The sequence below is a fragment of the Molossus molossus genome, unplaced genomic scaffold, assembly GCF_014108415.1.
Source record: "Molossus molossus isolate mMolMol1 unplaced genomic scaffold, mMolMol1.p scaffold_m16_p_16, whole genome shotgun sequence".
Taxonomy (NCBI): Eukaryota; Metazoa; Chordata; class Mammalia; order Chiroptera; family Molossidae; genus Molossus; species Molossus molossus.
Window position 1 is genome coordinate 10,151,871 of NW_023425351.1, and position 144,179 is coordinate 10,296,049.

General features: G+C 37.6%; 1 protein-coding gene across 11 annotated transcripts; it reads right to left on the minus strand.

Moving 5' to 3' along the window:
• Positions 1–29,081: 29,081 nt before the first annotated feature.
• On the minus strand, positions 29,082–117,224 carry RB1CC1 (RB1 inducible coiled-coil 1). Of its 11 annotated transcripts, none has more exons than XM_036264253.1 (24): positions 116,887–117,224; positions 99,175–99,289; positions 98,169–98,290; positions 96,359–96,485; positions 96,000–96,170; positions 90,295–90,497; positions 88,503–88,929; positions 82,964–83,134; positions 69,924–70,108; positions 69,569–69,755; positions 69,405–69,486; positions 69,072–69,133; positions 67,531–67,634; positions 66,981–67,107; positions 64,982–66,882; positions 53,800–53,965; positions 50,914–51,022; positions 50,571–50,811; positions 41,486–41,540; positions 40,422–40,469; positions 38,508–38,566; positions 35,795–35,922; positions 31,181–31,251; positions 29,082–30,444 (listed from the first exon to the last, which is right to left on the minus strand). In XM_036264253.1, exons 3-24 carry the CDS (start codon positions 98,237–98,239, stop codon positions 30,367–30,369), a joined length of 4,773 nt encoding a protein of 1,590 aa, XP_036120146.1. In that variant the 5' UTR covers positions 98,240–98,290; positions 99,175–99,289; positions 116,887–117,224; the 3' UTR covers positions 29,082–30,366. The 11 variants fall into 11 exon arrangements, with proteins under 11 accessions (XP_036120146.1, XP_036120149.1, XP_036120147.1 ...); XM_036264249.1 differs by having other exon boundaries at positions 29,247–29,780; positions 116,887–117,097; XM_036264247.1 differs by having other exon boundaries at positions 29,247–29,780; positions 35,786–35,922; positions 116,887–117,097.
• Between the last annotated feature and the right edge of the window lie 26,955 nt (positions 117,225–144,179).

Below are 144,179 nucleotides of genomic sequence, written 5' to 3' on the forward strand. Positions count from 1 at the left end.
ACCTTGACAGCTGTTGGTGTAGTCAGGATGATAGTGTATGGTCCCTTCCAGGCTGGAGTTAGTCCTTGAATGGTGAACTTCTTTACCTATACCAAGTCCCAGGGCTGGAAGGGGTGCACAGGCTCTGAGGTGGGCACAGGTGGGGCCTCACAGACATGTTTATGGATGACCTTCTGTGCGGACTACAAGGCCTGTAAAAATTTGAGCAAGGAGTAGTTGGGAATTTCAGCCTTCAATTCTTCCCTGTGCTTGGGAAGAATGGGAGGAGGTCTACCATACATAATTTCATAAGAGGAGAATCCCTCTCAGTAGGGGGTACATCTTGCCCATAAGAAAGTGAGGGAAAGCAGAGTGATCCAGTTTTCACTGGTTTTTAAAGTAAGTTTGGTTAAAGTTTTTTTTTAAGGTCCTGTTTATATGCTCTACCTGCCCTGAACTTTGGGGTCGGTAGGCACAGTGAAGTTTCTAATTAATATTCAGGACCTTGGCTATGTCCTGTGATATTCTTGCTATAAAGGTAGACCATTGTCTGACCCTAGAGTCACAGGTAACACAAATCTAGGAATGATTTTCTGGAGTAGTTTCTTAACTACAATGGTGGCTGTTTTTGTTTTAGCAGGGTAAACCTCAACCTACCCAGAGAAAGTGTCAAAGTAAAACAGGAGGTATTTATATCCTAACACTGGGGGCTTAACTTTTTGTAAAATCTATTTCCCAATGTTCCCCTGGGGAGGCTCTCCAGGCCCGGATTCCCAGGAGAGCTTTTCTACCCTGCTTAGCATTAGCCTGGGCACAGATTGTGCACCTGGATACAGTGTTATCTACTGTGTTGTCTAAATTGGGTGTGAAGTACCTGCCTCTCAGGAGTTCAGTAAGCTTGGTGGTCTAAATGAGTGATTTTAATGTAGCTGGTTAACTAAAGTCCTCCCTAGAGCCTCTGGGACCAGCAACCGCCCGTCAGACAGTATCCATCATCCATTGCTTTCCTTTGTGGCTTGTTTCTGCTTGGCCAAGTCATTTTCTGACCCAGTGTCAGTAGGAATCAAAGGCAAACTTGGGTGTGGCATGGTGACTAATATCTGGAGAGGCTCCACTAATTTTGTGGGCTGCTCTTGAGCTTCCTGATCTGCAGCATGATTTCCCTGTGCATCTATGGAGTTTCCTTTTTAATGTCCTTTATGGCCGAGGTTAATAACTCCCTTTCTCAGTAGATGGTGCTATGCACATGCACTGTGGCAAATGTATATCTGTTGTCAGTGTAGATGGTTACTGACTTTCCCTTGCCCCATTGGAGAGCCTGGATTAGGGTGACTAGTTCTGCTCTTTGGGCCAAAGTTCTCCTGTTTAAGGACTGTGACCAGATAACATGGGATAGAGTTACTACTGCTGCCCCAGCACACCTGATTTCTTCCTGGACATAGCAGCTCTTGTCTGTGAACAATACCTTATCTGATGATGGTAGTGGGACAGCCTTGAGGTCCAGGTGAGCCATCTGCATTATGTTGATTACCTCCAGGCAATCCTGTAGAGGTTCATCTGGGTCATCTTCTGGTGGTAGGCTAGCAGGATTGATGGCCAACATCTTGTGGAGCTTGATGTATAGCAGTGGCTAGCAATTGAACAATCGTTGGAGGAGATCATGTCCAAGTAGGAGGTATGGGCACTCCAGCATAACTAAGAAGAAGTGTGTAATGGTGCCCTTTCCAAGATTTACAGTTCTATTAGTTGTGCAAGGGTAGAGGGCAGTCTGACCTGTCGCTCCTTAAATTTAGGTCTTCTTAGTTGTTAGTGCACCCAGAGGCTGTTAGGACTGAATGCGTAGCCTCTGTATCTATTAAGAAATTAGCTGGTTTGCCCCCTACTTGTGCAGTAATCCTGGGCTCCCAGGGGCTGAATTGAAGGGAGCCCTGGCCCCATTATTTTTCTAAGATAAGGTCGGCTTTTTACTTTGTTTCTACACACCTGACTTTTGCCCTCATTTTTCTTTTCTCTAATTGGGACCTAGTCCTGCTGTCCTGACCCTCCCTCATGTTTCCCTTCCTAGGGTGATCCTTTTCTACGGGTGCCGTTTCCTTTAAGGCTGTTATTACTACCTTTGCTATTCTTTTATCTTGTTTTTCCCTAGTGGGGCCTTTATTATTATATACCTTTTGAGCTATTTTAATTAATTGGGGGCGATTTCTTCCTTTGAAACCTTCTAGCTTTTGGAACTTTTTTCTAATATCTTGATCTGACTGAATAACAAAGGCCACGTTTATAGCCTACTGGTTTTCAGAATTATCCGGGTCTATTGGAGCGTACACTTGGTATGCTTCTCAAAGTCACTCCATAAAGGCAGTGGGAGATTCTTGCAGGCCCTGAATTACTTATGACACCTTGGATAAATTAGTAGGCTTTCAAGCAACCACTCTTAATCCCTTCAATAAATACCGGTGAAAAGAGTCCAGTGAATTTTTCCCTGCAGTAGTATTGGGGTTCCAATTGGGTCTGAGTGTAGGAAACGCACCCTCAACTTTATCCTATTTTCCCCTAAGGATTCCCTACCAGGGCCCCAAACCACCTTTCTGGCCTCTAGTTTAAATTTATCCCTCTCTTTTGAGGTAAAGAGGGTTGCCAAGAGCTACTGGCAGTAATTCTAATTTGGCCTTCAAGTATGAAAAATGGATTCTGCTCGTCTAATAAGTGCCTGTGTTTTTTTAGGGAAAGGGGGATTTGAGGTTTTTGTTTTACAACCAGTATTCTAATGCCTGCATGCCTGCATGCCTGCATGCCACCTGTCACCCCTGCCGCACGCCTGGTCACTGCGTGCCCCTCGCCACCCCCCCCCCAGAGTTGGGGGGAGGGGGGAGGTCTGGCTGCGGCAAGCCCCTGGAGGCTATATTGCTGGTGGCCGTGGTGGGGTTGGGGTTAGGGTGGGGTTGGGGTTAGGGTTAGGGTTAGGGTTAGGGTTAGGGTTAGGGTTAGGGCCGCCGCTGCCGCATGTACATTGGGCCCTAGCTCACAGGGGAGATTTGCCTCCTCTGAGGGGAGGGTTGAAGGGGGGGGTCCCATCCTCAGGTTTCTTTTGAAGCCCAGTTTGGGGCCCATTACTAATATTTGTGCCCTGGCCTGGAGGGCATGGCTTTTTAACCATGGGGGTATATGTCTCATTAAATTAAGCTATTTATCAATATACGGGAACTGGTCCAGATGTCGTAGATCCCCTGTGACCTGATTCCAAACTGCCTGCACTAACTCCGGGTCAAAGGAGTCTGTGTCAGGCCAGCCCACCCCGAATGTGGGTCATTTTAATTCACAGAAGGTTCTTAAATTTCTTTTAGATATTTTTATGCCCTAATCAGGACCTTCCTTAAATACTTCTCTAAAAATGTTTCAACATGCAACCCAATGAGGTCTTCTGGGCACTAGGGCTGCTATCTATGATAGATTAGCTGTAACAAAGTTGAGGGAGACATGTAGGGAAGTGGACGAGGACAAAAACAAGGGAGGACACATGAGACAGAAACTTTTACTCTGTCCACCTGGCCACTCCCCTCGTGGGGATTTTAGGCTCCTCTTAGCATTTGGCAGAATGTCCCCAAGAATCTGATATTGCCCTTATCTATATGAGGTAGCCACAGTACCACGGGTGAGAACTCACACAGGCTCTGTAAAAAGTGGAGCACAGTCACACACACAATTACCTTAACACACCAGAAGTTTCCTATCCTGAGCAGCATCTATGCCACTTGGGAGATGATCAGACTCCTCTTCTGCCCCAGGGGAGGGCCTGAGGGAACAGAATTTGCCAGATTTGAACATCTCCTAACATCTTAGGGGGGTTCCGAGGAGAGAAGAGACTGTGCCGTATCCAGCCCTCTCACTCTCACCCAGAGAGACCAGTTACCAGAAATTACCTCTGGAGGTTTGCTTACCAGGTCTCCTTTGTAAATTTAGAGACTACATGGCATCTCCTGGGCCCTTATTTCGAGACCCAAGAAAAGCATCTGGGGCCCTGGAACTTCTAAGAGGGTGCCTCCCCTAGAGGTTTTCAGGAGCCTGGTTAGCTTCCCGGAGAGGTCATCCATCCTAGGCATTTAGCCCCTGGTGTGTGACACCATGGATCTCGCTGGGGCCTCCAAATGTTGTAATGGATCAGCAAGATAATCAGAGACCAAATTTTAAAGGAGCACTTTGTTCACCAGCAGGCTGCAGGGCACATAGTCTCCCCAAATCCACAGCCCTGAGCCTTCTTTGTTGCCTACTTATAAGGGCTCAAATTACATTGTCTTGGTTCTGCTTTTGGTGATGTTAAGGGAGGGATGGATCATTAATTACTTTCTTTGGGGGAGGAACAGGTATTGGAAGAGCTGTTACAGTGGTCAAGGTATAGGCAATCATTAACCTCTTTCTTTTTTCTTTGGTCCCTCTGAGTTTTTAAAGGCTATTAATAATCACCTTATGTTTATGGTTTTTCTGGGCATCAGTCCCAGGTTTTTTGAAACTGCTCCAGAGTGTACATGCCAAAATAATTGGTCTGAATGGAGTCAAGTAGCCCAGTTCAGCTGTAGCTAATTTAGTGCTCTGTCCTGGCCCTCTGCACTGTGGAGCTGGCGTGGGATTTTAACCCTGAGAGAGCTGCTCACAGCTAAAACAGCTGCTGTCTGTGGGCTCCCAGCCCACCCTCTCGTGCCTCTGAAGACCTACCAGGCTGGATTTAGTGTCCTTTTTTCCTGCTCCTGGTTATATGAGTCCTCTCCCATATTACTGCTTTTCTGTTGGTTTTTCCTGACGATTTGTCTTTATTTCAGTTGTAATTTCAGTTTGGTCCTGGGAGATGTTCTGTGTAGCTTCCATCCACTCTGCCACTATTTTGGAATCTATTGTTAGTCTTTTAAATATAAGACATGCAGTGGGTATGTAGTGGTATCACATTGTGGTTTTGATTTGCATTTTCCTGATAACTAATTATGTTAACCATTTTATCAGTAGCTTATTGGCCATTTGGTCATTCTCTTTTACAAAGAACCCATCCAAGTCTTTTGCTCATTTTTAAATTGGCTTCTTTGTCTTTTTCTTATTAATTTGTAATTTTTTGTACTACTCCTTTGTTGGGGTACATATTGCAAATATGTTTTCCTGGTCAAGGACTTACCTTTTTACTCTATTTGTAATGTCTTTTGATGAATAGTAGTAGCTTAGTTTCAATAAAATTCAGTGTTTCAATCTTTTACTTTAATTGCTTTTCTTGTCTTCCTCGGGGAAAATAAGATATTTTTCTATGCTTTCTTCTAAAAGTTTTATTGTTTTACTTTTCACATCTAATTTTATAATCCACTTCAAATACATTTTTTTGTGTTTCAAATACAGTTTGTGCAGTTAATGCCAGGTTCATTTATTTTCCATCCGTTACCTTTTATTAAGAAAACCATCCTTTTCTTACTGAATTGCAGGGGAAGCTTTGTAGTAAATCAGGTGACTATATATATGTGGGTCTATTTCTGAACTGTTTTTTTGTGTGTTTGTTTTTTGTTGTTTTCTGTTTTACCTTGAGAGCAGAAACCAGGACTGACTTGTGAGGCCAGAGATGATAATTTCTCAAGATGCTATTTTTAAACACAGGCGTGAATACTTTTGCTTTTGTAGAATTCTTTTTTTAATGTTCTTATTGATTTTTTAGAGAGAGGAGAAAGGAGAGAGAGATAGAAGCACTGATGTGAGAGAGAAACATTGATCGGCTACCTCCTGCACGACCTCCACTAGAGATCAAGGCCGCAACCCGGGCATGTGCCCTAACCAGGGGTCTCTCCATCCGTGGTATGACACTCAGTCCACTGAGCCACACTGGCCAGGCTGTATGCCTGTTTTAAAAGGAATAGCTACACATATGGTGATATCTTTATAAATCATACTTCTCAAACAGGTTGGATGAAGAGATAAGCTTGTAATATATGATTGTTACTGCAATTGCTGAGAGAACTCAGGCATCAGATATGCTTGAAATTAAGCCTTGCACTTTTGTAGGAGTTAAGTTTAAGAGCTCATTCTTTTTTTTTTTTTTTTTTTTTTTATCCTCACCCAAGGACATTTTTCCATTTTTTGTACAGATACATCGATGTGAAAGGGACACATCGAGTGGCTGCCACCCGCACGACCAACCAGGGCCGGGGACAAACTGCAACCGAAGTACGTGCCCTTAGCGGGAACCGAACCCGGGTCTCTCCGGACCGCAGGCCGGTGCTCTAACCGCTGAGCCAAACTGGCCAGGGCTAAGAGCTCATTCTTTAAGAAGCCAAGCAATTCATCTTAGAAGCCTGAGCGGGTTAGGTAGACCTCCACCAGTGGAACTTAATTCCCAAGAGATTAAAAGTGACACCTACATTAATTATTCACTGAGCAATATTACTAATATGACTAGTGGAGGAATTAACTGATGACATTTCTAAATCAGTCTAGGAAAAGGGTATTACGTCATCAATTTGGAATTAGACTTTTAGAAGCATCTTTGTTATTAGATTCCACAAAACTGGAGAGATCTTTCTGAAGCAACATAGAACGTTTGCGAAAATGGCTCCTGGAAGCCACTGAGTGTTGGAAATTCCTAAATTGGCAACACCAAATTATCTTGATAGTTAAGTTAGGATACAGGTAGCCCTGCCTCCAGAAGGCCTAGCTCCCTGAAAGAAGAACGCGTGACCTCTGCTAAAATGCTCTAATGGCACAGTATTTTAATGGGGCATGGACACCAGATAAAGAGGCACCTTAAGAATATTCTTATGTGCCACATGTGTCCTATTATTGTTTTGATTAGATGAGTACGTGGAGGATAATTTGCTTTTTGTTATATTGAGAATTGCCACTGTTTCCACTAACATTGGAACTGATATTGCTCTTAGGCCTTGTCTATTTCAAGGCGAGAATAAAATAAACAGGTAAATGTCTCCAAGTCTGAGTACAAAAACCAATAGCTTAAATTTGACTGTACAGTGATACCTCGGTTCTCGAACATAATTCGTTCCAGGAGGACGGTCGAGAACCAAATTGTTCGAGAACCGAAGCAATGAAACCCAATAGGAAATAATGGAAACTGGATTAATTCGTTCCAAGCCCCAGAAAATGCCTATTTACTGGCCTAATTTGTATATAATATGTAGAAAAACATAAGTCTCAACAAAAAATAAAAGTGTACAGTATGTCTAAGGGTTAAATTCAGTGTAAAGCGTGACTCTCTCCACAAAGCGTGACTCTCTCCACAAAGCGTGACTCTCTCTCTGCACTCACACTGATGACGCAAGCAAGGCGCGCTGGGCCGAATGAACGCCATTCGGCTCAACTCGGCTCATCTCGGAAGTTCGAGTTCCAAATATTTGTTCGGATTCCAAGACAAAAGTTTCTCGAATCTCCTGGTCGAATACCGATTTGGTCGAAATCCGAGGCGTTCGAGAACCAAGGTATCACTGTATATAGTCTCAGTACTATGTTATGAATTGTCCGAAAGACTTTTCATTTTGCCCATAAATATTGCAGATTATGCAAAGTATTTTTAAAAATTGGGCCCTGGCCAGTTTGGCTCAGCGGTTAGAGTGTCAGCCTGCGGTCCGGAGAGACCCGGGTTCGGTTCCCGCTAAGGGCACGTACTTCGGTTGCAGTTTGTCCCCGGCCCTGGTTGGTCGTGCGGGTGGCAGCCACTCGATGTGTCCCTTCACGTCGATGTTTCTCACTCTCTCTCCCTTCCTCTCTCTCCCTCCCATTCTATCTGTACAAAAAATGGAAAAATATCCTCGGGTGAGGATAAAAAACAAACAAACAAACAAACAAAAAAATTGGACAAAGATGACTTATTTATATTCTAAGAGTATGAGTAACATAAAAGCTATCAGTTAGTGAACACAAATAACATTTTAACTACTTCCCACTTATCACTAGTAAGCATAAGTAAAATAGTTAAATTTATAAAAATTAAATATTACTCAGTTTTTTGACTTAGGTGTCATTATATTACTGTTGTTTTAAATCTTCAAGGATATTTATCTATCTAAATATTAAAGGGCAATAACTGTTCTAGACCTAACTTGAAAAAAAGTGGTGGTTTATAAAAGAGTTTTTGTTTGTTTTTTTGCAGCTACTCCTCCTACACTTTGAATCTGAGTTGGCTCTGTGACTTAGTTTGATCAATAGTCTGGTGAAAGTGACAAAATTTGTCATCTAAGCCTTTGCTTTTCACTGCCACTTTTAGGAATGCTGCTGCCACTGCTTAAAAACCCAGACTACTTTGACAGAGGCCACACAAAGAACCAAGGCATTCCTGATGACAGCCTGAAGCAACCTCCAGACACCTGGGTGAGGGCATTATAGGACATCCAGCCTAACCTGAGTCAACAGACAATGGCAGCCTTGTGAGCAGATGTTGTTTTAAACCACTGGTTAGAATGAGCAGTTACATATCACTTGATACAGAAATTGGCACCAAGAGTGAGGTGCTACCATAACAAAAGCCTAGAACATTTGGCACTGACTGACCAAGGCTGTAATAGTGAACATACTGTCTGTGAAGGTTCAAAAAGTAAACTACTGTTGGAAGCTGGAAGGATGGCAACTTACGCAGTTGCAAAACAACTGGCAAAACTAACAAATGTTTGCTTTTGACTGAGAGTTTCCAAGAAGCGTTCAAAGTTGTCTATTTATTTTAGCTGTGTATAATGAGGCACTGTAAGAGATGAAATAGATAAACTCTTCAGTTTACAAGAATTTAGTAAAAATATGGTAGATTAATGGGGGGAGGAGGAGAGAGGGAAGTGAAAGAGGATATGGGGGATAAATGCTGATGGATGGAGACTTGACTTGGGGTGGTGAACATGCAATATAATGTACAGATGATGTGCTGTAGAATTGTGCACCTAAAACACCTACAATTTTCTTAACCAGTGTCACCCCAATAAATCTGATATAAAGAAAAATATATAGGAAATTCATGACTGGTAGGGTTGGACACACTATCTCAACAGGCTGGATTCTCAATGAAATGGCTTCAAGGTAATGATCAAATCAAGGTTGAATATTCCTTTAAGACTTCAGGTTTAATATAATGCCTAGTAAACCCTCTTAGCTAGACACAGTATTTTTTAAGACGTGTTTTCCCATAGCACTATACCATTTCAGAGGTAGGTCTGTGTAATTTTGTATTTTTAATCCTCGTCCAAGGATACTTTGTCCATTGATTTGCAGATGGAGTGAGAGGGAAGGAGAAGGAGTGGGGGGAGAAAGAGCAAGAGAGAGAAACATCAATGGGAAAGACACACCAATTGGTTGCCTTCCATGTGACCCCAACCAGAGCCGAGGATTGAACCACCACCTAGACACATGCCCTTGACCGGAATTGAACCCATGACTCTGTGGTCTGCTGGCAGATGCTTCAACCACCTAGTCAAACCAGCCAGGGCTAGGTTAGGTAATATTGATTTAGCTTTTAAAGGGCATGTAGAGTCCGGCCATTGTGGCTCAGTAGATTGAGCATCATCCCATGGACTAGGAGGTCCTGGTTATATTCCTGGTCAAGACACATTCTCAGGTTGTGGGTTCCAGTACGGGGCATGCAGGAGGCAGCCAATCAATGTTTCTCTCTCACATTGATGTTTCTATTTCCCTCTCCCATCCTAAAAAAAAAATCAATAAAAACATATTTTAAAAATTAAATAAATGGCATGTAGAGAACTCCAAAGTTTGATAGAAAATCCAAATGATTTTTAAGGGAGTTGTACTTTGCTGAACACATATGCAGAAAGATATTTTAAAACAAAAATAGGCCTTTAGGCCCCAAACTTTGAGCAAGCAATCTGTTGCTTATTTTTCAGTCTGTCTTTGTTCTCATAGGCCCACGCCTAAAAGTAGTTAAATTCACATAAACTATTTTAACCCCTGAAGAAAATTAAGCCATAAAACCATGGTTTTGGTTTTTGTGTCAAGAGAGACCAATTTGATTCCCAATTCTGAAACATTGGCCATGTCACTAATCATTCTGAACATGTTCTCTTGTCTTGAAAAGAATCAGTCCAATAGTGATGTCACAAAAAATAAATTGGTACCCTCAGAAAACGAGTGCCTCCGCTTTAGCAATTGCAAATCTCAACCCCCTGTGATAAAAATACTGAACAAACTAGAAATTAAAGGGAACTTTCTTTAACATAAAAGCCACAAATAAAAAACCCAGTAAGCAGCATACATAATGATCAAAGGTTTAACGCTTTTCCTCTAAAATCAGGAACAACACAAGGGTTTTCATTTCTATGGAAGAATATAGAATACTTTGTAAGAAAATTAAAGGGAATGTAAATAAGTGTACTAAAATGGAAAAGTCGATCATAAAATTTGTATGGCCTATGGATATTAAATATATATATAATCTTCTTAAAAAGAAAGTACTGAGATTGTTCACTTTAAAATAAAGACAAAAAGGGGTAGGCCAGATGATTTCTAATATTTCATAAAGTTTAACATTTTTTTCTTTATTTTCCAGATAGAGGTATAGGGAAAAATTTAAAACAGTAAGCTATCAGCTTTATAATGCCTTTCTCTTGAATCTGAGGGGATAAACAAGGAACACCAGACAATTCAGTAACACTTCCAATATGAAATTTTTTAAAAATTAATTTAAAAAATGTCTTGGAGACAATAGAGGAGATAAAAGGGAACTACAGAAAATGATTTCTATCTTCAGACAGATGTGAAAAGATAAGAAATCCTATCATAAGGTAATCAGACTTTTTTTTTAATGTTTTTTTTTATCCTTACTCGAGGACATTTTTGCATTTATCTTCAGATAGAGCAGGAGAGAGGTAGGGAGGAAGAGAGAGAGAGAAACATCTATGTGAGAGAGACACATCGAGTGGCTGCCACCCAGACGACCCCAACCAGGGCCAGGGACAAACTGCAAACGAGGTAGATGCCCTCACAGGAACCAAACCCGGACTCTTTGGTCCACAGGTTGATGCTCTAGCTGCTGAGCCAAACCAGCCAGGGTGGTAATCAGACTCTTGAAAGTTAAAAACAAAATTGCCAATAAAAATTAAATGAGGGCTTTCTGGTCAAGATGGTGGCATAGGTAAATGTGGTATCACCTCCTTTCACAACCACATCAAAATTATAACTACAGAACAACCATCATTCAGAATCGCCTGACATAGAGCTGAATGGAAGTCCTACAATTACGAGATTAAAGAAGCAGCCACACAGAGACTGGTAGGAAGGGTGGAGGTGCAGACTAGCTGATCCCACCCCCACGTGTGGCAGATAAAAATCAGGAGAACACCTCGGCTGGGAAGGTCCTTCCTGAGGAGTGAGGGGTCCCTGTCCCAACACTAGGCACCCAGCTCAGGGTTCCAGTGCCCGGAAGAGAATCCCCATCATTTCTGGCTGCAAAAACCAGCGGGAACTAAGGCCGAGGGAGGCTGAGGCTGCTGGAGCCCCAGGGAGCTCCTCTTAAGGGGCCCGTGCATGGTCTTACTTGGAGCTGCTCCCTTCAGGCTCCAGCATTGGGGAGGCAGCTTGAAAGGCACCAGAGTACTGGGAAGAACCACGTTGTTTGGCATCAGGTGAGAGCTGAAGAGGCAGTTTTCGGCTAGATAGACATGCTGATGGAGGCCATTGTTCCTAGTGAGCCCTTCCCCGACAGGGCAGGCAGAATACCGCCATATTTGGGACTCCAGCAACCTGGCTCACACTGTTTGCCCACCATGGTGATCCCATGAGGCCCTGCCTCACCCAACTTTCAGGCCCACCCAAGCAGTTTCCAGTGGCTTCATCATAGGAAATTTCTCAAACAAGCAGTATCTGGCCTCAGTCAGCTCCATACCTCTAGCTAAGTGGCCTTGGCCAACCACTAGAAATAGCCAGCCTTGGTTCACAGCTTGGCCTTGCCTGGGCACCTTCAAACTCAGCACAAGAAGCAGTCATCTGCAGATCATTTTATAGCTGATGCCTGGTGGCCCTGGGTGGAACACAGTCAGTGGCCGAGCTTGGTCTGCACCTCCTGAGAGGCCCAGAGCCAACACACCCAGTGGACAGATTCAGGCCATGTCGAAGCGCCACCATCCAACCACCTCTACAATCAACACATTCAAGGAGTGAACTCTGGGTACCAGAACCCTAAAGAAGTAAGTCTTGCTCTGTGTGGTGGATCCCTGCACAGCTGGTTCTCCAAGGTAGTTAGAGGTCAGTAGTCAGTGTTAGTCCTAGCAGCTGGCCAGCCTGAGTAAATCCCTCCCATTGATGTGCCAACAGCATCAAGAATCAATTACAACAGAAGGTTTGTATAGTCCACACAAGGGGGTGCACGTCGAGTGCCCAGCTAGGGTGATCAAGGAGATTGTGCCACTGGATCCTACAGGACATCTGCTACAATAGGCAACCCTACCAAGCCTGGGAAACATAGCAGCTCTGCCTAATACATAGAAACAAACACGGGGAGGTAGCTATAATGAGGAGACAAAGAAAATTTTCCCAAATGAAATAATAGAACAAAACTCCAGGAAAAGAACTAAACAATGGAGATAAGCAACATAACAGATGCAGAGGTCAAAACACTGATTATAAGGATGTGTAAGGAACTTAGTGAGGACCTCAAGAGCAGAACAAAGAATCACTCAGAAATAAAAGATACACTAACTAAAATTAAGAATAATTTACAGGGAATCAATAGTAAAGCAGGTGAAGCCCAGAATTATACCATCGATTTGGAATATAAGGAAGCAAAAAACACCTAATTAGGATGGCAAAAAAAAAGAATCAAAAAAAAAAAAAGAGAGAGAATAGTGTGAGGAATCTCTGGGACATCTTCAAGGGTATCAATATTCACATCATGGGGGTGCCAGAAGGAGAAGAGAGAGCAAGAAATTAAAACCTATTTGAGAAAAAAAAAAGATGGTGGCAGGCAGGACCGGAGGGAAGGTGAGCGTGTGAGAGAGTGTGAGTGGACAAGAAGGTGGATGACTAAACCCCAGCAGTGCAGAGCCCTAGAGCAGGAAGTTCCTGTGCTGGGGACTGGAGCAGCCAGCTACCACGGTAAGCAGCCCTTTAGGGTGCTTCTTCCTGTGCCTCGGGGAGTTCCACCATTTTGGAAGATCCCAGATCTTCCCTGTGAGGAGGCAGTGGGAGTGGCTAGGGCCCAGCAACCTGAGCCCACCAATGCACCTGGCACCATCAGACCAGTGGACACTCTGTGTCAACACAGACCAGTGCACAGTAGTGGAGCTCCCAAGGTGTCGGTTGAGGAAGCCAAAGACAGCCCGGACAACCCCCATAGTGGCAGCCATATTGGAGTCCAGATATAACCCCAGCAACAGGGGCTGGGGAGCAGATATCTATCCCTAGGCAACAGAAGCACAGACCAGCAGCTGAGACCCATCCCCAAAAACTACAATAAAAGCTGAGCAGGATTTGAACCCCATGGGGCAACAGCACTCCCCAGCTGCCAGTGGGGGACCTGAGGCCTGTGAAGTCCAGTAGCTCACAAGAGCAGTGGGAAGCCAGAGCCCCAAAAAGACTGGTGTGATCCAGCTGCCCACCCATGAGAACTGCAGAGTGTGAGGGCACCAGACAGGCCTATGCAACCCAGCAGGGAGTGTGCCATCAGTTACCCATGGGACCTGCAGGGTGCTGAAGCACCAGAAAGGCCTGTGCGACCCAGCAGAGACCGTGCAATCTAGTTACCCCCAGAACCTGTGGGATGCTAAAATACCAGAGAAGCCTGTACGGCCCATCAGGGACTGTGCCATTCAGTTACCCATGGGACCTGTGGGATACTGAAGCACCAGAGAGGCCTGTGTGACTCAGAAGCCCATAACAGGAATAGAGCCTGGTCTGCAAAGGAACTGTGCGATCCAGTTACCCATGGGACTTGCAGGTTGCTGGGGCACCAGGAAGGCCTGTGCAACCCAGCTGCACACAAGATAGGCATAGAGGATGTGCAAAAATGGAGGCATAGTGAATAGAAGCTACACAGACTATCTCCAAACACCAAACAAGAATTACAACTAAAATAAAGACAAATCCTTAGGAAAAAAGCAACAAAAAAGCAGCAGGACAGGACCATATAACCAGGGACACTGGTAAGATCTGCAGAGGCGCTAGAGGATGGCGGGCTGGGAGCCCACGGACAGCAGCAGTCTTAGCTGTGAGCAGCGCCCTTGAGGAATAAAGACCAAGCCAGCTGCACAGTGCAGAGACCCAAAACAGAGAACTAAAATAGCCACAGCCACTCACCTGGGGACTATGGCAGAGGGAGGGCTGACTGGGCTGGAATACTGTGGAGACATCTGAAATTTGGAGGGCACCCAGAGTTTATGTTGAGTTGTGGCCACAAAGGAAGATGGCCAGTGTGCTCCTTTGAACTGTGGAGAATTGAAGGAGCCCCCCCACCCCCGATTTATCCTTTCCAAGGTGAGGCAAAGAAATGCAAATTGAGGCTCATTAACAACCAGCATCTATCCCACCCTCTGGAAATCCTCTTAGGCAAAACACCAGGGCTACATTCCAAGGCACTGAGTAACTGAGACTACTAGGCTCCAGGAAAAACTAGTGGATAACAAAATCTTTCCTGGGCTTGCAAATCCACCCAGGAAAGTAAGACTTGACAGTGGTGTTTAACGTGGGCCTACCCAGGCTCATCCGAAACCAGTAGATAGAGAGCCACAAACAGCAGAACACCAACACCGACAGGGAAAATTTGGCAGGCTCCAAAACCCACTGAGATAGCCAAAATGGTGAAACAAAGAAACAAATCCCAAATGAAAGAACAAGAGAACTCTATCAAAGATGAAATAAATAAAATATTGCTAAGCAAATTATCAGAAGTAGAGTTCAGAGCCATGATCTTGAGGAAGCTCAACAGCATGAGTAAGGATATCAGCACCATGAATAAAGATATAGAAACATTGAAAACAAACCAGGTGGAAATGAAGAATGACACAGCAAATTAAGGACATAATGGAAGGACTAAAGAGCAGAGTAGAGGAAGCTGAGGACTGGATCTGGGAATTAGAAGACAGGGCAGAAAAAATCAACCAATCAGAAAATCAAAAGGAAAAAACTATTAAAAAACAGAAAGAGAGCTTAAGAGAACTGTGGGACAACTAGAAACGTAATAACATTCTATGATGTACAGGAGTTCCTGAAGAGGAAGAAAATGAGCAAGGGTTAGGGAATATATTTGAAGAAATAATTACAAAAAACTTTCCTAACTTGGTGAAGGAAGAAGGCATTCAACTTCAAGAAGCACAGAGAGCCCCAAGTAAGAAGAACCCAAAAAGGCCCACACCAAGACACATAGTAATTAAAATGCCACAAATTAAAGACAAAGAGAATCCTAAAGGCAGCAAGAGATAAGCAAGAGGTTACCTACAAGGAACCCCCATAAGGCTCTCAGCTGACTTCTCAACAGAAACACTACAGGCCAGAAGAGAGTGGCATGAAGTAATCAAGGTCATGAAAAACAAGGATCTGAATCCAAAACTACTCTATCCAGCAAACTATCATTCAAAATTGAAGGTCAAATAGTTTCCCATAAAAAATAAAAAAAAAGGCTAAGGGAATATATTAACACCAAACCAGCGCTGCAAGATATGCTAAAAGGACTGCTATAATTAGTAGAAGAAATAGGAAGAAAAATATAACCACGCTAATCAAAAATGGCAATAAATAAGTACATATCAATTATCATCTTAAATGTGAATGGTTTGAATGCTCTGATAAAAAGACACAGAGTAGCTGACTGGATAAGAAAGCATTACTCACATATATGTTGTTAACAAGAGACCCACCTCACAACAAAAGACTCACATAGGTTGAAAGTGAAGGGATGGAACAAAATTTTTCAAGCAAACGTGAAGCAAAATAAAACCTGGGGTGGCAATACTCATATCTGATAAAGTAGATTTCAAAATGAAGACCATAACTAGAGACAAAGAAGGCCACTACATAATATTGAAAGGATCTATCCAACAGGAAGATATAACCTTAGTAAACATATATGCACCCAATATAGGAGCACCAAGATATATTAAAAATCTTTTGGAGGACTTCAAAGGAGAAATTGACAGCAATAGAATCATAATAGGGGACTTCAACACCTCGCTGACATCACTGCATAGATCTTGTAGACAAAAAATTGACAAGGAAACACAGACTCTAAATGAAGCACTAGATCAAATGGATTTATTAGATATCTACAGAGAATTACACCCCAAAACTGCATAATTCACATTCTTCTCAAGTGCACATGGGACATTCTCAAAGATAGACCACATGTTAGGGCACAAAGTCTCTACAAGTTCAAGAAAATTAAAATCATATCAAGCGTCTTCTCATATCACAATAGCATGCAACTAGAAATCAACTGCAACAAGAACACGCAAAGACATTTGAAAACCTGGGGGAAAATAACATGTTATGGAACAATGAATGGATTACCCTGGAGATCAATGAAGAAATGAAAAATTTCCTGGAAACCAATGGAAATGAACACACAACAACACAAAATCTATGGGATGCAGCAAAAACAGTTCTGAGAGGGATGTTCATAGCACTACAGGCCTACCTCAAGAAACAAGAAAAATTTCTAAAAGAATATCTAACCTCACAATTTAAAGAACCAGAAAGCAAACAAAAAGAAAACACCAGAGCAAGTAAAAGGAAGAAAATAGTAAAGTTCAGAGCAGAAACAAATGACATGGAGACCAAAAAAAAAAAAATTCAAAGGATCAATGAAACAAAGAGCTGGTTCTTTGAAAAGATAAACAAGATTGATGGACCTTTTTCTAGACTCACCAAGAAGCAAAGAGAGAAATCAAATACACAAAATCAGAAATGAAAGAGGAGAAATAATAACTGACACCACAGAAATACAAAGGATTGTTATCAAATATTATGAACAATTATACGGGAACAAATTTGAAAATTTAAGCAAAATGGACCAATTTCTAGAAACACATACTCTCCCAAAACTGAACCAGAAATAGATAGAAAACTTGAACAGACCAATAACAACAAAATAAATTGAAGATGTAATCAAGACTCTCCCGCCCTGGCCGGTTTGGCTCAGCGGTTAGAGCATCGGCCTGCGGTCCGGAGAGACCCGGGTTCGGTTCCCGCTAAGGGCATGTACCTCGGTTGCAGTTTGTCCCCGGCCCTGGTTGGGTCGTGTGGGTGGCAACCACTCGATGTGTCCCTTTCACGTCGATGTTTCTCTCTCTCTCCCTCTCCCTCTATCTGAACAAAATATCGAAAAATATCCTCGGGTGAGGATAAAAAAACAAACAAACAAACAAACAAACAAACAAACAAAAAGACTCTCCCAGCAAACAAAAGCCCAGACCCGACAGCTTCACGGGGTAATTTTACTGAACATTCAAGGAAGAACTAATACCCATTCTCCTCAAACTATTTCAAAAAATTCAAGAAGGAAGACTTTTAACTCGTTTTATGAAACCAGCATAATTCTAATTCCAAAACCAGAAAAGGCACTACAAGGAAAGAAAACTACAGACCAATATCCCTGATGAACATAGATGTCAAAATCCTGAACAAAATACTAGCAAATCAAATCCAGCGATATATCAAAAAAATTATTCACCATCAACAAGTGGGATTCATCCCAGGGATGCAAGGCTGGTACAATATTCGCAAATCAATAAATGTGATACACCACATAAACAAAATGAAGGATAAAAATCATATGATCATATCAATAGATGCTGAAAAAGCATCCAACAAAATCCAGCACCCATTTCTGATTAAAACGCAGAGCAATCTAGGAATAGAGGGATTATATCTCAACATAATAAAAGCTGTATATGAAAGACCCACAACCAACATCATACTCAATGGGCAAAAATTAAAAGCATTTCCCTTAAGAAGAGGAACAAGGCAAGGATGCCCACTTTCACCACTCTCATTTAACATAGTACTGGAAGTCTTAGCCACAGCAATCAGACAGGAGGAAATAATAAAAGGGACCCAAATGGGAAAGGAGGAACTGAAACTGTCATTATTCACAGATGACATGCTACTGTACATAGAAAACCCCACAGACTCCATCAAATATTTACTATTTGGCAAAGTAGCAGGATACAAAATTTATGTCAAGAAATCCACGGCATTCTTATACACCAATGATGAACTCACAGAAAGAGAAACTAAAAAAACAATGCCATTTACCATCATGGCAAAAAAAATTAAGATACCTAGGAATAAACTTAACAAAAGAAATAAAGGATCTATTCGCAGAAAACTACAAGTCATTGAAAAAAGAAATAGAGGAAGATATAAAAAAGTGGAAGCACATACCTTGTTCATGGATTGGAAGAATCAACATCATTAAAATGTTCATACTACCCAAAGCAATCTACAGATTCAATGAATCCCCATCGAAATACCAATGACATACTTCACAGAACTAGAACAAATACTTCAAAAGTTTATATGGAACCAAAAAAGACCTCGAATAGCCACAGCAATATTGAAAAAGAACAAAGTTGAAGGGATCACATTACCAGATTTCAGGTTATATTAGGAAGCCACTGTAATCAAAACAGCCTGGTACTGGCACAAGAACAGACATATAGACCAGTGGAACAGATAGAGAACCCAGAAATGGACCCACAGCTATATGCTCAATTAATATTTGACAAAGGTGGCAAGAGCATACAATGGAGTAAAGATAGCCTCTTTAATAAATGGTGTTGGGAAAATTAGACAGCTACATGCACAAAAACGAAACTAGACCACCAACTTACACCATACACAAGAATAAACTCAAAATGGATTAAATACTTAAATGTGACTCATGAATCCATAAAAATCCTAGAAAAAAATGTAGGCAACAAAATTTCAGACATTATACCCAGCAGAATTTTTACTGATACATCACCTAAGGCCAGAAACAAAGGAAAAAATGAACACATGGGACTACATCAAACTCAAAAGCTTCTGTACAGCAGAAGATACAATCATGAAAATGGAAAGGCTACCCACTTATGGGAGAGCATAATTGCCAATGATATATGAGATAAGGGGTTAATTTCCAATACATATAGAGTGTTCATACAACTCAACAAAAGGAAGACAAAGAACCCAATTAAAAAATGGGCATGGGAATTAAATAGACACCTCTCCAAACAGGACATATAAATGGCTGAGACATATGAAGAAATGCTCAACATCACTAATCATCAGAGAGATGCAAATGTATATATTTTTTATCCTTACCAGAGGACATTTTTCCATTTGTTTGTTCAGATAAAGTGGGAGGGAGAGAGAAAGAGTGTGAGAGAGAGAAACATTGACGTGACAAGGACATACTGAGTGGCTGCCACCCGCACGACCCAACCATGGCTGGGGACAAACTGTGACTGAGGTATGTGCCCTTAGGAACTGAACCCGGCTCTCTCTGGATCACAGGCCAATGCTCTAACTGCTGAGCCAAACCAGCCAGGGCAAGAGATTCAAATTAACACAACAATGAAGTATCACCTCAGACCTATCAGAATGGCCACCATCAATAAATCATCAAACAACATGTGTTGGTGAGTGTGTGGAGAAAAGGGGACTCTAGTACACTGCTGCTGGGAATGCAGACTGGTGCAGCCACTATGGAAACCAATATGATGTTACCTCAAAAAATTAAAACTTGAACTTCCATTTGACCCAGTGATCTCACTTCTAGTAATATACCCCAAGAAGCCTGAAACACCAATCAGAAAAGAATATATGTACCCCCATGTTCGTAGCAGCACTATTTACAATAGCTAAGATCTAGAAACAGCCCAAATGTCCATCAGTAGATGAATGGGAAAAAAAAAGGTGTTGTTCATATACACAATGGAGTACTATGCAGCTGTAAGAAAGAAAGATCTCTTATCCTTTGAGACGACATGGAGGGACCTGGAAAATATTATCCTAAGCAAAACAAGCCAAACAAAGAAAGACAAATATCACATGATCTCACTTATTTGTGAAATATAATGAACATAACAGTCTGAAGAATGGGGTAGTCCCAGAGAGGTGGAAGTGGTGTACAGGCTGACAATCCCCTGAAGAGGGGGTGGGGGGAGTTATAAACCACAGAACTGATATGCATGTGTGCATGAACAACGGACATGGACAACAATGCTGGGGACAAGGTGGGGAGGGAGCAGGGGTAATCAGTGGGGGAAAGAGGAGAAACATCTGTAACAAAAATAAATAAAATAATAAAATAAATAAATAAATAAAAAGAGAAAAAAAAAGAAACCTATTTGAAAAGAAAATGACGAAAAATTGTATTAACTTGGTGAAGGGGACAGACATACAAGTCTAGGAAGCACAGAGTCCCAAACAAGATGAACCCAAAGAGGTCCACACCAAGACACATTATAATAAAAATGCAAAGGGTTAAACACAAAGAATCTTTTATTTATTTTAATAGATTTATTTATTTATTTATTTATTTATTTATTTATTTATTTATTTGGTGGTACGTGCCCCTAGCTGGAATCAAACTCAGGACTCTCTGGTCCACAGGCCGACACTCAACCACAGAGCCAAACTGGCCAGGGCCATTTTTATTGATATTTTTAGAGAGGGAGAGAGAAAAACATCAATGTTAGAAGGGAACATTGATTTGATGCCTCCTGCACACCTACAACGGGGAATCGAGCCTGCAACCCAGACATATGCCCTGACTGGGAATCGATCTGGGACATCTCAGTCCATAGGACAATGCTCAGTTCACTAAGCCACACCAGCTGGCTAGAGAATCTTAAAAGCAGGAAGAGAAAAGCAGTGCGTTACCTACAAGAGAGCTCCCATAAGTCTGTCAACTGACCTCTCAAAAGAAACTTTGCAAGCCAAAAGAGATTGGCACAAAATATTCAAAGTGATGAAAAGCAAGTTCCTACAACCGAGATTACTCTACTCAGCAAAGCTATTGTTTAGAATCAAAGGACAAATAAAGAGCTTCCCAGACAAAAAAAAAAAAAAAAAAAAAATGCTAAAGAAGTTCATCACCACCAAAACAATATTATATGAAATGTTGAAGGGTCTTCTTGAAGGAGAAGAACAACAAAAATATGAACAATAAAATGGCAAATGGCAATAAATACATATCTATCTACAAACAAGTAACAAGCAGAACAGAAACCGACTCACAGATACAGAGAACATTGTTGGTTGCCAGATGGGAGGAGGGTTGAGGGATGGGTGAAAAAGTGAAGGGTATAAAGGAGAAACATCTGTAACAAAAATAAATTAATTTTTTTTTAAAAAAAGGAAGTACAAATTGGTTGTTAGACTGATGAACCTGAGGGAAGTGGGGAGGGAGGGTGGGAAAAAATAAGCCAAAAATTTTACATGCATAATCAATGGACACAGACTATAGTATGTGGAAGACAGGAGAGAGGGTGAGAGCAAGGAGGAGGGGGTCAATGGGGGGATAAAGGGGAGACATCTGTAATAATTTCAACAATAAAGATAAAATAAAATGTATGTGAAAATGTAAAAAAAAGTCAATAAAATGGTTTAAAGAAAACATTGAGAAGCTCAGAGAAGACCAAAATTAATCAGATAGAAAAAAAATAGAAAATCAGAATACAAGAAAAACAGAGATCTAAAGAGTTTAACATATAATGTTTGAGAAGTAAACAAAACAAAACAAACAACCTTCCCCTAGTGCTGTGGGATATGCATCCCTGGGTTGAAAAGATTTACTGATTAACATTGAGAAAGGAGACTGGGAACTGCAAGAAAATATCATGCCATTATATACTTCTAGGTCTAAAAAGCTTTTAAAGATTTCCAGGCAGTGTAGAAGTGGGGTAAAAAATATATAAGCTATAATAGAACATAAATAAAATAGCATTTGTTTTCACAATAACTTGGAAAGTAAAAGACAATATCATTAATTTCTTTAAAAAATCATCTATGCAGTTAAACTTGTGTGAATCTATTATATATGCAGATATTCAGAAAATGTATTTCCTACTGGTTCTTCCCTAGGAAGTAACTTAATCATAGCTCAAGCAAGAAAGCCAAGAAACAATGGCTTTCTAATAAAACATGTTAACTTTACTTCATATTCTTAGAATATGATATAGTTGGCATAGAGAGCAATCAGATTTGCTTGAAGCAGAAGCCCTAATGTTTCCAAGGTGAGGCCTCTGAGAAAAATCTGACTAGACAGAATAAAATATGAAGAAGCATTTGAAAGCTATAGTTAAATAATAGCACGGGGGTGGGGGAGGGAACCCACAGAAAAGCTTCAAATAAAGACTATGAACTGTACAAGAAAGAAATGTAATCATAGTTCAGGACTTGGCTCAGCAGACAATATTTTGAGAACCAACTAGAAAGTAACAGAATGATATCAGCGTTCTTATGAAATAAGTAAATCTTCGTATCATATGAGAAAGTAAATCAATAATAAAAACTGATCTATCAAGCAGTAGTATAGTCATATAATTTGAAATATAAAAGTGACCAAGTAGCCCTGGCCGGTTTGGCTCAGCATTTAGAGCGTCAGCCTGCAATCCAGAGAGACCCGGGTTCGGTTCCCGCTAAGGGCACATACCTCGGTTGCAGTATGTCCCTGGCCCTGGTTGGTCGTGCAGGTGGCAGCCACTGGACGTGTCCTTTTCACGTTGATGTTTCAGGTCAGCCTGTGCCCTGACCTGAATTGATCTGGGAACCTCTCAGTCCATGGGACAACACTCAATCCACTGAGCCACACCAGCCAGGCTGAATCCACAGGTTTTTAAAGAAATCTTTATGATAGCTCAAGTTTACTGAGTACTGAATCTTTTTTTTTATTGACATTGTTCAAAGCTCTTTATTTTTTTTAATTAATTTATTCTTGTTACAGATGTTTCTCCTTTTTTCCCTATGGACACCCTCCTCCCAATCCCACTCCCCCACCCACAGTATTGTTGTTTATGTCCATGGTTATGCATACATGCATATAAGTTCTGTGGTTTACCTCTTCCCTCTCCCCATCCCCCTCTTCTGAAGTTTGTCAGTCTGTACCCTACTACTATGACTCTGCATCTATTTTGTTCATCAGATTGTTTTGTTCCTTATATTCCACAAATAAATGAGATCATGTGATACTTGTCTTTCTCTGATTGGCTTCTTTCACTTAGGATAATACTGTCCAGTTTCCTTAAAGTCATCTCAAAGAATAAAGGATCTTTCTTTCTTACAGCTGAATAGTACTCTATTGTGTACATGTACCACAGCTTTTTTATCCGTTCGTTTACTGATGGACATTTGGGCTGTTTCCAGATCTTAGCAATTGTAAATAATACTGGTATGAGCATAAGAGCACATATGTTCTTTCTGATTGGTGTTTCAGGCTTCTTAGGATATAGTCCTAGAAGTGGGATCACTGGGTCAAATGGCAGTTCAATTTTTAATTTTTTGAGGTAACATTGTTTTCCATAGTGGCTTCAGCAATCTGCATTCCCACCTGCAGTGTACTAGAGTCCCCTTTTCTCCACACTCTCACCAGCACGTGTTTGAGGATTTGTTGATGTCAGCCATTCTGACAGATGTGAGGTGATACCTCATTGTTGTTTTAATTTGCATCCCTCTGATGATTAGTGATGCTGAGGATTTTTTCATATGTCTCGGCCATTTTTATGTCCTGTTTGGACAGTTGTCTATGTAGGTCCTCTGCCAACTTTTTAATTGGGTGTCTTCCTTTTGTTGAGTTGTACGAGTACTTTATATATTTTGGAAATTAACCCCTTATCTAAAGAATCATTGGCAATTATGCTCATTGGCAAGAGCATACAGTGGAGTCAAGATAGTGGGTTCCCTTTCCATTTTGATGGTTGCTTTTGTTTGTTTGTTTTGCTGTGAAGAAGTTTTTGAGTTTGGTGTAGTCCCATGTGTTCATTTTTTCCTTTGTTTCTCTTGTCTTAGGGATTGTATCAGTGAAAATTCTGCTGCATGTGATGTCTGAAATTTTGTTGCCTATATTTTTTTCTAGGATTTTAAAAAATAAATTTACGAGTCACATTTAAGTCTTGTATCCATTTTGAGTTTATTCTTGTGTATGGTGTAAGCTGGTGGTCTAGCTTCATTTTTATTGTAGGTAGCTGTCCAATTTTCCCAACACCATTTATTGAAGTGGCTATCTTGACTCACTGTATGCTCTTGCCAAGTTTGTTAAACATTAATTGAGCATGACTTGGGTCAATTTCTGGGTTCTCTGTTCTGTTCACTGTGCCTGTTCTTGTGCCAGTACCAAGATGTTTTGATTACAATGGCTTTGTAGTATAACCTGAGAACCAGTATTGTGATCCCTCCTACTTTGTTCTTCTTTTTCAATATTGCTCTAGCTATTCGAGGTCTTTTTTGGTTCCATATAAACTTTTGTAGTATTTGTTCTAGTTCTGTGAAATATGTTGTTGGTATTTTAATGGGGATTGCACTGAAACTATAGATTGCTTTGGGTAGTTTGGACATTTTAATGATGTTAATTATTCTAATCCATGAACAAGGGGTATGATGTCAGTCTTTCATATCTTCCTCTATTCCTTTTTTCAATGTCCTGTAGTTCTGCAAATAAGTCCTTTACTTCTTTGGTTAAGTTTATTCCTAGATATCTTGACTTTTTTGCCACAATGGTAAATGGGATTTTTTTTTGTTTCTGTGAGTTCATCGTTGGTGTATGAGAATGCCATTAATTTCTTGACGTAAATTTTTTATCCTGCTACTTTGCCAAATTCATTTATTGAATCAAGTAGATTTTTGATGGAATATTTAGGGTTTTCTATGTACAATATCATGTCATCTGCAAATAATGAGTTTCACTTCCTCCTTTCCAGTTTGGATCCCTTTTATTTTTTCTTCATGACTAATTGCTGTGCCTAAGACTTCCAGTACTATGTTAAATAAGAGTGGTGAAAGTGGATATCCTGTCTTGTTCCTGTTAAGGGAAATGCTTTTAGTTTTCGCCCATTGAGTATGATGTTGGCTGTAGGTATTTCATATATGGCCTATATTATATCGAGATACGATCCCTCTATTTCCACATTGCTGAGTGTTTTTATCAGAAATGGGTGCTGGATTTTGTCAAATGCTTTTTCAGCATCCATTGATAAGATTATATGTGTTTCTAGAAATGTGTCCATTTCACCTAGACTGTCCAATTTGTTGGCAAATAATTGTAGTATATTTTAATGATCCTTTCTGGTTCTGTGGTGTCAGTTGTTACTTCTCTCTCATTTCTGATTTTGTTTGTTTGGGTCTTCTCTTTTTGCTTCTAGGTGAGTCTGGATAATGATCCACTAATCTTGTTTATCTTTTCAAAGAATCAGCTCTTTGTTTCATCGATCTTTTGATTTTTTTTTTAATGTGTCACTCATTTCTGCTCTGATCTTTATTCCTTCTACTTGCTCTGAGTTTTTCTTTTTGTTTACTTTCTAGTTCTTTAAGTTGTGAGGTTAGAAAGTTAATTAGTAGTTTTTCTTGTTTCTTGGGGTAGGCCTGTAGTGCTATGAACTTCTGTATCAGGACTGCTTTTGCATTGTCCCATAGTTTTTGTGTTGTTGTATATTCATTTTCATTGGTTTCCAGGAAGTTTTTAATTACTTCCTTGACTGCTTTGGAAACCCGGTCATTGTTTAATAACATGCTAGTTAGCCTCCATGTGTTTGAATATTTTTGCTGTAATTGATTTCTAGCTTCATGCCATTGTGATCTGAGAAGATGCTTGACATGACTTCAATCTACCTGAATTTGTAGAGACTTATTGTGTCCTAACATGTGGTATATCTTTGAGAGTGTCCCACGTGCATTCAAGAATGTATATTCTGCAGCTTTCGGACGCAATGTTCTGTAAATATCAATTAAGTACAACTGATCTAGTTCTTCATTTAAGGACTCTGTGTCCTAATTAATTTTTTGTCTAGATCTATCCAGTGGTGTCAGTGAGGTGTTAAAGTCACCCACTATGATTGCATTGCTATTGATCTCGTTCTTGAAGTCCTCCAGGAGTTTTTAAAATATATTTTGGTGCTCCTGTATTTGGTGTATATATGTTTACCAAGGCTATATCCTCTTGTTAGATTGATCCCTTTAATATTATGTAGTGACCTTTTTTGTCTCTAATTATGGCCCTCGTTTTGAAGTATATCTTATCAGATATGAGTATTGCTACTGCAGCTTCTTTTTCATTTCCATTTCCTTGGAAAATTTTTTCCATCCCTTCACTTTCATCGTGTGTGAGTCTTTTGTTGAGAGGTGGGTCTCTTGTAGACAGCATATATATGAGTCCTGTTTTCTTATTCGATCAGCTACTCTGTCTTTTGATTGGAGCATTTAAGCCATTTACATTTAAGGTTATTATTACTTATTAGTCGCCATTTTAATTTTATGCATGTGTTCCTCTCTATTTCTTCTTACAACGGTCCCTTTTAACATTTCTTGCAGTGCTGGTTTGGTGGTGGTAAATTCCTTTAGCTTTTTTTTTTTTGGTCTGTGAAGCTCTTTTTTTTCACCTTCAATTTTGAATGATAGCCTTGCTGGATAGAGTAGTCTTGGATTCAGACTCTTGCCTTTGTTTACTTTGTATATTTCATGACACTCCCTTCTGACCTGCAGTGTTTCTATTGAGAAATCAGATGATAGTCTAATGAGAACTCCCTTGTAGGTAACTTTCTGGCTCTCTTGCTTCCTTTAAGATTCTTTCTTTGTCTTTAATGTTTGCCATTTTAATGATGATGTGTCTACCTGTGGGTCTTTTGGGGTTCATCTTGCTTGGGACTCTGTTTCCTGGACTTGTGTGACTTTTTCCTTCACCAAATTAGGAAAGTTTTCTGTCATTATTCCTTCAAACAGGTTTTGTATTTCTTTCTCTGAGTCTTCTCCTTCTGGTACCCCTATGATGTGAATGTTTTTACATTTCATATTGTCCCAAAACTCATTTAAACTCTCTTCCTGCTTTTTAATTTTTTCCCTCATTTGCTGCTCTATTTTGGTGGTTTTTTTCTACCTTGTTTTCTAACTCGCTGATTTGATCTTCAGGTTATTCTAATCTACTATTTAGTCCTTCTAAGGCATTTTTCTAACAGCTGTGCCAGTCTTTAATTCCTCTTGATTTTTATTCATAGCTTCTACCCCTTTTTTTAAGCTGATGTAGTTCCCACTGAGCTCTTCATAATTCTTAAGTTGCTTGTAGTTCTCACTAAATGGTTTGAGCACCCTTAAAATCATTGCTTTGAATTCTTTATCAAATTACTTTCTTCCATTTCATGTAGTTCTTTTTCTAGGGATTCCTCCTTTTCTTTCATTTGGGTGTTGTCTTGCCATTTTAGCACGCTGGTAGTTCTAGGCCCGGTGAAGTATGTAGGAATGTGTAGGCAGGTCAGTGTGTATCAAATAAGGCTTTTGTGCCTCCCAGACTGTTTTGGTGTGTGGTGCCTCTTGCTGCTGTGGGTCCTGGAGGATTGACAACTGGGGGCTGGTATTTGTCTATTGTGGTAGGAGCTTCTGCAGTGGGTGGGTGGGTCCCACTGTTGTGCTGTTGTAGTCGTTAGTCCCACTGGAGCACTGCTGGGATGCATGGATTTTGCTGGGGCACTGCTGGGGTGTGCTGCTGCCTGGTGGGGCTCAGCTCCTGATCAGCTGCTGCTGATGTTGGGAGTGAGTGTCAGCTCCCAGTTTGTGCTTTTACTGCTGGTACTGCTAGTGTGCTCTGAGCTCCCAATCCTCTGCTGCTGTTGGGGGCTGAGGATGCTCAGCTCCTGGGACTTTGCTGCTGATGGGGGGCTGGGGGCTCCAGGCCAAACCCACTGTGCAGTTGTCAAGGGCAGGCCTCAGCTGCCCAAGCCTTGCTGCTGGTTGGGCTAGGGCACCAGTCCTGATCATCCTCTGCTGCTGCTGCCTGGGGATGGATGTCCTCTCCCAAGCCTCTGTTGATGTTGGGGTTGAGGCTCCACTCCGCCCAGTCACTGCTGCTGTGGGGGAAGGTGCTGCGCTCCCAAGCTAGCACCATTACTGCTGGGGGTGGTGCTCAGCTGACTGGGCTGCTACTGTGGGAGATTGTGCTTGGCTCCAATCAAGTTGCTGCTATGGGGGTGGTGCTTGGCCCCTGGCTGGTTGCAGCAAACACTGAAGGCACCTCCATAGTGCCCCCACTGAACACTGGTCTGTGTTGACAGAGTGTGGCCTATTGGTCTAATCGTGCAAGGTGCACTCAGGTGGACTCAGGTCGCTCAGCTCTAGCTGCTCCCTGCTGTCTCCTCCCATAGACCAGAGATCTTCCAAAATGGTAGCCACACAGCAAGCAGTGCCTGACAAACTGCTTACCACAGTAGCCAGCTGCTCCCCATCCACTGCACAGGAACTCTCTGCCCCACGTTTCTGCACTGCTTGTGGTTGCTCATCTACACTCACGTCCACTCACACTCACACCCGCTCACACTTTCATACACTCACACATCCTCGCTCTGGTCCTACCTGCCACCATCTCTCTGACTACTTTTTTCCAAAGCACTTTAGATTTATAATTTCTATCAGTTAATCTTCAAATTAACCCTGTAAGGTTGGTCCTATGATTACACTATTTTATACATGAGAAAACTGGGTTCAGAGTTTATACAACTTTCCCCAAATTAAGTTATAACTAGACCTGGAATGCAAACATTCTGATGGCAAAGCTCATGGCACATTTTCCTTAATCACCCAAAGGTAAGGATACAATTGATGCTTTTATTTTCAGGATTCACTTTTCTTCTTTTTAACAAAGAAAACTACATTTCCTTTTTGCTTTTTATATGTATATGTGAACACTGACAAGATATAAGAAAAACTATAAGCAACAAAATTAAAGAGCAAAATTAATGAGAAGGATTTGATGCCATGTGTCAGTCCACCATAAATCCACAGCACAATGACCACATATTAAATTTCAAGGGCACCAATTAAGTAAAAATGGCCCACCTGACAGACGCATTTAGACCCAACCAAATCTGCTTTAATAAAAAAAAATAAAAAAAAAAACCACTCTGTATATAAAGTAATTTATTGTTTTGGTATTCTTTGCTGAAAGGATTAAATAGAAACATGTGAAGTCATTTGTTCATTTATTCATTAATATGTCAAATTCAGTTTTCTATACACCATGGTGTTTCTTCCATTTTTGTACTATTAGACATACATATTTAAAAAAATATTTAACTTATTTTTATGAAGAAATTAAATATTTTCTGGAAAAAAAAATTATTTTATTGTACTCTAGCAACAAACCTCAACAAGTTTTATCCAACTCAACCAACTCATTTAAATACCTTTGCAACATGACAATTTGTCTAAAGATCTAGTTTACACAATTCTATTCTACATAACACTGTTTTACCCTGTTACATAGTATATAATTAAGGAACATTTTTGTAATTAACATGTTTCTTTTGCTATAATACAGAACAAATTTTTCCCACACCCAGCAATCACTCAAATATATTAGAAATGTATCCTTCTTAAAAGGCACACACATTTACAGGTTCAAATCTTTATTGTTTTAAAATTCTACATGTCTTTTACAATACAATATTTGTTATTTAAATGACCTCTACATGGGTAATGTACAATGACTGATTTTTTCTGAAGCTGAACCATGAATTATAATTTCATTAATTTAATTACTCTAAACAGAATAATGAAGATATTAGGAAGGTTTCAGTGCTGCATTCGAAAGTGTCACTAGCATAGACTCTTCTCTTTAGAACCCAGGTGACCAATCCTGCTTTTAAAGACTGCTGATTATGGCTGACCTAAAAAAAATCAATCAAATTGAGTTCTTTTTTGCTTGGAAACATCAAAGGGCATTTAAAATAATAAATGAAACAATTTGCTTTAGTAATCTACAGAGGCAAACTCAAAATTATGATTATCTGCATGCAATAATACTCTTTAAATAGTTTCGAAGAATTTATACATTTTATAAAGAATGTGTTAAGAGTGCAAGTGTTTGATACTGATTTCACGAAAGGACAAATGCTGGTAATAACAACTAACATTTACTATCTAAGTTCAAGCTAATGTATATGGTAACAGGCAAGTAATATGGCTAATCATAAGCCACAATGCACAGGGTATGCCCTTTGAGAAATGAACTAGTTTGGTCCGCATTTCTAGTTATTTGGGTAAAAACAGTAACAAAACCATTTTAATTCAGCCAAGGGTCTTGTTGAATTTCAAAGTGTATGTAGCCAGTTAAAAAGTAAATGATATACATCAATAAAGCATACTGTAATGTTGATTTTTGTATAAAAAGATGGCTTGCTGTTTTTGGAGTGATGAATAAACACTGTAGAATACATCAGGAAAATGTCAGACTGTATTAATTTCTTCCATAAGTTATACTTTCTTATTCCACGACACAGCTTTCACTCTGTAAAATTTTGTTCCCAAAGGAACTTTAAATCTGTTTTGTGCCTAAGAAGGAAAGAAACCAAATTATACAGGTACCATCATATCATACTAGTCCATGCTAAAGTATTGGGTGGGGCGGGGTGGGGATGGGGGCCCTTTGTCAAACTATGCAAGTGAAGATATATTGAGCCACTAATACTGATGGAAGAAAGAATATAGTATAAAGTGAGCCATAAGTCATTATTTTAAAGTATCCAAGAAAACCCCCCAAAAACAAAAACCCTCAACACTACACAGTTTAAGTTCTATTAGTGTTTTGGAGCAAAGGGGCCCCAAATTACAGTGAGTTAGGAAGAATGCTCACTAGATTTCACTGATTGCATTGCATTTCCATTGCTGATATTATAGTCAGGTGCACTTTAGCCCTCAATACGTTACATCAATGGGAGTAGCATATGAAAACAATAAAATATTAACTTTATAAACAGATTCACTTTTAATCAACAGGCTGTGTTCATTTTTTCCAAATAACACTAATACCAATGGTCATAGAACAGTAACTTGTAGTAGGTTGGCAATACAGATGAATAAATTGCTGGTTATCTACCTCCACTACCTAAACATAAAAAAACATTAATACTTGTAAAATTGCTGGTTCAAACTCACATCCATTAAATTCAAGATCTAACTCAACTGAGCAAAAAGACCAAGGACAGCACTATTCAAGATTTCTATATAAAGTAGTATAAGAATGCTCTACATAATTCCTTGGTTTATAACATATTAACATGGTTTTTACCTTTTTGGCTTGACAGTATTCCTTTTCCATTACTTTCCCAAGAACCCAGGGTCTTCTAGATACACCTGAAGCTATTAAATAAAATCGTTAGTTTCTTTTTAAAAGTACATAAGTTATAATTATCATAAAATGTAACTGTCAGAATCAAAACAAATGAATGCAATTCCAAGAATGGGAGAATGTGTAAGAATTAAAATGGCTGAAATCAGGAAAATGTGTAACCACTTCCAAAACAACACTGAATTCACTCTACTTTTCAACCAGTAATTTTGACTTTATTTACTCATTAAATATAGGTGGTAAGTCAAATCACAGAGCTAACAAAGTTAAAGAAATACAAATAATCTAAGTATAAATTAAAAACAAATCTAAATTCTAAATTAGTTCAACAGTGTCATCTACTGAATGTGCTAACAAAGAGGACCTTTCCTATTCTGAAAGCAGACAAAGTTATGCAGACAAAATTTATTTTCCAGATTCTAAGAAAAGCCCTGCTTTTTGAGAAGCAGTGCTTTTAACACTAGTGATCAAGGGCAGGAGCTGCACCTTTCTCACATCTGTACCCCACAGTGCTATGCAGGGCAGTGTGAACACAGTCAGTGCACAATAAATAACTAACAAGGGTTAAGAAGCAAAGTAAGTCTACAAGAGTAGTACTCAAAAAGGGAGATGGAAAATGTAGGAGGAGACAGGATGAAAAAGCTAGCCCTCAGAGAGCCCAAGTATGACAAACTAAGAAGAGGTAAATAAATACTCATTCTCTTTAAAATCATCAGAAATTATCAGAAAGTTTCTTTCAATAGTCTTTGACTAATACTTTATCTGTTTAGGCTAAAGACTTTGAGATTCCCAAGAGAAGACAAGCTTGATTTTTATTCTATAAACATAAACATAAATAAAAGATATCCTGAAAAACAATCAGAAACGTACAAACAGATTATCACATTATAGATAGAAGCCTGTGGACTACACAATGTGAAAAATACTATACTGAGTAATATAGCATTTTAAACAATTAATTGTTTCTGAAAATAATCATTCTAAAATAAAATGCTTACTGCTTTAGGTATAAGAACTAATAAGTACCACTGTCTCAGGCATAAAAACACTCTGGTAATCCACACATCCCTAAGGCAATGGCAAAGGGGGAGGGTAGCATTATCCCAACTGGTATCCTCTGCTCTGAATTCCTCAAAAAAAAAAAAAGAGGGTGTGGGGTGGGTGGGTAGAGTAGGGAGGGTATGGAGTTCCATGGTAAGATTGTTAAACAATTTTTATCTGCAAGACTTGTGAAAGCCGTTAAAATGATAATGTGCACTGTGAATCTCTGCGTATATAGTGAGTATTTAAAAAATGTAAACACTGAATTCTCTCCCTATCCTTAGGATAGGCACACTGAAAATATATAAAGTACCATGAAATAACATAGCCTCAATATGGTTCTGAAAACAAAAATATCACACAACACATGTATATATTTATGTATTTGTACATTTAGACATACACATATAGACATACTAGAAATGAGGAAAAATGTTAATAAAAGATGAACATGAGTAAACGTTTATGGGTGTTTTTGGTACTATACTCATTATGCTATTTTTTGGTAAATTTAAAAATTATTTTCAAGTAAAGAGCTTAAGTAAAAAAACAGCCCAGCTGGTGCTGAACAGCTCAGTGGATGAGCATCAATCCATGCACAATGAGGTCTCCAGTTCAATTCCCAGTCAGGGCACATGCCTAGGTTGTGGGCCCGATCCCCTGTGGGGGGCATGCAGAAGGCGGCCAATCAATGTTCTCTCTCATCGATGTCTCTCTCTCTCTCTCCTTCTCCTTTCCCCTCTCTCTAAAATCAATAAAGAAAAAAAAAATTTTAAAGAAAAAAAAAGCAAAACCCACACCAGCTGATGTATCTTAATGGTTGAGCGTCGACCCATGCAGCAGGAGGTCAACAGTTCGATTCCCAGTCAGGGCACATGCCCAGGTTCTAGGCCAGATCCCCACTGAGGGCATGCAGGAGGCAGCTAATCGATGTTTTCTCCCATCGGTGTTTCTATCTTTTTTTCTCCCTCTCCCTTCCTCTCTCTCTAAAATCAAGAAAGAAAATAAATAAATAAATAACCCCCCCCCCACACACACACACACACACAAAAACACAAAAAGAAAAAATTCAAATTCATTGTTTTCAAGGTACAAAACTTTCTCATTTCTCATGGTTACATGAAATATGTACATATTTATGGACAATCTCTATAACCCACTACCAACAGCCACAACAGAGTAATCATGTGACATTGGGCTATTTCAGAAATTGGTATTTGACCAGGTTATCATTCTAAATAAGAACAGCAATCTAAAGAAGCATATATTCTTGTTTTCTTATTTAGGTGAAGTATCCCAGGGTAGCAATTCTGTTTTTTTTTGAATTCTTCAAAGTAACAGGAAAAATTGAATAGTAATAGGAAGGATCCCTTCCCCTATCACTTTTGTCTAGTGCTATTTAGATGTTTATGTGCCTACTTTAACCTAATGATATGGTTTCCCTCTGGACTAACTGGGGATGAAGATGAGAAGAGACCCAGCTTACCTGAGGCTCCTGTTCATTGAATGATTACTTTATCACTGTTCCAAGAGCTTAACAGTGGAAAAACGTTCCTTCTAAATGGTAAACATTATTCCCCACAAGCTTTTAAAATACAAAAATCATGGCCTACTAACTGGTGTATATCCTGAAACAATCAGTTAAAACCATAGGCAGAATGTGAAATCTTTGTCCTAACACAATTTCATCTGAAATTTTATATTCTTTTCCTCTAGGGGAGATTTGAAAATGCACATATAAGCAAATGAGAGAACAGAAATAGCTATGAAGAGGAATGCAGCCAAGCAGTAGGCTGCCACACAGAAACACAGACAACGGTTTCCACAAGTCGAACAAAAGCCTATCATAGGACTGGGAACAGAAGAGGCTGGACCTGAAAACATGTACCACACATCATTAAACAATCAGTGTGAGAGGGAGAAAATTAGGACATCTGTTATTGTTTTCTCTCCCTAATTGGAATGATAACTACATGGGGCTGGCAAAGAAAATTGATGTTTAATATTGGTCAGTATAGTGATAGCAGATTACTGAAACAATAACCCCCTGCCCTTTCATCTTTTCTCTTATTTTGAGGTAGGAAAATAGGTACTAGGAAAAGTGGAGGGGTAGGGGGTAATGACAGTTTATGCCTGGCTGGTAGGGCACATTGGTTGGGTATCAACCCATGCACCAAGAAGCTGTGTGTGATTTCTGGTCAGGGTACACGCCTGGGTTGTGGGCTCAATCCCTAGTAGGAGGCATGTAGGAGGCAGCCAATTGATATTTCTCTCTCATCAATGTTTATCTCTCTCTCCTTGTTCTCTTTAAAAATCAATAAAAACATTAAAAAAAAAAAAAAAAAAAGGTTGTGGTAGCAAAGAGCTATTTATTTTTAGCATAATTTTAGGCTATATTATTAAGTGGTCTAAATTATTTTCGAAGATTTATACCTGATTGGTGAAAACAGTTCAGCAGACTTAGGAATCATTGGTCCATAGATGCATCTCATAATTATTAAAGCCTTCAGCAGAACTGCAAATTATTTAAACTTGGTAGATATGTTTTAAAAGTAATAGATAATAGTCCGACCAGTGTGGCACAGTGGCTGAGCGTCAGCCCATGCACCAAGAGATTGCTGGTTCGATCCCTGGTCAGGACACATGCCCAGGTTGTGGGCCAGATCCCCAGTGGGGGGCATGCAGGAGGCAGCCAATCAGTGTTCTCTCTCATCGATGTTTCTGTCTCTCTCTCCCTCTCACTTCCTCTCTCTTAAAATCAATAGAGGGAAAAAAAAAGGAATAGATAATAGACATTATAATTCAGTATATTGTAACAAAGCTTATTACTGTCTTTTAAAAATATTTAAGTATTGCCCTGGCAGTTTGGCTCAGCGGTTAGAGCATCGGCCTGCGGTCCTGAGAGACCCGGGTTCGGTTCCCGCTAAGGGCATGTACCTCGGTTGCAGTTTGTCCCCGGCCCTGGTTGGTTGTGCGGGTGGCAGCCACTCGATGTGTTCCTTTCACATCGATGTTTCTCTTTCTCTCTCTGTTCCTCTCTCTCCCTCCCACTCTACCTGAACAAAAAAATGGAAAAATGTCCTCGGGTTAGGATAAAAAAATAAATAAAAAAATATTTAAGTATTGACAAATTTAATAAAAAGTAAAGTAGAAATACGGGATGATAAATAAGATAGAAAAGACATTTTATAATTTTCAAAAAAAAGGTAATGTTATAAACAAATAAACATGTATGCTTAAATAGGCTGTATTTATATAAAAATTGTGACAATTTAATTCTGCAGTTGCTAGGATATGAGATATTTGGCCCAACTGCATTAACTATGTTGATTTTGAATTGTCAGTAGGATTAAGGAAAACAATGTGGATACTGCAGATTTTATAAACAAACAGATTAAGCAAATTTCCCTCTAATTTAATTCAGATATATTTAGACAGGGAAGAAAAATCTTTAATATGTTCTCTCCACTTCAGGTTTATTTTAGTTATGAATGTGACACTTACCACCCTCACCTGGTTTGAGATCCAGGGCAGGCAAAGACTCTGAATGCAGAAAATATAAGGTTGGACTAACAGTAAATAATACATAATTGTCGTGGCGTTCATCTAGGATAATGAGTACCAAATCTCCCACCTGAAAACTAAAAAGAGCAATGTCATTTTATTGCCCCAAAAGTTACTATTCCCTATCCTGAAAACTTTAAGTATATATTCTGCAGTGTTAAACTATATATTGAAATATTATCAATGCAATATTAATTTTCACATTTACATGATATGTATTTTTTTTATTCTACCCAGCTCCTAATGGGAGTGCTGGTCATTTATAGAAGATGTTCAAAGAATGATGCCAGCTACTGTCAAAGACCAAAAGTTTTTAAAAATAAAATTTGTAATACTACCCATTCTTTAAAGATAAAAAAGAAAAAAATGAGGAAGAATAAACCCCCACTGCAGTTCATCTAGTCATATGAAACAGTGGCAAAGAAATTACTCTATACTATTTCTCCAGTCTCCAAGTATAGTGCTCTTCAATTTGAAAGAAAAGCCAATTGAGCAAGGTTTATGTTGTTAATTAGGTTTAAACAATGGAAATTACTAGTTTAGGGTGAAGGCCTCAAAGACAGGAGCAAGAAAAGAAATGATACCACTGCCAATATGCTTTAAGTGGTATCTGTTTCTTCAGTCATTTTTAGAAATGTTCTAAGTATGTATCAAAAGCTGTTGAAAGTTATTGTTGAATTCCTTAGTTGTTAAAATAATTTAATTTAGTAGGTTCTACACTTAATACATCATTGAAATCACTGGGGAAGCTTTTGAATGATAACAGTTTTTAATTCAATAATTATGTACCCTGAAAATATCTGCTGCCTACCTAGCAAGATGTGAAGGTACTACTTTGGCTAAACACCAGAAGATAACTTTAAAAAAGTAGATGGGGCCCCTCTGAGAAAAGTTTTTCTTCCTTTCTATTTTTCTAAAGTTCATCTCCCTCTTGCCCTACCAGTACGGCTCAGTGGATTGAGCGTTGTTCCATGGACTGAGAGGTCCCCCGTTGGATTTCTGGTCAGGGCACATGCCCGGGTTGTCGGCTCAATCCCCAGTAGGGGGTGTGCAGGAGGCAGCCAATCAATGTTTCTCTCTCACACCAATGTTTCTATCTCTCTCTCTCCTTCCCCTCTCTCAAAAATAAATAAAAGCATATTTAAAAAATAAAGATCCTCTCTCTCTAAATCTCTGAAACAGCAAAAATTGATTTGATTTGACATAGAGCTGGTAGGTAAAGTCAGATACTACCCTTTCAAATCATTGAGAAAAGATAAAATTCTAATAATTATTTGTATCAAAAATTTGGTCAACAGATCTATTATAGACAAAATATTTAAAATATTTAGTTTACTGCCCTGGCTGGTTTTGCTCAGCAGTTAGAGCGTGGTTCCTGGACCAAAGAGTCTCAAGTTTGATTTCGGTCAATGGCACGTACCTCGGTTGTGGTTTGGTCCCTGGCTGTGGTAGGGGTTGTGTGGGAGGCAGCCGGTGGATGTGTCTCTCTCACAATGTTTCTTTCTCCCCAACTCACTCTATCTGAAGATAAATGAAAAAATATCCTCAGGTGAGGATTAAAAATATATATATATATATATATATATATATTTTTAGTTTACTTATTTTTTTTTTCAGTCCTGACAGGTATAGGAAAATGACTATTCATGAGTTGCTAACAATGCTTTAATTATTCCAGACACTCTCCTTTTAAATAGCCCACATCAAAAACCAATATATTAATATGGGGTAATTTGATCCAGGAAGATGCTCTAAATTCATAAATTTAACATATTATGAATTTTTAGTATATCAGTGAAATAACAGCTGAACAATAAAATTGAGAAAACATTGTAACTTAAAAAACTCAAGACTCTTGCCCTGGCCGGTTTGGCTCAGCAGTTAGAGCGTCGGCCTGCGGCCCAGAGAGACCTGGGTTCAGTTCCCGCTAAGGGCATGTACCTCGGTTGCAGTTTGTCCCCGGCCCTGGTTGGGTCGTGCGGGTGGCGACCACTTGATGTGTCCCTTTCAAGTCGATGTTTCTCTCTCTCTTCCTCTCTCTCCCTCCCACTCTATCTGAACAAAAAATGAAAAAATATCCTCAGGTGAGGATAAAAACAAAACAAACAAAACTCAAGACTCTCACCCTGGCTGGTTTGGCTCAGCCGTTAAGAGTGTCGGTCCTAGGACCAGTCACAGGTTTCATTTCAGTCAAGGGCACGTACCTCGGTTGTGGTTCGGTCCCTGGCCCTGGTCATGAGGCAGAAGGCAGCCAATAGATGTCTCTCTCTCACATCAATGTTTCTCTCTTTCTCTTTCTCTCCCCATGTCCTCCCACTCTATCTGAAGATAAATGGAAAAGTATCCTAGGGTGAGGATTAAAAAAAAAGTCAAGCCTCTCCAATCTTAATTTTAAGAAGACTAAGGAGATAAATGGAATTTTTAAAAGCAATGGCACCAGCTGAAAAGTGAACTAGAGCCAAAAAAACTTCGGGAATATTTATACATAAATGATAATTAAAGCTCTAATAGAAAATATTTCTAATGCAATCTTAACATTACCAGAAATAATAGTTTAGAAAAACCTTGTTTTTTAATAATTTTTTTCATTGCCAATACAATTCAACATTATTCAGTTCGGTCTAAAAAAATAACCCCCATAAAATATAAATGAAATACTTACTCTCTAATAGCTATCTTTTCAGAATGCCTTGAGGATACCGAAGACATGCTCTGAGACATCTAAAAAAAAATAAACAGTTTATAAAGTTTATAAAATTAAACCATGACATTTATTAGGTTCTTATTACAAAAATTTTGTTCAATGTTATACATATTGTCTCTCTTTGAAGTTTTAAAAACCCAAATTTATATAGTTCATTAATATAATTCCTTTCCTTCAACAATTACTTTCAGTGGACAAAACTACCTACACTTTTACTTTATATTATTTTCTGAATCCAATTTGGCTGGATTAAAAATAATATAGAATTATATTTTATTTACAATTACATATTTAATCTTAAAAGTTTCACAGGGAAAGAGACTGACACATATACTTTCCAAGCAGAGTGGGCCACGCACCTAACTGAACAAATCAACAAATGGTATTGAATAGATTTCTCTTTGTTAATATCCAGTCTAATTTTGATGCTCAGAATTTTTTCCATTTCCCTCTGAACACTAACTCAAACAATGTAGGGTCTCAATTAGTGATTAAAAACGAGAGAGAAAAAAACTATAACAAATTACTAGAAAGGCCTAAAATTGTATGGCAAGATTATTAAAATCATCTAAATGGTCTATATACTGCTAGTAAAGATAAGTTTGACCATCCATTTTTCAGAATGTATTCAAGTTTAGATTTTTTAAAAAGATTAACTTTTTCCTGGCCAGTGTGGCTCAGTGGATTGAGCATCATACCATGGACTGGGAGGTCCCAGTTTGATTCCTGGTCAGGGCACATGCCTGGGGGGTTTGGGGCTCAATCCCCATTGGGGGGCATGCAGGAGACAGCCAATCGATGTTTTTCTCTCACATCAATGGTTCTCTCTCTCTCCTTTCCTCTTTCTAAAAAAAATACTTAACTTTTTCATAAATTTATTAAAATGAGGGTTTAGATTCGAGGATGCACTGTGAATATAGTTGTAAATCGATACAAAAATATGATTTCCATTGAGACACTCTTTGGATCTGAAGAGCAAAACTCTTTCATTCATAAACATTTCTCAAGCATGTACTGGGGACTCTACCCGTTATGATCCTAGGTCCTAAGAATACAGTAATGAAAAAAATGGACTAAAACCCTTACCCAAAGAGCTTATATGCTATTGGGAATACAACATACAACAAAATGTTGAGTGATGTCTAGGTCAGGCAATTCTTCTAAGTCTTTTTGAAAAAAGTTTGCTCTGCTTATAAAAATATCAAATAGTCTTAAGATTATTATGGCAATAAGGTAATGACTTACAAATAATCACTAGAGAATTAATTTTTGTTGTTCAAGTTAAGAAAGGCATATGGAAGAAAGTGTTTCCCTACAAGACAGGCCTTAAACTGTTCCTATTTCCTTGTAAACTGTAATTATTAGAATTTGAGAAACATTAATTGCTTCATTAAAACATAAAAGACTGACTAAAAATGACTGTTCGAGTATTTGGTTAAATTCACAGGTTAGAGTAAAGCCAAGGTAATGTAGCAGACCATACAGGGTAACTAATGGAAGGTGTCAGGTTCAAATATCTTCAGTTAAAAAAACAAGGACTCATGAATGGATACAATATATTAATTATGGACACTTGAGTGAACATAATTTTCAAAAGGGTTATCAAGAATCTTAATTGATGCTATAAACACATACAGTCCTAAGAGATTATAGCTTATTAATAATCAGAAAAAACTGTCTTGATTTTGGTTCACTGCTTTTAAAATTATATTGGTCAGGTACACTGTCACTAGTTAATGACCAACATGGTTCAACAAAGCTGCTATAAATAAATGAATAAAACCATACATTCTTCTGATGGTAGATCTTTATGATGAAATACAATAAAAAAATTTTTAAATGTTAAGAACAATTGGGCAAGAAAAAATTTACCAGTCTTTGATTTAATCGCTTGTTTTCTTCTTCTTTTAATTGTAATGTCTGCACAGAAAAAAAGAGAGACCTGTGGTTTATCCTTGTACCTACTCAAATCTCAACATAATGACTGACAAAATTTTCCTCAACTTCAGATTACTGTTTGGTCCTAGTATAAAAAGTTAATGGGCAATATTTTTTTAATAGATTCATTCCCACTGTTTTAATTATTTACTGGCTTAAAAGATAATTAGAGCAATTTACTAAGGTACATGTACCTAAGCCAAGGGTTCTAAAAGTTTAATATGCAAAAGAGTCGTATCACTGTGTAATATTTAAGTATACAGTAAATATCTGAGATCTATCCCCAAAGACTCTGCTAGCAGGTCTGGCCTAAGAAGAGGGATTTGCATATATTCCAGTTGATTCTGATGTAAGTAATTATACAACCTTTTAATAACAACAACAAAAATGCATGCTAGAACACGAAGCTGTACAATTTTGACTAGATTCTTTAAAATAAGCTTGTAAAGAGCAAAAAATAATGCTGAAAATCTTAAAAACCTAAGGAATAAGTAGTGCTCTATAAACAAAGATATGTTAAATTTAAATAAAAATTACATTATTATCTGATAGAATTGGGAGGAAAGCACTTATGACCATTTTTTTTCATGTTCATTTCAATTAATCTCTATAAAAAACACAACTTTTCTTCATCATTCACATAACCTATTTTTGGACAATTCAGGTAAGTATCTAATGCTTTGATTTTGAAATATGCAGAATTCATACTTATGTTTTAATGAATTCTGAAGTACTGAAACTATTATTGTATATATTTATTTTATATAGACCACTAACCTTTTATTCTCTAATACGGACTTCATTTATTGTAAAGCTATGACAAATAAGAGGCTTGAAATAATATTGCCAAATGTTTAGCCACTTCTCAAAATACTAACTACAGAAATAACCAATAAGAACAATCTAATTTATAAACACAGAGGTTTTCAGATAAGGTTTATTTAATTGCATTCGCACAGTGAACGTACAAAATATTGCACTTAAAACAATTTACTTACTCGTTCTAACAGCATTATTCTCTGTTTTTCTTCAGACAGCATATGGATATTTTCTCTAAGAGAGAATGAATTGTTTTAGTTAAAATGTAAAATTCTGGACTTTACATTCTTCAAATGGATTTTAGAAATTTATTACTACAAAGCACTTTAAAATTTAAGGGTCCGTACTAAATGTTAGAAAGCACACTGTTTAAGTGAGGATACATTTCAATGGTATACATTCTTTGTACCAGAGCTCCTGAAATTAGACCTATAAACCTTTTGAAATTATAAGCAAAACATTTGTTTATGCCTTTTTCTAGGATAATGTCTTTTAAAGATGAAGAACCTTCTTCCTATGTGTGGATGAATCCATGTTATGGATAAAGTGGTAGTTCTTGGGTGGTTTCACCATTCAAAGTAAAAACAAAACAAAACACCACATACCGCTGAGTGAGCTTACATAACTCATAGTTTCAGTATACAAAAATAAATAAATAAATAAACCAAATCTCAATAAAGACTTCGAAAGTATTACTAAGTGGTATAATGTGCTAGTCAATATGCTGTGTGTGAATTTACCCATCACACAAAAATGTTTAAAAACTAACTAGAAAAAAAATAAAAGAAATAGTGTGTAGGTTTTTGTCTCATTTTATTTTGATACATTGTTGAAAAAACTAAGATATTTAAAGTGTACAATGTGATGATTTGACATATATATACACTGTGAAAGGAGTCCCTCCTTTGAGTTAATTAACACATATATCACTTACCTTTTTGGGTGAAAGGGGAGATGACACTATAATTCTACTCTATTGCCAAATTTCAACTGTACAATACAGTGTTACCTCTATAGTCACCATGTTATACATTACATCCTCAGATATTAACCCTATACCTGAAAATTTGCATCCTTTTAGCAACCACCTCTCCCTATTCCCCCACCCCCAGCAACTACTTTCCTATTGTTTCTATGAGTTTGTCTTTTTTCAAAAAAAAAAAGATAGATTCTACATACTATCGGGAATACCATGCAGTATTTGTTTCTGTCTGGCTTATTTGATATAATTATGCCTTCCAGGTTAACCCACATTTTTGCAAAACGCATAATTTCCTTCTTTATATAATAACCCATATATATATATATATATAAAATATGCAAATTATATATATATAATTTCTTTCCCACCATTTTCTTTTTTTCTTATTGATTTTGAGAGAGAGAGAAAGAGAAAGAGAGAAACACTCATGAGAGAGAACATCAATTGGCTGCCTCCTCCATGTCCCCCACTGCGGATTTGGCCCACAACCTGGGCATGTGTCCTGACCAGGAATTGAACTGGTGACCTCTTGGTGCATGGGCTGACGCTCAACCACTGAACCACATAGGCCAGGCCTCCCACCATTTTCTTACTCCATTCACCCACTCATTGACACTTAGAAAGTTTCCATATCTTGGTTCCTGTGAATAATATTGCATTGAACATGGATATATATCCCTTTGAGATAAAGGCTTCATTTTCTTTGGACATACCCAGTGATGGGATTACTGGATCATGTGATAGCGGTATTTTTAATTTCCTGAGGAACCTCCATACTGTTTTCCATAGTGGCTGTACCAGTTTTACATTTCCACCAGCAGTGTACTAGGGGTCTCTTTTTTTCACCGGTCAACATTTGTTATTGCTTGTCTTTGTGATAATAGCCATTCTAGATGTGAGGTGTTATCTTTTGCTTTGGTAATAGACATCCTAACAGGTTTGAAGTGATTCAATATCTCACTGTGGTTTTGATTTTGATTTTCCTAATGATTAGCGATGTACAGCACCTCTACTGTTGTACTTGTTGGCCATTTGTATGTGTTCTTTGAAAAAAACGTCTCTTCAGGCCCTTAGCCTTTTTAACTGGGTTATTTTTTTGACACTGAGTTGTGAATTCTTTACATATTTTGAACATTAATAAGTTATCAGATATATGATTTGCAAACATTTACCTCCCATTCCATAGAGTGAATTTTTGTTTTGTTGATTGTTTCCTTTGCTGTACAGGAGCTTTTTAGTTTGATGTGGTCCCACTTGTTCATTTTTGTTTTTGTTGCTTTCGGTATAAAACAAAAAAAATCACTGCGAAGACCAATGTCAAAAAATTTACCCCCTATATTTTCTACAAATTTTATGGTTACAGAGATTATGTTCACATCTTTAATTCATTTTGAGTTTATTTTTATATATGGTATAAGGGGTCCAAGTTTTATTCTTTTGCATGTGGCTATCCAGTTTTCCTAATACCATTCATTGAAGAAATTATCCTTTCCTCATTACATATTCTTGGCTCCCCATCAAATATAGTTGACCATATATGTGGGGGTTTTCTGGGATCTCTATTCTGTTCCACTGAGCTATGTGTCTGTTTTTATGCCAATATCATATGCTTCATTACTATAGCACTGTAACATTGTAGGGAATCAGAAAGTGTGATGTCTCCAGCATCCTTCTTGCTCAGGGCTGTTACAGCTACTTCAGGGTCTTTTATAGTTCTATATAAACTTCAGCATTGTTTTTCTTTCTCTTTCTATGAAAAATGCCATTGGAGTTTCTATAGGGCTTGTATTGAATCTGTACATCACTTTGGGTAGTATGGACATTTTAACAATGTTAATTCTTCCAATTCATGAACACTGGAAACCATTCCATTTATTTGTGTCATCTTCAATTTCTTTCATCAGTGGCTTACAGTTTTCAGCATATATATATATATATATATATATATATATATATATATATAATCTCTTTCCTCTCCGTGGTTAAATTTATTACAAAGTATTTTACTCTTTTGGAGGCAATTGTAAATGGGACTGTTTTCTTCAATTCTCTTTCTGATAGCTCGTTGTTAGTGAATAGAAATGCAACTAATTTCTGTATATTGGTTTTGTATTCCATACATTCACTGAAAGCTTTTACTAGTTCTAACCGCTTTTTGTTGAAGTCTTAAGGGTTTTCTTTATATACAATAACATGTGCAAATGGGTGTTCTGCATTTTCTTTTCTTTCCTAATTGCTCTGGTTAAAACTTCCAGTATACTATGGTGATGCTGAACTTTACCACATGATTTTTTCTCCTTCATTTTGTTAATGTGATTATCCCATTGATTAATTTGTGGGTGCTGAATCATCCTGCATCCCTGGCATAAATCCCAATTGATCATCGTGTGTGATTCTTTCAATGTACTGTTGAATATTCCGTTGAGGATTTCTGCATCTATGGTCATCAGGGATAATGGCCTGTAATTTTCTTTTCTTGTAGCATTCTTTGTCAGGCTTTGTTATAACGATGATGCTGGACTTGTTAAGTGAGTTTGGTAATGTTCCTCCCTCTTTTATGTTTTGGAAGGGTTTCAGAAGTTTGGTATTAGTTTTTGTTGTTGTTGTTTTTAAATCCTCACCTGAGGATATTTTTCTATTTATCTTCAGATAGAGTGGGAAGAAAGGGGGGGGGGCATCGATGTGAGAGAGCCACACCGACTGGCTGCCTCCAGCACAACCCTGACCAGGGCAAGGGATGAACTGTAATCAAGGTACATGCCCTTTGGGGAATTAAATCTGTGACTCATTGGTCCATGGGCTGATGCTCTAACCACTCAGCAAAGCTGGCCAGGGCTGGTATTAGTTTTTTTTTAATTTTTAGTAAAATTCACCTATTAAGTCATTTCGCCCTGGACTTTTCTTGGCTAAGAGGTTTTTGATTAGTGATCTAATCTCCTTAGTAGTAATTGGTCTACTCAAACTTTACATTTCATCATGATTGAGTCTTGGAAGTTTATTTTTCTAGAAATTTATGCATTTCTTCCAGGTTGTCGAGTTTGTTGGCATATAACTGTTCACAGTCATCTCTTATAATTCTTTGTATTTCTGTTGTATTAGTTATTACACAGACTCTTAAATTCTTCTGCAAGTATAATTCCCCAATTATTTTAAGCATCTTGACTAAAGGCAGGAATTGTGTCTTCTCCTAAATGGTAATTCTTGTAGGAAGAGGCTTTGCCTATTGCAAAGTCATGAAGATTTACCCCATGAGAATTTTATAATTTCAGCTTTTACATGTAAGTTAATTTGTGTTGTACAGAGAAGACAAGTTCCAATTAATTCTTCTACATGTTCACTGTCCCAGCACCATTTGTTGAAAAGGCTATTTCCCCAACTGAATTGTCTTGGCATTCTTGACCATACTGCAAAGGTTCAACTGATAATAAACAAACACTTATTTTTTATCTCATATACATACATATTCATGTATATATATTTATCAGGCTAGTACCACTGTACCAGCACTGAATTAACTTTTTAAATAAGAGCATATGTTTCCAACTTCATTCTTCACTTCAAGATTGTTTTGGCTATTTTGCATTCCTACATTTCCATATTAATTTTAGGATCAGCGTGTCTATTTAAGCAAAAGGAAAAAACAATAGTGCATCTAACAGGAATTGTGCTGACTCTGCAGATAAATGTGGGAAGTAGTGCCACCTTAAGAAAATTGAGTCTGCCAATCAATGAACATGAGGTGTCTTTCTAGGTCTTCTGTAATTTCTTTCAGCAATGTTTTGCGATCTGCAATGATCAAGACCTGATCTTTTAAGTACAGTGATACCTCGGTTCTCGAACATAATTCGTTCCAGGAGGACGGTCGAGAACCAAATTGTTCGAGAACCGAAGCAATGAAACCCAATAGGAAATAATGGAAACTGGATTAATTCGTTCCAAGCCCCAGAAAATGCCTATTTACTGGCCTAATTTGTATATAATATGTAGAAAAACATAAGTCTCAACAAGAAATAAAAGTGTACAGTATGTCTAAGGGTTAAATTCAGTGTAAAGCGTGACTCTCTCCACAAAGCGTGACTCTCTCCACAAAGCGTGACTCTCTCTCTGAACTCACACTGATGACGCACGCAAGGCGCGCTGGGCCGAATGAACGCCATTCGGCTCAACTCGGCTCATCTCGGAAGTTCGAGTTCCAAATATTTGTTCGGATTCCAAGACAAAAGTTTCTCGAATCTCCTGGTCGAATACCGATTTGGTCGAAATCCGAGGCGTTCGAGAACCGAGGTATCACTGTATTGTCTTTTTGATGGTATTATAAGTGGAATTTGTTTTCTTAATTTCATTTTTGGATGGGATGTTAAACAACTGATTTTTTATATACTGGCCTTGCATTGTGCAACCTTACTACACTAGTTTATCAGTTCCAACAGATTTTTAGTGGAATCCTTTTAATTGTCTATATATAACATTATGTTATATAAGATGAGATATATATGCAATAGAGATAATTTTATTCTACTTTTCCAATCTGGGTGCTTATACTTTACTTGTCTCAGTACCTTTTATAGAACTTCAAGAGCAATGTTGAGGATCAGTCGCAAGAGTGAACTACCTTCTTTTTCTTGATTTTAGAAGAAAAGCATTCAGTCTTACACTATTAAGTATTACCTTAGTGGAGGGTTTTCACAGATATTCCTAGTTTGTTGAAATTTTTTTTTCTTTATTGATTTCACAAAGAGAAGAAAGGAGAGGGAGAGATAGAAACATTGATGAGAGAAAGCACTGACAGGCTACCTCCTCAATGTCCTCCACTGGGGATCTGGCCCACAACCTGGGCATGTGCCTTGACTGGGAGTCGAACTGGCAACCTCATGGTGCATGGGTCAATGCTCAACCACTGAGCCACACCGGCCAGGCTGTTGAATATCTTTTTAAATCCTCACCCAAGAACATGTTTGTTGTTTGTTTTTGTTTTTTAAATTTATTTAAGAGGGAGAAAGGAAGAGAGAGAGAGAGAGAGAGATCGATCAGTTGTGTATGCGCCTGACCAAGTATCAAACCTACAACCTAGTTATGTGCCCTGACTGGGAATTAAACCCACATCCTTTTGATGTATAGGATGGTGCTCCAACAAACCAAGCTACCTGGCCAGGGCTATTGAAAGTTTTATATAATAAAAGGCTGTTGTATTTTATCAAATGCTTCTTCTTCATCCATTAATATTGATATGGTATATTACATATTGACTTTCAGATGTTAAACCAACATTTCTGTGACCTTACCAACAATATGCAGAATTAATTACTATCTATATAGCTTAAGACTAGCAGGATAAATTCCTATTTACTATAATGTTTTTGAAAATGTTATCAACTATTTTTGCATGTTTATTTTTCTATATAAATGTTATCATTCAAAAGCAAATTTTACCTAACTATCCTGTTGAAATTTTAATTGGGTTAAAATTAAATAGCTAAATAAATGTGAAGAGAAAATGGTATCTTTATAATACTGTATTTCCATCCATCTTTAACTTTTAGCCCTTTTATTTTATTTTATCCTCACCCTTTCCATTTTTTATTCAGATAGAGCAAGAGGGAGAGAGAGAAAGAGAGTAACATCAACGCGAAAGGAACACATCGAGTGGCTGCCACCTGCACAACCCAACCAGGGCCAGGGACAAACTGCAACCGAAGTACATGCCCTTAGCGGGAACTGAACCCGGGTCTCTCTGGACCACAGGCCGACGCTGTAACCACTGAGCTCAAAACCAGCCAGGGCAGAGCTTTTTTAATATCTTTCATAAAATTCTATCATTTTCTTCAGAAAGGTTTTGTATATTTTTGTTAAATTCATTAATAACAAATAATTTCCCCAAGTATTTATTGGGATCTTTTATATGTATTTTATATATATTCAAATCAGCTTTTGCTAGTAAATACACAAACTGCTTTTTAGATAGTGTAGACTTCCTACACTATGATGCAGTCTTTTTTTTTTATCCTCACCCGAGGACATTTTCCCATTTTTTTGTTCAGGTAGAGTGGGAGGGAGTGAGAGGAACAGAGAGAGAGAGAGAAACATCGATGTGAAAGGAACACATCGAGTGGCTGCCACCCGCATGACCGACCAGGGCCGGGGACAAACTGCAACCGAGGTACGCGCCCTTAGCGGGAACCGAACCCGGGTCTCTCAGGACCGCAGGCCGACACTCTAACCGCTGAGCCAAACTGGCCAGGGCTGATGCAGTCTTATTAGCTCTAATACTTTGTTAGGTCTTTGTAGTTTGAAAACAATTTATTATCTCAAAATAATGACAATACATACTTTAATTGCCAGTTTTTATTGTTTATTTATTGTCTTGCTGAATAGTGACGGTGACAGTTGGCATTCTTCCTAAATTATAAAAAACACTTCTAAATGTTTCAACATTAAATGTGTTTGCTCTAAGTATCTCACTCTCAAATACACCCTCTCAAATTAAGGAAGGCCCCAGCTGGGTAGCTCAGCTGGTTGAAGCATCGTCCCATATATAAAAAATGATGTATGTTTGATTCCCAGTCAGGGCATATACAGAACTTAGTTTGTGGGCTCAATCCCAGATTGGGGCACATACGGGAGGAAACAGAAACACTGACCTCTCACATCCATCTCTCTCTCTCTCTCTCTCTGCTCCTTGCTTTCTCTCTAAAATCAATAAACATATCCTTGGGTGAGGATTAAAAACAACTTCCCCTCTATTCCTAGTTTGCCTATGTTTTTTAAAAAATGTATTATTTTTAATTACTGAGCACTGAATTTTTACCAACTGACATTTCTGTATTTACTGAGATGACCATATCCTTCTATGTGATAAGTGAATACAATTATACTAAAAGAATTCAAGTGTTTATTATTATTCCATTCTTGAAATATTCCATTGAGTTCTGTTGACTATATCATCTTCATATTCCATTGTTAATAAACATGCTAAAATTGTCTTTAGGACTTTTCACATCTATATTCACAAGTTAGATTAACCCATATCTTATTCTCAATCATTTTAAAAACCATACTTGTGGTTATAATTCTAATCATTCCACAATGTATCATTTTACTTAATCATATTTTGTTTATTGTAGTTCATTTATTTTAATTTCATTTTTACTAAATGTACTTGAGGTTATATTATTTTCCCAGTGCACTACTTTGATTATATGTCATTTTTTGATACTTTTGTTTAGTCTTGACTAACTCAATGTACACTTTCCTATCAATGCCTATGTATAAAGATGAATATATAGGCATACAAATTTCCAGATGCATAAACTCCTGTTTTTGTTACTAATTTTTTTTTTATCCTCACCCAAGGACATTTTTCCATTTTTTGTTCAGAGAGAAACATCGACATGAAAGGAACACATTGAGTGGCTGCCACCCACACAACCCAACCAGGGCCGGGGACAAACTGCAACTGAGGTACACGCCCTTAGCGGAAACTGAACCCAGGTTTCTCTGGACCACAGGCCAACGCTCTAACCACTTAGCCAAACCGGCCAGGGCTGTTACTAACTTTTTATTATAATATTTATTTTTGTTTTTTTATTTTTCAATTACCACTGACATTCAGTATTATATTAGTTTCAGGTGTACAACGTGGGGTTAGACATTTATATAATTTACCATGTGAGTGCCCACCCCCCAATGTAGTGCCCACCTGGCACCATACATAGTTATGTTTTCTAATACATGGTCTCTTTATATATGTTTATGCTTTCTGTTTCCGAGTTACACTTATTTGTTCCATTTTTCACATACATTCTTAAGCCTCACACCTTTCCTTGTCTCAAGATAATCAATTTCTAGTCCCTTCTTTTAAACTAAACAGAAACCAACATACATTTTTACCTTTCAAAAAACTCCTCTGCCTTCCCCTACCCAATATACCCTCACCAAAATGAATACATTCATTACTAGAGAAACACCTTTTCCTCTTAGGTCATGTATCTCAAAGTTTAAACACTCCCTGTAAATAAGAACAGTTTAATACTACTATAGTAATACTATCCTGGAAGCCTATGAAAATATGCCAGAGTGATTCATAAGACACACAATCAGTAATATTAAAATATTTGTAAAACTTACAGCTTAAAGAATTAAAATGGCACAAGTTTTAGACATATGAGCTATGGACAACCAGCAGTGATAAATATATTTCTTATCTTCAGAACTTTTAGCTTACAGAAGTACACTAGTGGTTTTAAAGCCTAATATTTAAGACAATTGAAGAAAAGTGTACTTACTGTACAGACATCATGCTTGTCTCCATTGCCGAGTCGATTCTTCCTTCATCTTGTGTTTCTATGGCTGATTTCTCTGTTTCACCTGGGAGTTCAGGTGCACAAGCTCCATAAAGCTCTGGGGCTGTAGCTACATACGGTGAAGGAACAAAACTGCTACCACGCAACTTACTGACTTCTTCTTCAAGTTTTTTCTTTTCTTCTAGCAAGCGAGCTCGATCTTCAGATAGTGACTCTATCAAATCTAAAGTGCACCCCAAGTTGAAATATGCATTACAGAACATTTAAAATTATTTTTTCTAATTTTAAAATGGAATTAAAAATCATATTACAAAACATTACTAACCTTTATCTCGTTCTTGCTGCTGCATTGTACTTTTCAACTTATCACTAAGATCATTAATTATGTTTTCTTTTCTCATTTTTTCTCTTGTTAAAACAGTGTTAAAATTGGTCTGAAACAGAAAATAAGTACGTAAATTATCTGCATGCACACAGAAAGTAGGGATAAAAAATAATAATCTTGCAAATATTTTTACATGGTACATTTACTTGTTATGTGAAGAAAATAAAGTGCAGTTTACAAAGGATGTTTATTTTTATATGAAAGTACTATACTGTGGTAAATACAATATGATTGTATTTTCCTGGCCCCATATTAAGACATTGCTGTCCACATATTCATTGTCAGAATAAAAGCAAAATTTGGGAAAAAGAAAATAATCAACAAATTAACAAATGCTAATATATACTTTACCTATTCTTTTAGTAATCTTCCTACTTCTGAAATATTCCTGTCTTTAGCTAAATGTTGTTACCACAATACATTTCAAAATGATGTTATCCCATCTCCATCTCTTGTCTGGATGTTTCACTGCATACCTGCTTTATAATGGCTAGATTATCCAACTGCATAAACTTAACTGCAGTTTCTTTTATAAACATGACTAAAATTGTCAAAATTTCCTTTTAGAATATCTCTAAATCAACTCTTACAACCTGCCCAGCACTTCTATTTCCAAAATTAAGAATCTATCTTCCTTCCACCAATGAAAAGTGCTAATGTTGAGAAAAGGGAGATTTAACAAGAACATGACATTTTTAGATCAAAATTAGTGAATTCATTAGCTATTGAGCTAAATATCATTCCTAGCCAGAAAGCATACAGGAAGATCCCTCAAAATAACACTTTCTTTTATCCTCACCTGAGGACACTTTTACATTTATCTTCAGATAGAGAGGGAGGGAGAAAGAGAAACATCGATGTGAGAGAGACACATCGACTGGCTGCCACCCACACGACCCCAACTGGGGCAGGGGGCAAACCGCAACCAAGGCATGTGCTCTTAGTGGAAACCCGGGACTCTCTGGGCTGTGGTCCAACGCTCTAACCACTGAGCCAAACCAGCCAGGGCCAAAATAACATTTATGATGTCTTTATATTAAGCCAGTTCTACATATAGAAAATTAATAAACATTTCTAAAGGTATGTTAGTCATTGGTTTATTTTCATGATCTTTGCTGTTTCTGTAATATAAAATAGACTTTTAGAAAAGTTAACATAATTTATAATAAACATATTAGAAACAAGGGCTGGTTAAGATAACCAACTAGGCTCCAGTCACCCAAATAAAACTAGTTATAAGTCAAATTACTACCACTTAAAATCCAAACTATTTGAAACTGGAAGATACTTAAGTAGTCACCTCTCTTAATCTCATTTTACAAATAGTTAAAGAAGACTTACAATTAAAATATCTAAATTTAAATTAGCTGCCAATTTTACATTTTTGGTTTCAGTCTGTTAATTCATCCTCAGCCTAATTTTGTAAATCTGAAACTGCCTATGTGCTCGCAAAGGTGCATACAGAAGGAAGTCAAGAGAGTGAAAAAGATCTATTTTATGTAAAATGAGTCACGCAAAAGAATGTACATAAACTGAGACATTATTAATGACCACTTGTCATTGATAATTACTACTTAAAACTGCTGGCTACTTCCACTCCCTGAAGAGTTCATTTTTCTTGGCTTCATAAAGCCACTCTATTCTTTTTTCTGGTTCCTCTTTCTCATTCCCCTATTTCAGGCTCTTCTTTCCTTCCCCAGTCCTTAAAATGTAAAGTTCCTAAAGGTTTGAACTACATTTTATTTATGTTCCAATAGACATTTTTTAAATTCTAGAAAGACAATTTAGAATTACCATTTAAGTAGAAAAATGTGTATAACAACTATACTGTAAGTTTCAGAAATGTATTTCTCAGGATGAAAAAACATATGTCAATATTATCCCTAGCTTGAACTACAACAGCAGACAACCAACTGCTACACGTGCCTGTGTCTTGCAGTCCTCTACTCCTTCTTCACATCGAAGGGGGCAATTTTGATTAAATGTAATCAAGTTGTGTCATTCCTCTATCTTATGTGAAGTACAACCTCCCTAACAAGGCATACTATAGTTCTTAATGATCTGGCCCCTGCTTATCTCACAAGCTTTACCACTCACCATTGATCAATATTAATAACTGAATCAATAATGTTTAACAATAATTGACTATAATCTACCACCAGCCTATCATGAATAAAAATTATAAAAAGCAAAAAAAGGCCCGGTTGGTGTGGCTTAGGGGTTGAGCACCAACCCATGCATGCACCAAGAGGTTGCTGGTTTGATTCCCAGTCAGGGAATATAGCCGGGCTGTGGGCTTGGATCCCAGTAGAGGGTGTGCAGGAGGCTGCCAATCGATGGTTCTCTCTCACACTGATGTTTCTATCTCTTTCTCTCTTTCCCTTCCTCTCTAAAAATCAATAAAAATAATAATAATAATAAAAAAAAAAGGCAAAAAAAAAGCACATAGCCGGTGTGGCTCAGTGGATTGAGTCTCGTCCCATGGACTGAGAGAGGTCCCGGTTTGATTCCCAGTCAGGGCACATGCCTGGGTTGCGGGCTGGATCCCCAGTAAGGGGCATGCGGGAATCAGCCAATCGATTTTTGTCTTTCACATCAATGTTTCTCTCTCTGTCCCCCTTCCTTTCTCTTTAAAAAGATAAAGCTTTAAAAAAAGAAAAGAAGACGCCTGTATTAGGAAGAAGCTACTGAATAATTAACAGGGTCAATGTAAGAAAATCACATCTAAGATATAATAAATCATCAGCTGCACAAAGAGATTATATTTTGTAATCTATATTGCCCTTCTGTAGTCTAAAATAATGAAACTGGGGCAGCAGAACATACCTGTTGCTCAGCGATCAAAGATGTTCGAACATTTTGCATTTCTTCATTCTTTCTTTTCTCCTGTTCTTCAAGTTGTTCTAAAAACTTAGCTTTTTCTTCCTGAAGCTTTTCTTGAAGTTCAGCAACCAGGCTTGAAGAATCTTCTCTGGTAGATTCAATGGCAGAACTTAAAAGTTAAACATTATATTAATTTTTTTTCCAAAATTGCAGATGTAATCCCCAATTACCAAAACCCGTAACTAGTTGACATCAAAAAGGCTACAGATCGTCTTTAAATCTAACAGCAGTTAACTGGTGTTAAGACATATGAACCTTCAAAGAGATCCAAGATGGCGGCAGAGTAGGTGGAAACTACGCTCATCTCCTCCCAAGACCAAAATGGAATTACAACTAAATTACAGGACAATCATACTGAATAACCAACTGAAGACTTTCTGGAGAGAAGCGTTGTAATCGAGGATTTACTGAAGCAGTCACATCAGAACTGATAGAGCAAAGACACAAAAAGGGTTGGCCCCACTCTTACAAGCAGTGGCTGAGGTTCCAGAGTGATTTCTTAGCTGTGGAGGAATCCCCTTGAGAAGTGTGGGGTCTAAACCCCAAGCTGGGCTTCCCAGCTCAGAGCACCAGAGCCAGGAGGAGGAACCAACATATCTAGCTGTGAAAAGCAGTGGGGTTTCTGTCCTTCAGGGAAAGATGGCTAGAAACACAGACAACACTCTTAAAGGGCCAACTCAAAATTTCATTCACAGCCACTCACGCTGGGCTATGGCAGAGGGAAGATGAAGCAAACTAGAGACATGTAAGGAGAGTCTGGGGTTTGTGACTCTGGAGGGTAGCTGAGGAGACAGCTGACAGGATCCCTGTGCTGAGTCATTTTCTGATGCTGCAAAAGCCATCTTTCTTGGATGGAGCTCCTCCCTCACTGCAACATCAGCCTGTGGGAAAGCAACAGCCCCACCTCTGAACTCCCCCTCTTGCCCAACTCTGGGGAGCTTATGCCCTGCTGAGGAGTACAGCCAGAGGCTCTTTCAGTGGTGGAGCCTAAAGGCAAATCACAGGTGGAGGCAGGAAGGGGTGGATCTCTGGGTGCCTTGGGACTTTTGCTAACCAGTTCATGGGCCCTGTGCTGGTAAAAGCCAGTCTTGGTGTGCAGTTTGGTCCTTCCACATGCACCCAGGCCCAGCAGAGGCAGCCACAAACTGTAGATTGCTGCTGGTAGATCAAAATACATTGCCCAGAGCCAGTCACAGGAAGCAACTGACATTGGCCTACACCATGGTCCCTCACAAGAGGTTGAGAACCAACACACTCCAGTGACCAGCACACTCAAGTGACCAGCTTCAGACAATATCAAAGCAGGTTCCAATAAGCTTCAAAAGCACTATATCCAAAGGGAAATCTCAGCAGGCACCAAGCCCTGCTGAGGTGAATTCTGTTTCATAGAATCAGCACCTGTACAGCAGCTCACACACTGTGGTTGGGGTTGAGCCTCACAGTTTGGCAGCCTGAGCATAGATTCTATGCAGAAATGACCCAATAACAAGTGCCAATTACAACAGGAGGGCCCACAATATCCATACAAGAGAAAGTCTCAGAGCACCCAGCTTGCACCATTGGACCCCAAAGGACACCTACTACATAAGGCCATGCCACGTAGACTGGGATTCAAAGCAGAGCTATCTAATGCATGGAAACAAACACAAACAGGCAACCAAAATGAGCAAACAAACAGGTCCAAGAAAAAGAACAGGAGAACATCTCCAGAAAAAGAGCTAAATAAAATGGAGGCAAGCAATTTATCAGATATATAGTTCACAGTAATGGTTATGAGGATGCTCAACGATATGAAAAAGGACACAGAAATAATGAAGAACACAGTATCTGAAATGAAGAATACACTGGAAGAAACAAACAGGAGGTTGGCCCTGGCCGGTGTGGATTAGTTAGGTGAGTCTCAACCCATGCACCAAAAGGTCACCAGATCGATTCCTGGTCAGGGCACACACCCAGGTTGTGAGCTGGATCCCCAGTAGAAGGAGTATGCAAAAGGCAGCCAATCAATGTTTCCTTCTCTCCCTCTCCCTTCCTCTCTCTCTAAAATCAATAAAAACACCCTGGCCGGTTTGGCTCAGCGGTTGGAGTGTCAGCCTGTGGACCAGAGAGTCCTGGGTTCAGTTCCTGCTAAGGGCACGTACCTCGGTTACAGTTTGTCCCCACCCTGTTGGGGTCATGTGGATGGCAACACTCGATGTGTCTCTCTCACATCAATGTTTCTCCCTCTCGCTCCCCGCCCCTCCGAAGATAAATGGAAAAAAACACACAAAAAAAAAACCCTAAAAAAACATAAAATCAATAAAAACATATTTATTTTTTCAAAAAAGAAATAAATAGTAGGTTTGATGAAGCAGAGGATCAAGTCAGTGATTTGAAAGGCAAGATGGTAAAAAATACACCATCAGACTAAAACAGAAAAAAGGATTTGTAAAAAAATGAGGGACCTTTGGGACAACATGAAGTATAAAAACATCTGCATCATAGAGTTACTAGAAAAGAGAAGAAACAGAGAGAAAGGAAAGGATTGAGAACCTATATGAAGAAATAATGACCAAACACTTCCCTAACCTGGTGAAGGAAAAAAGACACACAAGGGTAGAGCCCCAAAAAAGATGGACCTAAAGAAACCCACATGAAGACACATCATAATTAAAATGTCAAAGATTAAAGGTAGAGAATATTAAAAGCTGCAAGGAAGAGACAGTTGCCTACAAGGGAGCTCCCCTAATAGTGTCAACTGATTTCTCAACAGAAACATTTCAGACCAGAAGAGATTGACACAAAATATTCAAGGTAATGAAAAGCATGGACCTACAACCAAGACTATTTTACTCAGCAAGGCTAACCCTTAAAATGGAAAGATAAATAAAGAGCTTCTCAGACAAGGAAAGCTAATGGAGTTTGGTACCACTAAACCAGCATTACAAAAAATGTTAAAGAAAAAGGAGAAGAAGGAAGAAGAAAGGAGAAGAAGAAGAAAAAAGCAAGAGGAATACAGTTAAAAAAAATAAAGTAGCAATAAATACTTATCGATAATCACTTTAAATGTAAATAGTTTAAATACTCCAATCAAAACACATAAGGGATAAACAAGACCCTGCCAGGCCGGTATGGCTCAGTGGACTGAGCATCGTCCCATGGACTGAGAGGTCCCAGTTTGATTCCTGGTCAGGGCACATGCCTGGGTTGCAGGCTCCATCCCCAGGAGGGAGTGTGCTGGAGCCAGCTGATCATTGTTTCTCTCACACTGATGTTTCCTATCTCTCTCTCCCTTCTTCTCTTTCTAAAAAATTGATAAAAACATTTTTTTTTAAAAGAAAACAAGACCCATATATATGCTGTCTAAAAGAGATCCATCTCAGAACAAAAGATACACATAGACTAAAAGGATAAAAAAAAGATATCTGCAGAGTATTTCACCCCAAAGTTGGAGGAATCATATTACCTGATATCAAACTATACTATGAGGTCATAGTAATCAAAACAGCATGGTACTGGCCTAAAAAAGATACATAGATCAATGAAATAGAATAGAGAACTCAAAAATAAACCCACACCTTTATAGCAAATTAATATCTGACAAAGAAGGCAAAAACAATGCAGTAAAGATAATCTATTCAATAAGTGGTACTGACAAAGTTGGGCAGATATGTGCAAAAAAATGAAACTAGACCACCTTCTTATACCATATACAAGATCAAACTCTTGAAGACTTAAATGTAAAACTAAAAATCATAAAAATCTTAGAAGAAAACATAGGCAGTAAAATCTCAGACATTTGTCATAGCAATATTATTTTAATATACCTCCTCAGGTAAGGGAAACAAAAGAAAAATAAATGGGACTACACCAAACTAACAAGTTTTGCACAGCAAAAGAAACCAACAAAATAAAGACAACCCACTGAATAGCAAAACATATTTGACAATGATACAACTGATAAAGGGTTAATATCCAAAATTTATAAAGAACTTATAAAACTCAACAACCAAAACAAACAATCCAATTGAAAAATAGGCCAAAGACCTGAGTAGACACTTCTCCAAAGAGGACATTACGGATGGCCCATAGACAGATGAAAAGATGCTCATCATCAATGATCAGAGAAATTTAAATTAAAACCACAATGACATACATATCACTTCACATCTGTCAGAATGGCTGTCATCAATAAATCAACAAACAACAAGTGTTGGTGAGGATGTGGAGAAAAGGAAACCCCCAAGCATTGCTGGTGGGAATGCAGACTGGTGCAGAAACTGTGGGAGGTAGTATGGAGTTAATTCTGAAAATTAAAAATGAAACTGCCTTATGACCCAGCGATTTCACTTCTGGGAATTGAATCAAAGAAATCCAAAACATTAATTCAAAGGAATATATGCATTCCTATGTTCATTGCAGCAATATTTACAGCAGCCAAAGTGTCCATCAGTAGATGAATGGTTAAAGAAGCTGTGGTGAGCCCAGCCAGCGTGGCTCAGTGGTTTTGCAACGACCCACGCACCAGTGATCACTGGTTCAATTCCCAGTCAAGGCACATGCCAAGATTGTGGGCTCAATCCCTGGTGGGGGAGCACACAGGGGATCGCCAATCGATGTTCTCTCTCATTGATGTTTCTACCTCTCTCTCCCTCTCCCTTCCTTCTTTCTCTAAAAATCAATAAAGAAAAAAATTAAAAAAAAAAAAAGGCTGTGGTGCACTTACCCAATGGAATACTGCTTGGCTGTAAAAATAGAAAATGTAGGCAACTGTGACTGTTTTTTGTTTGTTTGTTTGTTTGTTTTTAGTACGTGCCTCTAGCGGGAACTGAACCCAGGACTCTCCCTCCGGTCTGCAGGCCAACGCTCCAACCGATGAGCCAAACCAGCCAGGGCAGACTGTGACTCTTTAAAAAGAAAGCTTGTACCCGGCCACTATGAGTTTGAGAGCTTGCCAGTACCTAAGATCTTTCTTATATAATAAATAGGTATATTAACAAATGTGATTTTGCTGTTATAAAATGTATCAACATCTGCAAAACCTGCATTACTCAATGAACCAGTGTTCTCCAAATGACCAATTTATTATGCTACAGAATCATGCATGAGTAAATTATCCATTCAAAGTGAAAGACAGTTCAATGACTATTCGCATAATGACTATTTTAAAAATCCTTCGACATAGATTCATATTTCATAATGAATCTGTTGAAGAAATTATCAGTCGTTGCATTTTAATTTAGTATGAAGGAAAAATATCCACAATTATCTGAAAAGCTATTTATACATCCCTCTTTCCAATTTCATATAAGTGAAAGGCTGAAATTTTCCATTTACTTCAATCAAAAGATATTACAATAGATTAGATGCAGAAATGAGAATCCACTAAACCAGATATCTGCAAATATATAAAACAATGCAGTTCTTCTCATTAATTTTCATTTTAGAAAGAAAAGTTTTCATTAAAATAAAAATCTTACTTAGCCTAACATGTAAGTTAATTATTTTTAAATACTAAACATCTCTTAAATGTTTCCATTTCTAATACAGAAAATGTTGATAATCCATATAAACACAATCACTTTGAAGTCCTCAATAATTTTTTTGTGTGTAAAAGGGTACTGAGACCATAGTTAGAACCACTTACCCTTGGTTTTTACATATTTAAAGGGTGGTTAAAACACACACACACAGAAAAATGTGATGGAAACTACACGTGATCAGCAAGTCCTAACATATTTACTATATGTCCTTTAAAGGAAAAATTTATTGATCCTTGGTCTACAGACAGGAAGGCATCCAAAGAATGATGGTGATAGGCATACTAGGAGTTATCATATACACCTTGGGAGGGGACAGAGAATACTCCCTTTATCAAGGCTTTGAGAAATACAATCTCAAAAGGCTCTCTGAAGGACAGGGATAGCAGAGGGAGATAAAACCACTGAAATTCAATCAATTAAGTAGAATTGCAGGACTCTGGAGTGACAAGAGGCCAATATTGACCCTTAACCAGAGGCATGATGTGGTGTCAGTACTCAGGTTTCACCAAGAAAAATCTTTGGCAGGGGCTCTCCTTAAGGATCTAATAGAATGGGGCAATAAATGATTATTAAAGTGTTTTTTAAAAAAAACTCGGTACCTGGTGTTCACAGACCTAACCTAAATAAAAAAATTCACTATCCTTCACTCAATTCCAAGACCTGAGTCGGTCACCAACTACAATGCAAAAATTTTATACTGTTAAGTCTTTTTCTAGCCTTCACCAAAAGTACCTATTCCGATTTTCCAAGTGAGTATGTACTCAGGGAAGGTAATTAACCAATTTGTGGGGACTAGTAACACTGGCTCTGAAGGAATTGTTAATGCCACTGTAGTCCACCAGATTACTGATGATCAAGTGACAAGAGGAGTCTGGGCCCAGTGGGTCCCTCATCACAGACAACAGAGATCTCCTTACATTAAGAATCTGCAGTGAAATAGACATAAAGGCAATTGATAAGGAGTTCCTGTTGGTCCCCTTACTCATAGAATCAAGACTATTATGGTAGAAAGAACCAGGTAAAATCCCTAAAACTCTCACTTCAAATTATACAGGGGAGGAGACTTCTAGCACATTCTTATTTGACATAAGTATGTGTCCTGCAGAAAATATATTAAAACATGTAATGGGATTATCGTGAATTTAATCGGGTCGTGTCTACAGTAAATCTGCCGTTTTACATGATATTTTTACTGGAGCAATTCAACAAGGTCACCACTATCTAACGTGTAGCTAATGATTTGGTGATTTCTTCTTCATCTATACCTATTAATATAGATCAGGGGTTCACAAGCTTTTTTGGGGGGGTAGGGGGAAATTAGTATAAATATGAGCCAGATAATCTCTGTCACAACTACTGAACTCAGCCAAAAGCAGCCACAGGCAATAGAAAAAGGAACAAGCATCCCTGTATTCCAACATAGCTGTGCCGACAAAAACAAGCAGTGGGTTGGATTCTCACAGGCCACGGTTGTCAACCCCTGATGCAGACCACGAGAAGCAGTTTGATTTTATGCACAGAGACAGCAGTGTATTTTCACAGTCTTATCTCTGGATTATATCAACTCTCTAGTACTCTGTTAAAATCTATTTGGCAGGGATACTGGTCTTCTTGCTAGTCGTCAAGATAGCACACTAATACATTTATAGCACTATGCTCCTTAGACCTAGTAAACAGGAAGAAGAAACTACCTGAGCTAACCAGGGAAAGATACATAAGTGTCAGAGAGTGAGCAATAAAACTCATGAAAAGTCAGGGGCTGGTTGGCATTGAAAAATTTCTAAATATCCAGTGATCTGGGAATGTGAGATGTTCCCTCCAAGGTGAAAAAACAAGCTGCTGCTAGGTGAGCATCTCTGAATTTTGGACACTATAGTACATATGACTATGTTACTATGACTCATTTACCAAATAACTTTTAAGGCCGCCTATTCTGTGTAAAGCCCACACAAAGACACTCTTGCGATAGGCCCACACTAACATGCAAGTTGCTTTACCCCATGAGCCATATTTCCCAACAGATGCTTGAAGTTTCTGCTGCAGAAATGGATACTGTATGGAACTTGCAGCAAGTCCTACAGGAGAGTCAGCTGAGACCCTCAGGAAAAATTTTTGAAGCAGGTAACTATTTTCCTCTGGTAAAATGTCTTGCTAATGGGTCTGTATAGAAATTGAAAGACTGACCATGGTCTTCCAAGTTACCATGTTACCTGAGTTGCCCATCATAAAGTAGAAACTAACTCAACCCATGAGGTACTCCATTGTCAAGTAGTTGTGGCATATACAGGCTGGAGCTCAAACAAGTTCTGGTTCAGGTTTCCAAGATTCTTACTCCTGCTACATTGTTTCTTTTCTTTTCATCACAAGTATGGCATGCAATATGAGGAGGGAAATGGGCAGACCAGGTTTCCTGATAATTCTGCACAATATGCTGACACTATTCAAAAGCACAGTTTCAATGTTAGGGTCCCACTGAGAAGTGATTCTGAAGAACAGTAGTGAAAGGAAATCTTTCCAGTAGCATCAAGTAGTGAACTTGAAGTTGCCTAGGAGGAGAAATGGCCAGGCTATAAATCAACAGTGATTCATGGATACTAGCCAAAGACTTGACTGTATAGTGAGGGACTTAGAAGAAACTAAATTGAGATCTGGTGACAAGATTTGCAGAAGAAAAATAAAGATAAACCTCTTGAAATGGGCACAAAGTATAAGGATATATAAGCCCACTGAGTATATTATGTCCCATTGTAAGGAACCTCATAATAATCAGAAGGGCAAGTTGAACATTCTGTATCAAATTCTTTAAATAGTCACACCAGTTCTGTTCAAAATGTTAATGACACGTAAAAAGTGAGATTGTGTATGGGCTCAGCAATATGGACTTCCAAACATCTAATCATTAACACTGAGCCCTGAATATTGCAGTGCTCCCTCGGGAGACCAGCTAGCCACTTGGTGACACTTCAACTACTCTTGACCACTTTCATCATGAAGAGGACAGTAACCTGTTATCACAAAAAGTCCATTATTCTCTATATAGATTTACTTTCCATGCCCACAATGTTTCTACAAGAAACACCATTCTTGAATTAACAAAATGCCTTATTCACTATTATGGTATTCCACTAGAATTGCTTCTGAAGGGGTTTTATTTTACAGTGAAGATGTGTAGGCATAGCCTCATGCCCATGGGAGTCACTGGTCTCACCACATATGCCAATCCCTAAAGCAGCTGGCCTGATACAAATGTGGATTAAACTATTGAAAACTCAGCTTTAGTACCAGATGGGTGACATTCTGCATGGCTAGGATCAAGAATGCAGTACATGCTTTGAACCAGACACTATTCTGCGACATTAATTCTCCCACAATTAGAATACACAGGTTGGAGAACTGAACATAGAAATCAGAATACCCCAAAAGACATTAGCAAAAATGTTGCTTCTTGTCCCTGTAATTTTGGGACAGCCTGATTTACAAAGCATATAGTCCCCCAATCCCCTGAAAAAAAAAAAAAAAAAAAAAATCCTTTACCAGGAAATACAACCAGGGTCCCACTGAACTGGAAACTTAAACTACCACTTGGCTAATTAGGACTCTTCTTGCCACTGAACCAATAGGCAGAGAAGGAGGCTGTATTAACATAACTGAACTCAATTATCAATGGGAAACAGTATCTCATGAGGGCAGAGAGAAATATTACTGAAAGTCAGGGGCTTTTCCAGGGTGTCTCTTGGCACTGCCGTGTCCAATGACAGAGAGTCAAATGAAAAACTACAGCAACTATATTGTAGGAAGAACCATTAATGACAGTCTCCTCAGATCAGGAATTAAAATCAGCTGAGGTAATGTGTAAGGTAAAAAGTAGAGTGTGCAATAGAAGCAAGCTGTAAATTCCTAGTAGAGTTACAAGGTTAATTACAGAAATAAAGACTACAGTAATTAAATCTGCATACATTAATCAATTTTCCATCTTCTTTCCTTCCCATTCCTTGTAACATGTGTTGTGATAATGGTATTTAACCCTCTATTTCAGCATTTAACTTATAGAACATCAAAGCGAGATCGTATCTGTGTGGGAAAATGAACATCGATATGTTCACTCTGGAATGGCTAGAATGACATAAGTTTGAGTCTCACCTTTTGAAGACAGGGTTAGGATATCTGAGGAGACATGAGGGATATAAGCTAAATCACGTTAGACAGAAACATGACATTGTAAGTTCTTTATTTGGAAGTTCAATATGAATAAAAGAGATATAAGATACTGAGTTTAAAACAAGGTGTACAGTGCTAGACTGTCTGTTGTCATCTTGCCATGGGTCTCACCTCTCTTCTGGAATCTTATCTGCAATGTAATGCAGATTCTATATTTTCCAAAATCCCCTTTATAACTTCAAGTCTGCCAATGAAAAGAACAGGTACAAGGTTTGGAGTAGAAAAGCAGCCCAGGCTAACTCTCCAGAAGTGGCTGTATCCAGATGCAGTTTCACAGGAGCTTCCTGTCAAGGAAATGAGAACTACCCATTGTGTGCTGCAGATGGAGCCACAACATTGGGGATTGAAGAGATTCTTGAATGTTGCAGCAGCTTCCCAGTGAGCCATGGAAACCATGAGCTTTGGTGGGTGCTTAGTGTCTGTTCTCCTTATATTTCTCTTTCTCCTGGCCTTCAGTAGTGACTACCTTGACTTTACATGCCCCAGTTCTATAAACATTCATGTATACTAATTCGTATATTAAACCCTCTAATTCCCCCAGGATACATAAAGAGTTATCTGTTTTCAAAACAGAAGAGGTTTAACTGTACACCAATATATGACGACACAGGAGAGAGTCAGTCACAAGAGACTGTAAAAGTGATAAGGCAAGAAACAAAGGTTAAAATAATGTATATATAACTATAAATATATTCACTTAGAAAAATTAATGATAAAACTAATTGATAATGTTCTAGAAAGTTTTTATTAGACCACAAAACACCTCAATAAATTTTAAAGAACAGAATAACTGAAGATCATTTTCTCTAATAAAAAGCTGTAACAACAGTCAGTAACAATAATAAAAGTGCAAAAAACCCATCACTGTATAAAAACCTTGGATTTAAAAACATTATCTTTTGAACCACCAAATAACTAAAATTGTAATATCAAGATAATAACAATGATGAAACTATATAGCCCTAATCTAGAATTTAGCCTTACTAAACAATGCTCAGAGAAAACTGTTATCATACATATATAGTTTTAAAAAAGCGAAAATAATTTTCTATTGAAGAACTTAGTGAAAAAAAAGGTCAAATAAACCAAAGAAATTAATAAGTTAAAAAAGAAAAAAGCTCCCGAAAATATTTGAAATTTTAAATTTCTCTAGAAATCCAAATCTATTATTAAAATCCACTAACAGATTTATTTTCAAAATGTCTGCAATACACATTAACTATTTAAAAAGTAAAAGTTTTTACTTCATAAATATATCTCAATTGCTACATTTACCTAAGATAAATGAGTAAATCAAAAATCAAGGTGCTGTGATTACACATAATAGGGAAATTTGAATCACCAATATTTTTATTTTATAATCACAGACTAAAATTAACTCTTACCTTTTTGCTATTTGATTCTCAAGATGTTTAACTTTTTCTAATAACTCTTTCTCAACAGTTTCTCTCTCCAATTTAAATTCTTTTAGGGCAGTCTGAACAGCTTCTTCTTTTTCAAAATTAAGCTTCTGAATTAACTCTTCTCTGTCTTGTTCCTGGTTCATGACTAATTTCTCTTTATCTTTCTCAAGTTTCTGGATAACAGCTTCATATCTCTCTTCTTCTTGGGTGATTTTTTCATCTTTTTGTTTTTCAAGAGCACTCAATGCTGAGTCCAATTTACTCTGCAGTTCAACTATTTCTTCTTTCAGGTTTTTTTCTATTTCAAATGCTTGGTGATGCAATGATGTTACTTGGTTTAATTCAGCTTTAAGCAGATTAGATTCTTCTTCATGTCTACTAATTAACTCTGAAATACACTGATCTTTTTCAATTGTCATTAAAGTTCTTAGCTCTGCCAAGCCCACCTGATAATTTTCATTATTATCCTGAATCTTTTGGTTTAATTTACTTATCTCTGTTCTCAAATTTTCTGTCTCTTGTTCAAGAAGAGATTTTAAGGTCTCATTCTGTTGGGCTCTGCTTTCTTCCAGCAAAATTTTTATTTCATCAGTTTCTGCTTCCTTCAGTGCAAGTTCAACCTCTAACTTACATCTCATATCCGACAAATCAGAAACCTTGAGTTTTAACTCCTGTAGTTGTCGTTCTTTTTCCTGGATAATTGTGGCATGAGACTCTTGTATCTGATCGATTTTTTGTTGGTTTTCGTTTTTTAATTTCTCCAAAGAATCTTTGTGGTCTGTCATAACTTTCTCGAACTCCTGTGTGTGCCTGACATGCAGAGTGTCTTCTAATTCCTTTAGATGACTTTGCTCTAAGCTCTTAAGTTCCGTCCTCAACAACTGGATCTTCTCATCGTTTTCAACATGGAGCTTTTTAAAATCTTTTAACACTTTCTCTTTTGATTCTTTCAGTTCTTTAATTTCAGAATTTTGTGTGTGCATTACATTTTCCATCTCTAACAACTTCTGGTCCTTTTCATTCTGCAGGCATATGATAGCTTCTTTTTCATGTTTAACCAAAGCAAATTCATTATCTTTATTTTGTAAAACCTCCTCAAGGCATACTAAGTCTCCTTTAAGCTTTTTAATTTTGCTTTCATTTTCTTCAGTCTCTTTCATTAGTGCATCAAGTTTGTTTTCATATTCACTTTTTAAAGACTGTAGGTCTTTTTGATGTTTTTCATTTAGTGTTATTTCCACAGAATATTTTACCTTTTCAATAATGTTTCTTATTTCTATTGCTGTACACTTTAAAGAATTTGAGAAGTCACACTGTTCTTTTTGTACAAATGTTCTGAAGTGGCAAAGGTCTTCCTTGATGGTTTGTATAGTGAATTGGGAGTCTTGGGCAACTACCCTACATTTTTCCAACCGGACATTTAGAGACACATGACCTCCTGAATCCTCTTTACCACATGTGTTTGTATCCTGCATACGTCTACTGTCTATTGCATTGATAACTGATGAATAAAGTGATTCTACCATCATTTCTGGACTTTGTGGATCACTTATAGGATTAGGAGATGATAAATTTTCTTCTATTACAAATTCATTCACAGCAGACATAAAATCTGATTCAGGACTTTCTGCTAATGAATCCAAGTCTAATGAAACTTGGTGAATAGTTTGCTCTATGTTTGGATGAGGGATAGTTTCAAAATCAAATGTATGTGCATCAATGCTATCTGGAGACAATTCTTCTAAGGGACACACTGCAGGACATAAGGGATCTTGCACAGTGAGTGGAGGAGGAGTTCTTGGTGAGGTAGTAGTTGTAATTCCTGTTGCACTTTCTATTCTTGGTGAGGAAGTCAACTGGGGGGATGTCTGAGTCATGGATGCCTGGAAAGAAGAGACAGGCTTATAAACATTTTACACTAATAAAGGAACATAAACATTTTACACTAATCAAGAAAACCATTTGAAAGAACTTAACTTGCCTTTTGTTCACTCAGTAGATCTGTAATGGTCTGTGACATTTCATCCAAACTTTGTGCTGCTTTTACCAAATTATGTAGAGCAAGTACATGCTGGTGTAGAGGTTCAAAGTCACAAAGCAAGGGGACCCTGTGACAAAATGTAATCAAATTAGATTTCTGATTTCTTAATAAAAAGATGAATAAGCACAAATATTTTAATCTATGTCAAAAATCACGACTACATTATCATCCTCTTTCAATCAATACCAGAAATAGCTCAAGAAGCCTAAAATATAATCATTAAAATGGTATCAGAAATCTTCCACAGGATACAAAGTCAGAGTTACCACTAGAAAAAAATTAACTGCGCATAAAACATTAATTTCCTTATAGCCTGATCATTTTTATATTCCCAGAAATTTTCTAAAGTAGCCATAGGAGAACCAGTCTATCATAAAATAGTTCTCTATTCTGGCATCTTCTAGGAGTGCTCATGCTACTTTCCACAGCTCCAGAATAATGAAAACATTGTAAGGTGATATCTAAAGTTAAAAATACTAATGACATTTACCTGAGGAATGGCTGAACTTCTGAAGGACAAAATGATTGCAGAAACTGTAAGTCTTTTAATGAAATATCTGGAAGCTCACAGTCAAACTTTCGAGGTTTCTGTGTCTGTACAAAAATTAATCAATTAATCAATCAACTAATTAGTAACAATTTACCACAAAATATACAGAATTAATAGTCTCTTACTATAATAATCAAATACAGTAAAATAACCAAAATGCTTCCACTGATCTATTCACACTTAAATAGAATAAAAATAATAAATAAAAAATGAAGAACTATTCAATGACATGATATACTCTTTTTCTGAGTCTTAACAACTGTTGATAATCAACTGATGTGCTTATTCCTACCCTTTTGTTTTCAGCATCTTTTTATGGGAAGTCTAACACTTCTGTCAACATTAAAAGAATAATGTATTTCACTAGTACATAGATTACTACCAAATTTTGAATGATCATGAAGATCTCTTTAACCTTAGCCCTACATCTATTTCTATCACCTATTAGCATAACTTGTTGTTTTAACATGGCAGAAATAATGTTTTCCCATGTAACATTTCCATCCTTGACATTCAGATGACCTTTACATTATATTTTTTAAAAATACAAACCCTGAATCAATTTTTTAAAAATTATCTCTGTCCGGCCAGTGGGGCTCAATGGATTGAGCATTGTCCCATGGACTGAGAGGTCCTGGTTTGATCCCCATCAAGGCACATGCCTGGGTTGTAGACTTAATCCCCAGTAGGGGGTGTACAGGAGACTGTCGATTAATGTTTCTCTCTCACATTGATGTTTCTCTCTTCCCCCCTTCATTTCTCTAAAAAAAAAAAAATCAATAAAAATATAAAAAAATGAATAAAATTATCTGGTGAGTCCTACTATTTCTTTATAATATGACCAAGAAATGTACCTTCAACCCTTCCAAAAAAAGTATGGGAACCCTATTACATCACTCATTCTTAGATATTCAAAAATACATACATTTAAAGCCCTAAGAAAGCCTGCAGCACAGAAAATTGCTTAGTAGTTAAACAGAATGTCTGAGGGAAAAAACAAAAACAAAAAAAATCACAAAACCTAAACCATTTTCTAAACTTCTTTGACCGTGGAATCTGATTTAGAAATATGTCACTTATTTGTCATGGTTTCAATGAAAGCAACCCGAAGAGTCACCCTGTTCTGACTTGTCACAACATAAATAAAAGAAGGCAGCTGGCTGGCTGATGGATAACAGAATGAAAAGAGGAAGAAAACAGGAGAGGACAAGAGGAAAAGGAAAGACAGGGGGAAAAGGAGAAGGGAAAGAAGGAAGAAAAGGTAAAGAGGAGAAAGAGAAAGCCAAAATAAAAATAAAGAAAAGATTTTCCTATCAATCTTAACAATGTAGTAGGAGCTTTATATGTTAAAGCTAGTAACAACTGGTGTTTTTAAAGCCAGAAACTTATGTTGATTAAAAATTCTGATAAATATCTCTACTTCTGAAACAAAGGTTTGAACACATACAAAATTTTGTCATGGTTAGAAAATAAATACATACACAAAAGGACGGAGGCCAGGAATCCAGTCCTCTAAATAGGCGATTTCTTAAAAAGGACTTCTCTGTATAAAGAAATGTATATGATTATTTTTAAAGTTTATATAAGATAAATACCAATAATAGTAAAAAAAGTCTCTGGTTCTTGAAAAAAATTCTGACAATACTTCATATTTAAAAACTAACAATGAATTTAACTCTATAGATCTAAAAGAAATGTTTCTATACATTTCAATGCTAATTAAAATCACATACATGCTATATAATACTACATTCATAGCTATAAAAACAGCATTTTTTTACTTAAAAGTAAACAAACTATTAATGAATACTTACTAAATAATTTTCCAAAGGATTCTCTTTTCGATTTTTCAGCTTCATATAATCGCTTTCCATCTTTGACTAAAGCACCAGCCCACTAAAAGGAGGAAAGCTTGTTAATAGCACACACTAATTCATTAAGACTTATACACAATTAAAACAGAATTCAACTTGCATACCTCCCTGTAGTGTTTTATGAACATTTTTCTCCTTACAACTTCAACAACAGCTAAGCAGTACATCTGAGGAACTGTACTAAGAGCTTCAACAATTTTGACTCTTTCTAACAGCTCTATTACGAGGCGAAGCAAAGCTTGCAATTTCTCTCCATCTTGATCAGCATGAAGCATTACAAAGCAACACCACCTATGGAATAAAATTGACATACAAACTCTATAAAAATAATCTAATTCCAAGTTAATCGATCAAGTATTTCAATACAATGGTAAGATAAAATTACTCCACCACTTAGGAAAAGAAATTAAATAATATCAACTCTAAACATCCTAAACTAGATATAACAAAATCACTTACTTCAGTCTGACATGTAGGTTAGTTGCTAGTTCTTGTTTGGCAGTGGTACACTTCTGTTTAATATCCAACAGTTTTCTATGATTTTGCAACATAATCATCAACTGATTCGCATGACTCAGGCATAAATCAGGTAACACCGATGCATCCTTCAAGTTTTCAGCTCTCATCTGATTAGCTAAAAATCCCTTTGAGCAAAAATATTTTAAAAGACATTAACTTTGTTTCATGAAAGACATTCATTTAGGAGGGAAATCTTTATGTTAAACAAGAACTGTCCTACTTTCAAAAAAGATTTTTAAATCTATTTTTTAACATGGTACATGTGGTCATAACAAAAGATTCAGTTTTGTTTTTTTTTATCCTCACCCGAGGACATTTTTCCATTTTTTTTGTTCAGACAGAGTGGGAAGAAGAGGAAGAGAGAGAGAGAAACATCGACGTGAAAGAGAAAAATCGAGTGGCTGCCACGTGCATGACCAACCAGGGCCGGAGACAAACTGCAACTGAGGTACGTGCCCTTAGCGAGAACCGAACCCAGGCCTCTCTGGACCATAGGCCAACGCTCTAACCACTGAGCAAAACTGGCCAGGGCAAAAGATTCAGTTTTTAAGAAATCTATGCTCATTTAATTCTATTCCATTGTCATGCTAGAAAAAATGTAAAACCTAGGAAGAGAAAGTAACTTATCCAAAGACACATTTGATAGCTAAATTAGAACTAGAAACTGTGTTTCTAGACTCCTACTATGCATGGGTCAGTCAGAGCATATTAAATAAAATAGGGTCAATAATTTAAAGCCATGAAAAAGAGCAACTGATTTAACCTTGACCAATGATATTCAATTGTATATTGTATACTTCCAGAAAAAAAAAACAAAAAAAAAACTGTACTTTTTATTGAAAAGGCAGTCAGTCCTCTCTTAGTATTTCTAGACTATATTTTGCTCCATTGACATATACATGTTTTGTGCTATCTTTAGAGCAATGACTAAACTGTACAATTTTACAGTACATTTTATTATTTGATAGGAAAAATATACTTTTTCTTAGCTGCCCTTCCTAATTTATGTTCATAGGTGAACTTTACATCACTTTGTTGAGTAAGGAAGGATTGTCTTTAGGTTGTAATTTAGAAAGATGTGCCATATTTAAATATGTTTTATTGATTTTTTTTTTTTTAGAGAGACAGAAATATTGATATGAGAGAGAAACATTGATCGGATGCCTCCTGCACGCCCCCTACTGGGGATCAAGCTCACAACCCAGGCATATGCCCTGACTGGGAATTGACCCAGGACCTCTCAGTGCATGAGATGATGCTCAATCCACTGAGCCACACTGGCTGGGCATATGTGCCATATTTAAGTCTTTTGTTCACATAACCAGCCAAATGAAAAACTAACAGCAAACACTTTAAGTATTTTTACTGTGTTTATAGGTGTTCTTTTCCTATTCTACTTAATAAATACTATGTTATATAATTATTAGGATCTGCACATCCATCTGACTGCCATACTTGCTGTTTTAATTATCCTTCTAGGGAATTATACCACATTTAACACCATATGTATATGTTTTTTTCCTTTATTGATTTTAGAGAGAACGGGAGAAGGAGTAGAAACATAGATGAGAGAGAACACAGATTGGCTGCCTAATGCATGCCCCGCCCTCCACTGGGGATCAGACCCACAACCTGGGAATGTGCTCTGACCAGGAATCGAATCAGCAACCTCTTGGTGCATGGGTAGACATTCAACCACTGAGCCACACAGGGTGGGCAATATTTAACACCATATTAATCAGCAAAGGACAGAAAGTGTCTTCCTAATTTCTAGCAGTACTCTCTCTCTCTCCATTTCAGGTTTTCCTAAATATCATGAAAATATTTAAATTTAAATGATATATATTTAAAATTAAGTCAAAAGAGTTTATATATAAAAATAAGATAATTTCAATAGTAAAGTTATCTTACTTTTCTTTTGACATAGAATATACTCAACTATGGCCATGCTTTTTCTGTAATTTAATCCATTTAAAAACAACATACCTCTTTAATCTCCTTCACCAAAGTCTTAATAGAGCTTTAATTGTTTTTAAAAATACAGAATCAATCCCCAAACCTAACTACTACACCATTAATAAAGAATTTCTTGAAACCAAAATCACATATTCACAAGTACAGCAAACTAAGAGAAAATATACTTGATCTGATCAAGACCACAAGATCAGAAAAAGCACGCCTATAGAAATGTTTCAGTTAAAAACCTTGCCTCTGGAATCCAATGGCAGCCAAATACACAGAGATAGCTGAATAAAAAGTTGCTCCAATGACCACACACTACCTAACTTCAACAGGTTATCCCCTATTTCTCATGAGTGCCTTGAGTATAATCTTATTATATCCAATTTCTATAACAGCCAGATTTACTCAGGCAAGCCCAGTTGAAATGCATCTACCTTAGGGTGTTGATTTCTATTTTACAATTTTGCTCCCAATATGTAACCAGGTTATTAAGATAATTTCTAAACACACTCATATTAAGTACATAGGAATATCAAGAAATAGTAACTGAAGAATAATTAAATGAGCATTTGCCTCTCAAAGTCTAAACAGTGGTTCTCAACCTTCCTAATGCCGTGACCCTTTAATACAGATCCTCATGTTGTGCTGACCCCCCAACCATAAAATTATTTGTGTTGTTACTTCATAACTGTAATTTTGCTACCGTTATGTCTCAGGCGACCCCTGTGAAAGGGTCGTTCGACCCCCAAAGGGGTCACGACCCACAGGTTGAGAACCACTGGTCTAAAAGAACTATACTACCTCAGGTATCAAAATAAAAACAAAGAAAAATATTTTTGAAAAGAGTATTATCTTTAGTTAGGATAAGGTGTTCTAAAAGTTAAATTCTATTAAGATATTACTGTAGTTTAAAACATTGGCAAAAGCTACAAATAAATTAGGGCAAAAGAAGATTTATAGACAAGATACTTCTTTAATAACAAGACATCAAAAATTAGTTTTTGAATTTCCATAGGAACAGTATAGAGGATGTCTACTAAATTTCATTTCAATTTGGTTACCAGAAGGTTTAAGAGTCAAGACCTAAAAAGCAAACAAGAAAGGCTCTAATTTTAAAGAAATGCTTCTTCTATCATTTTGAGAATATGTAAAAGTACTGTCATCCCCTTTATCACAGCAACTATCTCCCAGAGAAATTACTTATCCTTGTATGACAAAGCTCCATTTACTGAATCCAATGCAGATTCAAAAATATCAGCAATATATACATATTTTTAAATGTAATAAAATGTAAATCCATTTTGTGATTCTCATAGAAATGTTAGCAATATTTTCTTAAAACAAAGATTTACAGAGAAAAAAGAAAATACGTAAGATATGTGAGCTGGAACTCCTGATTTATTCAATTTGAAAAGCAAATTAAATCTATAGAGAAATTTCGAGATTTAAAGGAATGATGGGTTCATAAAATTAAGAAAAAATGACTAATATATTTGACTACAAAATTAAAAATTTCTGTATAACAATCTTACTTCTGTCAACAAAGAGAAAGACAGTACCTGTATTTGTATAGCAAAAGTTATCAAGACTATGTATAAATTCTTACAAAAATTTTAGGCTAAAGGAAATTTACACAATTCAGGAAAAATACATGGCAAATTGTTCTTCTCATTAATTACTAGAAATACTGATTGATTTTTTTCCATTACGGAGGATAGTACATTATTAGTTAATATTAAAAATATACAAATGCCCTATTCTAGCAATTTTATTACTGAAGGCTGTGTCTAAAGAAATACTAATATAATAATGAATGTTAACTGTAATAAAAATGTAAAACAAAATAAAGTGCAAAAAAAGAAATACTAGAATATACACATAAAGATAGATGGATTGGGATATTAAAGCAATGTTAGTAATAAGGAAATATGAAAATAAACTAAATGACTATCAAAAGAAGTACAGTTAAATAAACTGATTCATTGCATGGAGGCTGAAAAGAATGACCTTGAAGAAGCAGTAAAAGATCAAGAATTCAGATTTCTGCCTCTAGTGATGGTAGACTGTAATATAAGGGTAATGTATACCAACATTCCTGTGGCATTAGTTATTGGATGTCCAAGAAAGCAGTGAAGGAGTCAGGATTTAGGAGAAGAAGGAAACCTGGAGAGGTGAATTATGCAGAAGGGAATATTTTGCCCTAGGGACAACTTCTGATTTCTGAAGAAGAGTCCAAGGCTAAGAATAAGATCAGCAATCCTTCTGATTGTTCTTCATGGAGCTATGAAATAGAAAAATCAGAGATTCCAAAATGGCAGCAGAGAGAATGGAAGCTACACAGACCATCTCCCAGGACCAAACTGGAATTACAAATAAAATAAAGACAAATCGTTGGGAAAAAGAAACAGAAAAGCAGTTTGCGAGGACCATATAACCAGGGACACTGACTCAAATCCTGGTAGGACTGCGGAAGTGTGAGAGGGAGGCTGGGAGCCCCCAGACAGCAGCGGTGATACCTGTGAACAGCACCCCGGGGGTTAAAGTACAAAGTGGCTCCACAGCACAGAGAGCTGGAACAGACAATAAAATAGCCATAGCCACTCACCTTGGGCTCCAGCAAATGGAGGACAACTTGGCTGGAATTGTGTGGGGACACTTGGGATTTGGAAGGTGCTAAAAACCTTTTGCTGAGTTATGGCCACGAAGGACGGTGGCCATCTTACTCCTTCCCAGGGCACTGGGGAAAAGCAGCGGCCCCTCCCTCAAAGATTCAACCCCACCCAGGTGGGCTATTGAAATGCAAATTGAGGCTCATTGACAACCAGTATCTGCCCCACCCTCGAGAAATCTCCATACCTGAGTGAGTTTTTCCTTCAACTGAGAACCCACGATTGTTCAAGTAACCATGCCCAATAGCCTCCAGGCAAAAAGCTAGAGGATAACTGAACCATTCCTGGACTTGAAAATCTACCCATTAAAGTAAGACTTGACAGTAGTGTTTAATGTGGGACCTCCCACACTCATCTAAACCCAGTAGAGGGAGCCACAAATAGCAGAACACCAACACCCACAGGGAATAAGAGGTAGGCTCCAAAACCAACTGATATAGCCAAAATGGTGAAACAAAAAAATAAATGCCAAATGAAAGAACAAGAGAACTCTATCGAAGATGAGATAAATGAAATGCAGCTAAGCAAATTATCAGAGGTAGAGTTCAGAGCCATGATCTTGAGGAAGCTCAACAGCATGAGTAAGGACATCAGCGCCACGAGTAAAGATATAGAAACATTAAAAAGCAACCAAGTGGAAATGAAGAATAACATAGCAGAAATTAAGAACACACTAGAAGGACTAACCAGCAGAGTAGCGGAAGCTGAGGACCACATCAGTGAATTAGAAGACAGGGTAAAAAAAAAAAAAATCAACCAATCAGAAAACCAAAAGGAAAAAACAATTAAAAAACAGGAAGACAGCTAAAGAGAACTGTGGGACAACTGGAAATGTGATAATATTCGCATCATAGGAGTCCCCGAAGAGGAAGAAAATGGGCAAGGGTTAGAGAATTTATTTGAAGAAATAATTACAGAAAACTTTCCTAACTTGGTGAAGGAAGAAGGCATTCAACTTCAAGAAGCACAGAGAACCCCAAGAAAGAAGAACCCAAACAGGCCCACACCAAGACACATAGTAATTAAAATGCCAAAATTAAAGACAGAGAGAATCCTAAAAGCAGCAAGAGAAAAGCAACAGGTTACCTACAAATGAACCCTCATAGGGCTATCAGCTGACTTCTCAACAGAAACACTACAGGCCAGAAGAGAATGGCATGAGATAATCAAGGTCATGAAAAACAAGGATCTGAATCCAAGAATACTCTACCCAGCAAGGCTATCATTCAAAATAGAAGATCAAATAAAGACCCTTCCAGACAAAAAAAGGCTAAGGGAATACATTAGCACCAAACAAGCACTGCAAGAAATGTTAAAAGGACTGCTGTATTAGTAGAATAGGAAGAAAAATATAACCACACTAAACAAAAATGGCAACAAATAAGTACATATCAATAACCACCTTAAATCTAAATGGACTGAATGTTCCCATAAAGACACAGAGAGTAGCTGATTGGATAAGAAAACATGACTCATATATATATATGTTGTTTACAAGAGACCCACCTCCCAACAAAAGACTCACATACTCCTGGTCGGTTTGGCTCAGCGGTCAGAGCATTGGCCTGCAGACCAGAGAGTCCTGGGTTCGGTTTCCGCTAAGGGTATGTACCTCGGTTGCAGTTTGTCAGTGCCCAGTTGAAGTCGTATGGGTGGCAACCACTCGATGTGTTTCTCACTCTCCCTTGCCCCCTCTCTCCCTCCCACTCTATGTCTGGTCAGGATAAAACAAAAAAAAGGACTCACATAGGTTGAAAGTGAAGGGATGGAAAAAAACCTTCCAAGCAAACAGAAAGAGAATAAAAGCTGGGGTAGCAATACTCATAGCTCAGGAAATAGATTTCAAAATGAAGGCCGTAACTAGAGACACAGAAGGCTACTACATAATATTGAAAGCATCCATCCAACAGAAAGATATAACCTTGATAAACATATATGTACCCAATACAGGAGCACCAAAATATATTAAAAATCTTCTGGAGGATTTCAAAGGAGAAATGGACAGCAATACAAACATAGCAGGGGACTTCAACATCCTGCTGACATCACTGGATAGATCCTCTAGACAAAAAATTAGCAAGGAAACAGAGACTCTAAATGAAGGACTAGACCAAATGGATTTAACAGATATCTACAGAAAATTACACCCCAAAACTACAGAATTCACATTGTTCTCAAGTGCACATGAAACATTCTCAAAGACTGACATGTTAGGAAACAAACTACATCTCTACAAGTCAAGAAGACTGAAATCATATCAAGCATCTTCTCAGATCACAAACTAGAAATCAAATGCAAAAAGAACATGCAAAGACATTGGAACACATGGAGGCTAAATACTATGTTATTAAACAATGAATGGGTTACCAAGGAGATCAAGGAAGTAATTAAAAACTTCCTGGAAACCAATGAAAATGAACACACAACAACATAAAATCTATGGGATGCAGCGAAAACAGTTCTGAGAGGGAAGTTCATAGCACTACAGGCCTACCTCAAAAAAGAAGAAACATTTTCAATAGACTATCTAACCTCACAACATAAAGAACTAGAAAGCAAACAGAAAGAAAACCCCAGAGCAAGTAGAAGGAAGGAAAGAGTAAAGATCAGAGCAGAAATAAATGACATAGACACCAAAAAAACAATTCAAAGGATCAATGAAACAAAGAGCTGGTTTTTCAAAAAGATAAACAACATTGATGGACCCTTAGCTAGACTCACCAAGAAACAAAGAGAGAGAACCCAAATACACAAAATCAGAAATGGAAGAGGAGAAGTAACAACTGACACCACAGAAATACAAGAGATCATTAACAACTACTATGAACAATTATGTGGCAACAAATTCGACAATGTAAGCGAAATGGACAAATTTCTAGAAACACATAGTCTTCCAAAACTGGACTGAGCAGAGATAGAAAACTTAAACAGACCAATAACAACTAAGGAAATTGAAGAGGTAATCAAGACTTTCCGAGCAAGCAAAAGCCCAGGCCCGGATGGCTTCACAGGGGAGTTTTACTGAACATTCAAAAAAGAACTAACACCCATTCTGTTCAAACTATTCCTAAAAATTCAAGACGGAAGACTTCCAAATTCATTTTATGAGGCCAGCATAATTCTAATTCCAAAACCAGAAAAAGACACTACAAAGAAAGAAAACTACAGGCCAATATCCCTGATGAACATAGACGCCAAAACCCTGAACAAAATACTAGTAAATCAGATCCAGCAATACATCAAAAAAATTATTCAGCATGACCAAGTGGGATTCATCCTGGGATTGCAAGGCTTGTTCAATATCCACAAATCAATAAATGTGATACACCACATAAATAAAATGAAGAATACAAACCACATGATCATATCAATAGACGCTGAAAAGCATTCGACAAAATCCAGCATCCATTTCTGATAAAAACGCTCAGCAATGTGGGAATAGAGGGATCATATCTAGACATAATAAAGGCCATATATGAAAGACCTAAAGCCAACATCATACTCAATGGGCAAAAACTAAAAGTATTTCCCTTAAGAACAGGAACAAGACAAGGATGCCTACTTTCGCCACTCTTATTTAACATAGTACTAGAAGTCTTAGCCACAGCAATCGAACATGAAGAAAATATAAATGGGATCCAAATAGGAAAGGAAAAAGTGAAACTGTCATTATTTGCAGATGACAGGATTATTATACATAGAAAACCCTAAAGACTCCATCAAAAATCTACTAGACTTAATAAATGAATTTTGCAAAGTAGCAGGATACAAAATTAACGTCAAAAAATCGACGGCATTCTTATATGCCAATGATGAACTCACAGAAACAGAAACTAAAAAAACAATCCCATTTACCATTGCAGCAAAAAAATTAAGACACCTAGGAATAAACTTAACCAAAGAAGTAAAGGACCTATTTGTGGAAAACTATAGGACATTGAAAAAAGAAGTAGAGGAAAATATAAAAATGTGTAAGCACATACCTTGTTCATGGATTGGAAGAATTAACATCATTAAAATCTCCATATTACCCAAAGCAATCTATGGATACAATGCAATCACCATCAAAATACCAATGACATATTTCACAGAACTAGAACAAATTCTTCAAAAGTTCATATGGAACAAAAAAAGACCCCGAATAGCCATAGCAATCTTGAAAAAGAAGGACAAAATAGATGGGATCACAATACCAGATATCAGGTTATACTACAAAGCGACTGTAATCAAAACAGCCTGGTACTGGCACAAGAACAGGCATATATACCAGTGGACAGAGCAGAGAACCCAGAAATGGACCCAAGACATTATGCTTAATTAATGTTTGACCAAGGAGGCAAGAGCATACAATGAAGTAAAGATAGCCTCTTTAATAAATGGTGTTGGGAAAACTGGACACCTACATGCAAAAAAAAAAAAAAAAAAAAAATGAAACTAAACCATCAACTTACACCATACACAAAAATAAACTCAAAATGGATAAAAGACTTAAATGTGACCCATGAATCCATAAAAATCCTAGAAGAAAATGTAGGAAACAAAATTTTGGACATCATATGCAGCAGAATTTTCACTGATACATCACCTAAGGCAACAGAAACAGGAGAAAATGAACACATGGGACTACATCAAACTAAAAAGCTTCTGTACAGCAAAAGAAACAATCATCAAAATGGAAAGACAACCCACTATATGGGAGAGCATAATTGCCAATGATATATCAGATAAGGGGTTAATTTCCAAAATATATAGAGTACTCATACAACTCAACGAAAGGAAGACAAAGAACCCAATTTAAAAAATGGGCAGAGGAGCTAAATAGACACCTCTCCAAACAGGACATACAAATGGCCACGAAACATATGAAGAAATGCTCAACATCACTAATCATCAGAGAGATGCAAATTAAAACAACAATGAGGTATCACCTCACACCTGTCAGAATGGCCACCGTCAACAAATCATCAAACAACAAGTGTTGGAGAGGGTGTGGAGAAAAGGGGACTCTAGTGCACTGCTGGTGGAAATGCAGACTGGTGCAGCCACTATGGAAAATACTATGGTGTTACCTCAAAAAATTAAAAATTGAACTTCCATTTAACCCAGTGATCCCACTTCTAGGAATATACCCTAAGAAGCCTGAAACACCAATCAGAAAGAATATATGTACCCCCATGTTCCCAGCAGCACTATTTACAATAACTAATATCTGGAAACAGCCCAAGTGTCCATCAGTAGACGAATGGATAAAAAAGCTGTGGTACATATACACAATGGAGTATTATGCAGCTGTAAGAAAGAAAAGTCTCTTATACTTTGAGAAGCCATGGAGGGGCCTGGAAAGTATTATCCTAAGCGAAACAAGCCAAGGTGAAAAATACAAATACCACCTGATCTCACTTATTTGTGGAATATAATGAACATAACAATCTGAGGAATAGGGTAGACCCAGAGGCATAGAAGTAGGGTACAGACTGATAACCTTCAGAGGGGGGGTTGGTGGGGAGAGGGATGAGATAAACCATAGAACTTATATGCATGTACGCATAACCGATGGACATGGACAACAAAGCCAGGAATGGGGAGGAGGGTGGCAATGAGATAAAAAAGAAGAAACATCTGTAACAAAAAAAAAAAATCAGAGACCAGTGTCAGTCTGAGAAAATGACAATGGAACACACTTTGCATTAGTACTCCCAATAAGCTGTATCCTAAGAAATAACCATCACAAGGACTAGAAGACCAACTTCCCAACTAATCTCTGAAATTGGATTAATGTGATCTAAGGTTGTAACTGCCCCTACCGTATGCCAAAAGCAAACAAATTCTCTCTAGAAAACTAAGAAACAACAGAAAATACACATAAACACATAGGAACAGATAATGGAGTTAACAGATACAGCCTTCAATTAGTATATGCTTAAAGTAATCAAAGAGATAATAGATAAGCCTGTTTTGATAGATAATTTGGAACTAAAGAAATAAGTAAAATAATCTGAAAACACAGAGCTAAAATTAAAAAATCAAACCAATGAATAAGTTTAACAGCTAGAAGAAATCTGAAAGTTAATCTGAACTGTTAGGTCAAAAGAAAATATTCAAAGCAAGGCATAGGTAGATATAATAATACAAAATACAGGAAAAAAAAGGGAAAATGGAAAGGATGAGGTGAAAGGTCTAATGCATGTGTAATTGGAATCAGTGAGGAAAAGGGAGAGAGACAAAAGCAAATTTGAAAAGAAACTGAGTGAAAGCCACATATTCAAGCAGTACTACAAGTGCAATGCAGAAACACAAAGCAAGCCACACATTGTCTTATCATAGTCAAACTGCTGAAAACCAAAGCAAAGGTAAAGTGCTAAAAAGCAAATTACTAACAACCTAGAATTCTATATCAAGAAAATATCCTTCAGAAATAAAGGTGATTTAAAGATATTTTTTAAATGACAAAAACAGAATTTGCCACTAAAAGGAAACAATCAAGGACATTTTAAAGTACATTAGGCTTTAATACATGAAGTAGTACTTAAAAGAAAAAAGACTAACAAGATGGATAGAATTAAAAGTAAAATGAAACATTTTGAAAGTAATCCAAAAAGCAAAAGCAGAGACAAAAAAGAACATAGAATTAAAATGAAAATAGAAGAATAATTAGAAATGACTGCTTTAAAAATAAACATTCAGTATTTTCAACATAAACATAAGCAGACTAAATGTTCTAATTAAAAGATTTCTCAACGTACTTTGAAGCTATCATAGCCTTGATGCCAAAACTTGACCAAAACATAACAAATAAAATCTATAGCTCTGACCAGTTTAGCCCAGTGGTTAGAGCACAGGCCCGAGGGTTGAGGGTTAGATTCCCAGTCAAGAACATATACCAGGGTTGCAGGTTCCATCCCCGGCCATACGGGAGATAACTAATCCATGTCTCTCCCACTTTAAAATTTCTCTTTCTCTCCCTCCCTTCAACTCTACCTAAAAATCAATGGAGCCCAGCCAGTGTGGTTCATTGGTTGAATGTTGACCCATGCACTAAGAGGTCGCTGGTTCGATTCCAGGTCAGGGCACATGCCCAGATTGTGGGCTAAATCCCCAGTGGAGGGCATGCAGGAGGCGGCCAATCAATGTCCTCTCTCATCGATGCTTCTCTCTATCCCCCTTCCTCTCTCTCTAAAATCAATAAAAGAAAAAAAATTTTTTTTAATAAATTGTTAAAAAAAAAAAAAGCAATGGAAAAATATCTGTGGGTGAGGATTAACAACAACAAATAAAAACTACACACATACAAGTTAATATAATTCAGTTTACCAACATGTTAATCTAAATCCAGCTATGCACAAAAAAGACAATATATTATGACTATGACGACACAGAGTTAATTCCACAAATCCGAATTTGGTTCAAAATTAGAATTTAAATGTAACTTTTTTAATCTGATAAAGGGTTTCTACTGAAACAAGAAGAAAAGTAAAAACCTACTACAAACATTACAATTGTGAAATGCTGGCCACTTTCTATAGATCAGGAATTAAACAAGAACACACACTATTGCAGCTCTGTATTGGTGTTTCAGTCAGCACAAAAAAATAAAGTAAAAGGTAAGGTGGCTGAATCCTAAATCACAAGAGAAGACGAGAGACTGTAGAAATTACAAGATAAATTCAATCAGTAAATTATACATTTGTACCCATTAAAATGATTATTCATATCTTCTAATGAAAGAACACATTTACACAACTGAAAAAGCATTTAAAAGTCAAGTCTTTTGCTATAGGCTGTTTCGCCAGAGTACTTGTCAGGGTGGGTAGAGGACAATGCTGTGATGAACTAAATTAAGTCACTAGTATGGGAGAAAATGTCTAGGTTAAGTAATCCCTCTTTTTTTGTGTGTGTGACAAATCTGATTTGACGGAGTTCTTGAAACATTGCATTAAATTAGACCTAAAGGCCTAAGTGTTAGTAAATTCTTTAACATTTTATATATTACTTCTGTCCTTTATAAATTTCATTTTTTATCTTAGCTTTTTGAGAGGGGAGCAGAAGGCATTCAAATGTTTAGTGCAATGATTGCTTTACATGTTCTTTCAACACGTATTTTATCAGCTGCTGACAGCATTTTCATGGTTTATCTTTCAACTGTCATCTAAAATAGCCTAAGTTCAATTTATTTCATCAAACAGAAGCATTAAAAACATGACTTCTTTATTACATGGAAACAGTAATACTGCATTAACAATATTCAAGGATGATGTAAAAACATGGCGCATACAAACTGATACTGCACATAAAATAACTATATAGAAAATTTACAAATTCCTTTTCCTAAGAGAAGTTTGAAATAAGCACCTGAGCAAGTTCTTTCTGCTCATTCACCAGTCGACCACAGCTAGCAATCATCTGATCCAGGGCATACAGCCGATCTTCGAGTCCTTTAATGGCTTTCATATTCTGATTATCAAGTTTGGCAATAGTCTGACGGCATTCTACTATAAATGGTCGAATAATCCTTGGATCAAGCTAAAGGACAAGGACACACATATGAGTAAATTTTCATCAAATAGTTTAAAATACATTTCACATTATTATGATACAGCTTCAGAGAAGAATGTAGGAATCTAAGTTATATTTTCAGAAGGTCAAGAACAGGATAATTATGTTAATAAAACACAAGTACCACTTGATTATATTGAAATCAATACCTTCATTCCCTTGGATAATATATTTTCAAGGACATTTTTCTTTACTTTTGCTAACATTGAAAAAATGTATATGGCATTGCCCTGGCCGGTTTGGCTCAACGGTTAGAGCGTCAGCCCACAGACCAGAGAGGCCCGGGTTCGGTTCCCACTAAGGACATGTACCTTGGTTGCAGTTTGTCCCCAGCCCCAGTTGGGGTTGTGTGGGTGGCAACCACTCGATGTGACTCTCTCACATCAATGTTTCTCTCTCTCTTCCTCCCTCTTTCCCTCCTGCTCTATTTGAGGATAAGCGGGCAGGACGTGGCTATGACTATGGCAGAACAATAACTACTTAAAGGAAAGATAAGGTTTCTTTCCACCTCTAAGTGTATGATACTGTGATACTTTAGGCACTAAAGCAGAGCTAGTTTAAAAAGAATATATACCATATTTTCAGGAATTAAACCTTTCAATCAGTGCTACAAATTATTCAATTGTCAATATCCCAAAGAAAATGTCTTCACCCTGGCTGGTTTGGCTTGGTGGTTAAGAGTGTAGGCCCACAGACCAAAGGGTCAAGGACATGTATCTGGGTTGTACGTTCGATCCCTGGCCCTGGTCAGGGTCGTGCGGGAGGCAACCAATCGACGTGTCTCTCTCATGTTGATGCTTCTGTCTCCCTCCCTCCCATCTAAAAAAAAAAAATTTAATGGAAAAAATGTCCTCAGGTGAGGACTAACAAGGAAAGAAAGAAAGAAAGAAAGAAAGAAAGAAAGAAAGAAAGAAAGAAAGAAAGAAAGAAAGAAAGAAAGAAAGAAAGAAAGAAAGACAGACAGAGAAGAGAAGAGAACAGAAAAGAAAAGAAAAGAAAAGAAAAGAAAAGAAAAGAAAAGAAAAGAAAAGAAAAGAAAGAAAAAGAAAATGTTATTTTAAAGGTCTGATGAAGTAAAGCAGAGCTAAGAACTAAAATACATTCTTTGGTCATTGACTGGTCTTATCAATCCAACGCTAAAGCATGACATCTTCAAACTTACCTCCCTCCTGGAGAGATCTCTGTTTTCCATCCCTAGCTCCTGAAGAAATTGGATCAACCAGTCTCCCCTTTTCGTTTGAATACTTTACCTCAGGAGTTCCTTCACAATACCCTCCTCTGGCTCCTTTTCCTATCTAATCTATAAATATAGATGAACCAGAAGGACTCAGTGCTTAGCCCATTTTTACTTTTCCTTATATCTCTTTAGCAGAACATCTATGAAGCTAACTCCCAACCCCCTTTGAATCCTTGCTCCTTATACATTTTCAGCCTGTGTTTCTGATTGCTTGTTGATAACTATGTGTGGATATCAACCATGATATGTTCTATTACTAACTCATTATAATTGTCTCCTGTGGAAATCCCTAAATGGCTTCCTTCTGCCCAAAATGACATCCAAGAAACACACAATAAAGGCTTCTGTGATCTGATACCAATAATGCCTTCTAGGCCTATCTTCTTTTGAAACTGAACTGTCTATTATATCCCGACAAATCCCCGTTTCTCTACCTCGGATCTTGGTTCACCCTGATTGTCCTGCCTAGTTTTTTAAACCCATTGCTGCCTCTCTGTAAGTGTCATAGTCAAATGCTACCTCCTTCATGATGCCTTTTGTGATCTCTACGGTCAAAAGGACCATAAATTATTTGTTTTATGTACAGCACCTGGTACACAGAGAACATACAAATGCAGTTAAAACTAAACTACTCTATTGTTATTATTAAGAATGCAATGTAGTTAATAAGAGGCTGCATTTGTGACACCACAAAAAAGTTAACAGAGACATAATTTAAATATAAGCTGCACTTGCTTTGCACTAAAACTTTCCCACATGTGAACATTTTCTCAATTTCATGGTAACTGAGTCCAATGCACACACATTTCTGATCCAAATCATTGTACAAACCAAAGACTATCTGTAAATCATTAGCGTGATAAAGGACTAAAAGATTCAAATTTTCAACTTGGGCAAAATTAAAACTCTACATAGAATTAATATAGCAATGCTTTAAAGAAGCAAAAACAAAACCAGGGCTCCTGATGTTTCCTTATTTCACAATTCACTTTAATACAACCGCACTGACAAATACTGAAGAATCTTTTGTGAACCACTGAATACAGGTTATACATATTAATATTATGAGTTTAGCCAATTTTCAATAATTGAATATAGCGCTACACTAATTTTTTTTACTGTTGGGCTCTTCCTTAACAATTACAAAGGTTAACATTATTGTCTTAGAAGAAACTATAAAAGTTTTCTTACCTTCTCCATTCTTCCATCACGCCTCTAAACCCACCCCCACTACAACAGAGCAAACAATAATATCCCAATAAGATCACAAGTCTCCTGTATGAAAGACTAAGATAAGATTCAATAAATTATGCTTGTATTATTCATAACAGCTTAGAAATGAACTAAATGTACATGTTTCCAATTATTTATCATTAGAAAATCAGTTTGTCTTTTATAACATAACTGGAAAGAGAAGATCCAAGAGTCATTCTAACTTAAACACATTACAATCTAAGAAAATATTTGAGCAACAATTCTAAATTTTTCTTGCTATACAAGGGTGAAAACTAAATAATCCATGAAATTAGCATCTACCAGTCCACACTAATAGCAGTAAAAACAGAGGATTCAAATGAGTTATTATGAATAGCAGAAGTAATAAATAAATGGCAGTGCAGGATTTGGATCTTTATAATTCCAAATCTTATGCAAGTTCCATAATACCTATGTCTTGACTAATTTCTTTTAAAAAGATTTGATTTTGGCAGTTGACAATACATGTTACAAATACTTCTAAAATTGGGATTAGTCTGTAAAACTAGCTTTAAATAGAATTTGCTATTATACAAGAACATCATACCTTGGTACATTTTAAAATTCATTGGAAAGTAGCATTACCAATATCAGATAATCAAGTAGGTTAGTTGTTTTTGGAAAACTATGTAATGTGATATAAAGAGAAGGCATCTCTGATGATAGAAATCTCATACTCAGTTTAGTCTTTAGAAATGGCACTAGTGGTATCAAGAATAAACACACAAAACTACCAAGAAGAAAAATACTCATCCACTAAAATTATTGCAGCAAAGTGCTATTTAGATTTCATTGCCTGTTTTGTTTGTTAATCCTCACTCAGGATGTTTTGCCATTGATTTTTTTTTAGACAGAGTGGAAGGGAGGGAAAGTGGGGGGAGGGAGAGAGGAAGGGTGAGAGAGTGAGAGAGAGAAACATTGATGTGAGAGAGACACATTGATTGGTTGCCTCCTGCACAACTTGGACTGGTGCCAGGGATCGAACCTGCAACCCAGGTACGTGCCCTTGACCAGAAATCAAACCTGAGACCCTTCTGCCAATGGTATAATAGCTGAGCCAAACCGGCCAGGGTGATTTTCATTGCTTTTGAATTAACAGTGTTTTTTAATCTAATGGGCATATGCTGCTAATGACAGTGCTATAGGTACTAATTTTATAATATATGACCATAACCAAATAGAAGTTTATATTTCTCTCACAATAAAATGGCCATGAAAAATATCAAAAAGACTTCAGATATTGTTGCTATGTTTTATGAAAGTAACCATTAACCTATGATAAGTCAACGTGATACCCTAGTAAAAATACTAAAGCTAATTTCTGTAGATATAAATTCGTGTGAATTTTTATTAAGATAGAAAAGGACTGTTGTGTTTTCCCTGCTTGCCACATAAAGTTTAGAATAAAACATATGGTTCTGTTAGATTTCATTTAAATATGCAAACACAAAATCAATTTCAAGTTCTTTAAAATGTGGTTCTCCTCAAAGTCAATGGCCTTAATTCACTGACTCACTCAGAAATATAAAAAATTATACCTCCATAATCACCCTAATTACAATCATGTCACTGATTTTTCACAATCATAAATGAAATTTTTAGGCCACTAAAATGTCAGCAGTTCATACAGGAACACTAGTTTTCACTCATTTTTGGCACTAATTTTTACATAATGTATTACATACTCCCCTGCCCTGGCAAATGTCTTAACCAAAGCTTTCTTTGATGGTTTAAATAATAAATGGTTTAAATGAAACACCTACTCAAAGATGTCATCAAGGTAATGGATACTGACAGACTTAAGAAAAAAATCTAGAATTTATTTTTACAAATTTTCCATTTTACTGTCTTATAACTTAAGAAAGGTATGTGCTATATTCCAGGCACCCCAGACAATGTTGCTGCCTAGGAGAACTTAATCCAAGACACAGGCTCACTATAATCACAAAAAACAACTAAAAACACTATGTGTCTAAATTCTGAATTTTTTTTAATTTTTTAATTTTTTTTTTTATCTTCACCCGAGGATATTTTTCCATTTTTTGTACAGATAGAGCAGGAGGGAGCGAGAGGAAGGGAGAGAGAGAGAGAGAGAAACATCGACGTGAAGGGACACATCGAGTGGCTGCCACCCGCACGACCAACCAGGGCCGGGGACAAACTGCAACCGAAGTACATGCCCTTAGCGGGAACCGAACCCGGGTCTCTCCGGACAGCAGGCCGACGCTCTAACCGCTGAACCAAACTGGCCAGGGCTAAATTCTGAAATTTAAAACACCTCAGGCAGATGCAGTATTTCCTATTTCCTCTTCTTTTTTTTTAAATTGAGTTTAGAAAGAGGGGGGGATAGAGGGAGGGAAAAAGAGAGAAACACTGACATGAGAGAGAAACATGGATTGGTTGCCTCTCCAACATGCCCTGACTGGAAATTAAACCTGCCACCTTTTGGTGTATGGGATGATGCTGAACCAGATGAGCCAGGGCTCATATTTCTTCTTTTAATAAATAGTCAGATAAAGGTGTACTCTGGGGTGATTAGAAAAAGACACACAGGAATTTTCTAGGAGATGGAATCATTCATTGTCTTCTTTTGGGTAGTAGTGACTAGTGAATTAAGCACTCAAGAATGTGTGTATTTCATTGAATGTAAATTATCAGTATAAATAAGAAATAAATACATAAGCAAAAACTTTAAAAATAAAAACAATTTTTTTCTTTCACTCCCAAACTCATTATTTCTACTTTAACAAAATACCCACCTACCATTTTATAAAATATTTAGTATAAATAATATAATTTCAAATAGTGAAAAGTGACAAGAAATATCAAATTAACGTTACTTACCCTGCTCATTGAATCGAAGCACTTCCTAACTAATGATTCCACATCATTAGGTCTATCTTGAACATTTATCCAGTCTAACAAAGAAACATTAAAAAAAGGTAGATCCCCATCTTTAGCATCTACTGCAGTTGCATCCTGCTGAGCAGTACTTTGACAAGATTCCCTAATTTCTTTTCCACTTTCAGCATCTGTGGTATCTGGGGCTACATGTTCCGCTGACTTGTGAAATGAGGTTAATAAGGATTTGTTAGTTGTCCTAGGCATATCGGGAGAGAGCACCAGTTCAGTAGAAGTTTTCACCTCAGCCTTTTCTGAGCCTTCATGTTCAGGTAAAGAATCCAGTCTTCCCAAACATTCCCTGTAACTATGTCTGGTTAGGCACTCCAACAGTGGAATCTTGGCCATTACTGAAACCGCAGTTCCTAAACTTAAAATACAAAAGTTGTGTCAATAAAATAACAGGACTACTCTAATTAGAGATAAGCATTTTAGGAGATTACCATGTTATTATTATTACATACATAAATCTTACCACCTCTCTACTATGTTATACATATATAAAGTAATCTAGGAGGTGTTCTTTATAAGACACCTAGTTGGATAGAAAGAAGGGTATCAACACATTTAAATTCTATTCTAAATTAAAGTTTGCCAGTTTACACTAAATAAGCGAATACCTGGTTTTTATCAAACCTTAAGATATATGTGAAATTCAAATTTACACGAGAGATCTGCTATAGTAGTCCCTTAAAGTACAATTTTTTGTCCTTAAGTCAATCACAATCTTATTAAATATTAAGGTAACTCTTACATTCATCAGACCCTGAAAATAAATAGACAGGTAGATGTATATTGTCAAAAGGCATGGGGGAAAAGATGAAATTTTTATGATGTGTCTTCTATAAAAACACATTTAAAATGATTCAGGGTCCTACAGTAAATTAACGTCTCTTAGAGATTCTCTACAAAATAGTTACTTGAAAAGGTTTTTATAAAAACTTTAAAAAAATATTTCTAGTCTTAATTATTCCCTTCCTTCCCAAGATTTGTCCCATTGTCACCTAGAGGTCAGAATCTTCTCAAGATGCATTCCACAAAACACAGAAACTTGATGTTATAAGGTTCATTTGCATAAATGAATGAACGAATTTAAAAAATCCCAATTCAAGGCAATAAACTACCAAACAAACGAACACAAAAAACTGAAAGCACAAACACACATACATACACACACACACATCCCTAAAGGGCTACATTCATGAACTGCTATATTTTTATAGTCATTATAGCCCTTTTAAAAGAAGTAAAGCAAAGCACCAGATGTGCTTATATGCAAACCATCACAAAACCATCTAAACAAAAGCCAGAACACAATGGCTTTTTTCCTTCCTAGCAAGCCTACATCATATGGCCACATTTAAAAAGAATATTAAATTTTCCTTGATTGGTGAATGTTCAAAAAATTTTCCCATTTCCATTAGATGTGTCATTTTTCCATGCCACTTTTACTTAATTGGAAAGTTGGTAGCAAGGTGAGAGGACACAGAGAGTTTTGGGTTTTTAAAAGAAAAGAAATGTGGGTGATCTGTAGCATATATGGTAAAACTGACCCTAATTTAGAGTCTGTAAAAGTCATCAAAATGGGAAAAAAAAAAAAAAAAAAAAGGTCATCAAAAAATGAATTTCAATTATAACATATGGCCTATTTGAAACAATATAAATTACTAAAACTACTGATACATCGCAAAGATATTTTAAACAAACATCATATCCATTTTAATGGCATACATACTGAGTAAGTTTTAACTTGATGTCTTCTATGGATTGCAGATAATTTGAATAAATATTTTCAAACTTGAAAAGTAGCTTTTGGTATGAATTTGAACAGTCCTCTAGATTGGCCATGATTGCAGCCCAGCCTTGGTGTTGAAGGTGTTCATCATGGACCAGACTTTCACAAAAGGAACTAAGTTTCTTGGCAACTTCATACATTTCCTATATTGAAAAAGAAAAACAACAGTAAAAGAAGGTACTGTTTCCATGTACATTTCCATATATGTACTTACATGTATGCATGAATGTATTCTGAACACATTTTAAAGAAAGCATTAAGGAAATGTTTTAGTTTTTATTTATACCGATACAATGAAATGTATGTAGCATAAGATGAAATATTTTTATATATAAGGATATGGAAAGATCAACATATAGTACTGAATTTAAAAGGCAGCGTGAATTCAAAAATTACATTTTCTATTTCTTTTTCATTAATTTTAGAGAGGGAGGTAGGGGGAGGGAGGGAGAAGGAGAGAGAGGGGGAGAGAGAAAAAGAGAGAGAGAAAGAGAGAGAGAGAGAGAAAAGAGAAACCCGTATGAGAGAGAAACGCCGACCTGCAACCTAGGTATGTACCCTGACCAGGAATCAAACCTGCGACCTTCCGGTACACAGTACAATGCTCCAACCAATTGAGCCACACCAGCCAGGGCATCTGTTTTTATATATTACATAAAAAAGCAATTACAAGTGATCTATAAATATAAATGTGAGAAAGTTTTAAAAAGGGCTTAGGGGGAGTGTAGCATCTGGAATAAAGCACACCAGACATATTCCAGTACCTCTATCTCTCTTGGCTGTTCCCTTTACGTCTCTGAGATATGCAAAGATTCCTTGAGAACCAAGAACAAGACATGGCTGTATAAACCGTAAACTAAGAGTTTCTATTCATCACAAGACACCATTAGTTGAATAAAAAGGCAAGCCACCTAATGGCAGAAGATATTTTAAACATATAAAACCAACAAAAATCTTACGTGAAGAATATATAAAGGCACTAATAAAAATCAATCAGAAAAATATTAGCAACCCAATAATCAAGAAACTACAATAACAACTTCACAAAAAAGGATATACAAATGTCTCATAAATGTAAATAAACTTGCTCATCCTTGTTAATTATCAAACAAATACAAATTAACTCACAATGGCCTATCAGAATGATTACAATTAAGAGCACCAAGAAAACCAAGTCTCAGTGAGTTTGTTCAGCAAGTGGAACAATCATACACTGATGATGGGAATATAAATGGATATAACCATTTCAAACAACAAAGAAGAACATAAAGTTGAAAAGAGGCACATCCAAGAGAAAAGCAAAAGCTGCAGCAATAAACAGTGATATTCACAGCAGCTTTAATTACAATAGTCTAAAACTGGAAACAATTTCAATATCCATCAACAGTTAAACTGGCATATTTGTACAACACAATACTATGTAGCAGTGACTACAAATCAGTAATACATGCAACTGCATGAGTGAATCTCAGGAACATAAGGTTGAATAAAAGAGGCCAGATACAAAAAGCCAAACTGTATGATTGTACTTAAAGTTCTAAAAGAGGCAAATAATTTATGCTTTAAGGAAGAGGTGAATGGATACTGACTGGGAGAAAGCAGGGTTTCTGAGGTGATACTATGTTTTAAAATTTGTGTTTAGTTTGTAGAAATGCACTAAAAATTAATGTGTATGTATACAGCTGAATAAACATAAATGTATTGTTTTACTAATTAAGGTATCTATGTTCAAGGTTACACCACAAGTAATTGTGGTGACAAGATTTAAACTCGAGCAATGTGACTAGAAGGCCTCACACTTGCCATCAGTGTCTCTAATTCCTTATATAGTAATGAACTGTTTGACTTAAGTCACTGTTTTGGTTAGAAGAGCTTCTGAGTATTTTAAAATTTAAGATAGCCCTGGCCGGTTTGGCTCAGTGGTTGGAGCGTCGGCCTGCGAACCAGAGTCCCGGGTTCGGTTCCCGCTAGGGGCACGTACCAAAAAAATAAATAAAATAAAATTTAAGATACATTCTTCCCTCCACCTTCCTTTCTTACCACTTACTTAAACATTAAATCTCCCGCATGAACTTGAAGTTCATTTTATCTAAAACAAAACCAAATAACCCAGTTCTCCTTACCCCCAACAAAGCAAAAAATGCTTCATCATAAAGACAATTTTTTTTTTTTATCCTCACCCGAGGATATTTTTCCATTTTTTGTACAGATAGAGTGGGAGGCAGAGAGAGGAAGGGAGAGAGAGAGAGAAACATCGACGTGAAGGGACACATCGAGTGGCTGCCACCCGCACGACCAACCAGGGCCGGGGACAAACTGCAACCGAAGTACGTGCCCTTAGCGGGAACCGAACCCGGGTCTCTCCGGACCGCAGGCCGACGCTCTAACCGCTGAGCCAAACTGGCCAGGGCTCATCAAGACAATTTTTAACTGTAATTAAGTTTGTGAATGTATTATCATTAATATTAAGAATTTGTTCATTTATCATTTATGTTCTTGACTAGGTTTATTTTGTTGCTACTGAGATTGTGCTTTCTATTTCCATTCCAAAGCAGGGCCAGTTCAATAAAATCTGAATGTTTATATATTTATCACATATCCAGTCACCTTACCAAAATTCCTTCTAATAGGTTTTTATTAAATTAGAGGGCTGGTTTTCCCCATTAATTTACACTTATTTCACTTTTGTTTTTTAGTACCTAACTCAGAAGCTCCAAAAGAATACTGAATAGATTGTTTCTAATTTAGGCAAAAATGACTCTCTAGCATTTCAGTGATTTGAAAGCTGGTATTTTTTTATATTTGGTCAAGTCTGTTATATTTATTTTGTTCCCTTCTATTTTATTTATTAAAACAACTGCTGAAATTTTAACTAATGCCTCTTTTGGATAATATTTATATGATCCTATATGTTTTCTCCTATAAAGTATTAATGATTGAGACAATGAACTATATTAATACATTCTCTAATATTGCACCATCATTGCATTCCTATATTGTCCCTTTCTACTATTAATATAGGACTGTTTTTGATAATCTTCTGGTTTTTATCTGTAAAAACAAAGAGTATATTCTGTATTTTCAGAATATCTAGTCCACAGAACCTTCTGATTATAAAAAAGGTATTAAAACCACCCATTTTATAAATTACTATGGTAAAATGCATATGAAATTTACCCATTTTAAGTGTACAATTCAGTAACATTAATTCATTCAAATTGCTATGTAACTGTTACTACCACCATACATCTCTAGAACTTTTTCATCATCCCAAACTGGAACTGTATCCATTAAACAATCAATTCAACATTACCCTCACCTCCCTCAGCATGCCACTGGTAACCATTATTCTACTTTCAGTCTCTATGAATTTGACTATTCCAGGTACCTCATATTATTGAAATCATGCACTATTTGTCCTTTTGTGTTTGGCTTATTTCACTTAGAATACTATCTTAAAGCTTCATCCATGTTGTAGCTCACATCTGAATGTCTTTCCTGTTTAAGGCTAAATAATATTCCACTGAGTAGCATATTTTATCCATTCATCTGCTGATGGACATTTGACTTGTTCCTACCATTTGGCTATAGTAAATAATGCTTCTATAAACACTGCTGTACACTACTATGTTTAATTAAGATGTCCTGGAATAAGTATTACTATCATTTAGCTTGTATTAACAAGCAAATCCAAATTTGACTTACCCTTTTCACAAATTAAATCTTTTATTATTAATTTCACTTTGTTTAGCTTAATGATTTAACATCCATTTTGTCAAATACTAATATTGCTATTTTTATTTTTTCTGTATCTATATACTACTTCTGGTCACAGCAATTTTTATTTGTTCCTTTGATTTCTCTCTTTCTTAAAATTACATGTCCTATTTTGTTATCCTTTAATTTTTATATCTAATATTACATTTCCTATTAATGTGTGGTATCTATACTTTTCAACCAAATCAATTTTTTTTTTCCTTTTTTTTTAATCCTCACCCTAGGACATTTTTCCATATTTTGTTCAGATACAGTGGGAGGGAGGAAAGGAGAGAGAAACATCGACGTGAAAGGGACACATCAAGTGGCTGCCACCCGCATGACCCAACCAGGGCCGGGACAAACTGCAACCGAGGTACGCGCCCTTAGCGGGAAACGAACCTAGGTCTCTCTGGACCACAGGCCGATGCTCTAAACCGCTGAGCCGAACTGGCCAGGGCAAAACTGTATTATTTTAATTTTATTACTATTTAGAGAGGGGAAGGCAGAGAGAGAAAAACATCAATGTGAGAAACATTGATCAGTTGCCTTCTATACACACACCAACTAGAGATTGAACCTGCAACCTAGGCATGTACCTTGACTAGGAATCAAACCCGCCACCCTCTGGTTCACGAGATGACATTCCAACCAACCAAGCCACACTGGCTAGGGCAAAACTTTATTAATTTTTAAATGTGATTCAATTGTGTAGCCTAAATTTTTGTACTCAAACATTTGCACATCAATATTCTTGCATTGATAATAATCCTAAAACTAATCTAAAGAACTCTATTATACATACTGGTTATAGAATTAGTAATTTTAAAAATAATTTTGGCTTCTCAAAAACATTTCTAGACCCTTTAATGTGTATTAAGTATGTCCTAAAAAGATGGCATTATTCTCTATGTTGCGTCCTATGTGAAAAAGGTGTAGTTTCACTAATGTACATGTTAACATTCAACCAAACTGCTAGATTTACTAAAAAAAAAAAAAAAAGCCAATGTTATCAATGATAATTTATTATTTTATCAATTTATTTTTATAAAAGGTAAATACTGCCCTGGCTGGTGGGGCTCAGTTGGTTGGAGCGTCATCCCATACACTAGAAGGTGGTGGGTTCAATTCCCAGTCAGTATACATAACCAGGTTGCAGGTTCAATCACCAGTCAGGGAGCCTGTGGGACGCAAGTAATCGATATTTCTGTCACATCGATGTCTCTGTCTCTCTCTCTTTCCCTCCCTCCCTCCCCCTAAAAAAAAAAAAATCAATAAAAAAAAGGTAAATACTGTTGGTGGATTTTTAAAAAGCATTTATTCATGTCTGAAGGTAAAATGTGTCATATTACTAATAGCGTAGAGTCAATATTACAGACAAGTATTAGGTAAGTAAAAAAGGAAAACCAATGAATGGCAAACAATTCATGTAGACTATAATACAAAATGTATGTATTGGAAAGAAACTTGGTTTTCCTCCAGGACCTAAATATGGATAGGAGTAAAAAGAATCATATTTTTAATAGTTAATTAAGTTCTCTTTATGTCTATTTAAACATAAGTACTTCACTGATTAAAGCAATGTTGAGAAATCATTATCTGCATACCACATTTAGGAAAGAAGTTAAACAAATCATATTTAAGACGACTTTCCACTCTAAGATCTTGTCATTGTTTGACAATATAGAATGACTAATAATGTATGGTCCTGAAATTTAAACACCAGACATCCTAACAAAATATTTTTCTTAATGTTTGTTATTTTTCCCATTTTTTGCATGTTTCCTCTGTAACTTAGAATACTTTTCTATTTAGAGTTATATTTGTTAAATGCAATTTTTAATTTTCAACTGTATTAGATTACATCTCAAAAAATACTTATATCTTACCACTGCAAGCTGTGTCCTTGAAGCAACAGTGTGAAAAACTGCAGGCATCATAAGTGACTCTTCAACCTTTATTTCCATGTCATTTTCTGTTGAAAAGGTAGTTTTAGGAATAGCAGGTGGAAGTTCACATAAGATCATTTCTTTGTTAAAAAGAAAAATTGGATTTGTGTCCTATGAAAGTAAAAATGCAAAAAACAAAAACAAAAACAAAAACTGAAGTAAAATGTTACAAATACTGAACATGCACATGCCCTCAATACATGAAGCAGATAAACCTTACTTCTGAACACTGAGTTCCCAATTCCCTATCTGATGTGAAGCGGAAGCATGTTTGAATAAAAGGGTTGTGAGACACCTACCGTCCCAGCACTGTAGGTGCACACTCTTCTGTCTGCAGCCATACACTCTCCTCCATTGACCACCAGTACCTGGTGCTGAATAGCAATCTTGTATTTGCTATGAATAGCATGCTTAAGGTCTGTCACACTTTAATAAAAAATATATATATATATATCAGTTATTTACATTAGCCCAATGACAAACATTTTTATTATCAAAGTAGCACTATGTAAAAAGATCTAATTAATGAATTTCACTCTGTAAGCTTTCCACCAAAACAGAAAAGTATAAGCTTATCTCCGGAATTGGATTTAATAATTAAGTGGCTAATCTTAGGTGAATAAGTCACCCACATGCCACATCTAAAAGTGACTCTACGAAATACAGGCAGTAGACATATTGATTTTTGTGTTCTTTATATAATGTAGCAAAGGAATATGCTCAAATTAGCCTCAGGTCTGTAAAAATCCTCAGAACACAGGTTGTGTGCTAAAATCTCCACATCACACTACACAATCATATATTAAATCTAAACCATATAAAAATTGTTTCCTTTTCCTATCTTTCAAAAGATCGTTCTCTCCCTAGCCGGGTTTGCTCAGTGGTTAGAGCGTTGGCCTGCGGTCCAGAGAGACCCGGGTTCAGTTACCGCTAAGGGTACATACCTCGGTTGCAGTTTGTCCCTGGCCCTGGTTGAGTTGCGTGGGTGGCAACCACTCGATGTGTCCCTTTTACATGGATGTTCCTCTCTCTCTCCTTCCCACTCTATCTGAACAAAATATCGAAAGAAAAAGGATCATTCCTTTATAGGTAAAGTCGTATTTTATAAGAACTAAAATTTTAAAAAATAATTTCACAGTTTCATTTCTGAAATGAAGATTATTTCCACAAATCATTCATAACATTTTCAGTCAGATTTACTCATTCTATATTGCTATCAAATTGTTATTGCCACCATAAAAATATAAGCATGTTTGGAAATACAGGGTGGGGCAAAAGTAGGTTTATAATTATTCATATAGACAATAATAATAATAATATAAGAATAAACTCTGTGTTTCCTGTACTTACAAAATATAAACCTACTTTTGCCTCACATGTATTTGGTATATCTATTCCCTTCCTGTTTGGCCTCAAAATGTCTCCTCCCCTGAGACATTTCCCTATTTTTACAAATGTAAGAGGGCGTTTATTAGTCAAATATTTGAAACCCCTGCACAGCTAGAGAATTATTAGAAACATGAGACTCATTAATTTGGCTAAAAGTCAACTATTATTTTTATTCATACAAAATCATTTTTTTTTAATATACACAACCAATGGACACAGACAATAGTTTGGGAAAAGCAGGAGAGGGTGAGAGCAAGGAGAAGGGGGTCAATGGGTAAAAAAAAGAAGAGGGACATCATAATACTTTCAACAATAAAGATTTTAAAAATCACTAAAAACATGGGATTGATACATGTTGCTTTATATAGTGTATATAATAATAGTCCCCTTAGCAGTGTCCCATAAAACTCAGAATAGCAATCAGTTATGAGAACTTACTTCTAGTTGGTACTTTTGGTTTGGAATCAGTATGTTTGTGGGTGAGTTATTTCTTGTGAGTAACATAATCATACAAACAGAATAAAGCACAACTTAAAAATGTTAACTTTAGCATTTTACAGAAAGATAACAATATGCTGGGATGAAATACTGTATTTAAGACTTGCTATATCACCACTCTTATTTAACAAAGGAATAGTTTTCACAAAATCAAATTGTTCCTGTTAACTTTTTGCATGCACAAAATGCAAAGCTGATGAGAATAAATGAAACACAGCTCACGTTTGCACTGCAAGTTCAGTGTCAAATGTTAGGGTAGTTCCAGTGTTAACCAGAAATACATATAACTTCATGATGATTTCTCTGGATTCTGTGGGCTTATACCTCACACTCTGAAACAGTTACTAAAAGCAAGAGACAAGAAAAGTGGTCAAATTTAAAAACACATACAAATACCCTCACATAAAGTACAGCCCAACTGTACTACATAAATAATAACAAAAGCATACAGGTTTTTATTTACAATGGCTAACTGGACAATTAAGTAAACTTCTTAAGAACAAATAAATAGCAATGAGACAAGTAAAAAGCATAACTGTTTCACCATTAAAAAATAACTTAAAGAAGCCAGTGGTTAAAAAAGTTTTGTGTACATGTTACACCATTCTACATTATGAATAAAACAAAGAAAAATAGAAAATTTAGTCAAACGTCTAATTCCACGTTTTCCTTATAACAATAAAAGAAGTCTTAAGATAAAACTTACAAAGAGCAAATAAAAGTTGCCACTAACTTTCAAATTAGGGGAAATGAGTTAGTCCCAATTCCTTCTACTCAGCTGCCTCTGAGTTCCATCTGCACTCTCATTTAGAAATCCTCCAGATAAGAAACTCTGGCCCTAATCGTTTTATCACCTCATGAACAGTAGAGTGTGAAAACCAGAATATTTAAGTAGCTTTGCCATTAATACTTGTCAAAGTCAAAACCTCATGTATAAAATAAAATTACTTCATCTATAAAATGAAGGGACAGATTTCAACATTTAGCATTTTATTTTTAACAAGTGGAGGTAAAAATCCCTAAGATTAATGAAAGTGGTGAAAGATAACAATAAATTACCCAAAACTAGTAAGTATCTTTATATTCTTTCCACATGACCTTTAGAGTAAAATTGTCAGGAAAGAAAGGCAAATAAGGTTTTAAAATGAATGCTTCCCAAATCATTATTTTAAATGCCTCAGATCTATTATAAAAAAACTCTATTACAAACGTAGGAACTGTGACTTACCGTCAGGCACTGTGGAAAGGCCTACCACTTTCCTTAAAAAGCAGATTAAAACTGGTTTATGTTTGCTTCATTTGATATTGGCAACTGAATGGCATTACTGGTTAAACTCAGTGAACTGAAAAAGAAAAAAGTTCTGGATTATCACAGAGAGTAATAATTCAGTATGTGACAATAATATACGGTTACTATTCTCTTTCTTTTAAAATTACCTTCTGAAAGAGTAATCTCTACTCAGTCTTTTTCCTACCTGCACATTCACTGAAACTACAAGAATGAGACTTTGACCCACACCACTCCATTAAAAGATATCAAATAAAAGTCTCTAAAGAACTCCTCCAAATCATTAAACCCTACAACCATTCTCATTTCTTAAAATATAATGGTAAAAGAGCCCGAGTTGTGGCCCTATTAATTGTATATGATCTTGAGCAAGTTACTCAACTATTTCAGTTTCTTCTTTTGTTTAAAAAAAAAAAAAAGTTAATATATTAGTATGGTGGTCAGCAGATAAGAATTCCATAAATAACCCAGGCACCTTCTTAGGCACCTCCTCCTCTCCTAACTCTGCAGTGTTCATTAGGGTGGGATCTTAGCCATCCTTCTTCCCCTTTTACAGCTGCTCCCAGGATTGCAGCTCCCACCACTGCTGATTCCCAAACCCAGCATAAATCTCTCTCTAGACCTGGGTTATTTTTACAATCCCTCTCAAACTCAACAAATCCAAATTTCCCATATGCATTTCATTACTACTGTTTCTAAAACTGAACAACTTATTTTTTTCTGCCTCCTAACCTACTTACTTTTCAATTGTTTCTTTCTGTTGATGAATACATTGACCCAGTCTTTTCAAGTGCTATCCTAGATCTTTTGTCTTCCTCACAGATTTTATATATATAAACATCAGTTAAGTACTTATGTCCAGTCAATTATAACACAAATATTTATTGTCTATTCCTATTCCTATTTCTATTGCTATTGCTACTGCCTTAAATCAGGCCCTCGTTCACTCCGGATTTTTACTAAAGCTTTTTACAACCTGCTCCATATGTCCTCTATCCCTGTTTCACCAACCTCCACACTACCTCCAAAGCGACTATTCTAAATGCCAGGCTAACAGAGTTTTCTGCTACTTCAAACCAGCTGTGATTATGATTTTTAGGGTAGCTACCACTTATGAGTATTTACTATATTCTAGGCAACTATTCTAAATGTTTTATTAAATTATTTCATTTGATCCTCACAATAATCCTTGTGATAAGCAAATATTATCATCCTCATTTTATAGATTAAAAACTAAGAATTAAGTAATGTCATAAATTATCAAATCCAGTCAGTCCAACCGCACCTTCTCATCCCTTTAATCAGTACAAAAACATCCAATAAGACAGCAAACATTATATGGCTGCTTCTTTTCCATCACAACCTACCATCTTCACCCTCCCTACAACTCCCAAACACATCACTTCGGCTCCCTGAACAGAACAACCTGTTTAAATAAAGCCTCTGAGTTTTCATCAGAACTGTTTTCCCTATTTAAAATCTTCCTTTCTCTACCTGCTATTATTACTCCCCTTCCCCCTTGCCCTACTCCCCAGCCTCACATTTTCTTTCACAAATTTAATTACAATCACATCATTAGCTGTGCTAACTATGTGTTCTGTCTTTCTATGCTTGTATTTATTTTGATGTTTTTGTTCATCTTTTACACCTCTACTGAATAGCAAGCTTCTTTAAAGCCAGGACTGCACATTCCTGGGAACTAGCTCTAAAATATTTTCTAAATAAAAATGAGTAATTCTGCCTGGCCAGTATGGCTCAGTGGTTGAGCACTGACCCATGCACCAGGAGGTCGCTAGTTCGATTCCCAGTGGGGGCACATGCCCAGGTTGTGGGCCAAACCCCCAGTGGGGGGCATGTAGGAGGTGGTCAATCCATGTTCTCTCTCATCAATATTTCTGTCTCTCTCCCCCCCTCCCTTCCTCTCTCTCTCTAAATAAAGGGAAAAAAAGAATAATTCTATACTAGTAAAGGATTATTTTATATCTTTGTGAAGACGCCTAAGAAGTCACGTACTTGACATCTACCACAGAATTTCTTCAGGTTGTTCTTAAAGAAAGATCCCAAAATTTTCCAACATCATTATCTTCATGACAATAAGGCTCCATTTCATTCATCAGCTCACCACTACCAGTCAGATGCCCTACAAATGCAACCCCAATGACTTGGCCCAACTAAACAGATACTAAAGTTCTACCTAGCTAACAGACACTAAGATATATGCTGCTGTTATGCTATAGATTGGCACCAAATCTTTTAATGAATAAAACAAAGTGACTAGGAAGCCAACAAATTAAAGTAACAAACATAATTGATTATCAGAGCCTCCAAGAAAGAGCTGGGTCCCTGGGTGAATAACAATAAGCAAGGGCCCCTGACAACCCGTGTAGGGTGAAAAAAAACATTTGTTAAAAGTCACTAAAACACCCTGGCTGGGTAGCTCAGTTGGTTAGTGTCATCTCAATGCACTAAGGTTGCAGGCTCAATCCCGTCAGGGCACATACAAGAATCAACTAACGAATGCATAAATAATTGGAAGAACAAATCCCCACCCCCCCTCATAATAAATTTTTTAAGTCACTAAAAGTTTGAGCAATTCATATATCCTGACTTACATTATCGTTTGTCTTTCACTTAATAATCATCTTTCTATATTACTGCAAATGCTTCATAAACATCAATATTGATGGCCAAAAGCATTCCAACTTGTGAATTCACCATAATTTATGTACTTACTATCTCCCAGGGTTTGTTGTTTTTGTTTTTTTTAATTTCACAGATACACATTTTTTTCTTGTGCTTGCAATTATTTCCATAAAGTAGATTCACAGAAGTAAAATTGATGGGTCAAAGCATTCAAATATTTTAAGGCTATTAGGATTGAGTCCTTTACCAATTTATACTACTCAGGAAACATATCTGGTTAACCAGTTGACTATATCCTTTTAATATCATATTTTTATATTCTTGCTAATATTATTTATTTTATATTGAAACACTGTCTCTGATTATTACTTAGTTTGAACTTTATTCATTCACAGATTATCTACTGTGTATCATGCACTATGTAAGGCATGGAATGTAATAGTAAATAAGGTCAACATAGTCCCAGGACTACTATGAACTCAATTACCAGAAAGAACAAAGTCCCTATCTTACAGGGTTAGCTTAAAAACTAAAGACAACATATATATAAAGCACCCAAAACAATGCCTAAGACAAGCACTGAATAAATGTATTAAACAAACAGATGCCGTACACTCATGAGCCAGGCACTGGAAATATAAAAATGATGGGGAAAGTTGTAATATCTGTGGCCAGGAAAAGTAGACATATAAACATGATCTTTCTAAGAAGTGGCAGAGTAACAAGAAAATTTCAAACACACTTATATTGACAAATGAGTAGCCAGAGGGTGCAGCCCCAGAAAAGGCATGCAGATCTCAGAGAAGTTGGCAAGAGAGGAAGCTAGCCAGATAATCAGGAAGTCACATGACAGTGTTCAATAAAGGCTTTATAAATAAAGGATTAAATAGATTGGTTAAAAAAAGTCATCTTGTTTTTTGAAGAATTAGGTAGATAAAAAAGTGGTAACTCGCCCTGGCCGGTTTGGCTCAGCGGTTGGAGTGTCGGCCCGCGGTACAGGGAAAATGGTAACTAACATGGAGAGAATATTGATGATTAATTCATTCATTCATCCAAATCCAATAAAAACTTATTGAGCTTGTGTGCGAGGAGTGGGTATTCTGTTAACAAAACAGACATGATCCTTGTCCTGATGGAGTTCAGTCTTAAAGGAGAAAAGGGCATTGGAAGGAAGGAAGGAAGGAAGGAAGGAAGGAAGGAAGGAAGGAAGGAAGGAAGGAAGGAAGGAAGGGCAAACATAAGCTTAATAAATGCAATTAAAGAAGAGTGGGCAGGAAGGAGATCCTCTTTTAGATTTGGGTCATCAAAATAGGCCTCTATGTGTTATATTTAAATGGGGTTATAGGGCCCAGTCGGTGTGGCTCAGTGGCTGAGTATTGACCCATGCACCAAGAGATCACTGATTAGATTCCTGGTCAGGGCAAATGCTCAGGTCGTGGGCCCAACCCCCAGTGGGGGACATGCAGGAGTGGCCATCTGATGTTCTCTCTCATTGATGTTTCTATCTCTCCTTCCCCCTCCTCTCTCTCTAAAATCAATACAGAAAAAAATAAAAATAAAGGGGTTGTAGGGATAAAAGGCCTGTCATGCAAAGATAGAGTAAAGTAGTACAAAAGTAGGCATAACATTTCTGTGATACTAAATATAAAATATTTATAATAATCACTATATTATTCTGAGTTTTTTGTTTCCTTTTAAATGGTTTACCTTTTTTGCTTTGATATAGTATCACACTTAGAGAAAAGTTATAATAGTACAAAGAACTCCCTTGCACCTTCTATCCAGATTCACCAACTGTGCACATTGTGTACCATTTACTTTACCATTTGAACCACTTCATGCCCCATACATCTCCCTCTCTCTATATATGTATTTCCTCTGAACTATTTGAAAGTAATTTGCAGACAAATGTCTCTTTATCCATAAATACTTTAGAATGTATGTTTGCTAAAACCCAGGATTTTCTAGTACATAACCAAGGTAATTATCAAATCATTAAGTTTAACAGCGAAGCAACATTATTATGTAATCCACAGTCCATATGCAAATTATTACTCCAATAACAACCTTTTTAGTGTTCCCCCTCTGCCATCCAGGATCCAATTCAGGATCATATATTGCATTGAGTAGTAAAATCTATTCACTCTCCTTCATTCTGGATCAGTCCATCAATCTTTCTTTTTCTTTTCATGATCTGGGACAAATAATGCTCTCAATTAATCACAGGCTTTAGAAATTATTAAAGATGACCTCAGTGCCATTCCCCTGGTCCATAACACTTAGAGTAAATGAAGGAATCTCTGGCCCTGGCCAGTTTTGCTCAGTGGTCAGAACGTCGGCCCTCAGATCAGAGAGTCCCTGGTTCAGTTCCCGCTAAGGGCACATACCTCAGTTGCAGTTTGTCCCCGGCCCCGGTTGGGGTCATGTGGGTGGAACACTGGATGTGTCTCTCTCATTATCGATGTTTCTCTCTCTCTCTCTCTCTCTCTCTCTCTCCTTCCTGTACTATCTGAAGATAAATGCAGAAATGTCCTCGGGTGAGGATTAAAAAACCACAAAAAAAAAAAAAAAAGAAGAAGGAAACTCTGACAAGTTGTAGTGGCTACTGTGTGTATTCAAATAAACACCACCAATCACTTCACCTGATACTAAGAAACAGCTCAACCTAAAATCCACAATCATTAACAATGCTGACCAAAAAAAGCTGAGTGAACATGCCCTGGCCAGGTGGCTCAATTAGTTGGGGCGTTGTACCATATACTAAAAAGTTTCAGGTTCAATTCACTGTCAGGACACATACCCAGGTTGAGAGTTCAATCCCGTCCCAGGTACATACAAGAGGCAGCCGACTGTATTTCTCTCTCACATTGATGTTTCTCTCTCTCTCTCCCTTCTCTCTCTAAAATCAGTAAAACATATCCTCAAGTAAGGATTAAAAAACAAAAACCTGAGTTAACAAAATTTATTTGAGAATTTGTATACTTCATGAACAATGTAAACAACTTCAAGAATAGTTCTGCCCTGGCCGGTTTGGCTCAGCGGTTACAGTGTTGGCCTGCGGTCTAGAGAGACCAGGGTTCGGTTCCTGCTAAGGCTGCAGACTGTCCCCAGCCCTGGTCGGTTGTGCAAGTGACGGCCACTTGATGTGTCCCTTTCATGTCAATGTTTCTCTCTCTCTTCCTCTCTCTCCCTCCCACTCTACCTGAACAAAATTTGAAAATGTCCTCGGGTGAGGATAAAAAAAAAGAATAGTTCTGATTGCTTGCAGTGGCTCTAGAACCTAAAGTTTTTGACTCTACTATCTAGGCACACTGGATACTTCTATTTATCCTTTAGCTCATACCTAACAGCTTCTAAGTGATGTTAATGACAGGATGAGATCATTGACCTACCCTGATATGACATCCCATGCACCTATTATCTATTCTTTATGGCCATCAAACTGGCAGCTTTAACCAGAAGCCCCCTTTTTGAATCTTCACTCTCTACATCCTCATTTAATGTCAACTACTATCAAGGGACTACCCTAAGAATTGCAGAGAGAAAAATCTAACTAGTAAGATCAGTCATCATTTGCCCATGGGTCTACCAGGGATGGTTGTCTCTGAGTAAACATCAGGCTTATGACTTACATGGCCACAAATTACTTGTATTTATTTCACATGTATGAAATACATGGCACAGAAAATAATCATCACTAATATTTGAATGATTCATTATAAGCCTGTCATTATGCTCAGTTGTGTTGTAGGCATGATTTACTTATTTTTCATAACATGTAAGATATCTAATTCATTACTGTTTCCTTTTGCAGATGAAGAATAAGATTCAGAAGTTACTCAGCTTGCCTAAAGGTGGCACCTTGGTAAATAAAAGTTCCAGGGATTTAAAACCAGGTCAGTTTACAACATTCACTAAAATAAATATCACTCAATAAAAATATCACCTAAGAATCTAATGTGTCCTGGGCATTTCCTTAGCTTTGGAAGTAAAACAGAAAACTGCTTTCCTTTCATGAAGTTTACATTCTAGTTGGCAACATGAAAATTTTGTATATATACACAAATTCCATGATATCTACTTTCAGAAATAATAACTACAAAAAAGCAGTTATTTGTAAGTAAAAACAATTCCAAAATACAAGATTACGCATTTCTATGTTTTAGTCTTTAAAGATAATGATGTTGGCTTAACAACTACCACTGATTGAAAAAAATCAACAAAAGACTACATCAGCCCTGGCTGGTGTGGCTCAGTTGGTGGAGAACTGTACTGTTGACAAAAAGGTTACTGGTTTGATTCCTAGTAAGGGCACATGCCTGGTCTGTGTGCTAGATTCCTGGTAGGGAATATGTAGAAGACAGCCCATTGATGTTCTGCTCTCACATTGATGATCTGCCCTCACACTGATGTTTCCCTCTCTCTCCATCCTCCATCTCTCTCTAAAAAAATAAGAAAAACATGTTATAAAAATACTATGCCAGCTACATGATATCCTTATAATTCCTACTATGAGAAAGGTTAGTTTTAGTTTTACACCCATCAACCAAATGACAAAACTGTAGCACAAAAAAGTTCAATTATTTTGCAAAGACATGTAAAGAGAGAGAGCAAACAAGTATAACCAAAGTTAATATCCATTGCTGGATCTAGGGAAAAACAAAAACATGAACATACATATGTAATAAGCACCTTCAATGACTTGACATTGTATTGTTCCTTTTAGAAATCCCAATACTTTTTTTCCCCACCAAATTTACTACTTTCTACAATCATTTTTAAGTTTTAATTTTTCTAAATAATATAATACACAAGCAGTTCCCAGATTAAGTGTGTGTGCAGGGGGGCAGAATACTTCAAAACATGACATGGTTAAGGTCTTTTTTTTTAACTAGGTCAAAGGCATTAGAAAACAAAGTTGGATATATAAAGAATGGTGTGGGGTGGGGGCAGCAATTAACAGACTATCCTTGGATTAATAGTAGGCCCTTCTTTTTTCTATAAATAGCCTATAAGAATCTAGGTAGATAAGCCTGCATACTTCCTCCTCAGCATTACTACTAACTGGCATCTCCTACTTATGTATCGCCTCATACTCTTCCAAATGGCTGGTTCCTACTGCCTTTCAAAACTTTTCTTTAGTGTATGATTCCTCTTTTTTTTTTTTGTCTTTTCAATATTTTTTTATTCCCATCCTCCCACCTCCTCCATTTGGCAACCATAAGCTTGTTCTTAGTATCTATGTGTCTGTTTCTACTTTTTTTTTATTCACTTGTTTTTTGGAGTCCACATGTAAGTGATATTACATAGTATTTGTCTTTCTCTGTCTGACATATTTCACTTAGCATAATACCCTGTCCATCCACATTGTCACAAATAATAAGATTTCCATTCTTTTTTATTGCCAAGTAATATCGGGGGAGGGGGGGGTTACAGTTGTAAGTACACAAAACAGAATTAATTCTTATATTATTTATATTTTCCCAAATGAACTGTAAACCTACTTTTGCAAACCTCTGTACACATACACACACACACCCCCCCCCAAATCTTCTTTATCCATTCATCTACTGATGGACACACTGATGATGGGTTGTTTCCATATCTTGATTACTACTACTAATGCTGCAATGAACATAGGGGTAGATGTATCTTTTCAAGTTAGTGTTTTTGTTTTCTTTGAATAGATACCCAGAATGGAAACTGACAGATCATACAGCAAGTCTATTTTTAATTTTTTGTGGAATCTCCATACTGTTTTTTTTGTGTTTTTTTTTATCGTCACCCAAGGACATTTTTGCATTTATCTTCAGATAGAGCAGGGAGGATGAGAGAGAGAGAAACATTGATGTGAGAGAGACACATCAAGTGGTTGTCACCCACACGACCCAACCAGGACTGGGGACAAACTGCAACTGAGGTGCATGCCCTTAGTGGGAACCGAACCCAGGACTCTCTGGTCTGCAAGCCAACGCTCTAAGGGCTGAGCCAAACCAGCAAGGGCTACATACTGTTTTTATGGTGCCTGCAATAATACAATCCCACCAATAGTTCACAAGGGTTCGCTTTTCTCCACATCCTTGCCAGCACTTATTTGTTGATTTAATGATAGCCATTCTGACAGGTGTGGGGTGATAACTCAAATGAAGTTTCAATTTGCTTTCCCATAATAATTAATGATGCTGAGCATCTTTTCATGTCTGTTGGTCATCTGTATGTCCTCTTTGGAGAAATGTCTATTCATGTCTCCTACCCATTTTGAAATCAATTTTTTTTGGTGTTGTTATATGAGTTCCTTATATATTTTTTATATTAACCCCTTTATTGGATAGATCATATGTGAATATCTTCTCCCATTCAATAGGTTCTTATTTCATTAATGGTTTCCTTTGCAGTGCATAAGCCTTTTAGTTTGGTGTAGTCCCACTTTCCTTTTGTTTCCCTGCCCAGAGGAGACATAGCCAAGAAGATATTGCTAAGGGGGATGTCAAAGATTTAATTTGGCAATATGTACCAAAATTTAAACTATACAGCCCTGGCCAGTTTGGTTCAGTGGTTGAGCGTTGGCCTGCGGACCACAGAGTCCCAAGTTCAGTTACCGCTAGGGGCATGTACCACAAGAAAACACAAAAAATTTAAAATATACAAACTAGCAATTCTACCTCTGGTAATATATTAGAGGCAGGTAATAATCAGACACAGTACACAGGTAGATATCCAATGATTTTTGTTACCCCATTATTTTTAACAATAAAAAAATTGGAAAACTGATTATCAACAGGGGTTGGTCAAATGAATTACGGTGCACTTACATGTGACATTTAAACATTTAAAATGTCTGTTAGATCTAAACATATTGATTAATGATATATTCAGTAAGAAAATCAAGTGACAGAATATATTGTGTGATTTCATTTTAGGGTTTTATTTTTAATTATTAACTAATGCTCAGGTATGTACATGTATATGCAAGCATCAAAAAAGTCTGGACAGTTTATCATCAATCTTTTTAACAATGGCTATCTCTGGATGTGGGATTTTCACTTTCTCTGGTGTCCTTAAAAATCACACTTGTAGTGAGGGGTATATTTATTTCCATTAAAAAAAAAGAAAAAGACCCCGTATTTTATTCATTACAAGGAACTAAAGAACCTGAACATGCTGCCCTAGAAGAGTGGAAGAGAGCAAGACAATGACCCTTATTGCAGTTCCCAATTTAATGCCCCAGCAGAGATCTGCCTCCCCACTCTAAATGTCCTCCCTAGAGAGTCATTTATATTCAGTTCTCCAATAGTTATCTTTTTTTTAATCCTCACCCGAGGATATTTTTTTATTGATTTTAGGGGGAAAAGACATGTGAGAAACATGGATCGGCTGCCTCCTGTACATGCCCGAACCAGGGATCAAACCCACAACTTGGATATGTGCCCTGACCAGGACCTGAACCAGAAACCTTTCAGTGTATGGGATGACACTCCAACCAACTGAGCCTGCCAGGGCTCCAACTGTTATCTTTATGTACACTACACATAAAATGGAGAATAGAACTGTTAACACACACACACACACACACACACACACACACACACACACGAGATTTGGGATCAGAAGACCCGTAATTCAATTCCTGTTCCAACTACTGACACTGTGGCCTTGACTAACATTATTTAACAAACTACTTTGATTATAAAAAGGAAAGAAACTACTGTATTTCATAGGATCATTGTGAGGAAGTAAAGAAGTATCTACGTATATACAGAAGAGCTATGCAAACTAAAGTGCAATACAGCCCTGGCCAGTTTGCCTTAGCAGTTAGAGCGTCAGCTTGCGGACCAAAGAGTTCCAGGTTCGATTCCAGCCAAGGGCACGTACCTCGGTTGTAGTTCCTCCCTGGCCCCGGTTGGAGTCGTGTGGGTGGCAACCAATCGATGTGTCTCTCTCATGTTGATGTTTCTCGATGTCTGTCTGTCTGTCTCTCTCTCTCTCTCTCTCTCTCTCTCTTTCTCTCCATTCTACTCTCTAAAGATAAAATATAAAAAAATAAATAAATAAAGTGCAATACAAACTTCAGTTAATTATTAACTAATCCAGATCTCTGTCCTGAACTTAGCTGATGATAAATATCTCCAATTAGAAATCATACTGTTACTTCAAACGCCTCATATACAAATTTCAACTCAATGGTTTTCCTTTAAAACTATTCCTAACTTCTGTCAACAAACCTATCATTCCCTTGTTACTCAAAACTTATTTCTATTTAAATCCAGTCCACTTTTTCCTTCACAATCCAACCCTTCATTTTCAAATGACATTATTCTTATTTTAGAGACTAAAAATGCTTCTTGCTGCCTTTAAGTCTCCACCCTCTTCCAACTCTTCCTGAACACTTCTGCCACCATGGTAGTCCTGCTGCTTCATCCTCAAATATCTTCCCTAGAGCCTCACTGTTGCCCACAGGAGGCCACAAACCAATGACCCACCATGTTCTGTGGTTTGTTTCTTTGCAGCTACCTTTCCTGACCTCAGTACAGTACCCAGATGATTTCACTTAATTTCACTACCTGCCTGCCCCTTGAAGCATGTAAATTTGCCAACGCTGACATAAAACTACATTAGCATTACAATGGCCGACTTTGGGGCAAGTCAGTATTGGAATCTCATCTCTCCCACTGAGGCTCAAATAAATTTTACACAGCAGTTCACTGCCTATGCACTGAAACGTTACCTGTTACAGAGTGGATGAGAGAGATAGAAATAATGTATTTCAGATTGGTTCCAATGCAAAAAATAAAAGCTTTAAAAATGGTGCCAATTATATCTCCAACATTCAAGGACTTCATAATTAACCCGTTATCTTTCTAGAGATATCTCTAACTACTTCCCTACGCAAAACCTATACTCTCACTTTACGAGGTCCTGCCAGATAAAAGTCCCCCTATTTCTGCTAATCTAAATTTTACTCATTCAATATAGTTCAAAGTATGGTCCTACTAGAGCTTCTGGGAAGTCTTCCCTAACTGCAGGTGGCCCAAGTATTATTTTCCCCACTTCTGAACGTAAGAGCTCTTAACTAGCCATAGAAGTTAATAACAATTATGTCTTGTGGGGGAGAGGGAAGATTTCACATCACCAAAGGACATTTGTTCCTCATAGATCCTTCTGGAATATAGTCAGCTATAAATGAGGGAGAGAGGAAAAGAAGCTTTTTTAAAAATACTGATTCCACTGCATTTATTCCCATATAGATAGTGGTTACAACTGGACATTCATGCCCATAAGGAAAAGAACAGGAAAGCATCTCCTATACTCATTTTAAAAAAACAAACAAAAAAAATCTATCCAATTTATCAATTGAAGAATAATTTACAATTTCCTCATTGAGAGATTACATAATGAATTAGGTCAGTCAATCCAGTTTGCTTACTGTCAACTAGTCTAAACTATTCAAATTTTAGATTTGGCTTCCTTGTATGCAGAGAAGGGGAAAATTCCAGATGACATTTTTTGACACCTCAAACTGAACACATTCAGTCTTAAAGTAGGTTGGCCATCTTCCTCACATTCCCCCAAACAGAACCTTTCCATAAAGGTTCAGGGATTGTTAAATTAATGTCTTGTCTACAACTAAACAAGTATCTTCATGTAAGAACAACATCAAAAGAATGACAATAACAGGAACCCTTTTAACAGTTTAGATTATGTCCTTCAGGGTTTTTTTCCTATGTATAAAGGAAATATGTGTGTACACACAGACAGTTTGGTTTCATAAAAGTGAAATAACATGCATACAGCTATACAACTTGTTTGAACTGAATACATAACATAACATGGCACCTTTCCCATATTAACACATATAATTTGTTTCACAAATTTTGATGGCTGCCATTCATAAAAATGATGTAAAATGCTCAACGAAGATCATTTAAATATTTGGAAATATTGCCCGGCCGGTGTGGCTCAGTGGATTGAGCACTGTTCCATGGACTGAGAGGTTATAACACATGCCCAGGTATGAGCTTGATCCTGAGTAGGGGGCATGCAGGAGGCAGCCAATTGATGTTTCTCTCTCTCCCGCCTTCTCTTAAAAAGGAAAAAAAAAAAATCAATAAAAACATATTTTAAAAATATACATATTTGGAAACATTAGTAAATAAGCAATCTAAAAAAGCTGTCCCAATTGAGAACATCATCAGACTTTGTCATTTTGAATTTGTCCCATTAAAAAAACTAAATTCACTTTATAAGTATTATTGTATTTAATTTTTTTTTTCATGTTTGTCATATCACTTGACAGCTTCTCCTTAACAGACACTCCAAAGAATTATTAAAATGAATTTAAGTCAAGCCTACTATAAAACAGCTCTCCTGCCTCCAAAGTACACCAAGTAAGAAAGCCACAGCCATTTTCCTATATTACTGTCACCAATTGGGGTATGACACCCAGAACTGTGCATGGTATAATTGTTAAGGATAGCAATATCAAATTGTGACACTACCTTTAAATGTGAATTCTGGTTTTTGAAATTCTTAATGTTCACATAATTACACATACATACACACACACACACACGGCAAATTTTTTTCTTATTCTGTTTCATTTTATAACAGATACTAAGAGTTAAAAAAAAAAAACAAACAAACAAAAAAACTGCAACCAAAACTATCTATATAGCAAATGTTGAATTGGATCCATTCTATTAAGCCAAGACTACATGCAAACATACAGCAGTATCAACAAAGGATGTGCACATCTGGAATTTGAAAACATTAATAGCATGGCAGTGATTTGGCTAGTATTTCAACATACAGTATGAATAATTACTGACCAATTATAATGTGTGGATTATCTAGAGGCTGTTAAAATCTGAGAATTCAAAAGATAGCAAAGTCATGAGGGTGAGGGGTCATTCCATAAGCCTCAGGGCACACACTAAACAGCTGGAGAAACAGAAGTTAACCAATGAGAGAAAGGGTGCTTGTAGGTACTCAAGTAGTGCAAAAAGTAACTTCACAACGGAACCTCAACTTAAAGCCACTCTCTCCAGGCCCTGGAAAACAAAGGTCCAGTTTACAGGCAAATTCGATTTTTTAGGTCCACAATAATGGAAGAATCAGAGAAATGTGATCATTAAAATTTACATACTTTGCCCTGGCCAGGTGTTTCAGTTGGCTGCAGCATTGTCTAGTATACTAAAAAGGTTTCTGATTCAATTCCCAGTAGGTGCACATACAAGAGGCAAAGAATGCATGTTTCTCTCTCACATCGACGTTTCTTTCTCTCTTCCCCTATCCCCCACCCTTTCCCCTCTCTCTAAAATCAAACATATGCTCAGGTGAGGATTTTTAAAAATTTACGTGCTTTTATCTAGGATGGTACATACAAAATCATCAACCTAGCACTCCACAATCTGCTTCTCTAATTACATCTATTCCAGCTTCTCAGAGCAGTCTGCATTTGTAATTTATCTTTTTTAAAATGTCCTAAAACTGCCCGGCTGGTGTGGTTCAGTGTCGACCCGTGCACCAAAAGGTCGCCAGTTCGATTCCTGGTCAGGGCACATGTCCAGGTTATGGGCCAAATCCACAGTCAAGGGCCATGATGGAGGCGACCAATTGATGTTCTCTCTCATTGATGTTTCTATCTCTCTCTCCCTTTCCCTTCCCCTCTCTCTAAAGATCAATAAAGAAAAAAAAATTTTAAATACATAAATAAAAATGTCCTACAACTTATGCATAAAGTTCCTTTTGTTCATTGTTCATTTTGCAAGAGCTAAATAAAACTGTGTGTTGTAGGGGTTTAAGTAGCATTTCATTAAAAAAATAAAAAAAAGAATGAATCTAGCTCCAAGTTGCTTTCCAACTTTGCTTGGTTTAATGGAACAAACCTCTGTGCCTTTGCCCATGCAGGGTTATATTTGTTTCCCTACTATAACCCAAAAACCTGAATATCTGTAAAGCCCCCGACTATGACCACATTGTTTTATAATTATCCCTCTCCTCTGTAAGCTGGCCATCCTCAGTAACCTTTCTTTTCTGTGTCTATGCCAAGTATCTCAGAGCCTTTGCATTACTATTCCTTCTGCTAAGGATATTGTTTCCCCAGTCACACAACTAGCTTCTTCATTTCTCTTAGGTCTTTACTCAAAAGTTACCAGTAAGTCCTTCCCTCCAATCCTGATACTTCATCTCCTCCCTTTTCTGTTTTATTTTTCTCACTAGCCTATATCTACTCCTCATTTTTCTTGAATAAGTAAAGGGATTTGGCTTGATTTGTTCACTGTCCCACATTCTAGAGCAATGCCTGGCACATAATAGATGCATGACAAATACCTGTCAAAATTTGTTGAGATAGCCACGGCAATTTTTTTTTTAAAGAAATGCAGTGACTTATCCATGTCCTATCATGTTTTTTCTTCTAGAAATATCCTCCTACACTTTGTAAAAGCCCAAATCCCTTCAGTATATTTTCTTCAAATTTCCAATAATGCTCAATTATAATTATTTTTATACAGGACTTCAATTTTCTTTTATAAGGCAAGAATACGTGCTTACACATTCTATATTTCTCACAGTGACTGGTTCAATGGTCTGTAGTAAGTAAATAACTGTAGGAATGAATATGTGTGGAAAAGAACTGCTAGATTTTTCACTTGAGTTTTTGAACCAGTATTTTCTGCAGTACACAAGAAAAGCTTATTGGGGTTAGAGAATAATACTACCTAAATGAGAAAATTGTAGTAGCCAATCCTTTTTTTAAAAAAACATTCGTAAGTTATACATACACAATGTAAAGCATATAGCAGGTGCTCAAACAGTTGCTGAATGCATGAAATTCTCAAAATTAGAAGCCAAATAAAAACTCTTCTAAAGCTTATTGTAACAATTCAAGTTCAAACCTGTGTCTTTTCAAGAACAAAGGTCTTGTGTCCTCTGCCCTTTCAGACTTTATGATTTTGATTTACTAAAAGTCAACCTGCCAGGCATTCTAGCTTTGTGTTTGTTAGCAAGGGCCAGAAAAATTTTCTCAAAGACAAGAGTACTACCTTCATCATCTTCCCAGTTATCCAATAATACCATATAAGAACTAGGTCAATAACTAACTCTAACTTAAACTAACATAAAAGATTCAAAGCAGACTAAATAAAATTACTTTTAAAAAGTGGTCTGAGCCCTGGCCGGTTTGGCTCAGCGGTTAGAGCGTCGGCCTGCGGTACAGAGAGACCCGGGTTCGGTTCCCGCTAAGGGCACGTACCTCGGTTGCAGTTTGTCCCCGGCCCTGGTTGGTCGTGCGGGTGGCAGCCACTCGATGTGTCCCTTCACGTCGATGTTTCTCTCTCTCTCTCCCTTCCTCTCTCTCCCTCCCACTCTATCTGTACAAAAAATGGAAAAATAGCCTCGGGTGAGGATTAAAAAAAAAATAAAATAAAAATAAAAAGTGGTCTGAGTGTGGGGAAGGCAGGAGGGAGGTGGGAGTGGGGAGAAGGGGGTCAACAGGGAAAGAAAGGGGGACCATCTGTAACACTTTCAACAATACAGATTTAAAAAACAAAGTAAAGTAGAAAAAAAGTGGTCTGAGTCTAGTGAAGGCGTGAGTGGCAAGGGGGGGAGAATCTGTAGTACTTTCAACATTAAAGATAAATTTAAAAATAAAAAAGTGCTCTGGGTCCATATCCGATTTCCATCAACAGATATTTATCACCATAAACATTTATCAATATAAAGCACCCTTTTATAAAACTTTAGGTTTTAAACAGTAGAATAAACTCATGACAGAAATATTACTGAGAAAATATGTTCACTCAGGCCATATTGTCACATTACATACAGAAAGCAAAATATCTTCACACCCTTAGCAATGGTCTGCTTACAGATCAAATAACTTCTCAATCACCCTCCTCAGTGGTCCTTCTGCTTCTCATAGTAATATCAGAATCGGAAGGACCCTTTTTGTATCAAACATGGAAACAAAATCACGAAATTCTCAAATAAACCAAGACTTGTTAAATTAAAAATAGTCGCCTCCAAAATTATTAACTTTCCAACCCTTACGATAAACCATACAAGCACCATCGACATAGAAAAAACTGGCAACTATACAACAAAGGGGTCAGCAATACAGGCACATTTTCGTATGGCCCATATCCTTGGCTCTGTGTGTAGTAGACTCAAGGCGAACATTCCTATCTAGCTTAATGTCTTTCAGTAACGTGACTCTTTATCAAGAGTAAGCATATTAGTCTTCCTTGGCACTCGGGCCCACATCACTTTGTGGTATGACCACACTTTAAAGAATCATGACGGAAAAGACGAGATTATGAAACTATAAACACAGTACATCCACCAGGCAGTGGAAAAAACTATAATGATATTCCTAGAAGCTGCTATTTCTCCTGTTGTTCTCCTGTTTTACCAGGGAAGTTGTGAAATCCGCACACAGACTCCAACCCCAATCTACCAGCGGGGCGGGCGGAGGCTGAGTCATTCCCAGGAGTAACTTTATACCGACCCTCGCGCTCCGGGGTCCGGACGGCTCTCCGTTTCTCCCATGGTACGCTTAGTTCTCCTCGGCCCAACTCCTCTCTCCGGTTTCTCAAGTCAGACACCATTAGGGCTGAGCCCGGCAACAGTGACGAGTGAGGATGCGTCCCGGTGGGTTCTTCGGCCGCCGTCGGCTACTCTCGAAAATCGGCCGGGGGCGCGTTCAGGCAGGCATCCCGGGGGCCCCGTCCGAGGAAGCCGAAGGCAGGCCCGGGCGAGCCCACCCAATGCCTCTGCAGCCCAGTGGGGCTTCCACAGGAGCCCTGTGTCTCCACAGGGGCTGTGGTGTTAGGGCGGCGACCACAAGGCAACACCTGCCGGGACCGGACGCGCGGGGCCCGCGGGCTCACACACCTGTGCGCAGGCGGCACTCAGCACCGCCGGGACCGCGGTGCCCGGGCCGAGTGCGGGGCTCGCTGCGCGGCCGCGGTGCCAGATGGGGAAGAGGACACAGGCGGCGACGGCACTCACCTGGCAGCAACTCCTTCTCCGCCGGCGGCAGCAACAGAGCCGGCAGCCTCTGGCACCATCTTCCGCCGCCGTCTCGATCTCGGCGGCGGCTACCAACCGCCCATCCGGCACCGCCAACCGACACAATCGCCGGCGTCCCGGTGCCTGCCGCGGCCCCTAACTCCGGACGGGAGGAAGGGGTCCGGGCGTTGAGGGGACGCGGTCAGGCCCCTCGGCTCTGGGTCGGGGGCCGGGGGACAGAGGGCCGCGGCCGGTCAGAGCCGAGGGGCCGTGGCGACCGGAGGACCCTGAGGCAGCGCCGAGGGCTCGGCAGGGCCGCGGCAAGGTTTGTTATTGTCGACTCGTTCCTTCCCCCGCGGAGCGTGCCGGGAATCGGCGGGCGGGGGAGGGGCGGCCCGGCGGCGCAGAGAGACAACGCGCAGGTCCGGAAGTTGTCGGCCTGCCGGGAAAAGGGGCCGAGTCCGCTTCCGGTCGCTGTCGGCAGGCCCAGGACTTGGCTGTCCTCCCCTGACCTGGGGAGACGCCGCTGGGCGGACGGTTTTGGTGCTCGCCGCGGCCGGGCGCCTTCTACCGCAAGGTGAGCTTGACCTTCCTTGCTCCCGCGGGTGGGCCTGAGCTAGGCTGACCCTGCCGAGTTGTGGATTCGCTCCAGGGGCAGGAGCTCGTCTCTCTCAGCCTGTCGCGGAGGAGCGCGGCCAGTCCTGGGTCGGGGTCCTCGCCTCCCACCCCCGGACCAACCCGCAGACGTGTACGAGGAGGAGGTGCCGCGAGGGCTGTGGGCCGGCCAGGCCCGGCTGCCACCCCGCCCCCACCCCACCCCGCTCCTCAGCGCCGGGACTGCGAGCGGCTGACGGCTCGGGGAGCCGCGTGTGGGGCCGCTCGGTTCTTCTCAGGTAAGGCAAAGGAAACGTCCGAGAGAGAAGAGAGTTAAGGCTTGGTCGATTGGATGAAGATGAAAGCGCCACGCCACGACCACCAGTCTTCAGCTTTGTAGATGCTGAGCTCTCTGGTTGCAGCAGGAGTCCTGTGGTAGGAAACTGTTTCAGGGGAATCCTGCTTTTGAGAGGATGAGCCTTCACAGGCAAGGACTTGAAGCCGCAGGCGCGAGTATTAAAGTCGGAGGAGAAGCTACACGTAGAAAAATTATATAATGTTTTAAAGTCCTGTTATATCCAGGGATGTCTGGTGCAAGGAAAGCTTGGAGGTATTATCACTAAGTCATCAGAGGGCTTTTGAGTTGTTTTATAAAAATTAGTATTATCACCTTTTGCAGGGGCACCAAAACAGAACAAATACTGCTGGAAAATAGAGTGTAATCCTTCATTTGTCACGGTGGAAACTAATTTAAAAAAATATATAACAACATTGAACCAATTGGTAAGCATTAGGGGTTTTCTGTTTTCATCACACTGACCTGGTATCTAAAAGTTATGTTTGAGAAGGGCTTACTGTTTTTACTACTTTGGTTTTAATTTTCACTTCTATGTTTCATAGAGAGAGCTCATCTTTGGCAAGTCATTTTACTTTAGGTTTTGTTTGTTTTAAGCTGCAGTTGTATTACATACCCCAGTACAGAAGTGAAAATTAAGAGACTAAAATGTTATGACTTGAGGAAAGATAGGAACTGATTTTGTTAGGCATAGCATAGTAATCAGCACACAGAAAATAACGTGATGAGAAGGGATTTAACCAGAAAATTGGTAAGCAAAATACAGTGATATTAGGCCTCTAAAGAGTATATAGGTACTTGATTGTTCTCTTACTTGTCAATGACATTCATCATTACAAATACAACTTGGAATGTAAAAGCATCACTGGAATATGCCAGTGATAATGTGTTAAATAATAAAATGTTTTAAATGTTACTTGCCTCTGTGACTTCTTTCTTTGGGGGAAAACATGTATTCCTCATCTTCTCTCTTAGTCATAGGCTAGAAGAAATGATTGCAGTATTCATGACTGCAAATTTACTTCTCCACAGTGTAAATGTTAAGAGCGTCTCATGTTCTTTCCTAGTGATATGTGAAAATGTATTAACGTTCATATATATATATGTATATATATATATATATATATATATATATGCAGGAATATAGAAGAAGTACCAATAGAGGTTGCTAAAACCATGTGTCCACAATAATGTTTCATTTCAATAATGTTTCAAACAGGTATATTGAAAACCCTCTGCACTCTTTTCTTCCTTAATAAATAAAAACAAGAACAAAAAACCCTTATGCAGCATTGCTTCTCAACCAACCTTGATAGGAAGACCTCAATCCAGTCTCATTTTCATTTACTGTGCTTTTCTCACTGAAATTACACATTAATGGAGACCTCCAAATTATTGTGTTAAATGGACAATTCTGAGACTTGAACATTCTAAAGCATTTATCATTTCAAATTAATCTTTTTATCTCTCCCTTTTCTTTTGTAGTGTCTCTTTCTTGGCTCTTAAATCTGGCCTTCCTCTTCCAAATTATCAAATGATTATAATACAGTGTAAGTGATGCAAATATAAGGTGCTATGGAAGAATAGACAAGAGAGAAATAATCTTGTCCTCATCGCATTATTATTTTTTTATACTCACCCGAGGACATTTTTCCATTTTTGTTCAGATAGAGTGGGAGGGAGAGAGAAGACGAGAGAGAGAGAGAGAGAGAGAGAGAGGGAGAGAGAGAGAGAGAGAGAGAAACATCGGACGTGAAAGGAACACATTGAGTGGCTGCCTCCTACACAACCCCAACCAGGGCTGGGGACAAACTGCAACCCAGGTACCTGCCCTTAGTGGGAACCAAACCCTGGTCTCTCTGGACTGAGGGCCGACACTCTAACCGCTGAGCCAAACTGGCCAGGGCCACATTATTATTTTTTAATAAACATTTAGGTTCTTTGATCGATTTACAGAGTGGGCAAAAGAAAGTGGTTCTCTTTCAGAGGAATATGTAGGGATTATACAGAGTTTACTGCTAAACATCTTAAGTACTTCAAATTAGTTTCAATCTTTAGAATCTTATTTTTCCTTCAGGTCTCAACTTTACTGTCACTTTCTCAGGGAATCCTTCCCTAACTATTCATAGTACCCCTGGATTCTTATGTTAATATAAGTATCACTCTAACCTGCTGAAATGTTAAGTACTTTTTTAATAGAGGAACTGTTTTCCCAATATCTGTACAGTAGTGTATACACAAACATTTGTTGACAGTGCCCTATTACCTTTTTCAGGTCTTCAGTTTATAGCTCAACTCACCACCCAACTAGTCTCATTTCTTTCAAACCTAATCTGATCATGTCTCTTCCCAGCTTACTCAACCTTCACTGGTCTTGTTTTGTATATTAGATTAAATTTAAACTTCTTAATATAGCATAAGAATCTCCTTATTAGGTACCAACCCATCACTCCAATTATACAGGGGTGGGCAAAAGTAGGTTTACAATTGTGAGTTCGCAAAGCAGAGAGTTTATTAATGTATTATGTTCCATACGAACAACTATACATCTACTTTTGCCCACCCCCTGTATCTTCCAGCACTTCTCCCTTTACATGTGCCTTATATCTGTTTCCTCATCCAGTAATATTCTTACCCTTTTGTTCACCTTTCAAAGTTATCCCTTAAAACAGATTTTGGACATCAGCCAGCTTCCAACTTCTAGGCAATGTAGTGATCTCTCAATTTCTGTTCCATATCACACTACTATAAATTTTTGTCTCTAAGTCTGTGAAACCTGTAAGATTACAAACTATAAATTACCCATTTTTAAGTTCCTAGAACTTCATAGCTTGTCACATAGTAATAAACTATGTGTTGAATGTAATAAATTCTGCAAATACTGAAGGCCATTAGGTAAGTTACTGTGGAAAATTCCTACCCTCAGATATCTCAAAAGCTCATACAGGGACCATTAAAAAACCACTGTAATGACAAGTTTATATGTAGCCTTTCAGTATCTTCGGGGGAATTGGTTCCAGAACGCCCCCACACACACACACACGCACACCAAAATCTGTAATGCTCAAGTCCATGCATATTTTAAATGATCTCTAGACTACTTATGGTAGCTAATACAATGTAACTATTATATGAAGAGTTATTATGCAGTATTATTTAGGGAATAATGACAGGGAAGAACTGTACATGTTCAGTACAGACCCAACCATTGTAAGCCTAACTACACCGTACACATCAGCAGCAACCTAACTTTTTAAAAAAAATATTTACAATCTGTGATTGGTAGAATCTGCAGATGAGAAACTTATAGCTATGGAGGGCCAACTGTACATGAGGATACTGGAAAGATCATGGTATGCATGATGTTTGTGTTAACTGCCTGATTTGGGATTTCATTCTACATATGTTTTAGATATTTCCCAAACAACCTAGTGTCACTACCCTAATCTTTTTTTTTAGGTTATGTTTAAACAGCCAGCAATGATGATTGACATAATTTGACTTTTCACAGTATGAATTACAATTTTTCATTTTTAAAGGTTAACCCTCTAATTTTTTAAAGCTTTGGACTTTGTTTTTAAGATCATAGCTAATTTGGTATGTAAAATATGGTCATACACACAAAGGCTTCTGCCACTATGATTATCATTTAATGTTTTCAGTAGCATTTACAGACCTTAAAGCTGCCCTACTCAGTTAGTGTGTTGATACTCACACATATTATTAATGATAATGATAGTTAACTTATGAGTGACTACCTTCAAAGCCAGTGATGAGCTTGTGAGTTATGCTGTTTCTAATGCTGCAACACATACAAGAAAATACTTCCAGTATGCTTAATTTTCCAACAGAGTTAAACCAATAGATTGACACAAAACATTTTTTAAGTTCTCATCTCATTGTGAAGAAAAGCTTCTCAGAAAAATGTCCAAAAGTAGAGCTGAAATGTCTTAAAGCAGAAACTTGCAGTCTTACAGATAAAGATGTAGATTGGATTCAAACATCAAGTGATAGTTGGACTTAGGTGCCTCTTTGACCGTAACCCACATTAAGAAATACATTTTAGCCCTGGCCGGTTTTGCTCAGCGGTTTAGAGCGTGAGCCTGTGGTCCGGAGGGACCCAGGTTCAGTTCCTGCTAAGGGCACGTACCTCAGTTGCAGTTTGTCCCTGGCCCTGGTTGGTCATGCGGGTGGCAACCACTCAATGTGTCCCTTTCACATCGATGTTTCTCTTCCTCTCTCTCCCTCCCACTCTATCTGAACAAAAAATGGAAAAATGTCCTTGGGTGAGGATAAAAAAAAAATACATTTTAGCCCTGGCCAGTTTGGCTTAGTGGTTAGAGGGTCGGCCTGTGGTCCAGAGAGACCCAGGTTCTGTTCCCGCTAGGGGCACTTACCTTGGTTGCAGTTTGTCCCCGGCCCTGGTTGGGTCGTGCAGGTGGCAACCACTCAATATGTCCCTTTTACGTTGATGTTTCTCCCCCCCACCCACTCTATCTGAACAAAAAATGGAAAAAATGTCCTTGGGTGAGGATAAAAAAAAAAAAAAAGAAAAATACATTTTAACACTGTGACCTGGTACGGGCTTCTGTATCAATAAAGCCATTATTTTCACAAAAAAGTACTTGCACTCTGATGTTTTTTATTCTTTCCAATGCTAGTAAATTTTCCAACTCAATTGATTATACTATAATGGTTTGAAAGATATTAGATTCAGTGATAGGTCCCAAACTTTGAGATACCTTGCTTCTGGTATTTCCATTAGGGGGTCCTCCACCCCCCCCTTTTATTGACTCCCCTTTTTAACTATATCCCTCAATGGTAAAGTTTGTGATATATTTATTTTTAAAAGGGATAACCTAACTGAAGCCCACAAAACACATGGGTATGTCTTAGAGGCCAAATGTGGACTTTATATTTATAAATCTATTTAGTTGTCTTAATGGCCCTATTATGTTTCTATTAATTTTAAAAGACAATAACAAAGATGTGGAGAAGTTGGAGCTCTACTATATTGATGATGAAGTAAAATGGTGCATCCACTTTGGAACACAGATCAGCAGTTCCTTAAAAGAGTCAACAAAGCACGTAGCCCAGCAATTACCCTCCTAGAAAAATAAAAACGTTTCCACAAAATCTTATACACTAATGTTCATACTACATTACTCATAACAGCTAAGGTAGAAGCAATCCTAATGTCCACCAGCTGATCAATGGATATCTATAAAGTGGCATGATCACACAACAATTCTACGTGATGCACAAATTTCAGTTCCTTAGCAAATAGTACTGCTATATGACCCAGCAATTCTATCCCTTGGTTGCTCTCCAAGAGAATTAAAAATGTAAGTCCACACAAAAATGTGGCCGTAAATGTTCATTCTTAGTAATCAAAAAAAAGGGGGGGGGGGGTTGGGGAGAGACCGAAAAATTAACTGATGAATGAAGAAACCAAGTGTGTCCTATCCATACAATACTAAAACATTGTCTGGCAATAAGTAGGAAAGAAGTACTGATACATGGTACAACATGGATGAAACTGAGGAAACATACTAAGTGAAAGAAGCTAGTCAGAAAAAAACCATATACTCTATGATTCTGCTTATATGAAATGTCCAGAATGGACAAATTCCTAGACAGAAAGTGGATTAGGGGTTGTCAGGGTCTAGGGAAAGGGAAAAATGGAATAAGACTGCTAATGGGCAGGAGGTTTCTTTTGAATATGATGAAAATGTTCTGAAATTAGATAATGGTGCTGATTACACAACCTTATGAATATCCTAAAACACACTGAATAGTACACTTTAAAATGGTGAATTTTGGACTTGTTGCTATGCTCTGGTTCATTAAACCATCACTCAAGTGGTTTAAAATATTTTGAAAATAGAAATCAGATTTAATCTTCACTTGAAGTAGCAGTTCTTTAGAAGGAGAAATCAATGTAAATCTAATGGTTAGCCCTGGGTGCATTGTCTATCTTATTGTTTATCAAACAATGAAAATATTTTGTTCATCCAAGTCAGGGTTTCTCAGTCTGTTGTCATTTGGGGTAGATAATTCTTTGTTGTGGGAGACAGTTTTGTGCATCACAGGGGGGTTACATGCATTCCTGGCCTCTACCCCTTGATTTCAGTAGTACTCTCTTCCTCACCAGTTATAACAACCAAAAGTGTCTCCAGACATTGTCCCAAGAGGCAAAATCACCGAGGCAGAGAACCACTTACATAATTCTAAATAAATGCTGTGGTTTCTATTATTTTTGAGTGTGTATAAGCCTCAACATAAAAATAGGTATTTTATTTAAAATTATATTCTACGAAGTTAATATGTATCTCTAACTTCTGTGGTACTATATAAATTAAACAGTAGATTCAAAATATATAATGATTGCCCTGGCCCATCTGGCTCAGAGGTTAGAGCGTCAGCCCATGAACCAAAGAGTCTTGGGTTTGATTCCAGTGAAGGACACATGCCCAGGTTGCAGGCTTGATCCCCAGTAGGGGGCATGCAGGAGGCAGCTGATGGATGTTTCTCTCCCTCTCCCACTCTCTAAAAATCTTTACAATGATAGCACCATGATTGTAAAGATGCCTAAACAGAAATTGAATAATTCAGTTTAATCATTCTATGTGGCAATTATTCTCTGAGTTTTAAACTGTTTCTTCATGGGTTTTTTTTTTTCCTTTTTCAAAACAAACAAAAAACTCATAATAAAAAAAATGGAAATCTATTACTTTTTTCTTTTTTTGTACCATTTTAAACTTTTATGTATTTCAACATCAGTGAAGTGTTCTTTATGTCTACAACTATATCTCGCCTATATTATTTTTCATTTGATTTCATAATAGTAAAAATGATTTTCTCATTTAGAGGAAGAAGATATTAAAAATTATCTGTACCAGCTATTAAATGTGCTAGGTATGCCACTGATTTCAGAGCAGAAGGAAGCTAGTATGTCTAATTCAATTAATTGAATTGGTATGTGTGAGGTATCATGCCAGGTGATTTGTATATCTTATTTAATCTAATATAGCAGATTGCCATCTCACATATGAGGAAACTGAAGCTCAGGTTTAACTGAGTGTTTTCTCACAATTTCTAAATAAAATTCTAAATAGCATGATTTTTATTATTTCAATATTGAGTTGATTATTGCTATCTCAAAACCAAACAATATAATGGCACTATATTTGACATATAACATTATATTAGTTTTAGGTGTACATGTACAGCATAATGATTCAATATTTACATACATTGCAAAATGGTTGCAATAAGTATAGTTAACATTTTGATACAAAACATTTTTATTTTTTTGTAGAAAACTTTTAAGATCTACTCTTAGCAACTTTCAAATGTGCAACACAGTTTTGTTAAGTATAGTCACCATGCTGTATGTTTCATCCCTCAGGACTTACAATTAGAAATGTTTGTATCCTAGACCCCTTCACTCATTTCTCCCACTCCTCACCCCCACCCCTGCCTCTAGCAACCACCAATATGTTCTCTGTATCTATGAGCTTGGTTTGGTGTTTTGGTTTTTTAGATTCCACATATAAGTGGGATCATAATATTTAGTATTTGTCTTAATCTGTCTGATTTAGTTCACTTAACAAAGTGCCCTGGAGGTCCATCTTTGTTGTTACAAATGGCAAGGTTTCATTCTTTTGTATGGCGGAATAATATTTCTTTGTGTGAATACCACATTTTCTGTATTCAGTCATCCATAGATGAACACTTCAGTTGTTTCTATATCTTGGCTATTATAATATAATTAGTATCTAACTTTTAAACTTGTGCACATTTGTTAGGTATTAACAAGGATTGCTTTCCAGACCATTAGTATACATCATGGCAAGAGCACTGTCCCAAATTTTGGAACTATAATATATACATACATTTTATAAGGAACATTTTTAGATGTAAGTAATTGTATCTCTAATACATGCTTAGTCTTTTGCTGTGCATTTAAATTAACCCTTGATGAATAAATAATGTATTAACTTCATAGCTTAGTCAATGTGAAGTCAAAGAAAAATTGTTCAGAAATGGCTCTATCAGCAAAGCCTTGGTGCACAATTTTAATTTGAATGTCAGGTAAACAGAGGAGGTAGAATTGCTAAGATAAGCCCCAGTCTAAAACATAGGACAGGAAAGAAGCAAGACTGAAATCTTTTAAAATATTCATAAAACATTCTCTCATACCTACAGTTGTAAACTTTTGGAGTTAATTCTAAATACCAGGTAGAAATCTAAATACCAGGAGGAAGTATGTGTGGCTTTTTTTCTTAGCATGACATTTCTAATCATGACCTCAGTAAAATTAACCACATTTAGTGCTCCCTTGCCCCAGCTACAAAATGCATCACACCCAATTATGAAATACTGTCCTATGTCAGAACTTGCCATCAGTGGAAGCTGCCCCTTATCATGCTATGAAAACCAACTGGAGAATCAGAATATATGAACTTAAACCTGAGCTTTAAATAATTAGTCTGTCCTTTTAACATTATAGCAACCTTGCAACATTTTTTTTATTTTTTTTCTTTATTGATTTTTAGAGAGCGAGGAAGGAAGAGGGAGAGAGAGGCATCCATGAGAAAGAACATTAGTTGGCCACCTCCTGCATGCCCCACACTGGGGATTGGGCCTACAACCTGGGCACGTGCTCTGACCAGGAATTGAATTGGTGACTTCCTGGTGCATGGGTCGATGCTCAACCACTGAGCCATACCAGCTGGGCACAACATTTATTCTTTACTCAGTAAATATAGACAGGGTGTGGTGGCCCTTAGCCAGCTGGGTGTGTCTCTGAAATTCAAAAGATGACTAATGAGGTACTATTTACATTTAAAAGTTAAAAAAATCCGCCCTGGCCGGTTTGGCTCAGCGGTTAGAGCGTCGGCCTTAGGTCTGGAGAGACCCGGGTTCGGTTCCCGCTAAGGGCACATACTTCGGTTGCAGTTTTTCCCCGGCCCTGGTTGGTCGTGCGGGTGGCAGCCACTCGACGTGTCCCTTCACGTCGATGTTTCTCTCTCTCTCTGTTCCTCTCTCTCCCTCCCACTCTACCTGAACAAAAAATGGAAAAATGTCCTCGGTTGAGGATAAAAAAAAATAAATAAATAAATAAAAAATAAATAAAAGTTAAAAAAATCCGCCCTGGCCTGTGTGGTTCAGTGGTTAGAGCATCACCAGCCCACACACCAAAGGGTCTTGGGTTTTATTCTCAGTCAAGGGCATGTACCTGGGTTGCAGGTTCAATCTCCAATCCTGGTTGAGGCATATTCAGGAGGAAACCAATAGATGTGTCTCTCTCAATCTGATATTGCGCTCTCTCTCTCCCTCCCTCCCTCTCTCTCCTCCTCCCTCCCTCCCTTCCACTTTCTTTAAATATATATATCTTTGGGTGAGGATTAACAACAACAAAATAAAAGTAGAAAAGTTATCCTTGATGTATACTGTTTCTTTGACTAACTGATGATTGAGATTATTAATGAAAATTAAAAAAGTAAACAGAGTTCAAAAGCAATGAAAGGCTATTCTTCCCCAATCCCTCCCATTTGTCTCTAAAATCTTGAAAGAATGGCAGTGAACTGGGTTTGAATTTCCTTCGGTATTCAACAACCATCTATGCCTTCTAGACACTGCAATCCGTAGTGAGGAATATCAACTACAGTCCCTCAGAGTTTATACCAGATCTCTAGCATTCTTTGCAGTTTCATCTTACTCTTGGATTCATTAGTTATTCATTTATTCAACAAACATCTATCATAGACCAGGCATCCTGACAAGGATAAAATGAAATGAAAAAAACATAATTGTCCATCACTGGGTAAGTGGATAAATAAATGGTAGTATAGCCCATTCATATGATTGAATTCTACATAATAGTTACCACTAATTTGATGCCTTTTTCAACTTTTGCAATTTGAGGTGAGACAGAAAAACTAGCATGAATTTCTTTTTCCTTCTACACAATTTCACAAATAGAAGATTTGTTACCATAGCTCTTAGCAACATTTTCTTTATTAAGTGGAAAATATTATCTTTTCACTTAAAGGAATCACTTTACATATTCTTTGGCATATTCAAATTGCCAGCATCACTACTCTTGTGCTTTGGGGCCATTATTAAGTAAAATAAGGGAGACTTGTGCACAAGCACTGCGATACCAAGACAGTTGATCTGATTAACAAAGATGGCTACTAAGGAACAAATGGGTGTGTAGCATATGGCAGCTTGGAGATGCTGGACAAAGGGATGATTGATGTCCTGGGTAGGATAGAGCTGGATGGTTTGAGATTTCACCAGGCTACTTAGAATGGCACCCAATTTAAAACTTGTGAATTGTTTATTTCTAAAAATTTCCATTTAATATTTTCAGACCGCAGTTGACCAAAGGTAACTGAAACTGCAAAACAAAACTGCAGATAAGGGAAACTACTGTACCTTCTTAGCCACAATAGGTATGGTGAAATAACACTTCTAAAGATCTGAAAACAACACCTAGTATATAGTAAATGCTCAATTAATATTGTCTGTTATTATTTGCTCTGGAAATAATTTCCTTTATGCTTTTGCTCAGACTATTCCTAGAAATTTCAAATTTCTCAGCTCACTTTTCTGTCAATAAACTATCAATTTTTTAAAATTATTTTTTCCTGCTGCACCCAACTGAATGTTATATTTTTGTCCTCTGAATATTCATGAAACTACAAATTCATAAATACACACACACACACACTGATCTAGCAGGATTCATGCTGAAAGCAGGCCAGGGTGATCAGACATCACCTACCATAGTGTGTGTGTGTGTGCACGCGCGAGAGCTATTTGCCAGTAAATATAGATTTAATGCATTTATAGTATCTATCATATGAATATATGATCATATCCATATGGAGATAATTTATTTAACTGATCTATGTATACATATTTAAAATTTCTTTGAGTTTGCTCCTACTGTTCACAACTATACATTTATCATGGGAACATGTTATTTTTTTCTTTCTTTCTCCTCAATACTCTTCATTAAGTCATGAGTAAACTCCCATGCACAATCATAAGGTTGACTAAAGGTCTTAGGTAGTGAAATTTCAATCTCTGAGAACCCATTGCCTTGGAACACTATTGAGAATGCATGGAATAATTTTTTGGTTTCTTTCTCCCGAGGACATACTGTGTTTGACTATATTTGATCTCCCTTGTTTTGATCCTTTGGTCCCTCCAACTCAGCACCCTTTCCTTGCTTCTTTTGGAGGACTGTTTGACTTGATGGCTAGACCCAGGCAGCAGAGGCTCCTCACCCCCTCCTGTTTTTGGAATGTATGCTCTGCCTACTATTCCCACAGTGGGACCTGTTCCAAGGACATAGCCTTGAGATAAGGTTGTTGAGACAATTTGGAAGGTATATGTGACTGAATACACTTATGGCCTTTATATAAACTTTTAAAATTTGGCAGGCGGGGTGCGAAGGTCTATCATCTTGAAGCTGCCCAAGACAAGCCGCCTAAATTCCCTTGCTTATTAAATCTGCCCATCTGCAAATCTGGAGTGACCTGCCTCTTTCTGCCATCTCTCCTTTCTCATCCTGTAAGGGAGCCAGTTTGCAAACCAACATCTTCCGATGGAGTATTTTTCACAGGCCTAACTTTTAGGAAAATTGTGTAACAGAGAGTTCATTTTTATGGTCCCCAGCTCTTGCTTTCATTTTCTTTGTTTTGAGAGAGAGAAAGAGAGAGAGAGAGAGAGAGAGAGAGAGAGAGAGAGAGAGAGAAACATCAGCCTGCTACTCCACACCCCTGTGCATTCATTGGTTGCTTCCTAAATGTGCCCCTACCAGAAATCAGAAACCTTGGCTTATTTGGACAATACTCCAACCAACTGAGCTATCTGGTCAGGGCAATTATCTCTTATATTTTAGTAAGAAACCTGTGCTCTAATAAGGGTTTTCAGAATTGTCAGAGCAACTAGAGAAAACTTTTTGGACTTAGGAACTTTCTTATAATCAAATTCAACAATATAGACTGATACGTACGTTTTGCCATATTGCTGGGCCATAAGCTTCACACATCACCTTACCACTGTTGCTACTGCCCTGGTGACATAATACTTTGCAGTTGCAGTATTCCAATTTTACCTGCTGTTTCACTTTCCACTGTGTCAGCTACCAGTGGACAACTGTAGTCCAAAAATATTAAATAAAATATTGCATGCATAAACAACTCAATAAACAGTAAGTTTTAAATTGCACAGCATTCTGAGTAGTGTGAAGAAATCAAGCCATCCTGCTCCTTCATGCCTGGATATGAATCATCCCTTTGTCCAGCATCTGCACACTGTTTATGTCCCCTCCTCCTCTAGTCACTTACTAGCCACCTGGGTCATCAGATGGACTGTGACAGTATCCCAGTGTTAGTGTTCAAATCATCCTTATGCTACTTACTAATGGCCCCAAGTGCGAAAGTTGTGATACTGGCAATTTGGATGTGCCAAAGAGAAGCCCTAAAGTGCTTCCTTTAAGTAAAAAGATGTGTGTATAGGAAAAAATGGTATACATAAACGTGATACTATCTAGAGCTTCAGGCAGGAACTGGGGGTCTTGAAACATATTCTCCAGCAACTAAGGGTAACTACTTCATATCCAAGTTTATAATTTCCATGTATATGGTGTCACAACTGAGCTTGTCGATGGTACAGCCTAATTAGAAAGAAGAGATTCAGTCTGGGAGCATATCCATCTACCTGATTCTTCTACACATACTAGCTACAAAATACACATTTAAGTTACACATTCTGCATAGTTTTAATCACTCATCTTTAGAAAGTTTAACTTAAAATTTCCAGTACTTGGTCCTTTGACAAAGAGTGTCTCCTTGAGCAAACTTTAGTCAGGCTCTTCTGAATCCTCTTCCCAAATATGCCTTGACTTTTGGGCTTCTATGTTTGTCTCTGCCTTGTTCGTTTTGTTTTGTTTTTAATCCTCACCAGAGGACTTTTTTGCATTTATCTTCAGATAGAGCGGGAGGGAAAGAGAGACACATGGAGTGGTTCCCACCCACACGACCCCAACCAGGGCCAGGGATAAACTGCAACCGAGGTAAGTGCCCTTAGTGGGAACTGAACCCAGAACTCTCTGGTCCGCGAGCTGACACTCTAACCACTGAGCCAAACAGGCCAGGGCTGCCTTGTCCAATTTTAGCTAGAATCCTGCTAAGTTAGTTTAGACAGAATCCCACCCACAGTCATGATATCTGATGACCCTCAACATCTAACTGGGTTCCTCGTGCCCATCCCCCTGGTGATGTCTGCTCACCTTGACCCGCCTCCAGCAAGAATCCTACTAGGTCAGTTTATGTAGAATCCTCCCTTAACCCTGATATTTTCTCTTAGTAATGTTCCATACACTGACCCCCTCCTCCACCCCACCTTACTCTTTGGCCATAGAGTCTCACTTTTCCTTATGTATTCAGAATTGAGCCCAATCTCCCCTAATTCAAAACCCAGTTGCAGTACTCCCTATCCCGAACATGATAGTCCCCTTGAATAAGTCTGACTTGACCATTCCTTAACAAGTGTCATTGAATATTTCTTCCTTTAACACTTTCCACCTGTTCAACCTAATATATATTAAGCATTGTACTAGGCCCAGTGGATTCAATGGTGATCAAGGCTCAAACTCTCCTCCTTCCTTCCTATTTTTTCTTTTTTTTCCTCTTTCTCCTCCTCCTTCTCCTCTTCTCTCCCGCTCTGTCTCTCTCTCTTCCCTCCTCTGTTCCTACCTCTCGTCCTTCTTTCTCCCAATTTTTTTCACACTTTGTCCTTTTCTCCTTTTTATCCATGTTCCATGAAGGATTTGAGGTGAAAACTTTGTTCTCATTACAATAGCATATCAAGAGTTAAATGTTCTAGTGTGCAGTATGAGTCACGTATATTTTTTTTCTCATATTAATACATGGACAACTGATTTCTTAAACTTGTCATTTTTGAAGAAACATATAATTCTGCATAATTATGGATTTTAAGACACTTGAAAAATATCTCTCATGTTGCTGTTTTTGTATAATCCTCTTACTATATTAGGCTAGATGAATTTTAATTCCTATAATCTCTTTTGTTTTTCCAAATGCTTTCATAGTTGAGATTTAATCATTTTAGTTTGCAGATGCTAGTTTTATAAATTTGAAAAATAGCATGTATTACCTAATACAAAGTTGCTCTTTTGTATGTTTAATGAACAGAATCTAATTTCCTGTGCAAAAATTTGCTATTTACCCTGTAGGCCACTGGAAATGAACTACTTTATTAAAAAGTATGCTCACTCCTGCCAGTAGCTATTTCAGGAATGGTCTTAAAGATTAGAGATATAAACAGTGGCAAGAGAAAAATTCTGCGAGGCTAAATTAATGTATAATAGGGTGGGAGAAAGAGACAAGGGAAATTAGTTAATAACTATAGCCAAAAACCAACAAAGGGCTGTTCACATTCCTGGATGTATGTTGAAACTTTGAATCAACTTCAAGGTGGCCATTTCAGCAATGATCTAGGAAGAGCCAAGTACCAGATGCCTATGGCATCCTGCTTGTGGGTGACTTTTCAGGAGTGTCGCCCAAAACCAATCCAGAAGCATCAAATACTTCTTCCTACTGGATTTTCACCCAGCACAGACTTTTTCCTCTTCACTTTCTTTCAGCCCCTTATCTATAGCAATGTAAATCTTTCCAAATAACTTGCATTTTTTTCCTCCAAACCCATTGTGTGAAAGAGCCCTATTCACCCCAGGGCATCGGGCATGTTTGTCTTCTCCTTTAGCCTTTCGCTGCTGGTTCCAACTGCAGCGCCCCAGGACCTGCACCTCCTTTTACTGGCTGGCTTATGACTCAATAAACCCTTTCTTTCAGGATAATTTTTTCCTCTCAAAAGTTTTCGTTAAAAAATAACATACTGCATGTTTTCGAAAGAACACCAGGGGTCAGTGTAAGCTAGAAAACTTCAAACGTTTGAAAATGTTGAGTTAATGTTAATCACATGTTTTATTTGAATACTTGTTTGTTGATGACAACATTTAAAAAAAATCTCTGCTTTCCTTCCTAACAGGCCATATTACTGGCCATTTAATCATCTTCAAACTGTCCAAATTTAGTTCAGCTGAAAAATATTAAAATTCTTCCCTTTTTTTTTTTTTTTTTTTTTGTTTCCCTGGCCTTGAATGCTGCGGGGTCCTCTCAACTGACCTCACTGCCTCTTCAGTCTGTTAGCTGTGGTTCTCCCTTAGACTCATGCCAGGGCATTCTTTTTTTTTTATCCTCACCCGAGGACATTTTTTGATATTTTGTTCAGATAGAGTGGGAGGGGGAGAGAGAGAGAGAAACATCGACGTGAAGGGGACACATCGAGTGGCTGCCACCCACATGACTTAACCAAGGCCAGGGACAAATTGGAACCAAGGTACTTGCCCTTAGTGGGAACCAAACCCAGGCCTCTCCGGACCGCAGGCCGACGCTCTAACTGCTGAGCCAAACCGGCCAGGGCTCTTCCTTTATTTTTTATAAGCACTGTCACAGCCAGATCAACATGGTGAAGTGTTATACTTCCAAGAATGTTGAAAATACTTTATTTCCAGCAAAATTAGGTATGATATCATAGTTCAGTAGATAAAGCTGAATTTTTTACTTGGCTGCATGTAATATAGTCTTCTTGCCTAATTTTCCATCTGTTCGGAAGAGACTAGATTAGATGATTTCTAAGATTCTATCCAGCTCATAGTTTTGTAATGCCACAATTTAAGTTGAACTACCTATTGCTTTTAAGTATTCTAATACTGTACATAAAGTCACAGAACTTTTCTCATGCTCCTAGAGGGTCATTTTATTTAAGTACAAGCCTTGGGGGAAGACAGAACTAGATGTGGGCTATTTTAGAGATTTAAATCTACGAAGAGACAGTCTGGGATTCCTGACCATAGAAGACAAACTTAAATTCTCTCCTTGAAAACAACCAAATCTCCAGACATCCTGGGTTTTATGGTTTCCTTCAGATCATATGTTCACACATACCTTAGTCTCAACTTAATTCAATACAGTCGTCCCTCCCCACTTTGTGCTTCAACTTTCGCAGCTTCACTCTATTGCGGTTTTTCCAAATGAGTATAGTATAGTATAGTATAGAATGGTATGGTATGGTATGGCATGGCATGGCATGGCATGGCATGGCATGGCATGGCATGGCATGGCATGGCATAGCATAGTATAGTATAGTATAGTATAGTATTTGAAAAAACCATGATAGAGTAAAGCCGTGGAAGTCGAAGCGCAAAGTGGAGAGGGACTATTGTATATAAATAAAGAATCCTACTTGGCGGAAATTCATTTATCACAGTAGAGTCTGGAACTGACTGCGATAAATGAGGGCCGACTGTACATTGTAAATTCTTTCCCACTCAATTCTCCAGCACCCCTTCAGACACACACAAGCCAATCAGTGAAATCAGTGAATTGTTTTTCTAAATCAAGGTCTTGAACCAGGGGCTTTAAGGCATTTCCTCAGGTTTCTCTTAGCCATACTCTCAAAGTCCTCCAACCTTATACCTTTGCTTAGGGTAGGCAGATAGAAAGATATCAGCTGAGAGAGGGAGCTGGGGCTTGGAGGAAGTATGTGTGAGACCTGACAAACTGAAAATAGACAATGGAGGCAATAGGCCCATATGTGAGGAGGAAAAATTCAGAGCTCCTCCAGGATGTGGTCTAACCATGACATAACACCTAGGTGAGTAGCCTTATAGCTTAAAGATACTTTTTTTTTGAACAGGAGAGAGGGGGTGACTTATTCCTTGTCTATGGGCATTCTAGCCTAGGGGTATAAATCCTCTGAACTCCCAAATATCAGGGCACTCTGATAGGTCTTGGATGGCTGAGTTGCCTGCTCAGGTTCTATCTGAGTGTATTTCTTCCCTACAAATAAATTCTTGCCTGCCTTTGCTGCTATATTTTGTCTCTTGTTTGAATTCATTCCTATAAGCAAGACAAGAACTGGGGGTGCAGAGTACTCTCTCTAGCCAGAGACGCACTTGATCACCGCTGATAGTTCTAACTTCCCAAAACCCTTGCTTTTCATAAATTGCTAAATCATTTTTATTTTACTTCATTGCTAATGTGCCATCACTTCAGAAGACCTTTTGCTCTTCCTTTGTTATCCTATCTATTCCTAAAGAATTTGTTCATGTGTTCAGCAACTGATCACAGAAAGTATTGTGTCACTAAACAATTGTCTGTGCTGCTCACCCTACTTCTCTCACATTCCTTTTTGAACAGTAATTTAGTTATTATACACAGGTTTATTTTGCATCTCCAGTAAAATTTTAAATTTCCACGAAAAGCGGCCCAATCACATATTCTAGTGTAAACCCTCAACAGCCTAGGATAGAACAACCTTCAGTGGATCACTAACTAAATCTGTAGGACAGAATAAAACGTTATTCTTTATTTTGACCTCATAGGACCCCTTTGTAGCCTTGTGGATTACTATATCGATGGCAAAATTTCCTACTTTAAAAAAAAATTTTTTTACCCTATCTAATTTAATGTTACTTAAATCTGGTTATATGCTTCTTTGGTATTATATCTCATAAACCCCAAACATGTCTCAATTTTTCAAATGCATAATGACTGATAGGTAAACAAAAAGACTGGCAACACATTAGTCTTACATATGTGTCTAACAATAAATGAAAAGGATCACTATCAATCTTAAAATGCAGATTTATTCTTAATCTTATACAGTTAAAACCTAGGGTGGAAATGAGAAAAAGTGTTATTGAAAAAAAAAAAATAGTCCTTAGAAGGATCTGGATTTAATTTGGAGGTATCCACAAATCAGAGGAACATTTAAATCTGGTTTAATCCCAGCTAGGTAAACAATTACTTTTCTTCATCTCTCCTTTCATTATGTAAGTATTTACTGAGCAATAATTGGTGTCTTGGTGATTTCTTAGCCTTCAGCATTTTATCAAGTCTCACTGCTTTCTTCCTTATGACAAAGCTACAATTTATTTGAATACTTGTTTAACCATTGAATTCCAGAATGGAATTCCACTACAATTCCCATATTCCTACTATGATAATTTTGCAAATCCTATTTGTGAGTCCAGAAATAAATTCCTGTAGTTGGAAATGTAGTATATGAAAGGTATGGAGAAACTATTCTGTATCTGGTGTTGGGACCTTAAGGCATTCATTCACACTGATGCTCATTTCACACTATCCTTAGACAGACTACAGAAGGATTAAATGTCCAGGTGTAAGTACCAAAACCACAGAAGAACTAGAAGACCAGTATAAAGAAAACCACTCTTGTGTATCTCCTCTACTCAGTGTTCTACAATCTTACTTAATTCTGATACCAAATGTGTGCATTTTCTATACTTCAAGGAATTTTATGACAACAGCTTGCATTTCAGAACTAAAACCTAAATATATTGATATACAAAAAAAAAAAAATTAACATTCAATAACTTAAAATTGACACTGGCTTCTAATCATTAATTACCAGGCATACAAATAAACAGCAAATATATTTTATACCAAGAGAAAAAAAAAGCAAGTCACAGATCTTGAAATGAAACAGTCAATGAAATCAGCAGACAAGATACTAAAATAGCTATTAAAAATACATTTTATCTGAGCTCTGGCCGAGTAGCTCAGTTGGTTAGAGCACTGATCCCAGTATGCCAAGGCTGTGGGTTCAATCCCAGGTCAGGGCATGTACATCAACAAATGAATGCATAAATAAATGGAATAATCAGGTGTTTCTCTCTCTCGAAAATCAATTAAAAAAAAACATGTCCTCCACTCAAGAAGATTATAGAAAAGCATCAGCATAAGAAATGAAATGAGAATTGTAAAAAAAAAACCATATTAAACTTATAGTCATGAAAAATACAACTTCTGAGATTTTTAAAAACCACTGGATGTGATTAATGGTAAATAAGACTGCAGAAAAAAATACATGTGAAATTGAAGATAAAGCAATTAAAAATAAATAAAAAGCTCAGGAGAAGATTAAAAAAAAAATCAAGCAACATAATATGGCCTAAAATATACAGAGTTTCAGAAAGGAGGGGTTCAGACAAAAAATGTTTTAAGAAATAATGGCTGAATAGTTACCATGTTTGAAAACTATAAATCAACAGATCAAAGCTCAACAAACCACAGGTAAAAGTAATACGAAGATAAATACAACCAAGCACATGTCACTAAGACATAAACGGAAAGTTAGCACATGAAAAGATGCTCATTGAAAGGGTTAATAATGTTTTAACAAAATTAAACTCCATTCTGACCAGTTATTCCTGCACGTAAACACCCAAGCAGTTTTCTAAAAAATCTGGGACTGACACCCAGAGGAACGATAAACATAAGGGGTTAATGACAGCTTTGGGAAACTTGAAAGGACCATAAAAAAGAAGGAAATTAATGATGGGCCTGACCTCTGCTGGAGCAGACTCCTTACCTCTGAGACAACTTGTATCAGCCCCCCAGCACCAATTACACGGTGCCAAGAGAATGTGGGTTTTTTTAAATGTAGTTTTTTTTGTTGTTTGTTTCTGTAGATTGGGCCTATAAAAACCAGAGAACAAAGATTTCGAGACTGAGCTCGAAAATTTGTGACTCAGTCCACCCAGGTGCATGCAATGAAGCCATTTGGCTCTACACTGGCCTTGCATTGTGGATGTGATCTCCACCGGCTCAGACTTTTTACTCATGATTATTAGTTATTGGGGAAGTGAAAATTAAAATCATACTGAAAAACCACTTTATACTCACTAAATGATAAAATTAAAGACTTCCAATACAAAATGTTGGCAAAGACATAAAGCATCTCTTATGCATTTCTGGTAGGAATGTAATATAGTACAGCCAATTTAGAAAAAGTGTCAAGTCATATAAAATTAAATGCTTACCATACCTCTCAGTAGTCCACTCTTGTATTTAGCCATGAGAAATAAATTTCTATGTCCACACAAAGATTAATACAGCCAATCTTTAAAGCAGCTTTACTTACAACCAACAAAAACTAGAAACAACTCCATTTCCATCAATAAGTGATTGGATAAATAAATTACAGTATAGCCATTCATTGGATTTGGTAATATCAAGGACCAAACTACAAATTCAGGCAACAAGGCAGAAGAATACTAAAAGCATAATGCTATTGAAAGAAGTCAAACACAAAAGCACTCCTCTCACACTACTCCTGGCCCCCACAAAAGAGTAAGGTCCCACTTATATAAAATTTTAGAAATGAATAAACTATAGTGACAGAAAATAGATCATTGGGTTCCAGGGATTGGGGGAGAAAACTGATTTTAAAGAAGCACAAAAACTTTCTGAAATGATGGAAATATTTTATATCATAATTTGGGTGACAATTACATGACTGTATACATTTGTTGACATCAAACTATCCATATAAAATTGGTATGTTTTATTTCCTGTAAAACATAGCTAATCAAAGCGAGAGTGAACTAAGATATTCCAGAAGCTGTGATAAAAACAGTATGGGGAAAAACAAAGTGGGATTCTGAAATCTGTGAGACTGTTTACTCTGAAGCACTAGTGCAATACTGAAGCTGAGACTCAAAACAATTGGTCTGTTGCAAGGGTGAAGCTGAGAAGACGGGGTAAATGCACTCTGTGAACTGGAGAGTGATCCCATGAGTTTTTAGGACTGCCAAGTAGATTATGACAATTTAGCAAATTTTTAGAAAGAAGTACAGCAAACGCAAATACAAAGAGTTGAAATATTGCTAGCCCTGGCACATTTCCTTCAAACACTTTTCTAAGAGTATTCACAATCATTTGAACTAAGACATTTGTAATCAACTTTGTAAATAATATTTAAGGTAAGCATGCTGCTTTTTTAAGACACCCTATTGAGTCAGTAATTTAAGGATTAATTTAGCATTGCATTTCTTAGAGAAAAGCAGACAGCATTTCTTTTGGGAATAGACAACAGGCTAAGAACAGGTCTAAGGAGTGACTGCTTTTGACAGTCAAAAATCTAGATCACAACAGCTTATTGTTCTGGAATAACCCCCTTCAACAGAGTCTCTTATGTGTTGGTTGAAAGAAGTTTCTAAATCAGACATGCCTGTTTATGTTTGTCTATCCATGCAGACATATTGAAAGACTAAGAAATCACACAGCAAGGGATAACCAAAGCAACTTGAAGAAATTTCAAATATTTTTAAAATTACAGAAAAGTTATTTCAACTGTCAAAATTCTCACAATTTCTCAAGTGCAAAAATACTTAAGCACATTCCCACTGAAAGCTGTTCAGAATAATCCACAAGAAAAATGTTTTTTAAATATTTAAATGTTGTTTTTTTTTCAAATTTGATTTAAAAGCAAACTAAATGCTAAAAAAAAAATTACTGAAATATTTCACTTTTTTTGTTGGCAAGAAATAAATTCAGTACTTTTTGTTTGAAATAGAAAGCAGTTGGAAGAAATGTCTCAGCTATGTTTTAAAAATCTAATCTCACTTACCTTTTCCTGGTAGAGGTGAAAGGGAGAAGAAATCAAATACCATAGAAATGTTAGAGTAAATTCACAGATCTTCTTTAAATTCTCTGAGATATTTATGCATTATCTTACCTTTGGCCATCTAATTTAAATTTAAAAGAAGACAAAAGATCCTTTGGTCTTCAGGTACTGTTACTATGTCTCTGGGGAGATAGGATATAGATTTATCCTAGGAGAATGTGAAAGACAGATAATAGGGCAATAAAACAAAAGAACATACAGCTAAAGTACTGTGAACACTTGTAGTTAAAAATTTCTCCCTTGGGCCCTGACCAGTTTGGCTCAGCAGTTGAGTGTCAGCCTGCGGACCAGAGAGTCCCAGATTCGGTTCTGGCTAGGGGCACGTACCACAAAAATTAATTAATTAATTAATTAGTTTTAAAAAATTTCTCACTTGGTAGACCTTGCCCTGGACCCTAAGAGGATTACAGGAACTAGGTAGGTGGGAAGGAGATGGGCATCAGCCAGAGCTGACCACTATATTGTACAAATAGAACTGCTTACCCCTCAGACATAGTGGCTAACCACAGATATCCGCTTCTGTACATGCTTGCTTGCTTGCAGACCCTTAGCCCAATTTCTTAACAGGGGCTAAAAAAACTATATAAGCAACCTACCCCCTGAGCTCTGGGCTGCTCTCTCCTCTGCATAGGATGGGACAGTCACCACGTGGCTAATAAAGCTCTCTTTAATTTGAACCCAGTTTGGAGTCTGAATCTGGTCTGTCTCGTTGGTCTACAACAAGATAACCTTCCCTTGTGAAACTTTGTGAAAGAATCTCATCAAGTTCTATGCTATAATAAATGAGATTATTTAATTATTTCAGTTGTTGTTGGGTCCCTCCTTTGTACTGCCTCCTAGGCAGTACTAGGCACTAGAAGGTTGTTGTTTTTTTTAGTTTTTTAAGAAAAAAATCCAATCAGACCAGGTCTTGTTCTCAAACAACTTACAGCCTTGTAGAAAAGAGTGTTAAGTAAACTGCTGGGGAGAAAGTACTGTGAGTGCTGTGTTATGTGCAGACAGTATTGGATAGCTGTGGGATCTCAGGAGGGGCCCTGCCATGGACAATGACTTTGAGGTAAAACAAAGGGTAGGAAGATGGCAGTCATCAAAGAAGTTCAGGAAAGCTGTTTCTCTAAATAAATGGAAAAGTAAACCATAGACTCTAGCCTAGAGGAAGAAAGCCAATCTCTACTTCTCTGGTCCTTAGGCTAAGGATTAGTGTTTGCATAAACCCAAGGACAAAAAGGAAAGGAGGATATGGATACTATCATTGCAGTTGAGAGTTTTGAGTTTAGAGAGTGTAATAAACAAAGGCATGAGATTAAGGTAAAAGTAAATTTAGCCAAGACTGTGAAATTATTTTATGACAAGCTAGAGGCACTGACTTATTAAGAAAAGCCATTAAAGGTTTTTTAACTGGTTGATGACAAAATCAGATTAATACTTTAGCAAGTTTAGTCTCCCCACATCACATTCTCACAGGAGTTTGGATTAGAAGGGAGGCTAGAACACTGAATGTTTCCAACATGGAAGGCTTCCAAAGTGAGGCTATGTGAGTGTTTGATTAATACAGAGAAGAGATCAAGGCCATTGAGTGGTTCAACCCCATGGTCTCAAAAACTATCCTGTGAATGGATCACTTGTCCATTTCACAATAAAATTACTCAGAATGAAGCCAGTAATTGGGAAGGAAAGGACAATTGTGAGTCAAAGTATAAAATTAATGAACAAAAAAAAAAACAAAACAAAACAAAAACACTTTTGGGTATCTCGAAAAAAATAAAATAAAATAAAATAAAATTAATGAACAAGCTGATAAGGATTGAGCCATTGCTTTGTGTCTGGTACTATGCTAAGAATTTTATAAAAATTATATTATCTAATCCCAGAAGATTCCATGGATGGCAGGGAGGAATCAGGAGATAATAATAAGGAGTAATGAGGTGGCTAGAAATTTAAGAGCATTTTTTAAAATATGGGAGCAGTTAATGACCTGGAAACAGTTTAAGATAGTGACACATTGATAGGGAATTATGGGAGGATCATGGGAAGATGGTGGCCTCAGAAGAGAAGCAAAGGTGAAGGAGGAATCTTTGAAAATCCTGTTGTTCATGTTACCTCTAACTTCCATGTTACTGCCCCAAGCCTCTTAAATATTTTACTTTCATATTGATGCCCCAAGCCTCTTATCGTTTTTTGTTTTTTTTTTATCATCACCCGAGGATATTTTTCCATTTTTTGTACAGATAGAGTGGGAGGGAGAGAGAGGAAGGAGAGAGAGAGAGAAACGTCGATGTGAAGGGGCACATCGAGTGGCTGCCACCCGCACGACCAACCAGGGCCGGGTACAAACTGCAACCGAAGTACGTGCCCTTAGCGGGAACCGAACCCGGGTCTCTCCGGACCGCAGGCCGACGCTCTAACCGCTGAGCCAAACTGGCCAGGGCCCAAGCCTCTTATCGTTTAACCTTGCCCTAAGCCTCTCATTCCAGGAAAGCAAAACCCATCACTCCAGTCAGGTGGAACGGAATAATGGAACTACCCTAACCTACCCAAAACTGCAAACGGTCGCTCAACAAGAAAAACAAGTTTCAGGAGACCCCAGCCCCGACCAATCAAGGACAACCACGACTCCTTGGCTGAATGACCACCCACCCCAGCCCTAAATTTAAAAATCCTTAGTCTGGACTAGCCAGTTGCTATTTTCTCCTTAGAAGTAGCTCGGCAGGTCTTTCCTCAATAAACCTGCACTCCTCTGGTTACTCAGCACCGCCTCGTTCTTACACTTGATGAGAGCTGGGTTACCATAAAGTGAGAAGGCCAGCGAGATAGGTTCAGACACAGAATGGAAAGGCCTGGGAAGGTGAAAAACAGAAGAAATTTGGGTAGGAGACTGTGCTGACATGTTTCCCATAATTGATGATTGGTAAATTATTGTGCTGACTTTTTTTTTTTTTTTTTATTCAGATAGAGTGGGAGGGAGAGAGAGGAAGACAGAGAGAAATATCGACATGAAAGGAACACATCGAGTGGCTGCCACCCACATGAACCAACCAGGGCCAGGGACAAACTGCAACCAAGGTGCATGCCCTTAGCGGGAACCGAACCCAGGTGTCTCGATGCTCCAACCGCTGAGCTAAACCAGCCAGGGCTATTGTGCTAACTTGCTTATAGCTCCATAAATGATTGGGAAAGTCACTGTGTCCTCTAGCTGAACCTGTTTTGTAAAGAATTTAATCAACAGGATAGAGATCAAAATAACCTTAGTAAATGGAATACTCCCTGAACCAATACATGTTTAACATAGTCCAAGGAACCTGGAGGTCTTGAGTCGGAGATTCGACCTCCCCCACAATCTCAAGGGATTAGGCTTGCATTGTGTTTGTGCAGCTCAGGGCTAAGTGTGACCTAATGTACCTTGAAATACCTGGGTGTGCCTGGGTGCTTCAGTTATCTGCAAGGCAAACTAATTCTATACAGCATTGTTGTAGCCGTGGGCATTATATCAAAAAGATCCTATTTTCTTATATCATTAAACTTTTACTGTAAGGTATAAAAGGCATGTAATAAAACACATCGAGCCTAGCTTCTTAAGTAGCTGATTTGGGGATCTACTACAATGGGAAGACTTGCTTTGTTGCCTTAAGATGTTACGTCTCTTTACCTGACACTTGAGCAGGCTTTTTAAATGAATCTTCCTCCTTTGCCTGCTTTTATAATCCCTTATGATATACAAGCTCGTGTTCTAGGTAGCTTGTGTTCCTCTTCTGTTTATCCAGGTACTTTCCCATGAAATGTAAGAGATCAGTTTTCTGGTTGCAGAAGCCATGGTCTTCAGGTCTAGCAGGAGGTTGGTTAACTTGTTCTCCAACTCCAGAGCAGACTCTAGAGCTTGTACTCCAGTTCCCCAGTTATCTGTGTCAGGCCTCTTCATCACTGGAAGGCAGGTTTTACTCTCATGTTTTTTTAAGTGTCTTAGGATACGATGAGTGTCTTGGACATGTTAAGTTTGACATACCAATTAGTTAACCTAATGGAGACATCAAGTGGGTGATGGATCATGTTGGTCAGAGATTCAGTGGGGGAATCAGATACCAGAGATACAATTGTGGGAGTTATCAGGACATTGATAATAATTAAAAGCATAAGACTGGATGAGAAAAACTAAGAGAAATTGTAGATGGGGAAGAGAAGAAGCACAAGGGCAGAACCAAAAATCTCAGAGACATAACACAGTAGAAATTTATTTCTCACTCACACTGCACATCTGCTCAGTTGTGGAGACATTAGGCTCTGTGCATTATATTTAGTTGGAGGTCTAGGGTGGCTGACCAGTTTATTTTAACATTTCCTATTATCATATTAGAAAGAAAGAAATTTTATACATTATTTTTGCTTTTAACTCATTGGCCAGAACAAATTACCTGAAGGAGCCAGAAAGTATGACCTTCCCATTATAAAGGACAAACACATGACCTTGCCCCCTGGATTTTAAGGGAATGGCAAGAACTATCTGCTAACAGAGAACCACTGCATTGTATAGATAACCATTGCTTTGTGTGCACAGAACTGATTGTTCCCTCAGGCATAATAACTAACTGCAAATATCTGTTTCTGTACGTGCTTGCTTGCTCGCGTACCCTTAACCCAAATTCCTTAACAGGGGCTAAGACAACTATATAAGCAACCCTGAGTCTAGTCTGTCTTGTTGATCTACAACACCATATGCACAGAGGAAGTAGTGGTGGAAATACTTGGC

Bases quoted from the DNA above. Each gene is read 5' to 3' on its own strand.
- RB1CC1 (XM_036264247.1), bottom strand. From the start codon at position 98,239: ATGAAGTTATATGTATTTCTGGTTAACACTGGAACTACCCTAACATTT. The intron at 41,541-50,570 runs GTAAGTACACTT...ATTCTCTCTTAG, and splicing joins ACAAGCATGATGTCTGTACA to AGAAAATATCCATATGCTGT. The intron at 31,252-35,785 runs GTAAGTGTCACA...TTTATTTAATAG, and splicing joins TCTCAAACCAGGTGAGGGTG to CTTCAGGTGTATCTAGAAGA.